The following is a 144,179-nucleotide window of genomic DNA, read 5'->3' on the forward strand; positions in this document are numbered from 1 at the left end:
CTGGGGCTCCCCACAGTGGCCCGAGTTCCTGGGTGGCTCTTACCACAGCCCAGCTCCAGCTTTGGCCTGGCCAGGGGACAGGAGCTCAGGGGGAAGAGGAGGAGCAGGAGCAGGGCCAGAGTTTTGGCACCAGTGGCCCCCCCTCCTCAAAACAGGTTCCCACACTCCTGCAGGGGCCATCAAATTGGCTGGGGCCTTTGGGTATGGGCCCGTTAATCTGCCAGTGATGATCATGATAGTGCAGTGGGTCTCAAACTTTTGTACTAGTGACCCCTTTCACATAGCAAGCCTCTGAGTGCGACCCCCCCCTTATAAATTAAAAACATGTTTTTATATATTTAACACCATTATAAATGCTGGAGGCAAAGCAGGATTTGGGGTGGAGGCTGACAGCTCGCGACCCCCCCATGTAATAACCTCGCGACCCCCTAGGGTCCGAACCCCCAGTTTGAGAACTCCTGTGATAGTGCCTTCTGACCTGAGAGTCTATGAGTCTATGCCAGTGCCATGACTGAATCTTAAAGAAAACAATCTGTCACAACAGCTGCAGCATTCTAGATTATCTGGGTCTGGCAATAGAAACAGAATAAAATTCAGATTGAAATATAATGGAAGTGCCAGTTAGAGGGCCTGCTGCTGCTCTCCCATCAGGATAAACCATGAATAACTCAGGTGAAGTCAATGGTGTTCAGTGGTGGTATGGAATTAGTTTGAGATCACAATCCAGCCCAAAGTCCCCACTTTTTTAAAATTAAAAAATATCATCATATACGTACAGCTCCATTCCCCAGTACTGTCATTTCCCCCCCTTTACATATAAAAGAAAGCAGAGTATTCAGCAAAACAAAAAAAGGGATTATTCAATGTTTCATATACTGACAACATTCATCCTCAGGAAGTCTTTGTTGATTGTTCCTAGTAGCTATAGTAATAAATTTAAAGAAATACAAAACAGTGGTGTCCCCTTACCCCACAGACGACACTATACCATTGTCCTATTATGTTTAAAGAATGTAACAGTGGCAGTAAAGAGTTTCCTGAGCAAACAGCAAGTGGTAACCAAAGGACAAGTGGTCTCTTGAGTCAATAAAAAAACCAGAATTTCTAAATGCTGCTTTATTCAGATTTTGGGACTGGTGAATGTTAGAATATAAGTCACGCTGATGGTTATTTTACACTGATGTAATAATGTATACAACCAATAAATACATGCTTGGTATAAAAATGTCTACTGCTGCAAATTATGACATCATTAAAAACACAAGGACAGATTCTTATCTTGGTTAAAGCATATACATTCAGAGTAATTCCACTGGCTCGTGTAGCTGAAATGAGAGGAAGTGTTTCAGAGAATGAAAAAAATATAGTTAAGATCCTTAGGGAAATGAATAGAGCCCTGTGTGGATACAAAATTATATCTGCAGATTTGCAGGTCTCTAAATATAAAATTTGGATCCGCATCCATCTGTGATATCCACAGATATTCAGGGCTCTATAAATGAAAACTTGTCTTAGTACTAGGAGTCCTAGTGGAGTTTAGATAATGCAAACATAAATAATGAGAAATCAGGAATGATTGTTCATTCTAATTTAGGACCAGATTCTGCTCTGCAAAAACTTTTCACTCTGCAAAACATTTAAAATTTCTGGCATTTTGATATGCATTTTATAAAGCTTAAATATGTGCTTTGATTACTGAGATTTAGCCTAAAACTGGAAACCCTAATAATAATAATGCAAAATTAATATAGCATTGCTTCTATATGCTGCAAGTCCAAAGAATACCCTGTGTTAGTCAGCAAAAAATAGAAATGACAAATTGTAACCGTACTCCAGATTCCCCGTGAAATTTGATTCTCTGAAGACAATAGGCTACACTCAGGATTCAGCCCTGGGCTACATTGGCTTCTACAAAACATAAATGATGGCTGGGAATTTGGTAACACTAACAACCACCCTGAGCATCATTCTTCTTCCTTAAGGTTTGTTAAAGCCCTTCTTATTTTCCTTGAATTTTTTGTTAGAAGTAAGCAATTCTGTTTTCTAGTGCTCTTCTATTTCCCTCCTAACTTAAGCATGTATTTTTGTTTTTTCCCCATTTCTCTTTCCTGTGCAGTTGATTTTATAACCTTGTTGTAGTTGTCATTCATGAAGCTGCTGCTGCTTGTTCCTTTTTCTGAAGAATTGCAGTCCGTTGTACTTTTATTATGGCGCCCTTGGGATTCTCCAGCCTTCTCCAATGCTGACGGTTTTAGTACTTCTTTGCTGCCACATCTTTATTCACAATTTTTTAAAATTTCCCCAGATTTGATTTTGTGATGTTTAATATCCTTTTACTGCTGCGGTCTGAAACCCATTCCTTACAATGCTAAATTCAAGCTCCCGACTCAGGTCTTCCCTATTATTTCCAAAGTTTCCTTCAGTTCCACCTTGTTGGTAGGAAACAGACCCCAAGATGGACTGTCGTCTGCTTGGATTTTTTATTTTCTGGCTCGTCTTACATATGTAACTCAGGAGTTTCCATTTGCTTTTTTGGCTGTGTTTGTTACCTCATAGATTTCTGGATAGTTAAAATCCCTGAGTATAGTATCCTGGGGATTCACATACTTCCAAAAGTAGGTCTAGGAATGTTTTGGTTTTGTTCTCTTCATACCCACTGTATTGCACCTCCACCCCTTTGTTTTTTCATTCCTTAGATCCCATTGCATCGAATTTTACTCCATACATTCTTCATTGTTGAATTGCAGCTCATTGGCATAAAAATGTTTGATACATGACACCAATATTCCATTTTGCCTTTTCTACCACTTGTGTCCATTAATACTGGCATTGCACTATTCCCTCCAGGTTTAATTTATGCCAATTAGGTCATAATTATCATCACTTTGTAGCACTTCTCATTTTTCTTGTTTGTTCCTTATATTCCTTACATTTGTATATAGACACTACAATATAACCACATGGATGGAAAACGTAAACCCTTGAAACATAAAGGGATTCTGTTAATGTTTTAGACCCACGATCTAAGTTGTTATAGTATTTTTAATTATATCAGTCTGACACCTAACATTAAAAAATGTAATCACTAGTGTGTAATGTAAACACTGCAAAAACTCAAAAGTTTTGTTTTCATTTCCTTACTGGCTCTGAAGCAGAAGTTAACTAATAAATGCTATTCCCAGAATGATGCTGATATCAATTGATATGGCTGGTACACATGCTGTGTTGGCTTGACATAAGCAGAACTTGTGAAATAAATGAGAGGAAATCAATATTTTGCAAAATGAAAAGGAATCAGTGTAGTAGGGAAAAATATTTCCAAACTTGGGGTCAAATCCTGAGGTCCCTATCAAGTCCTGGGAGCTGCTGAATACCCTTACCACATAGTGTGGACAATGGAAATTGACAATGCTCGGGATATATCAGGAGGAGCTCAGTATGACAGATATGGCAATTTCTTGCAGTATCAAGAAATGGGACTACTTGCAGCCCATAAAGTTAAGCACATGTGTAAGTCTTTGCAGGACCTGGGCCTAACCATAGTCTGGGGACAAGACTATAATCAGTTTGAACTCTTCACAGTTTCTCAATCTGTCACAGATTTAACCATGCATTCACAGGAAGAATGTGTCTTATGTGGGATGGAGAAGTATTACTGACTGAACCCTGGTCTACACTACGAGTTTGGTCGAATTTAGCAGCATTAGATCGATTTAACCCTGCACCCGTCCACACGACGAAGCCATTATTTTCGACTTAAAGGGCTGTTAAAATCGGTTTTGGTACTCCTCCCCCGATGAGTGGATTAGCACTGAAATCGACCTTGCCGGGTCGAATTTGGGGTAGTGTGGTCGCAATTCGACGGTATTGGCCTCCGGGAGCTATCCCAAAGTGCTCCATTGTGACCGCTCTGGACAGTGCTCTCAACTCCGATGCACTGGCCAGGTAGACAGGAAAAGGCCCGCAAACTTTTGAATCTCATTTCCTGTTGGCCAGCGTGGAGATCTGCAGGTGAGTACAGATCTCATCAGCAGAGGTGACCATGATGGAGTCCCAGAATCACAAAAGAGCTCCAGCATGGACTGAACGAGAGATATGGGATCTGATCGCTGTATGGGGAGATGAATCCATGCTATCAGAACTCCATTCCAAAAGACGAAATGCCCAAACATTTGAAAAAATCTCAGAGGGCATGAAGGACAGAGGCCATAACAGGGACCCGCAGCAGTGTCGCGTGAAACTTAAGGAGCTCAGGCAAGCCTACCAAAAAGCCAGAGAGGCAAACGGCCGCTCCAGGTCAGAGCCCCAACATGCCGCTTCTATGATGAGCTGCATGCCATTTTAGGGGATGCCCCTACAACTACCCCACCCCTGTGCTTTGATTCCGTCAATGGAGTAGCACGCAACAGGGATGTGGGTTTTGGGGACAAGGAAGATGATGAGGAGGAGGTTTAAGATAGCTCACAGCAAGGAAGCAGAGAAACCATTTTCCCCGACTGCCAGGAACTGTTTCTCACCCTAGACCTGGAGTCAGTACCCCCCGAACCCACCTAAGGCTGCCTCCCGGACCTGCCAGGTGGAGAAGGGACCTCTGGTGAGTGTACCTTTGTAAATATTATACATGGTTTAAAAGCAAGCGTGTTTAATGATTAATTTGCCCTGGCATTCGCGGCCAGTACAGCTACTAGAAAAGTCTGTTAACGTGTCTGGGGATGGAGCAGAAATCCTCCAGGGACATCTCCATAAAGCTGTCCTGGATGTACTCCCAAAGCCTTTGCAAAAGGTTTCTGGGGAGGGCAGCCTTATTCCATCCTCCATGGTAGGACATTTTATCATGCCAGGCCAGTAGCACATAGTCAGGAGTCGTTGCATAAGAAAGCATGGCAGCGTATGGTCCCGGTATTTGCTGGCATTCAAACAGCATCAGTTCTTTATCTCTCTATGTTATCCTCAGGAGAGTTATATCATTCCTGGTCACTTGGTTGAAATAGGGTGATTTTATTAAGGGAACATTCAGAGGTACCCGTTCCTGCTGGGCTGTTTGCCTGAACAGAAATGTTCCGCCCTGTTAGCCACACGGTGTGGGGAGGGGTGAAGCGATCATCCCAGAGAATTGTGGTGGGGAGTGTTCATTGGGTTTGTACTGCACGTTAACCTGAAAACTGCAGCCCTTCCTCCTTTTGAATGGCCAACCCATTTTAAATGGCCAACCCAACGGCTGCTTGGTATGGGAAATGAGGGCGCTGCTGTTTGAAACCATTCCTACATGTTATGAAGGTTAAAGAAGCCAAAAGACTGTGTCTTACCATGGCTGCCTGCAAGCCAAATTCTGTTGCACGGCCCTGCGTGAAAGATCTCTCACACCAAACCAGCATACCCTCAATAAGAGGCAAAATATGACCTTGTACCAAAAGCACATGAGCTATGTAATGTTAACAGCAAGGTTTACCATGAAAGAGTCTACCCATTGTGCTCTAAAATGTGTCTTTTTAACTACCACTCTCCCTTTTCTTTCCTCCACCAGCTGCAAATGTTTCAGCACTCACACAATCTTCTCCTTCCCAGAGGCTAGTGAAGATTAGAAGGCGAAAAAAACGCACTCGCGATGAAATGTTCTCTGAGCTCATGCAGTCCTCCCACACTGAAAGAGCCCAGCAGAATGCATGGAGGCAGACAATGTCAGAGTCCACGAAAGCACAATATGAACGCGAGAACAGGTGGTGGGCTAAAGATAATAAGTGGTGGGGTGAAGATGATAGGTGGCGTCAGCTTGGTGACAGACGGCAAGGGGCAATGCTGAGGCTACTGGAGGAACAAACTAATATGCTCCAGCGTATGGTTGAGGTTCAGGAAAGGCAGCTTGAGCACAGACCGCTGCTACAGACCCTGTGTAACCAACCGTCCTCCTCTCCAAGTCTCCTCACCCAGACGCCCAAGAACGCAGTGGTGGGACCTCTGGACACCCAACCACTCCACCCCAGAGGACTGCCCAAGCAACAGAAAGCTGGCATTCAATGAGTTTTAAAGTGCAGTATGGCCTTGTCCTTCCCTCCTCCCCCGGCCCCACCTGGTGCTTTCCTCCTCCCCGACTCCTCCCGTGCTACCTTGGCAGTTATCCCCCTATTTGTGTGATGAATTAATAAAGAATGCATGAATGAGAAGCAACAATGACTTTATTGCCTCTGCAACTGGTGATCGAAGTGGGGAGGGGAGGGTGGTTAGCTTACAGGGAAGTAGAGTGAACCAAGGAGGAGGGATTTCATCAAGCAGAAATAAACAGAACTTTCACACCGTAGCCTGGCCAGTCATGAAACTGGTTTTCAAAGCTTCTCTGATGCGCACCGCACCCTGCTGCACTCTGCTAACTGCCCTGGTGTCTGGCTGAGAGTAATTAGCGGCCAGGCGATTTGCCTTAACCACCCACCCCACCATAAACATCTCCCCCTTACTCTCAGGGTATGTCTACACTACAAGACTATTTCGAATCAACTTAAGTCGAATTTGTGGAATCGACCTTACGAAGTCAAATTTGTGTATCCACACTAAATACACTAATTCGACTGTGTGAGTCCACAGTAACGGGGCAAGCGTCGACTTTGGAAGCGGTGCACTGTGGGAAGCTATCCCACAGTCCCCGCACTCCCCGCTGCCCATTGGAATTCTGGGTATAGCCCCCAATGCCTGCTGGGGGGAAAACTGTGTCGAGGGTGGTCCTTGGTAACTGTCAGCATTCAACCGTCACTCCTGCCGGCGGGAAATCAGTTCGCGCACTTTTCCTGTTATAAGTGACAGCGCGGACGCCACAGCACTCCACTGCGATCATGGAGCCCGCTGCGATCATCGCTGCACTTATGGCCGTTGTCAACTCCTCGCACCTTATCGTACACCTCTTCAACAGTCAGATGCTGAGAAATCGGGCGAGGAGGCAACGGCAGCGCAGTGAGGACATGAAGTCTCAGACTGGCACAGACCTCTCAGAAAGCACGGGACGCCGCGCCGTGGAGATCATGGTGGCACTGGGTCATGTTCATGCTATGGGATGGCGATTCTGGGCCCGGGAAACAAGCACGGACTGGTGGGACCGCATAGTGCTGCAGGTCTGGGATGAATCACAGTGGCTGCGAAACTTCAGGATGCGTAAGGGCACTTTCCTTGAACTGTGTGACTTGCTGTCCCCTGCCCTGAAGCACAAGGACACCCGGATGCGAGTGGCCATAGCCCTCTGGAAACTTGCAACACCAGACAGCTACCGGTCAGTAGCAAACCACTTTGGCGTGGGCAAATCTACCGTGGGGGTTGCTGTGATGCAAGTAGCCAACGCAATCGTTGAACTCCTGCTCTCGAAGGTAGTGACCCTGGGAAACGTCCAGATCGTCATAGCTGGCTTCGCCGCGATGGGATTCCCAAACTGCGGTGGGGCTATAGATGGGACTCACATCCCTATCCTGGGACCGGACCACCAGGCCAGCCAGTACATTAACCGAAAGGGCTACTTTTCAATGCTGCAAGCACTGGTGGACCATAGGGGACGCTTTACCAACATCAACGTCGGGTGACTGGGCAAGGTTCATGACGCGCGTGTGTTCAGGAACTCTGGTCTGTTTAAACGCCTCCAGGCAGGTAGTTTCTTCCCGGACCACAAAATAACTCTTGGGGATGTGCAGATGCCTACAGTGATCCTCGGGGACCCAGCCTACCCGCTAATGCCCTGGCTCTTGAAGCCCTATACAGGCGCCTTGGACAGTGAGAACTACCGGCTGAGCAAGTGCAGAATGGTGGTGGAGTGTGCTTTCGGACGTCTCAAGGGGAGATGGCGGAGCTTACTGACTCGCTCGGATCTCAGTGAAAACAATATCCCCATTGTTATTGCAGCTTGCTGTGTGCTCCACAATCTCTGTGAGAGCAAGGGGGAGACCTTTTTGGTGGGATGGGAGGTTGAGGCAAATCGCCTGGCTGCTGATTACGCTCAGCCAGACACCCGTGCCATTAGAAGATCCCAGCGGGAAGCGCTGTGCATCCGGGAGGCTTTGAAAGCTAGGTTCCTGAGAGAGCAGCGTAACCTATGACTGTCCAGTAGCTTTACAGAGAAGCTGAACCTGCCTGTAGCGAGTCGGTGTGGCTCCCCTCCTGCCCGGCAGAGGGAGCTGCCCTGCCAACACCTCAGTGGGCGGAACTTCCGCCCCCAGTCCCCGCCCCCCGGAAGTCAAGGGGCGGGGCAGGAAGTAGAAAAGGAGCACGCCCAAGCTCAGTCAGCACCCAGCCACCGCCGAGAGCAGACGTGCCTGCGGGAGCTCCCGGCTGGGAGCCCTCCTCGGCCCAAGGTAACTGCCCTGCCTGGCCGGAGCTTCCCCGCGCCCACTACCCAGAGGAGCCCCCGGAGCCTACCCGGAGCCCGTACTGGGAGGAGCCCCCAGGATTGCCGAGTGCCCGCTACAAGGAGGAGCCCCCTCGGCCCTGCTGTTACCCAGAGGAGCCGCCCGAGCAGTCCTGGCCCAACTTCCCAGAGGAGCTGCCGGACCTGCCGCCAAGCCCTCCACCGGAGCCGATGCAGACCGACTGGCCTGAACCGGGTGCGACGGACGAGGTAGGCCTTGAGGGGGAGATGGAGTGTAGCCCGGGGGTAGCCGACCCTTGTCCGGCTGAGGGCACTGATGTGCCCATGTCAGTGTGTTGCGGCCAGGATCCCCACTGACTGCAGCGGATCCACGCCGCTGCTAGGGCCCCGGGCTGGGACACAGTGGAGTGGGTGGGCCTGTGTCCCCCCTGCCACCCCACTCACGGGTGGCAGTCTCCCCCTCAAACCAGCGCTTCGGCATAGAAGCTTGCACTTGCCTGTTGCTGCTCAGTTCCTGCTGCAAGGATCTGAGCCCCCTGAGCAATTGTCTGCTGCCCCGCCCTGACTGAGGGCTTGGGCTTTATAGACTTGAACTGCTGCTCAGCCCCTGCCTGAGGGTCTGAGCTAGAACTGCTGTTTTGCTGCCCCGCCCTGACTGAGGGCTTGGGCTTTATAGACTTGAACTGCTGCTCAGCCCTGCCTGAGGGTCTGAGCTCTGCTTCTTGTTACTGCCCGCCCTGAGCTAGGGCTTGGGCTTACAGACTGAACTGCTGCTCAGCCCTGCCTGAGGGTCTGAGCTCTGCCTCTTGCTGTTGCCCTGCCCTGCTCCAGAGGGCCAGGGCTTATTGAACTGCTGTTGCCCTGCCCTGCTCCCGAGGGCCAGGGCTTATTGAACTGCTGTTGCCCTGCCCTGCTCCCGAGGGCCAGGGCTTATTGAACTGCTGTTGCCCTGCCCTGCTCCCGAGGGCCAGGGCTTATTGAACTGCTGTTGCCCTGCCCTGCTCCCGAGGGCCAGGGCTTATTGAACTGCTGTTGCCCTGCCCTGCTCCCGAGGGCCAGGGCTTATTGAACTGCTGTTGCCCTGCCCTGCTCCCGAGGGCCAGGGCTTATTGAACTGCTGTTGCCCTGCCCTGCTCCCGAGGGCCAGGGCTTATTGAACTGCTGTTGCCCTGCCCTGCTCCCGAGGGCCAGGGCTTATTGAACTGTTGTTGCCCTGCCCTGCTCTGGAGGGCCAGGGCTTATTGAACTGCTGTTGCCCTGCCCTGCTCCCGAGGGCCAGGGCTTATTGAACTGCTGTTGCCCTGCCCTGCTCCCGAGGGCCAGGGCTTATTGAACTGCTGTTGCCCTGCCCTGCTCCAGAGGGCCAGGGCTTATTGAACTGTTGTTGCCCTGCCCTGCTCCGGAGGGCCAGGGCTTATTGAACTACTGTTCGCCCAGCCCTGCCCCAGAGGGCCTGGGCCTATTTGAACTACTGTCTGCCCAGCCCCTGCTCCAGAGGGCCTGGGCCTATTTGAACTGCTGTTGGCCAGCCCCTGCACCAGAGGGCCTGGCGGTCTAACGTTGTTCCCTGTGACTCCTAAAAGACCAGCAGGAGAACAGAAGGGAGTCGGTGTGGCTCCCCTCCTGCCCGCTGGAGGGTCGAGCCCCGACCAACCGATTACATTGGTACCTGACCAGGAACGACGAACCTAAGCCCTGTGAGAAAGGGCTAGAAAAGGGGGTCACGACTGCTAAGTCGGCCCCCCCCCCCCCCAAAAAAAAAAAACCGAATGGAGATGGAGCGCATAATCCAGTTGATCGTGGAAAGCCAGGAGCGGCAGCTGGCCGCCCAGCTGCAGCAGCAGCAGCAGCAGCAGGCGACCCAGCGGGAGGACCAGCAATAGAGGGATGCAGCCCACCTCCAGCTGCAACAAGGCCTGCACACGGCCCAGCTGGAACAGCAGCAGCAGTTGCTGCAACAGTTGGGGGCCCAGCTGCAACAGCTGCTAGTCGCTCACCCTCGTCCCGCGGAGGGACCCGCCGGCGAGGGGTCAGGGCCACCCCGGATGGCGGCCCCCCTCCGCTTAACCAAGATGGGCCCGGACGATGACCCCGAGGCCTTTCTAGTAACATTCGAGCGGGTGGCCCTGGTCGCCGGCTGGGCCCAGGACCAGTGGGCCACGCTACTCGCCCCCTATTTAACCGGGGCGGCGCAGACGGCGTACCGAGGACTCCCTACGGAGGACGCCCGGCAGTATGATCGAGTAAAGGCCGCCATATTAGACGCGCTAGACGTCAGCCCGGAGACATACCGGCAGAGGTTCCGAAGCCAGGTGTACCCCACGGGAGCTCGGCCCCGCGTGGTCGCTCAGACGCTAAAAGAGAACTGCCGGCGGTGGCTCCAACCGGGCGAGCGGACGGCGGAGGAAGCTACTGAACAGGTCGTCCTCGAACAATTCCTTCACACCCTGCCGTCCCGGGGCAGGGCATGGGTCCTACGTCACCGGCCCGCGACTCTGGCTGAGGCCGTAAGCCGGATGGAGGATTTCCTCGCCGCTGAAACGGCGGTAGGACCCCCCTGCCACCTTCCCGGGGTCAGGACAGACACCTCACGGGGAGAAAGAAAGGGGGAATCCCCCAGTGAAACCCGGCAGGTAGGACACGGGCCGAGCGGCCACCCAGAGCCCCGGGCCCGAGGCCGGGAGACAACCCCTCGGACCGGGCCCACGCCCATCCGCCACGGAACCCCGGGGCCCCGTCGGAGCCCGCCTCACGGGCCGACCCAAATGGCCCCTCGGACTCGGCGGCCTGAGCTCGGCCCCTGTTTTGGCTGTGGGAAGCGGGGGCACCTGCAGCGGGATTGCCCAGGGATGGACTGTAGCTTCGGCCAGGTCTGGGCAGGACACAACCGAGCGCGACTGCCCCAGAACCCCAAGCTAACTGTCCCGGTGGTTGTCGGCCACCAGTCCGCTCGGGCCCTAATTGACTCCGGCTGTGGCCAGACCCTAGTGCGCCAGGACTTGGGACCCCCGGCCGACTCCCGCTTAGGAACAATCCAGCTACAATGCATACATGGGGATGTCAAGCCCTATCCTAGTGCCAGAGTCTCGTTGACGGTTGAAGGGGTCACTCGGGATCTGGTAGTCGGCCTGGCGCAGGGCCTGGCCTACCCTGTTATCCTGGGGCGGGACTGGCCCGCCTTCGAGGAACTCTTGCGGGTCAAGTCGGTCCTCGAAGCAGACACCCCGGAACACTTGTCCGAAGACCCGGCGGACACCGTAGGAGAGGCGCCGGGGACCACCCGAGAGGAGGAACCACACCGGGAGCCCCCGGAGGGGCCCCGCTTTGACAGTGACTTCTGCCAGGACCAGAGGACGGACCCTACCCTCCGCGCCTGTTACGAGCAACTCGCGGCCATAGACGGGTCCGTGATTGAACCCCAGCGAGCTGCTCAGTGGCCCCACTTTGAGTTGCGTCGGGACCGCCTGTACCGGATGGACCGGGACCCGCGGACCCGGGAGCCCCGGACTCAGCTACTGGTTCCCCAGTGCCATCGGCGGGCCGTGTTGAAGCTGGCTCACGACGTCCCGGCCGCCGGACACCTGGGGCAAGAGAAGACCCTAGCCCGGGTTCTAGGGCGGTTCTTCTGGCCGGGGATCCACCAGGACATAAAGCAGTACTGCCGGTCCTGCCCAGAATGCCAGCTAGCAGCCCCTCCAGGAGTACCCCGGGCACCCTTGGTTCCCATGCCCCTCATGGAGATACCCTTCGAGAGGGTCGCCATGGATCTCGTGGGTCCGCTCCCCAAAACAACGACCGGGTTTCAGCATGTTCTCGTCCTTGTGGACTACGCCACCCGGTTTCCAGAAGCCGTCCCCTTGAGGAGTATTACGGCCCGGACCATAGCCGGGGAATTGATGAAGATTTTCGCCCGGGTGGGACTTCCCCGGGAGATATTGACAGACCAAGGGACCAGCTTCACCTCCCGGCTGCTCCAACAGGTGTGCGGCATCTTAGGGATTAAGCAACTCCGCACGTCCGTCTATCACCCGCAAACGGACGGACTAGTTGAGCGCTTCAATAGAACCCTTAAAAGCATGATGCGCAAATTCCCTCCCGAGGAGCTCCGTCATTGGGATCAGTTCCTGCCTGCCCTGCTGTTAGCGGTCCGGGAAGTTCCCCAGGCATCAACACAGTTCTCGCCCTTTGAGCTTCTCTACGGCCGCCGCCCCCGGGGACTCCTGGACCTGGTGCAGGAGGCCTGGGAACAGACGACCTCCCCGACCCAAGGTCTCTTAGACTATGTCATCCAGCGACAGGAGTACCTTACCCAGGCAGGAGCCCTAGCCAGAGAGAATTTAAGGGCGGCCCAACGCCGACAGGAGCGGACCTACAATCAAGGAGCCCAGGTCCGCGAATTTTCGCCGGGGGACCGCGTCTTGCTTCTCCTGCCGTCCAGTGAGTCTAAACTACTGGCCCGCTGGCAGGGGCCGTATGAGGTGGTTAAGAAGACAGGACCCGTCACCTATGAGGTTCATCAGCCGGGCAAGCGCAAGGCGACCCAACGATATCATGTCAACCTATTAAAGCCCTGGCGTGAACAAGAGGGCCTCCTAATTAACCCGTGTCCCCCCGAACCGGAGCTGGGACCTCGCGTACCCCGGCCCGAGGAACACCTCGCACCAGCGCTGGGCGAATCATTGACGGACGAGCAGCGGAAGCAGGCTAATTGTCTCCTGAGAGCATTTCAGAAGACCTTCACCGCTGTCCCAGGGCAGACCAATCTGGTGTGCCATTCGATCCAGACGGAGCCCGGGAAGGTGATCCGTGAAACGAACCGGCCCCTACCCTATCGAATGCGGGACGACGTCGAAGAGGAGGTCCAGGCGATGCTAGCTTTGGGGGTCGTTGAACCGTCCCAAAGCGAGTGGCGCAGCCCCGTGGTGCTCGTACCCAGGCCAGATGGCTCCAGACGGTTCTGTATTGACTTTCGGAGAGTTAACGCCATCTCACGCTTCGACGCGTACCCGATGCCCCGAGTAGACGAGTTACTAAACCGGCTAGGCGAAGCTCGATACATCACAACCCTCAACCTCAGTAAGGGGTATTGGCAGATCCCCCTCGACCAGGCCTCGAAGGAGAAGACCGCCTTTGCCACCCCCTCGGGGCTCTATCAATTTACCCGGATGCCCTTCGGTCTTCATGGAGCCCCGGCGACCTTCCAGAGGCTGATGGACCGCCTGTTACAGTCCCATCACGAGTACGCCGCCGCCTACCTGGACGACGTGGTCGTCTATAGTTGTCGGTGGGAGGAGCACTTGCCCCGGGTCGCGGCAGTCCTAAGATCACTCAGGCAAGCGGGGCTGACCGCTAACCCCAAGAAGTGTCGCATCGCCTGGCAGGAGACGAATTACCTGGGTTACACGGTCGGAGGGGGCCGGGTGCGGCCTCTCGTGGGGAAGGTACAGGCCCTACTGGACTGCCCAACACCAACGACGAAGCGCCACGTTCGTCAGTTTCTGGGCATCGTCGGATATTATCGACGCTTCATTCCCCAGTTTGCTTCCATAGCCGCGCCCTTAACGGGGCTCTTGACCAAGGATAGCCCCAGGCAGGTGCGCTGGGACGCGAACTGCGAGGCAGCGTTCCGACAGCTGAAGCGCTGCCTCTGCCAAGAACCCGTTCTATACAGCCCGGACTTCCAACGAGGGTTCATTTTACAGACGGACGCCTCCCAGGTGGGGTTGGGCGCAGTTCTGTCTCAAGACATGGAGGGTCAAGATCACCCTTATTGAACTGTTGTTGCCCTGCCCTGCTCTGGAGGGCCAGGGCTTATTGAACTGCGGTTGCCCTGCCCTGCTCCCGAGGGCCAGGGCTTATTGAACTGTTGTTGCCCTGCCCTGCTCTGGAGGGCCAGGGCTTATTGAACTGCGGTTGCCCTGCCCTGCTCCCGAGGGCCAGGGCTTATTGAACTGTTGTTGCCCTGCCCTGCTCTGGAGGGCCAGGGCTTATTGAACTGCGGTTGCCCTGCCCTGCTCCAGAGGGCCAGGGCTTATTGAACTGCGGTTGCCCTGCCCTGCTCTGGAGGGCCAGGGCTTATTGAACTGCTGTTGCCCTGCCCTGCTCCGGAGGGCCAGGGCTTATTGAACTGTTGTTGCCCCGCCCTGCTCCAGAGGGCCAGGGCTTATTGAACTACTGTTCGCCCAGCCCTGCCCCAGAGGGCCTGGGCCTATTTGAACTACTGTCTGCCCAGCCCCTGCTCCAGAGGGCCTGGGCCTATTTGAACTGCTGTTGGCCAGCCCCTGCACCAGAGGGCCTGGCGGTCTAACGTTGTTCCCTGTGACTCCTAAAAGACCAGCAGGAGAACAGAAGGGAGTCGGTGTGGCTCCCCTCCTGCCCGCTGGAGGGTCGAGCCCCGACCAACCGATTACACTGCCCCTGTTTCTTTACCCAGTTACTGCTGACTCTCCTCTGCAGTTTCATACCCCGTTCACCCCGTTTGCCCCCTTCCAACACACGTGTAAAAATAAAGTTAATGGAGCATTGTTATTTAAAAAACTTGTCTTTAATAATGATTTCGCGTTAAAGGGTTGAAACAGGGACGCGGACTGTGGTGGGTAGGGTGTGCAGTGATGCAGAGACCGCTTCTAGACTCTAGGAATGATAGGCTACTGCTCCTACAGCGGTCTCTGGGGGGAGGACGGTTACAGGTGGGTGTGCAGGAAGGGGTGAGGGGTGTAGGCTTTGGGACGGAGTTTGGGTGCAGCCTCTGGGCTGGGGGTGGGGGCGTAGGAAGGGGTGAGGGGTGTGTGGGAAGGGGGAGGAGGCGTAGGGGGTTGCGTGCTGTGGCTGGGGCTGAGGGTTTGGGGCATTGTAGAGGCTCAGGGCTACGGTAGAAGGGCAGGGTGAGGGCAACCTGCCTTGCCATTTGTGGATGGCAGGCGCTAGGACCCTGGGGCAGCAGACAGCATTTCTGCCAGTAGCCGCTCTACTGTCAGGTAGGGACGCAGCACGCGGGGGGGGGGAGACGACACGCCGGGGGAGGGGTGGCAGGTGGGCGCTGGGACCTGCTCCAGGCAGGGAATTGACGGGGCGGGGGGAGACCCGCGTGGGCCAGGGCCCGATCCAGGCAGGGCCGGGGGAGAGACCCACCTCCAAGTATACCTGGAGCAGGGCACCTGCCGCCTATGAACAGAACATTAAAAACACCTCACAGACTGACCAGGGTGCCTAGTGACTGCACTCAGTGAGTAACCTGCTGTTGATCCTGCCCCCATGTCTGTACCCTGCTCATGGTGAATGTCCTATGCAATTACCAAACCCCTCTCCCCCGTTCACAGAAAGTCTTCAGCAAACAAACATGACAGAAACAGTAATTAACAGCAAACTACTTTTAATACTCGACAACACAGTAAAGGTAAGAACTTTTCAAAATGTAGGGACTGTGAACTTTTGGGTAATTTAGCAGTCCGCTTTGGTGCAGTGACAGTTTTCACGGCCCTTGGTGCCCCTCCTTCTTGTTATTCTGGGTGAGGTGGGTATTGGAGTGTGTGGCGGGGGAGGGCGGTTGCAGACACAGTGCAGGGGGGCTCTGTCCTCCTGCCTGCGGTCTTGCAGAACATCGACAAGGCGCCTGAGCGTGTCCGTTTGCTCCCTCAGTAGTCCAAGCAGCGTTTGAGTCGCCTGCTGGTCCTCCTGACGCCATCTGTCCTCCCGTTCACTTTGTGAGCGCTGCTGCTGTGTGATGTTCTCCCTCCACTGGCTCTGCTGGTCCGCCTCTGCTCTGGAGCAGCCCATAAGTTCAGCAAACATCTCGTCCCGTGTTCTTTTCTTACGCCGCCTAATCTGCGCCAGCATCTGTGAGGGGCATGGTGGAGCAGGTCGGGGTACTGTTGAAGCTGTGTGATGGGGAAAAGGGAGTGAATTGCTTACAAAGATAAATTTCCTCAAAAATGAAACATAGTCTACTCATTGTCTGTGAACCAGACCATGGACGGCACCTATCTCATGCTCACTCACTCAGGGAAAGTTCGATTTCTCTGCATTCGCTTTCATTGCCTGGGGTATTGCACTGCAGACCAGACAAGCGGGGCAGGAAAGCTTAATCCGTGGAGCAGCCAGGCATGGTAAGCCAAAGGCTTTTGGCTGCTTAAAAGTCAATGTCCAGCTCTGTCCTCTTGCTGCAGGCAATCCTGAAAGCATAAACTCTGCCCCTGTTCCACCCCCTCGCGGTTTTCCCTTGCAAAAGATCCCTGTATGCTGCCACTCTGTAGCCTCCAGCACGTGGCTCTAAAGTGACGCTTCTTGTTGTTCTAAGGAACAGTGAAGCACTACCAATACTAATAGTACACAAATTACTCTACTTACATGCAGGAGTCTGCGCGCAAGATCACCCTGAGGAGGGTGTCACAGAGAGAGAGAGAGCGCATGCTGAATGAAAGCCAGCACAAGCCAGGGCCCTATGCTGCGATGCTCGTCAAGGCACTGGTCCCGGAGTACCAGCTGAGAGCGTGGCGCGGAAAAGTGTGCTACCTCGGAGCACCCAATAAGCCAGCTCTCCCCAGGAACCTCCTCCATAGGCTTTTCGACTACCTCCAGGAGAGCTTCCTGGAGATCTCCGCGGAAGATGCCTGTTCCATTCCCCTGTATATAGACCTTCTGTTCGCCTAGTCTATTTTCCTGTTCTTTTAAGAAATAAATGTTAACATGTTTAAAGCACTTACCCACTGATCCTTCTCCTGATTCAGGGTCCGTGGTAACGGCTGCGGAGGGTTGGTAGGGGATCTCAGTGAGGGTGATGAAGAGATCCTGGCTGTCGGGGAAATCAGCGTTGGAAGCGCTGTCGACTGCCTCCCCCTCCTCATCTCCTTCCTCATCTTCCCCATCTGCGAACATCGACGAGGAACTGGCCGTCGACACTATCCCTTCGTCAGAGTCCACGCACACTGGTGGGGCAGTGGTGGCAGACCCACCGAGAATGGCATGCAGTGCCTCGTAGAAGCGGCATGTCTGGGGCTGGGCTCCGGAGCATCCGTTTGCCACTTTGATTTTATGGTAGCCTTGTCTCAGCTCCTTGACTTTCACGTGGCACTGCATTGCATCCCGGCTATATCCTCTGTCTGTCATGGCTTTGGAGACCTTCTCGTCGGTCTTCGCATTCCGTTTGTTGGAGCGCAGCTCCGAAAGCACAGACTCATCGCCCCACACACTGATCAGATCCAAGACTTCCCGGTCAGTCCATGCTGGGGACCTCTTTCTATTCTGGGATTGCCTGAACTCCTCTGCTGGAGAGCTCTGCATCGTTGCCGGTGCTGCTGAGCTCGCCCCGATGTCCAACCAGGACATGAGATTCAAAGTGCCCAGACAGGAAAAGGAATTCAAATTTTCCCGGGTCGTTTCCTGTGTGGCTGGTCAGAGCATCCAAGCTCGGACTGCTGTCCAGAGCGTCAACAGAGTGGTGCACTGTGGGATAGCTCCCGGAGCTACTAAGTTCGATTTGCATCCACACCTAGCCTAATTCGACATAGCCATATCGAATTTAGCGCTACTCCCCTCGTCGGGGAGGAGTACAGAATTCGAACTAAAGAGCCCTCTATGTCGAATTAAATGGCTTCCTGGTGTGGACGGGTGCGCGGTTAATTCGAATTAACGCTGCTAAATTCGAATTAAAGTCCTAGTGTGGACCAGGCCTCACAGATATTATGAAGTGCACAGCAAGCAGTAATAACAATGGGAATATTGGTTTCGCTGAGGTCTATCTGAGTCAGTAAACTGTGCCAGCATGCTTTTAAACGTCCAAATGCACATTCTACCACCATTTTGCACTTGCTCAGCCTATAGCTGAACAGCTCCTGACTACTGTCCAAGCTGCCTATGTATGGCTTCATGAGCCATGGCATTAAGGGGTAGGCTGGGTCCCCAAGGATAACTATAGGCATTTCAACATCCCCAACAGTTATTTTCTGGTCTGGGAAGAAAGTCCCTTGCTGCAGCTTTTCAAACAGACCAGAGTTCCTGAAGATGTGAGCATCATGTACCTTTCCCAGCCATCTCACGTTGAAGTTGGTGAAACGTCCCTTGTGATCCACCAGTGCTTGCAGCACTATTGAAAAGTACCTGCGATTTATGTACTTGCTGGCTTGATGCTCCGGTGCCAAGATAGGGATATGGGTTCTGTCTATCGCCCCACCACAATTAGTGAATCCCATTGCAGCAAAGCCATCCATTATGACCTGCACATTTCCCAGACTCACTACCCTTGATATCAGCAGCTCTTTGATTGCATTGGCTACTTGGATCACAGCAGTCCCCATAGTAGATTTGCCCACTCCAAATTGATACCCGACTGACCGGTAGCTGTCTGGCGTTGCAAGCTTCCACAGGGCTATCACCACTCGCTTGTGAAGTGTGAGGGCTGCTCTCATCTTGGTATTCTTGTGCTTCAGAGCAGGGGAAAGCAAGTCACAAAGTTCCATGAAAGTACCCTTACGCATGCGAAAGTTTCGCAGCCACTGGGAATCATCCCAGACATGCAGCACTATGCGGACCCACCACTCTGTGCTTGTTTCCCAGGCCCAGAATCGGCATTCCATGGCATGAACCTGCCCCATTAACACCATGATGTCCACATTGCCAAGGCCCGTACTTTGAGAGAAGTCTGTGTCCATGTCCTCATCACTCTCGTCACTGCGCTGCCGTCGCCTACTCGCCTGCTTTTGCTTTTGCAGGTTCTGGTTCTGCATATACTGCAGGATAATGTGTGTGGTGTTTACAGTGCTCATAATTGCTGCGGTGATCTGAGTGGGCTCCATGATCCCAGTGCTATGGTGTCTGTGCTGAAAAAGGGCACAAAATGATTGTCTGCTGTTGCTCTGATGGAGGGAGCCATGATACTGGGTCCAGCTCCGGCCTGTCCTTCTGGGGCAATTCCCCCTGGCACAGTGCTCCTCCTGGCTCCTGTCCTGGGCTGTCCCCAATGGGGCCTGTCCTGCTCAGGCCTCAGGCAGGTTCTCCCTGCTTCCTTCTCCAGGGCCTGCCGGCTCTCCTCTCCCTCCCTGGAGCTCCAGACCCGCCCCCTGGAGTTTCCCTCCTTTTTTCTTACTCTCCCCCTCCTCCTTGGGAAAAAGATTTAAAGGGGCCATGCTCTCTAGACCCCAAAGGGGTTACACTCTCCCCCCCCCCAAAAGAAATAATCCCAGCGGTGCCTCCAAGGAGAGCCAGCAGGCCCTGGAGAAGGAAGCAGGGAGAACCCGGCTGAGGAGGACAGGCCCGATCGGGGACAGCCCAGGACAGGAGCCAGGAGGAGCACTGTGCCGGGGGGGAATCGCCCCAGAAGGACAGACCAGATCTGGACCCAGTATCACGGCTGCCCAGAGCTGCATGGGGCTGTGAGTACTGGGGCTTGTGACTCTGCATTGGGAACAAGGAGGGAGGTTGTAGCTAGTTAAGTGGGGAGGTGATCACTCTGAGGGGCTTTGCAGAGAGCGGCAGAAGAGGGCACTGGAGGGGTTTGCTGGGGAGAGTTCACTGGCGCCGAAGACGACCAGGAGCACCCAAGACTCACCACTAGACTGGAACTTTGCTCAAGCCTCCTGAACTCTGTGCGCAGACACACTGCTCAATGTCTGCCCTATCAGACTGTGCTACCACTGGGCCTGTGGGGCCTTGGTTTGGATGCAGCCCTGTTTTACAGCTCCCCTTATATTTCCCCTTGTTGTATTTCTCCTCTCATCTCTCTGTAAATAAATACTTCCTTTTGTTATATCATTGTACTTTTCCTGTGAGTGGGTGTGTTCACTCTGCGGGGTTTGGAACAGGTGCCCCTGGGGTGGAAGGGATTTCTCCTGCTGCATTCCTGCGTGCACTGTCTCTTGGCCTGAGCTGCCTGCAGAGCAGACTCCATCTTGGCCATGAGGGCGCTAAAGTTACACTTGGTGGCCCGTACGGGGCATTTTGCAGTACACACACACACCCCTACGTTGCACTCCTTGGACTCTCCTTCACAGAGAAAAGAAACTCCTGAGTGACTTTCATCTCAGTTTAAAAAAAAAAAAAAACATGGAGAGAGGATTATTAGAAGACCTGTGCCGAGGAGCACAAATCCCAGTAACCAAAGCTGTGCTGGTGGCGGGGTTCCCAGAAGAGATGGAACCAAATGAGATTGAGGAGAGCCTAGATGCAGCTGATATACTGGGGAGGGTAAAGGTCCACACCCGTATTTACAACCGCAAAGTGCAGGGCATGGTAGCACTATGTACTCACTCCAAGGAGGCAGATCTTGATAAAGTGCCCAAAGAGGTGCAAGTAGAAGGTATACCCTGGACAATTCTGGGGGCAGAGCAGTTCCCATCTAGTGTGACCATGTCACTTGAGGTGGATTCTTTAGCGCAGAAATTGCAAGCTCTGATGGTGGATGAGAAGCGGACAAGAGAAGAATTAATTTTGGCATTAGGAGGGGCTCCAACACCTACAGCACCCAGCCTGGTGGGATGGGCCAAAGAGCTGGGAAACGCTCTCAAAGATGCATTGAAGCCGGTATATGACAGTGCTCCATACAAGCGGTTACATTCTTTCTCAGGGGTGTCACCTGTACCTTCAGGGGAGGATGATTACGCGGCCTGGAGGGATTTTACGGTGCCACTTGTCCAAGAGTGGGAATGCTCTAATGCTGAGAAGCGGAAACGTGTGCTTGAGAGTCTGAAGAGACCTGCCATGCGACTTATCCGAGCCCTGAAAGACTCACAACCAGCTGCCACAGTGCAAGACTATTTAACCGCTCTTGAAAGTGTCTACGGTGCTACTGACAGCAGTGAAGACCTGTATTATCGTTTCTGCCATACCTATCAAGAGCCCCACGAACGATTGTTGGATTTCATCAGGAGACTAGAGGATTTGCTACAGCAGGTAGTGCAGAAGGAGGGCATCCCCATCAAACGCATTGATTCTGCTAGGTTGGACCAAATCCTTCGGGACACCCGACAAGATGGGTTGATGTTGTGGCGACTGCAGCTGAGGGAGCGGGCCCAAAACCCACCCCCATTCCACAAGCTCATTCGAGAGATACGTGAAGAGGAGGAGCGATTGTTGCAAGTGGATGCAGTGGTGCAGCTGAAGATGGCAGCGAGTCACACCACCACAGTGCTTGGAGAGATGGAAGACACCCCGTCAGTGGCAGCAGCACTGAGAGATTTGACCCGAGAAGTGGCCATGATGAAGGCTCAGGGACATACTGTGCCATCCTCAAGAGGGGAGAGCAGCAGGATGAGTGACAGCCGTCGAGAAGGTTTCTGTTATAACTGTGGAAGAGATGGTCACTATGCCTTGGACTGCCAAAACAAGACAGATCATGCAAGGCTATCTCAGAGATTGCAGCAAACCATTAGGAAGTTTCAGGGAAACACCAACAGGGCTTGGGGAAGGAGCAACCCAAGACCCTTGAAATTCCAAGGCTCCCCAGAAAAAAACACAAAAAGGGGTTACAAGTAAATAAGGTTTTAAAAATGTTTAAGAAGCTTCATTTAAAATTAAATTAAAATGCAGAGCCCCCTGGTCCAGTGGCCAGGACCTGGGCAGTGTGAGTGCCACTGAAAATCAGCTCACATGCCGCCTTCGGCACGCGTGCCATAGGTTGCCTAATACATCTTACATAGGCTGCTCTAATACATCTTAGGCTGGCAGCAGACGGTGCAGTACAACTGCTAGCCATCGTCGTCGTCTCCTGGTTGCTCACCAGAAGATGGTGCAGTACGACTGCCGGCCATCGTCGTCTCCCATTTATGTCCCAGGCACCCCCAGCCGACCTCACCGAAGCCAGCCAGGAGCACACATATCTGCCCAGGCGCCCCGACCGACCTCACCGAGGTTGGCTAAAAGAGCACCCAGGAGACAACGACGATGGCTACCAATCGTATTGCACCGTCTGCTGCCAAAAGGCAATGAGCTCTTTCTGTGTAGCAATGCAGTACGATGTCTGGCAGCACCCAGGAGACATACGGTGACGGTGAGCTGAGTGGGCTCCATGCTTGCCATGGTATGTCGTCTGCACGGGTAACCCAGGAAAAAAGGCAAGAAATGATTTATTGCCATTGTTTTCACAGGGGGTGGTGGGGTTGATGACATTTACCCAGAACCACCAGTGACAATGTTTTTGCCCCATCAGGCATTGGGAGCTCAACCCAGAATTCCAATGGGTGGCGGAGACTATGGGAACTGTGGGATAGCTACCCGTAGTGCAGTGCTCCGGAAGTCAACGCTAGCCTCGGTACTGTGGACGCACTCTGCTGAATTAATGGTCTTAATAATCTTAAGTGGGGACACGCACAATGAACTGTATAAAATTGATTTCTAAAAAATCGACTTCTATAAATTCGACCTAATTTTGTAGTGTAGACATACCCATAGAATCCCTTATGGTTGGTGTTCTGCAATGATCATTATTTTTGTATTTTGAAGTATAACAAAAAGAATAAAAGAGCTCTTTCATGTAAAAACCCACCAGCTTCTCCAAAACTTGAGAATTACCAGAGAGATCAATAAAATCAATGCTCCAACACTATCCTGCTGCTTCCACAAATACCAGTCCTTTTATTATTATTTGTGGTCATGTAGTGCTGGCCCTAGAAGCCCCAGCTGAGGGGTACCATATAAGGTACCATATAAACAGGTAAGGTACCATATAAACAGAGAGAAAGAGTCATTCAGTGAGCTCAGACTAAACAAGCAAGAATGACCAAGGGGAAACAGGCACAGAAAAGTGAAGCGATGTGTTTAAGGTCACACAACGTGACAGCAGGGGAAGCTGGGAATAGAACCCCGATCTCCTATTCATGTGGCCTCTCCACTAGCTCTTTCTTGTAACACTCCTCATTTCCCCCAAAACTCTAGTAATGAGATGGACCTTGCTGCAAGCCATGGAGGTCAACAAATTTGTGCTATTTTGGACCAAGGAGTAGAGAAATGCATTCCAAACTGGAGGACCCATCATGAAGGACATCCTGCTGCAAGTTCCCTCTGCATTATACTGAGAGGGCTCCTGCTCAAATGCCTCCTCTGAACACCAATGCTGTAGTATAGCATGGGCAGAGAGGCAGTCTCTAACTTTCTGAAGTATTGAACTTAGCCATATTTTGATGTGGGTTTACAGGAGACCTATGACCTACAAATTCAGTCTGGTGTCTATAGAGGATAGTGAACCATCCTTAAGGAATCATCTGCTTGATTTTCTTAATATTTTCTTTGACACTTTTACATGAGCAGATATGTGTGTCTATACATCTGCGTCTTGGTTAGACAGTTGGACATCAGTTTTTCCTTTTTAGAGGTGGAATATCTCTTCCACCTGACATTACCTTTACTTAGCCAGGGCTGGGATTCCAAATCAGACAGTGGTAAGGCACAAATTGCCCTACAGCCTTCTTTTAAGAAAATTTGGCCTTGAAGTAAGGACGCATTTGGTGAGGGACTATTTTCCTTTTGAAACTGCAATAAGTCATCATTTCTGCTGTGGGTCCCATCGGAGCTTTTCACTGAAAGAACTACACAGCTTAGAAAGAATGGTCCAGACTAGAAATGACTGATATTTCAGGCTAAAAGAATCTGAGAATTGACAAGTTCAAAGAAGTGCTGTGATACCTGAGACATGTGAACCCGTGGGATAAAGAAATAATTCTCTCCTACTCAGCTGGAAAATGTACAGAAACAAAACATACAACCATATTTTTGTAAATAATATCACCTAAAAGGGCTCCCAGTGGTACTCCAAGTAGCTGTAAAGTACATTACAGCCCACCTCATGAAAACAGTGCAATTTATTTAATATTTACTTGGAGGTATATAATATATAAAGAAAATGAGTGCATTGTTTGTGTGTCACCAAGGCATCTCAGGCACCCTTCATAACCTGCCTTTTTTCATGTCTTATTCGCACCCTGCATTGTAACATGTCATCACTTTCAGTGGCTGTATCTTAGGTTGGTGCCTGGCCCCCAGGCCCGGGCCAAGTTCACAGAAGTTGCACTATGAATACTGAGTGAAATGCAGGATGAGGACTTTGGAAAACTCCATCTGCTTGCGGCCCGGCTGGGTCTGTAAGGAGTTCAGGGAATTGGGTGCCCTGGTGGTGCCAAGCCCTGCAAGTGGCCCAGCTTCCAGCCAGTGGCTCTGGAGAGCAGGGTGACCATTGGGACTGCTGCCCCTGCTGCTCCCAGGGAGGCTCCTAGGCCGGCAGTCCCTTGGGAAGTGTGGGGCCCCCCTGAGCCTGCGGCCTCCTGCCGAAATGCGGGCGAGGCGCCAGTCCCTGCTGGGCCCCTGTGTGCGCCCCCGTGACAACCAGACCAGCGCAGCAGGATGCCGCTCCCCAGGCCCAGCCCCGCCAGCGGCCCGTTCCCAGCCCTAGCAACCGTTGCTGGGGGAGGGCGGTGCTCGACTTTTCCGAGGCTTCCCCCCTCCGCGGCCTACAATCCCCATGGTGCCTCGCGGGGGCTGCCGTACGTGACGCACGGGGGGCGGGGCTCGTCTCTCCCCTGCCGTGTCCCCTTCCCTCGGCTCGGCGGGCGCCATGTTGGCTTGAGAGGAAGATGACAGGCGGCGGCTGCGGGCGCGGGGCAGAGAGCGGATCGCACTGAGACGGCCCCGGCCCACAGCGAGACGAGACAGGGCAGCCAGCCCGGCACTGGGGTCCCCGCCGGGCCGCTGAGGGAGCCGTTGGAGCGGGGCCTGGGGCGGCGGCGATGAGAGCAGAGACCTGAGGCTGCTGCGGGCTGGAGGCGGCTGCCGTTTAAATCCCCCTTGAGGCGCTGCCGCTCTTGGAGCGGCGTGCGGGAGGGCACCCGGGCAGGGGAGAGACGCTGCCCTTCTCCCTCGCCCGCAGACACCGCGCAGGGTGGTCAGCCCCCGCCCCCGGCCCCCTCCCCGCCTCCTGGGAGGGCACAAACTTCAGCCGCTCGCTCCGGCCCCCGGAAGGTCGCCCAGCCTGTCTGGGTCGCCCGCTTTAATGAGGAGGTGACTTGGGCGCAGAGCTATCCCGTGAATCATCCCGTCATTATCGGTCTGGGCTGGAAAAGGAAGAAAAACCCCCGCACGCAATTCATGTCACTGTAGAGCCCTGCCTGGTCCACCTGGCACCGCTGCTGCTGACAAGGATCTGCTGCCACCTCCGGGCTGCTGCTGTGCCCGCTGGAGACCGGCTCCTCTTGGATATTTCCCCCTCAACAAAACAGTCTCCTCGCTGCATATCAGACACTCATAGTAACACTGAACTTACTGCCGCCGAACCGCGCGCGGATCCCTTGCTGGGCGAGCTTGGTATTATTATTTTAATTAAAAAGTTGTTTTAAACCACCAGAGTATAACAGCAAGATGTCCAGCAGTGTCCCAGCTGACATGGTAAGTACCAGGCGCCTTATTTGTTGTCGTTACTACGGACATTGGTTGACTGTCTGTTGGGCGTGTGTTTGGGAGATGAAGACGGAAAAAGGGGGGTGGGGGTTCAGCAAAGAAGGTTAGCAGAAAATGACACTCCTGTCACTTAACGATGTAGGGGACAAAAAGTTCCAGCCTTCTAGGCCTCCCCCCCCCCCCCCCATGTCCAGATACTGCTTTGATTTTTCGTAAGGGAATCAGGGAGCTGCAGTGTCGTCTCGTATGTAGTAAGGCAACTTGGAGAGGTAATCGTCCTTACCTGCACCAGTGAGTAGCTGTCTGCGTCTGTTCATTTTGTGTAGCTGTATTGTTTAACTCTGTGAAGCATTTTTTATTGTAATGTGTGAGGGAGATGCTATACAAAATAAAACTCTACCGGAAACCATTTGTGTCCAAACCATAGCATACTGGAAAGCGTTTATCCTCCAGAACCAGCTGAAATTCGGCCCCATCCTGTCTCTCTGCCCCCCTACCCTCTTTCCCACCAACACTTTGGCATCTAGCATTGATAGGGAGGTAATCTGTTCACTTAATACACGTCAACAGGCAAAAACTCACGCATCTATTTACACAATAGGATCTCTTGTGTACTAGCTGCAATATTGACATTTTTCAAGGGCAGTTGTATTTCTTTTAGTGAACTGTACTTCGACCAGTATAGTTCTCTGTTGACCCCTTTTTGGACCTGCAAGATCAATACATTTAAAACCAGAAAGGTGTATAGATGGGCATATTCTGGTGCTTTGGGGGGGAGGAGGAGGGAGTTCTTGCACTAGTCTTTCAGGTCTGCTAATTAATCTATTTGCAGCATGAATTTTCTGATGTTATATATTGAAAGAAGCTTTTTGAAAGAAGCTGTTAATATATTTTGATATGTTACCTCTTTATTCTTGCAGCAAATCTTTTCCATATATCACTTCATTCTTCATATTTCAAGGTGATTGGTGGTGACTTTGTCTTACAGCAGAAGACATGTCCATGCTTCTGTCATTTGGTGTGAAATTACATTTTGCCTTCATAACCTAGTACTGTAAAAATAATGTAAAGATGGATAGCCCTTGTTTCAGGCATAGTAGATATGCAGTTAATGATGCATATTCATGCTAATCAGGCTGTTGGAATAGTGGTACCATTTGGGAGCTTACTTTCATTGTTTCTTGCAGAGAGTCATTTTGGCTGCTGTAGAAAAACTACATTTTGCCAAAAAAAGAGAAGTAATAAAATAGCCATTGAAATGTTTTAAAATCATTTATGGGTTTTTTTTTCTCTCTCAAATATATTCTGTATATTATGACTTGGAGGATGGGGGGACTGTTGTGTCTCAATCTGAATCCTTTCCACTATAATTTTCAGTCATAATATTATTTAGTGTATGTTTCCTTCCAGGGTCTCCTTAGCCCTGAGGATACGCTGAATAGTCTTCCCTCTTCCCCTCCCTGACTAATGCGTCATATCACAGCAAGTCTTACTCTAGCTGTGGAGGGCTGGATACAAATCTCTTAGCATTGTTTTTGAAATTGGCTGGAGGGGCCTCTAGACAGCAACAGGAAGCACTCTTCTCTCCCCTTTCCATGAGCTGAGCAAATTGCCCCTCCACAGTACTCCTGGACCCTACCTACTTGGTAATCATTGTGCTGGCACTAGACTTCTTGTGCTGAAGACTTGATTTTATATCAATGTACACATTTAAATGATAGAAATAAAAATATTTTAGCTATAAAAACTGTTACATCTTTTAAAAGTAGTAATTATTCTGATGCCATATTGGCACATTGCTAGTAGTAAAGTCTAGGCCTAAAGATATGCCATTTGTTCATAATCAAGAAGATTGTTAGTAGTAGTGATTTTTTGGATATATAGGGATGAAATATCAAATGATAACGTCAGTATCCATTCATTTTAACTGAGGGTATACATTCATGCAGGCTTTTTTAGGACCATTTCGATAGATTTCTGCATTATTTTTTTTTAGCTGCAGTTGTCTTGTCTTAGAAGGCTTGTGGCATATACACTGTGGAAACTTGGGTATTAAGTATAGATAAATTGTTAGAAAGAACATGGGAATATTCATTCTTAGGGCTTGCCTACACTGGAACTTTACAGTGCTGAGACTTTCTCGCTCGGGTGTGAAAAAACAGCGCGCTGAGCGCAGCAAGTTTCCGCGCTGTAAAGCGCCAGTATAGACAGTGCACCAGCGCTGGTAGCCATGCCCCTCGTGGAGGTGGGATTTTTTAGAGTGCCAGGAGAGCTCTCTCCCAGTGCTCTGCTGCGACTACACAAGCCACGTTAAAGTGCTGCTGCAGCAGTGCTTTAACATTGCCAGTGTAGATTAGCCCTTAGTCTCCTATTATCAACAACCTCCTCACCCCAAAAGCTCACATTTTCTAGTAATTGCTGTTTAAACTGATTGTTCCTAAAAGAGAAACATTTATCAGGCTGTCACCTTGTTTATGTTTGTATTTACTGTTGAGTCTTGGTAATTTGCATTTCCCTAATCCACCCACTCCATAATTTGTATGCACAAGCAGGGGTCTTTTCCCAGTTCTCAAGGATTTAATAGTAGTCTGGAGGGATGTCATATTACTAAAATTCATCACATTTACAAAACCTGTTACAAAACACTGAAGTATTATAATAAATAATTAAAGCTAAACTGTATTTGTCAGATAAACGATTTAGTATCTGCTTTTTATTATTTTAATTGCTGCTTTGCAAAATGTAGTAATTTGCAATAGCTCTTCCTATCAGTGGAAATTAGCAATGTTGTGTGTGTGTATATATTCTGAATTTATATAAATCTATGAAAACTGTACAGATTTTTTTGGCTAGTACAGTATTTGAATATGTGCAAAGCTTTGACCTCTTTCTCTTCAGTCACATGTTTGATTGACTTCCTCTAGAATTAGTCTCTTTTTATGGGGCTAAACATTTCAACACATCAGTCCTAAGTGATTAACATGCTAATTCTTTATCATTTGCATTCCATTAACAAAGTAGATTATGACACACCACATTCCAAACATTATTTTATAAGTATGTGTTTCGCTACTATTGTAGCAATACATGCTACTTAAAGGTTATGGCTCCAGTTCTTCAGTGAAACCTGCTAGTGTTGACCTGTGTGCCTGTGTGGCGTTTCATCAACTTAATTAGGACACTAGACATGTGTAGAGGTCAGTGGTAGAAGATTGTATTGCAGGACTTGAGCCTAATTTTGTTTGTTTTTTTCTCATAGTTCCCTGTTGTAGTAAAAGAATATTGGGGGTGGCAGTGACCATAGGGATCATCTGTGAGTATTTCAAACATTTTCACCAGAAAAGTGGCCAGTTTTGCCATGTAGTAGTGGTTGGAAATAGATTGTAGATAACAAGTGATCTGTTTGCAAGTCCTATTTCTTCAGTAAAAATAAAAAGGCACTAAGTGGTTTGTGGATTCATGTAATTAATTTGACTCTACTCTTTTGACTTAATGAAAATATTTAATAGTTTTCTGTTTGAGTTTTGATATAAGCATAGTTGATTGGTTCAGCACAAGCTACTAAAAAAATGGGCTCAATACAGAAGCTATTACTTAAATGAGTAATTCCAGGGATTCCAGTGGGACTGTCACGTGAACCTTGCAGGGCTGTGTCCATGTATCTTGTACTGTTACGACACTCTTCCTTACAAATGTAATTTCTTTTTGAGGACTTCCATCTTTGAAAAGCACCTTTTATGGCTTAGTGTCAAACTGAGTCCTTCCTGCGCCTTCAGACATTACTGAGGGCATGAACAAGGGGGGGAGGGATAGCTCAGTGGTTTGAGCATTGGCCTGCTCAACCCAGGGTTGTGAATTCAATCCTTGAGGAGGCCACTTAGGGATCTGGGGCAAAAATTGGTCCTGCTAGTGAAGGCAGGGGGTTGGACTCGATGACCTTTCGAGGTCCCTTCCAGTTCTAGGAGATTGGTATATCTCCAATTATTAAATTAAAACTCTGTCACCCCTGCATATCCCGGGCCACGCTTTGCATGTCTGCTATGTTACGTTCCATACGTTTCTCTCTCTGGGTAATGTTTGAGGGAAATATTCTTTTTGTTGACCCCTTTTGCATGGGCACCATGTAAACAACAAAACATTTTAAAATTAGGAATTTATAGACTATATTAAATTATTTTATACCGTCTGTTTGAGTCCATATACTAAGACTTAAGCAAAAGACATTATGGTGTGTGGAATGCCTATTTTTAGTAAAACGTAATTAGCATCTTCCCTGCTAGGCACTTAACAGACACAAGACAGGTGCTTTTCGGGCAGAAACCCTATAATCTAAAGGGGTAATGAGGACAGTGGACAAAAGAAGGGAAACAACAACAACAAAACCTGGTTCCAAACTTATTCCACGGTTTTTGAAGGGGTTTATATGTGTGCCTGTACAAGCAATTTCAGGAAGTTAAAAGTAGGGAGCAGGTGTGTGGCACCTGTGAAGTGTGATTTCATGAGACTTGATGGAGAAAACCAGACAGGGATATGGCCTCAGGCAGATGGGGCAGCCTGAAAGAAGGTGCAGTAGGAGAGTGGAAGAAGTACCTGAAGAAGTAGTTGTGTTGCAGTTAAGTTTCAGTATCCATCAACCAGTTTAAAAAATTCTAAATATAAGAATAGTCAAGGAGAATATCAACATAATATGTTGGAAATAAAGTAGCTAAACATATTTGATTTTATTCACAGCATTTCATTTATGGGGACAAAATTCAAAAAGAGGTGCATCTTTGTCCTCTTACCTTATTTATTTTAGTTACCCTTCCTCCTTTTACTTTTTGTAGGCTTTGTGACAGAATCTGAAATCACTTTTCTTATTTTTTAAACTGATTAGATATCAAGTTGACTGTGTTTAACTTTATCAAGGAGAGCTTGAGGGAGTGACTAATAAATGTTATTTCTGTGCATTTTACATCCCCTTCTCCAGTCTGAAGAGTTTAAATATTTATTCATGCTATATTGTGTTCTGTATTTATGGCTAAGAGGGGTGAAAACATTATCTATGTTATCCAGTTTGCAGCCAGGAAGCATTTGGGTATTCTTTCTTTCCTGATGCAGAAGAGAGTGAAACAGATCATAGTGTACCATTTCCTGTGTTGTCGTCTTCCTTTTTTTACTGCCCCTCCTGTGTGTGTGTGTGGGAGGAAGGGGGGGGAATGTGGGGGATGTGGGAGGGGATCAGGATGAAGAAAGCTCCTTTTCTGACTCCCTATATGTTGAACCAGGGTATGTAACATATTGCAGTGTTGCTTTTACAGGGACAAGACATTTCTCCCTGCCTGTCTTCCCACACTCTCCTGTTACCTGCGGCTGTGATCAGGACCATACATGCTCAAAGCTGATGTCACATATATACTAGGCAACCTCTAAAATTATTTGAAAATATTCATACATTCCCCCCGCCCAACAAACAAAACAGAACAACCCATGTATCTAACCAGGTGTACCAGTCATCATTATGATCATTCGTTAGTATGCAGGGCATTTTGTACTCCATGGCAGAATAGGACCAAATTCCACAGTACCCATCCATAACTTTTAGCCAGTGTTAATTTACTCTTTTGCAATAAAATGCCCCATATCTTATTCCCCCACACAAACACAGATCTGTCTCTGTGAAAATAGTTGAAAATTCTGAGATGGAAAATTTATCCAGGGTTATTTTTGAAGATGAGGGTTTTTTTGCCATTCTCTCCAGGTGGCCCAGCTCCTCTCCCTGGGCCTTGGCTCCTATGTTGTTGTTCGAGTTGTTTGGCACAGAGCTTGCTTCCACCATTGTGCAAGGAACTGACAGGGCTTATAGTCTGCTTCATTGGGACATTTCCTCCTGGCATTCTGCTGCACTGTTTTCCAGGCAAGTTAAGTCATCAGCCTATTTTCTGGTTCCCTGTTTCCTGGCTGGAAGCTGGACTCCAGTTCTTGCTCTCCAGCTCCCCGTTGTCTAGTTCCATGAAACAGCGCAGGGAGCACACACTATAATCCAATTAATTTCCCATTTTGGGGATGCTGGGGAGCCAGCGGCAACTGCTGGTAGGTCCTGGAAAGACTGAGAGACGGAAAACAAAAGCTGGGCACCTGGCTGTAGCAAAATGATGAACTCTACATCAACAAATGTTGAATTTTGTATCTCAAAAAATAGCCAAATTCTGCAGCTCTGGAGTCCACAGGGCTCTGCTTGAGATTAATGGGGCAATTCACCGTTCTCAGAGCTATTGTTTTAGTCTCTGTGCAAACTCAGGCAGGTAACAGTGTTGATGCTTTCAAGGTTTTTTCCATGATCACTATGACTCTCTCTCTCTCTCTCTAGATATATATTCTCTTTAGATTCTGGAGCACAGCTCTGTGAAAGGGCTGCAATCTGAGGCTATGGAACGTGGAATACATGGGGCTTACTTGCATCTACACTTGTACCCAGATCTTGTCTGTTTCTATGTTTAAATAAGTTTTAGTGTCAGGTTTGAGGGCTGGAACTATTTTTTCATATATGCTTGTACAGTGCACAGCACAATAGTGTTCCAGTCCTGTCTGCACCCATTGAGCGCTACTGTAAGATAAATGCTAGAAATAATTTGGAGAAACAGTGGAACTGACTATATGCAAAGTGCTGTCAAATACACAAAGTAAATAATCTGCAACAACAACAAAAAAAATCCCCAAACCCAAAAATAAAACCTGTTTTTCCCCACAGAGAAATCCAGCCCCTGAGTCTTAGAGAATTTTTTCTATTTTTTTTTTTTTAAACTTCTGACCTTCTTTCTCGCTCTGAAGAATTTACATTATTCTTGGGAGAGTGGTCTTGCAAGATTCTAGACACTTCTGGAAAGTTCTGGGTAATCTTGCTGGTTCTGTATATAGCTGGCTGGCTCATCTTATTTTTCAGTCTTCTATCTGCACTATTGCATTCACTAGATATTGGCTATTTATTCTAAATTTAGTAACAGTGAAAACTTTTGATTCCATCATTGTAATCTAATCCTAGCCAGGGTGCTGACTTAAATCTAAATTTCAGACCTTTTAGCACGTCTTCAGCTTAGTTTTGGAGTAGTCTCTGGTTTTGGCATCCAAAAATTTTTAAAGATCAACCTATGTCTATGCTATAACAACAACTTGCATTTGATAGGAGTTGCAACCTCTTAGTATGCTAACCACCTCCAGGGTAGCACAAAATGAGCAATTTAAAGAAATGGCTGAAGCATTTTGGCCTGGATATACTTCCCCAAACAAATTTAAAATGACAGGTCCACCACTAGATTCTGCTTGTGATGAAAATGAAGAAATAGTGAAGGAAAAAATTAAAGAACAAGCACTTAAAATTGTAGGGATTGTTGGTCAAATATGAGAAAATTCCTGAAATTGTCTCTAAGCAGCCAAAAGCATTCCTAGTTAATGCTATTGATTCTACATCAGAAAAGAAAATTTGGAGAATAATATTGCTGAAGGGGACTTCCAAGAATATTGGTAAAATTGTGCCAAGGATATCTTTATTTGTTATGCCAATGGAAAAAAGATGAGATCTTCTCAGTTGTAGTAATTCTAAACTTCTGGTGTGTAAGTCTTCAGAAATATTTAAACTTTGTTAAAGAAGTAACATCGAGCCGTCCTAAAGCATGGAGTGAAAATTCAAATATTCTTTGACAGCCACTGTCAGTTTCACAGTTGGTTGGGTGGTTGGTTGATAGAGGAGGATTGATATGCTCTAGTTTGACATTTGCAGTCAGTGGAATCCATGGGCAGGTTCTCTCTAACCTTGCATCTAGTAATCATCATAGATGTGTTTGAAATTTGCACTAAAAAGGATGAGGGTGTTGATCAAAACGTACTATAAATTTTCTCCAAAAAGAGTCTCCACAGAGAGCCACTAAGTTTATAAAAGCATCTGAAAGAGGAGGGAACTTGACACATTGCAAAATGATGACACCACTGATGCAGGATTGGACTCTTTTCAAGTAATTTTTTTCCATAGTTTCTGGCAATGGCAAAGTGGCTTAAAAATAATTTGTCATTGTTGGGTCCACATATCTCTATTTCTTACCTAAAATTCTTTCAGAGATGGATTTCAAAACTTTATGGAAAGCTAGTGGTAGAATCCCATACAATTAATTATCTTTCCAGTTAAGAGATTATTTTGTTCCACAATACAGTTATTATGGAGATAGAAATATATATAAATTGACTGAGTTTGATGTATCCCATTTTTATTAGCCAGGTAATAAAACAGATATAAATAGGACCAGGTCCTGTTCAGCACTGTGCCAGCTTTGTGTTAGTACTCCACCAAAAAAACTTCCCTATACTTCAGTGGGTCCAGCTAAGAAGAGTGTCCATGGCACTCCTACACTGTATGTCTGTCTGTCTGGAATGGACTCTGATTGCTCCTGGTAGCTGTCATCAATTCAAGTACTGTTCAGGCTCATCTGATTTACACCAAAGACCTGGACTTGTGCCGGGACAGCCATAGATTCATGGGGAAACAGTGGTGGCTCTCTTGTTTTAGTGCTATTCAGCTGCAGATCTGGACTTCAATTTGTAATGCCAGTATTTCAGGTATGGATGACCCTGAAAAACTTGGGTCTTCGCTCTTTTGGAAGCTTTCCTATGATCTTTGTTACATCATATTAAGTTATGTAAGATAAGAAATTCTCTGAAATACTTAGATGTAAACGTGGTACCTTTTTAAAAATAAACATAACATGGTGGTTTTTTTTCTTTTTTTGAGATTAAACAGTGAGAAGAGAATGTGTTTTATCTCAAAAGTAATCCCACTTCAGAGTTGGATACTGCAATGTTGGTTAATATCTCCTCTGTGCAGTTAGCATGATGTCCCAGTGCATTGTGGTCTAACAGTCATCTGTGCCACACTAACCTGTTTCTGAACTCTGTAACAAACATTTCAAATGATACTGCTTATAGTCCCTTAGAATACTGACGTATATATTTAATATCGAGATTCCATTATTGTTTATAATAAAAATAAATAGTGGAGATCAATATTTAATCAAGTATGCCTTTCAGAGCTGTGGTATAACTTTAAGATGCTGCTGGTGTGTTGAGCTTGATTAGTTATCCAACAATACCTATTTCCTTGTTACCCTAATGAGCCATCAGCAGAGCACTTCGGTTATTTTAGAACTGTGGCCTTTAAAAAAAAAAAAAAAAAAAAAAAAGTTGATAGTTTCCAATGGAGCTTAAGTACCAGGTTACATTGGCTCAGATATTCTTTTCATAGCATTATGTATTGTATCATGAGTGACTGAGAATGGCTAATAATGAGCTATACAGTATCAAAAAGGTTTAAAATACTGGATGTAATAGGTTTTATTACACATTGGTACTTGGTTGGGCTGGTAGCATGAATGTGACTGTGTTTGGAATAATGTTCAGTGACTTTAGTTGATGTACAGTGTACTAATAAGGGTTGAAGTTTGTATGTCATCTTGGCACTATACGTTTTTTATTTTAGTCTTTACAAAGAAGAATTATGCAGAATAATTAATAGCTGTTGTGAAACCAGGGTGGATAAAAATCAATGTTTTTAAAAAAAAAACTGATTTTTTTTAAATTTAAATCGGATCTTTTGGATTTTTTTGATCAAATGCATCCAGCAATCGTCCCTCCATAATGCCAATTATAATAAACTTCAGAGCTAAGGATGAACCAATCAAGAAATATATGTTTTCTGATGATGCTTTAAAGAAAGTCATATCAGTGAACTGGTGGAAGCCACTTAAACACTTGCATTCAGAGACTGTTGAAGTGATAATCTCACTTTTAACAGCAGTAGCTTCTTCTGTCGGTGCAGAAAGAATATTTTCTTCCTTTGGACTAATTCATTCCAATTGAGAAATGGTTTGGGACCTGAAAAAGCAGGAAAGCTTGTTTTTCTCTTCCAGATTATGAGTAAACAGGGAATTGAAGGTGAATACAACTGAGTTTGCTGCAGAAGCTAATATTTTAAGTTTTTCATGTTGACCTGGCTGATATAGTCAATTTAATTTTTGTTTTTTAAAAATAAACATTTAATTTAACTATTTTAGTTAACAAGAATTTTAACAAAAACAAACCAGATTTTAAAAAACTTGAATGTTTAACTGAATTCAAAAATTCATATGCTTATTTTGTTAAAAGATTATATGTTTGCTGTTTGAAGAAAAAAAATCCAGAATACATAACATTGTTTTAGTTAAATAAAACCATTTAAATGTCTGTCTGGTGATGTTTTCTTCCAAATACAGGATGGCAAAAAATCCTCCAGATATTAATGATTAACCTGTTGAATTGGAGATAGTTCACCTCCCAGTGACATCATAAATATCTGCTTCAATTACCTTTGGCAAATGAAATAACCAAACAATCATTCATTTTCTGATATAGCTGTAAAACTAATCTGAAAAGTTTTCAAAATAAATCACTTAAAAATGTATAGTATGTACCTTCTAAAATTTAAGCCATTTCAGAGAACTAGGTTAAAGAAAAATTGTTTTGACCATGTTAAAAATTTAAGTAATCTTTTTTTGAAAACCACTAGTGCCCCCATGCTTTGGAGCAGGGATTGAAATTTTGGCAGGGAGTTGACCTTTGTGTCAGTGATGTGTCTTTGCCATCCCTGTAAAAATCCACCCAAATTTGGCCAAGTTGCACTTTGTGCATGCTCAGTACAGATTTAATAGAGCTTTGCAGCTAAATTCTTCAGATTCCATCCACACCAAGCATGCTGTAGTCCAGGTTTTCAGCAACCCAGAAACTTCTTAGTTCAGGTACTATATCTTTGCTATCTCTTTACTTTTATAAAGACGACCTGCCCTGTACATGGATTATAGGCTGATCACTGATCAGTCCTTCTATCTGCATATGTTGTTTTGTGTGTGCTTGATTATATAAATTGTTTGAAGTTGTAAAAGTGCGGGACTAAGAATTCTGGGTAGAGCTGAGCCAAGCATAGGCAAGTTAGGTACTTAAAGACTTTCTCAGTTGGTTCTGCCACTTCACATCAGTCCGACCTTCAACACTTTTGCTAGTCTTGGGCATCTTCTGAGCAGAGACAGACAATTGTGACAAATTACTCTGTGTAGTAGCTTTATGATTGTAATAACCAACCATTTGGGATTAGGTTGAAATCAACTAATTTGTTTAATTTCTGACCTGAATGAGATCTATACTTTGACCTTCCATCTCTGAAGATGTGTAGGCATTAACCAACCACCCTTCACAGCCATGACGTATATTTTTTAATATTAAAAGACTATAAAATCATAAACAAATTAGGTCTTTATTGATGATAAACCTGCCATTAGGAGATGTTAATTTTCCCCTTAGCTCCCCCATCCTAAATAATTAGTTTATGATCATAAAAATGTCCTATTTTTCAGTGTATGAAAACAACTGAAAGGAAAAATGCTAAAATCCATAGACATGAGAGAGGAAAGGAAGAGTAGTAAACTATAGAGAGTAATTTCTGGATGGCTGTGTGTGGCGGACTGTTTGTGTATATTTTTGGCCCTTTTTATCCTCCTTAATACTGAAGATACTTTCAAATACCTTGTCATGTCTGAGCAGCAGACTACTGTACCCCTTTCAGGAGTTTGATTTGTCTTTTGTACCCCCAAGTTTTACCTCACTTAAAAACTACTTGCTTATAAAATCAGACAAGTGTCAGAGCACACTATTACAGAAAAATTGCTTACTTTCTTGATTTTTACCATAAAATTATAAAATCAATTAGAATATAAATATTGTACTTACATGTCAATGTATAGTATATAGAGCAGTATAAACAAGTCATTGTATGAAATTTTAGTTTCTGCTGACATCGCTAGTGCTTTTTATGTGGCCAGGGGCGGCTCCAGACCCCAGCACGCCAAGCACGTGCTTGGGGGGCGCTCTGCCAGTCGCCGGGAGGGCGGCAGGCGGCTCCGGTGGACCTCCCGCAGGCATCCCTGCGGAGGGTCCGCTGGTTCTGCGTGGCTTCGGTGGCCGCGCGGGACCAGCGCACCCTCCACAGGCACGCCTGCGGGAGGTCCACCGGAGCCGCGGGACCAGCGACGGGCAGAGCGCCTCCCGCGGCATGCCGCCCTGCTTGGGGCGGCGAAATGTCTAGAGCCACCCCTGTATGTAGCCTGTTGTTAAATATCTAAACGAGTTGATGTATCCTCTGGAAGACATCTGCATACCCCCAGGGGTACACGTACCCCCGGTTGAGAACCATTTTCCTATGTTATTGAATGGGTATACTTGGCTCTTGCCTCAGCATGGGGGAGATGGATTTAATGACCTCTCAACGTCCCTTCCAGCTCTACATTTCTATGATTCTATGAAAGACTGAAAATAAAACATTACAGATATTGTTTACGTTACTGTTTTTTTTGTTTTTGTTCTTTTTTTTGCACTGAGTAGATATTTTATAATAAAATATAATACTATTTTCTAGAAATGGAACCAGTATTGTAAAGGGCTTTATGGCACCTGAAATTTATGTAAATTGAATTGCAACAATACTGAAGTCCACTACTACAGCTAGTAGATTTTCAAGCCCTTGAGTACATTATATAAAAGAGATGATACTTTTATTTCTATTCTACTAAAGAAAATATAATGGATATAAAATACAACAAGGTAATATATAATATGTATAAGACAATTCGCTGTCCCATCACTTAAAAGGGAGCCCCTGTCAGGGTGGAATATGACTGTGTTGTTGGAACAGAATGGCTATCTGGCGTTGTTGGGGTTTTTCTGTTTTTGGATGGAGGTGGAGGTGAAGGTGAATGTTTGGATGATAGTAGGTTATGATTGCCCCAAATAAAGAGGACAACAAATATATCAGCACACTTATAATTACTTCCACTGACCTCTTTTTGATGTCAACATAACAAAGATTCTGCCACCCAGATGCAAATGCTGGTTTAGGCTTAAGATAGATGACCTGGTTTGCGCTACTCTGGTGATGTCCTAAAGGCTGTTGAACAGTGCTGAAGACTGGTGCTTGTCAAGGGGGCAAATACATTAACTTTCCACAGTATTGTATACAGTATTTTAAAAGTTAGGAAATATTATGTTATACTGTAGCACTTGAGATTAATATTGAAGACTTAAAAACACCATGCAACATTGAATGGAGATGGTGGCACTTGTCTTATCTTCATAATAATCAGGTTTCAGTCCCTGATATATGGCTTGATAGGTGTGGCATCACCAGCAGAATGAATGCTGGGATATCATGAAGCTAGACAATGGGATCCATGGATGGAGTGAATGTGGAAAGTCAGCCTGTCAGATCTGAATAAGCAGTACGGTGTCCTGACATGCCCCTTTGCCCTTTTTACTTGAGGCATAAGAAAATAACCCTGAAGTTTTATTTTTTTAATTTGCAAATTCTTTCTGTTGCTGGAAACTGATAGGTAGTAACACTCAGGGTAGGAGATACTCTCTACATATGTACTTATCACACATTCGTATGTTTAGAATATACAGATGTTCAGCTTTGTTTCATCAGTAGAATTCTAAACAGTAGTAAGAAGGACTATTTAAATATACAGTTCAGCTGAACATTTTAAAAGATTATGTTAAGAGGCAGAAGAGAAGCCCAATTTCATAACCTGTGCCGCCATCTGTTAACTACACTACAAGCTTATGTTTCCTTTTGGAAGGGTTTTAGCCAGCTGTTAATTTTGGACTGCTGACTAGATGAGGGTATGCATTTAAGAACAACACAGGACTCACAGGAGGCTTTCTGTGAGTTGACAAAAAGTTTTTTCTGTTTTGATCTGAAATTCCTTTAATTTGTCTACGCTTTTTTATATTCAGTCTTTGCGCAAATAAGAGGAATGTATTTGAAAATTTTCCTCTGCTGCGCTCCCTTCCTCTGGTCTGTGCTTTCATCTTCTCCCACTTAGGTTTGGAACTGCTCCACAGAGGGACTACCCATGCTTAGAGATGTACGTTCCTCCTGAATTCTTTGTGAGGAATGTTGATGTGTTTTGTAGCTGTAACTCACAGTGCATTCGAATTCTATTGACATGTAACCCAAGTAACATTTAGGTCAGTGGTTTTCAAACTTTTTAGGCTGTGTACCCCTTTCCAAATAATGTAGTCTACCACATACCCCCATCTGAGATAGGGTCATAATATATCGATGGTTAGATTGCCAAGTCTTACTAAATAAAATGTGTTGTCTCATGCGTCCCCTAATGAGAGCTTGGGTACCCCATATTGAAAACCACTGATTTAGGTAATCGGTCTGACATTCTTTCTTTCTGATCCGTTGAGATGATGCAGCCATTTGTAACTTTTAGCTAGGAGATAGCTGTGTCATTGTTTTAATTAGAGCTGTACAAATACTGATTTTTTTTTTTGGTTCTCTGGCTTTTTAAAAAAAAATCATTTTGGATCAATCCCAATCAACATTTTTCAGACTTCTTGGCAAATTGAAATTCACTTTGTATAAAAAATGTTCATTGGGCCAGAGAGAGAGAGAGAATGACTTTGTAGGTAGGTGGTTTGGACAGTCACCTGAGAGAGGGGATATGAGAGTCTCTTCTCCAATGAATATTCAGGTATTTTATGCAAAGTGCAGCAGGTTTCAAAAGGAGATCTTGAGAGAGACACACCCAGACTACCCTATAGGTTAGTGGTTAGGGCAAGTTTCCACCCTAGAAAAGGGAATCAAACCTGAGGGCTTGGCTACACTGGAGAGTTACAGCGCTGGTGGAGGCTTTACAGCGCTGCAACTTAGTAACTGTCCACACCTGCAAGGCACATCCAGCACTGCAACTCCCTGGCTGCAGCGCTGGCTGTACACCTGGTCTGGTTGGGGTATAACGAGTGCAGCGCTGGTGATGCAGCGCTGCTCGTCAAGTGTGGCCACACACCAGCGCTGTTATTGGCCTCCAGGGTATTAGGAGATATCCCAGAATGCTTTTAACTAAATTACTCTCTTTGTTTTGTTATGATGCCTCTCTTTGTTTTGTTGTGAACTCGGGGCTCCGGGAGCTGCTTATCTAAAAAACAAACACAGCTCTTGTTTGCTGTGATCAATCTGTAACTGACTGTGAACAATCTAACACTACCTTGCTGTGAATGAGGCAGGCAAGGGAATGAATGTCTACAGCTAGTGTTTGCTTGAGAAGAGAAACAGCAGCGGGGGGGAGGGGGAGAAAGGGAGTCTGTTGGAGCAGCTGCTTATCTGGTCTGCAGGCTATTTGCAGTTAAGAGTGAATGAGGGGTCGAGGAAATGTTCAGATTTTGCAAGGCAGGGAGCTGACACACAGTGTCGGCTCCAAAAATCCACTCTCTCTTTCTCCCCTGCTCCCGGTCACACTCCACCCCACCCCCCTCTTTTGAAAAGCACGTTGCTGCCACTTGAACGCTGGGATAGCTGCCCATAATGAACCACTCCCAACAGCGCTGCAAATGCTGCAAATGTGGCCACACTGCAGCGCTGGTAGCTGTGAGTGTGGCCACACACCAGCGCTTTCCCTACACAGCTGTACGAACACAACTGTAACTCCCAGTGCTGCACATCTGCAAGTGTAGCCAAACCCTGAGTCTCCCACATCCCAGGTGAGTGCCCTGACTGCCAACTCCTCTTCCTCCAGTTTAGGTTTTCCTTCATTTACTTGTTCCTGGCTCTGTGCAGGTGGCTGGACTCGAGGTCCCTTCCAGCCCTATGATTTTGTGAATGGGACGAACATCCCCTTGTGAATCTAATCCCCAAAATCGAAACATTTAGTTTAGATCAGGGCTTTGGAGTGGAGCCCGGAGCTGGAGCATGGGCCAGTAGGTTTTTGCCCGGAGCCGGAGTGGAGCAATTCAAAAATTTGATTGCTCCAAATCCCTGGTTTAGATAATGCTGAAATGAATGTTTAGTTGTTTCTGAATCTTTTTCTCTTCTTTTTTTGACTGAAACAATTTGCCAAAAACAACATGAATTTTGTGAATTTTTTCAGTTAACCCAAATCTGTGTTTTCTGCCCCTCCCAAAAGTTTCAGGCAAAAATTTTTGACCAACTTTGGTTGTAATACAGACTAGTGATGTTTATTGAAAATATACTTATTGAATGTTTACTTTGTTTAATTACAGGGTTATAAACTCTCTGGCATTGACAAACTGAAACTGGCAGATATATTTAAGTATTGTAGCTATTGCAATTGATAAGCAACATATTGGGGTGTTGAGATGAAGAGAACATTTGATATTAATTCTGCAAAAAGTCAGACAGTACATTGTTGTTGTAGGTCAGTTATATAATATAATTGCATTATTCTGCTATTCGTTGTGCAATAAAAGTAGACTTTTATTTTTAAATTTGATATCAGTATTTTTTCTATAAAATTACTGAAAGCAGTTCAAGCTTACAGGTCTCCTTGCGACTGAGCATTACCTGAAATGTGTTTAATGTGATCTTAAAAGTAAATGTTGGTAAATCATTCTGCCATCTTCTACAGGAACTGTGCTCTGTTGAATCAGACTGTAAGACTTCAGTGAAATCTAGCAGAAATATTTTTAAGGAACTAGATGAGATAATGTATTGTATATTTACTCAGCTAGTTTTCCCTGGAATATTCGGTGGATGTTGCAGTATATTGTACAGAATTGTGAGTTCTTCACCACTGGCAATTTTACCATTCTAATAGCGGGCTTTCCCTGCTCCTTCAGGCAGGAACAGAATTGTCAATTGAAGGACTTAATTCCACCGTATGGAAAATCCTCACTTCTTTCTGACTCCTAGCAGAGTTATCAGGTGGGTCTGCAGATTCATAGAGCACCGAAAAATTGTTAATTTACAGAGTTTAGAGGGTTCAGGGATCTTTCTTAGTTCTGCCAAGCTTTATTTTCTGGGCTCCCCAGGAGAAAATAACATTTTATTTCGACAGGGCACTCATTCTGGCCCACTCAATGTGGTAGGTAAACCCACCAAAAAGAAGCAAAAAAGTAGGGCTGTTTTATTGATCTCTTATGGTCTCCTATAGTACTCGTTACCCTACTATGTACTGGTAAGTGCCTGAAATGCTTTGCTTTTCTAATCTCCTGCATGGATGGAAAACTGCCCTGAAAATAAATTAAGCATTTTCTGCAGCCTTTGCTGCTGGTACATGTTTTGCATGGGCCACCTTCATGTGGCACTGTCTGAGTGTCAGAGGATCATTCTAGGAAGATCAAAGACCTCAAATTTACCCTTTAAAAAATTCTCCTTTGCCACAGTCTTGGACTCTCTGATGCCTCACTGAATGCTTGCAGCCACAGCTATACTAATTAACACTGATGCAAGACAGCATCTCTGAGGTCCTGACAAATGAAGAGGCAAGCCAAGCACTTAACGGTCCTGTTCAAATAACTGAGGGCAAATATCTTGATGAACGATTGGCTAAAACCATAGTCTAAATTAAGGGGAAAAGTTCCATTTCTTTTCCCATCTAGTCTTCAGAGGAATGACTACAAAAATTGATACAGAGGTAATACGTCTTTTTGTCACGTCTTCTCCTTCCCCTGGACGATGACTTAGCATTAGTTACTGAGAAACATGAAACAATACCAATATAAAATAAAATTAAAATTTCAATTCAGAAACAAAGCTATCTGGAAACTCAGTTTGTAAGAACTAGATGAGTTGATCAAATGGAAGCCACTTAGGCTAGGTAGGCTGTCAAAGATAAAAGCAAATCTATATTTGTGAGCAGCCAAGTAATAGTCAGTGACCTACTGAGAACACAGATTCGGAATTTGCTCAGAATGCCAAAATCAGGCCAGATGGCTTTAATTTAAAAAAATATATATTAAAAAAAAAGCACTAGCTGTCTGGTTGATTGGGCAGAAGAAGCAAAATAAAAGAACTATTTTAAAAAAAATCAAATAATATACGGCTGCCAGGAAATCTCCAGATGTTTTACACTTCTTTGAAAATTGTAGCTGTTTTAGTAAATTTCAGAGAGAACTGATAAGGGATTTAGGTAAATATAACTGTCTTGCATGTAATACTTTTTCAACACAATATTTACTAGAGAAAAGTAGACATGTATTTAGTTGCTTTTTTATTATTATTGTTTCTGATGTCCTTGACAATATTTACCAGATATTCTTCTTTCTGCTGGTACTGCTCTCTGGAGAGAAAAATCTAATGAGGCAAAAAGTTCATTGCTGCCCTTGAGTCATCCCTTGCAATAGGAATACCAACTCCTGACAGGAGATGACAGTAACAACAACAGTAAGGAGCTCAAGATAAGGCAATGTGTGTGTTTTTTCTTTTTGTTTTGTTTTTTGAATGAGTACATCTATTTTTATAAAAAGAGACTGTTTTTGATCCACCCTCCGATTCATGGGGTGGCAATATCATTTGGTTTGATTACCATATATCAGCAATTGGCAACCTTTGGCACGCGGTTCGCCAGGGTAAGCACCCTGGTGGGCTGGGCCAGTTTGTGTACATGCCGCGTCTGCAGGTTCGGCCGATTGCGGTTCCCACTGGCTGTGGTTCACCGCTCCAGGCCAATGGGGGCTGCGGGAAGCGGCGGCCAGCACATCCCTCAGCCCGCGCCGCTTCCCGTCACCTCCATGGGTCTGGAGTGGTGAACCACGGCCAGTGGGAGCCACGATCGGCCAAACCTGTGGACAGGGCAGGTAAACAAACCGGCCCAGCCCGCCAGGGTGCTTACCCTGGCAGGCCGCATGCCAAAGGTTGCCAATCCCTGCCATATATTCTTCTGTTCAGCCAAAACCCCTCTCCCCTTTCTGACTCAGTCTCTTCTTCTTTTTAAATATCACATTAAAAACCTTCCTTTTCTCTTTAGGCTACAGTGTGACCGTCTCACTCTGAAGTTTTTAGTGATGTCCTGTGTGAAGAACACTACATAAACTCTACTGAACTACAGTCCAGGAACATTTAATTAGATGGGAATGTGAATTTTTATTAGTAATAATACTAGGCCAAACTTTTAATCAGTGCAACTTGTGAATCTGCAGTTGTACCTATTCATTTCAGAAATGTATCAGTTGTCCTAAGAGATTGGTATTCACATTCTAACCTGGGTGTTCTCTTTGAATACTGGCAACAGCCAAGGGCCATCAGCTGGTTCTCAAACACTGTGGTAATGGGTGACAGTACAAAAAGTTAAGTCAGAAGGTCTTCAATTCCCATTTTGCTTGGGTTCTGAAGTGATTGCAGTTCTGCCACTCTTGGAGAACATGTTTTTGTTCTGTGTTTGTACAGAGTCTAGCACTCTAGGTTTCTGGTCCATGACTAGGGCTACTATGTGCTATGATTGTACATAGGGTTACCAGATAGCAACTGTGGGTGAAAAAAGGGACAGGCGGTGGGGGGTAATAGGCACCGATACAAGAAAAAGACCCAAAAACCAAGACTGTCCCTTTAAAAATGGGATACCTGGTCACCCTAATTGTACAAATAATATAATAATAAGAGGAAAGTGATGAGATAGACATTGTCTTTATATGTATGCAAGAGGGGGAAGGGTCAGAGAACCTCGAAGTTATGAGAATGTTGGTGAGTGTGATCCCGAGCAGTGAGGAAAGGTGAAGGGGTCAGGGTTTGGGAATAAAAAATAAGCTTATTTTTGGCCACATTCAAATTGGGTTAGCAGCAGATCAGTCGAGAGGAAATACCAGAGGGTGTGTCTACGCTGCAGCTGGTAGTATGCCTCTCAGGCTGGGTAGATGGGTCTATACTAGTTCCACTCAAGCTAGAGTGCTAATAATAGCAGATTCGATGATGATGCCTGAGCTTGGACCCAGAGATTGTGTGGGCAGTTAGCCTGTGCTGCAACATCCATATTGCTAATTTTAGCTGGCTCAAGTTGAGCTGGAATGTGTCAGTCTATCCAGACTGGAAGGCATACTACCAGCTGCAATTTCAACACAGCCACAGAAAGAGATTTGTGGGACTGGACGAAGGGGGCAGAGGTGTAAGGTATGCAAAGGTAAACTTGAGTCATCAGCATAGAAAATGGTAGATAAATGTGTGCATATGGATGAGTCAGCAAAAGACAGGATTCTCTAGAGCAGGCATGGGCAAACTTTTTGGCCTGAGGGCCACATTTGGATATGGAAATTGTATAGTGGGCCATGAATGCTCATGAAGTTGGGGGTTGGGATGTGGGAGGGGGTGAAGGCTCCAGCTGGGGGTGTGGGCTCTGGGATGGGGCTGCAGATGAGAGGTTTGGGGTGCAGGAGGGTGCTCTGGACTGGGACTGAGGGGTTCTGAAGGTGGGCGGGGAATCAGGTGGGGCAGGGGGTTGGGGCGAGGGAGGAGGTGCAGGCTCTGGGCAGCACTTACCTCAAGCAGCTCCCGGAAGCAGTGGCATGTCCCCTCGCCGGCTCCTACACGGAGGCGTGGCCAGGCCTCCCTCTCTCTCTCCATTGCCTTGCTGATGCAGTCAGTTAATCAAACTGAGAAAATGAAGCAGTGTGCTGCTGCTTGTGATTTCTGCCATTTCTACCACATGGCAGTGAAAACTTAAGTCACCTAGTAACGGTAGCAAGATGATGGTATGGAAGGGCATATTCTGCAGGGGGGTTATTTGAGTGCATGCATTCTTAGCTGTAGTTTCTGAAGCCAGTGGTTTGGTGAATTGCCTACTGGGTGAAAAGATTGTGAATCTCTTGAGATATCTAGATAGGCTTATATGCAGTGCTGGGAGAGGCTGGTACATGTTGTGGTACATGTAGGTACAAATGACATGGGGGTAGGGGAGAGGTCCTGGAGGCCACATTTAGGCTGCTAGGTAAGAGATAAAAGTCCAGGACCTCTGTGGTAGCATCCTCTGAAATGCTTCCAGTTCCATGTGCAGGGCCAGTTAGTCAGAACTTCAGGGTCTCAATACGTCGAGGAGACGATAGAATAGGGAGGAGGGTTTGGGTTTTTTAGGAAATGGGAAACCTTTTGGGAAAGGAGGAGCCTATATAGGAGGATGGCTCCACTTAAACCAGAAGGGAACAAGATTGCAGGCATGTAAAATTAAAAAGACCGTAGAGGAGCTTTTAAATTAAGGGCTGAAGGTATGGGGGAAAAGCTGACAGGTGTGGAGAAGCACATAGTTGGGTCAAAGACATCCTGTAGGGGAGGCTCTATTAATGGGTATTCTTTAAATTCTAGTAAAGAGGAGAGGATAGAAATTGATAAAGACTCCATGCATCTGAACAGGTGGGTTTTTTTACCCATGAAAGCTTATGCCCAAATAAATCTGTTAGTCTTTAAGGTGCCACCAGACTCCTTGTTGTTTTTGTGGATACGGACTAACACAGCTACCCCCTGATATTGGTCAAATGAAAGTCTCCCTTTTAATTACATAACATAGTGGCAGACAACTAAAAAGTGACAAATTTTATAAGTGCTTGTATATGAATGCTAAAAGTCAAAATACTAAGATGGGTGAACTTGAGTGCCTGGTATTAAATGAAGGTATTGATATAATAGGCATTATAGAAACTTGGTGGAATGAATATAATCAATGGGGCATAGTAATATTAGGGTACAAAATATACAGGAATGACAGAATAGGTCATGCTGGTGGGGAGAGGCACTATATGTGAAAGAAAGCATAGAGTCAAATATAGTAAAAAACTTAAAATGAATCAAGCTGTACCATAGAATCTCTATGGGTAGAAATTCCATGCTTGAATAATAAGAGTATAACAATAGGAATATGTTACCGACCATCAGACCAGGCCTGTGATGGTGATTGTGTGAAATGTTCAGGAAGATTAGACAGGCTATAAAAATAGAAAGCTCAGTAATAATGGGGGATTTCAGTGATCCCCATATTGACTGGATACATGTCATCTCAGAAAGATGGGATGCAGAATTAAAGTTTCTAGACACCATTAATGACTGCTTCTTGGAGCAGCTAGTCCTAGAACCCACAAGGGGAGAGAGAATTCTTGATTTAGTCTTAAGTGGAGCACAGGATCTGATCCAAGAGGTGAATATAGCTGAACCACTTGGTGGTAGCAACCGTAATCCTTGGAGGCGGGGAGGAGAGATACCAAAGAAGCCAACCACAGTAGCATTTCACTTCAGGGGAACTACACAAAAATGAGGACGCTAATTAAGTTGAAATTAAAAGGAACAGTCACAAGTGAAATGCCTGCAAACTGCATAGAAAACATAATAATAGAGGCTCAAATTAAATGTGTATCCTAAATTAAAAAACAGTAAGAGGATCAAAAAAGTGCCAATATGACTAAATAAGTAAAAAAAGCAGTTAAAGGCAAAAAGGCATCCTTTCCAAAATTGGAAGTCAAATCCTACTGAGGAAAATAGAAAGAAGCATAAACTCTGCCAAGTCAAGTGTAAAAGTATAAGAAGACAGGTCAGGAAAAAAACCTTGCAACTAGCCAAAGACGCACAAACTAACAGCAAACCATTTTTCAGTACATCAGAAGTAGGAAATCTGCCAGATAATCAGTGGGGTCACTGGATGATCGAAGTGCTAAAAGTGCATTCAAGAAAGATAAGGCCATTGCGGAGAAGCTAAATGAATTCTTTGCATCAGTCTTCACTGCAGTGAAGACTGATTCATTTAGCACAAGGAAGATTTCCACACCTGAGCTATTCATTTTAGGTGACAAATCTGAGGAACTGTCCCAGATTGATGTGTCAGTAGAGAAGGTTTTGGAATAAATTGATAAATTTATAGTAATAAGTCACCAGGACCAGACGATATTCACCCAGGCATTCTAAAGGAACTCAAAATGAAATTGCAGAACTACTAACTGTGGTATGTAACCTGTCATTTAAACCAGCCTCTGTACCGCATGACTGGAGGATAGCTAATGTGAAGCCAATTTTTAAAAAAGGTTTCAAAAGTAAGCCTAGCTTCAGTACCAGGCAGATTGGTGGAAGGTATAGTAAAGAACAGAATTACCAGACTCATAAATGAAAATGATTTGTTGGGGAAGAGTCAAAATGGTTTTTGTAAAGGGAAACCATGCCCCACCAATCTATTAGAATTCTTTGAAAGGAGTGGGTCAACAAACATGTGGACAAGGGTGATCCAGTGGATATAGTGTACTTGGACTTTCAGAAAGCCTTGGACAAGGTCCCTCACCAAAGACTCGTAAGCAAAGTACGCAGTCATGGGATAAGAGGGAAGGTCCTCTCATGAATCAATAACTGGTTAAAAGATAGGACACGAAGGGTAGAAAGAAATGGTGGGTTTTCAGAATGGAGAGGGGTAAACAGTGGTCCCTCAAGAGTCTGTACTGTGACAACGTCTGTTCAACATATTCATAAATGATCTGGAAAAAACAGTGGCAAAACAGTGATGTGGCAAAATTTGCAGATGATACAAAATTATTCAAGATAGTTAAATCCAAAGCAGACTGTGAAGAATTACAAAGGGGTCTCTCAAAACTGGGTGACTGGACAACAAAATGGCAGATGAAATTCAGTTCTGATAAATGCAAAGTAATGCACATTGGAAAACATAATCCCAACTATGCATACAAAATGATGGGGTCTAAATTAGCAGTTAACATTCAGAAAAGTGATGTGAGAGTCATTGTGGATAATTCTGTAAAAACATCTGCTCAATGTGCAGCGGCAGTCAAAAAAGTTAACAGAATATCAGGAACCATTAGGAAAGGGATACATAGTAAGACAGAAAATATCATAATGCCACTATATAAATCCATGGTACACCCACACCTTGAATACTGTGTGCAGTTCTGGTTGCCCCATCTGAAAAAAGATATATTAGAATTGGAAAAGGTATAGAAAGGCAAAGAAATGATTAGGGGTATGGAATAGCTTTCTTATGAGGAGAGATTAAAAAGCCTGGGACTTCTCAGCTTGGAAAAGGGACGACTAACAGGCGATATGATAGAGATCTATAAAATCATGACTGGTGTGGAGAAAGTGAATAAGGAAGTGTTATTTACTTTCACAGAACACAAGATCTAGGAGTCACACAATGAAATTAATAGGCAGAAGGTTTAAAACAAACAAAAGGAAGTATTTCTTCACACAATGCACAGTCAACCTGTTGAACTCATTGCCAGAGTTGTTGTGAAGACCAAAAGTATAACTAGATTAAAAAAAGAATCAGATACAGTAGAACCTCAGAGTTATGATCACCTTGGGAATGGAGGTTGTTCGTAACTCTGAAATGTTTGTAACTCCGAATAAAACCTTATAGTTCTTTCAAATGTTTACAACTGAACATTAACTTAATACAGCTTTGAAACTTTACTATGCAGAAGAAATATGCTGCTTTCCCTTTATGTGTTTAGTAGTTTACGTTTAACCCAGTACTGTACTGTATTTCCCCCCTTTGCTGCTGCCTGATTCCATACTTCTCGTTCCAAATGAGGTGTGTGGTTGTCTGGTCAGTTCATAACTCTTGTGTTTGTAACTTTGAGGTTCTACTGTAAGTTCATGGAGGATAGGTCCATCAGTGGCTACTAGCCAAGATGATCAGCGGTGCTACCCCATTCTGCGGATGCCCTAAGCCTCTTACTGCCAGAAGCTTAGATTGGACAACATGGGATGGATTATTCAATAATTGCCTTGTTCAGTTCATTGCCTCTAAAGCATCTGGCATCAGCCACTATGGGAAGACAGGATGCTGGGCTAAGTGGATCATTGATCTGACCCAGTGTGCGCATTTTTATGTTCTTATTTAGTTGATTGGGGTGAGGGGTGGAGAGGAGGAACTTTTCCTTTTCAGTTTTTGCTTGTCACACTGATATTTCACTAAATACCATAGTTCAGCTATTGGCATGTTCACAAAGATTTTTTTTTCCTGTGTCAACCAATACAGTATTTCATGAGCTTGATCAAAGATTGGTGGCTCCTTTTTGCTATGTGGTACAAAGCCATAGCAGAGCTAAAGCAGGAAGTGACTTCTCAGAAGGTATTGGGGAAATTTGCTGTTATGCCAGTGTTTCAGTAGGGAAGTTGAGCATTGATACTCTAGAGTTTATATTACAGAATATGCTTAAATATTTTTTTAAAATGAACTGTTCATCAGCTTTAACAGAAATAGAGTCTTGAAGCAGATACTGTCTCTGGCAGAGCTTAGTCTGTGATCACATTTGGTTTGTTGTGAATCATAAGTAGGAAACCAAAATAGAACTTCCGTTAAAGAATGTTTGCCTAGAGAAGGTTAAATACTTTTTCATGCATTAGTTGCCAAATAGAGATCTGGGGACACCTGCTCTTAAATAAGGCAAAGCTGTTTCCAGATGGGCATAGTCGTGCCTTGTTTAAGTAAACAGTTTTATTTAATTGCTAAAATGCTTATTAGAAAGTTCCTACATATGTTAAAAATTGAGTATATGTGGTATGTAGTTCATTTTAAATTTACAAATGTGTATCTTCCCTTCCTATTTTCTACTTTCCACTTTGTCATCTTGGGTTAGAGCTGTTCAGAAAAAGATTGCTCTTTTTTTTAATGTGAGAAAGTAGTTTCCCCTCTTTCCACTATTTTAAAAAATGGGTGAATTGTTCTTACTCATACTTTAAACAAAATCACTCTTGAGCAATGGCCAGGTTTGGGAAATTTCAACCTGAAATGGTACAAGGTTCAGAAAGTTAAGCATGACTGATAACCGAAGGTTAAAATGGAAATGTTTGGGCAACCTTAATTGTAGCTTCCTTTCTAACCATATGTGTATAACCTCCTGTTCTTAACATAATTGGGTTACATTTATAGTCTGCTGCGGAATTTCATGGTTTTCAAGAGCCATTAATATAGTTGTGACAAATTCTAAGAATAGTAAATATTCTGCCCAGAATAGGTCTAATGTGTTGTGCAATAAAGATCTAATATATGTTAAGGAATTCATTATTAGCAGTCTGTGTACACTTAAATGTTTGCTTTAACCAAATGAGAAGTAAGTAATCAGTGTTACTTCATGAAATCAAATATTTGTTCTACGTTTTGTACTGCTCAGGCTTGAGTGTGTAAAGGGAAATAAAATGTTTGATTACTGGCTCTAATTTCAATGCCAAGGCACACATTAATTAAATAATATATATAAGATTGATATCTTTAGAATAATTTAAATTCAGTCCCAATAAAGACATACTTTTGGCCTGAACCCATAACATTTCGGTCTGTAATCTCACTAGATCTCATAAGCTTATCAAGTCCTACTTTGGTCAGTACTTAGCTTTTCTCTGAGATCTCCTAGTTATGTTGACCACAGACAGAATGGGTGCTGGTGATTCGGTTGATGTTTTTCTGGCCTCTGAGGGTATGGCTACACTTGAGAGTTGCAGCGCTGGGAGTTACAGCGCTGGTCGTACAGCTGTGTAGGGAAAGCGCTGGTGTGTGGCCACACTCACAGCTACCAGCGCTGCAGTGTGGCCACATTTGCAGCGCTGTTGGGAGTGATGCATTATGGGCAGCTATCCCAGCGTTCAAGTGGCAGCAACGTGCTTTTCAAAAGAGGTGGGTGGGGTGCAGTGTGACAGGGACCGGGGGAGAGAGAGAGAGTGGATTTTTGGAGCCGACACTGTGTATCAGCTCCCTGCCTTGCAAAATCAGAAATTTTTCCCGACCCCTTACTCTTAACTGCAAACAGCCTGCAGACCAGATAAGCAGCTGCTCCAACGGACTCCCTTTCTCACCCCTGCCCCTGCTGTTTCTCTCGTCAAGCAAACACTCATCCCCCTGCCTGCCTCATTCACAGCAAGGTAGTGGGTTTATCTCATTTGATTGTTCAGTCAGTTACAGATTAATCACGGCAAACAGGAGCTGTGTTTGTTTTTTAGATAAGCAGCTCCCGGAGCCCCGAGTTCACAACAAAACAAAGAGAGGCAGCATAACAAAACAAAGGGAGTAATTTAGTTAAAAGCATTCTGGGATATCTCCTAATACCCTGGAAGCCAATAACAGCGCTGGTGTGTGGCCACACTTTACGAGCAGCGCTGTAGCACCAGCGCTGCAATGGTTATACCCCAAGCAGACCCAGGTGTACAGCCAGCGCTGCAGCCAGGGAGTTGCAGCGCTGGATGTGCCCTGCAGGTGTGGACAGTTACTAATTGCAGCGCTGTAAAGCCTCCACCAGCGCTGCAACTCTCAAGTGTAGCCATACCCTGAGTCTGTGTTAAACCAATGCTCCAAGTCAGTGCTTCATTGCTGGAGGGATGGGCTTTGAAACTTAAACCACAGGCTCATACTTTTGTAAGGGTGGTGAGTTTGCATCCTGGACAAATTCCAATTCTTGAAATTGCATTCTGCCTGCCTAAATAACCATTACAGATTAAATTGGATTGAGCTTAATTTCTTCTTTTGGGACAGGAGCTGTCTCTTGTTTCTGTAGAGCTCAAGTACACTTATGGCATTAGTTAAATACTTAATAATCAGTTGCTCAGAGTTCAGCCTACATAAGTGACAGCACTTTGTTGGAGAAATGATTGCCAGTGTGTCTGTTTCTGTAGCTTGACTGCCATCAGTGTGGATGATGAGTTATATTCTTCACTGTATGTCAGTTAAGTAGATGGTGGCCAGTCAGAAGGGATTTTTGCATCGAGTCTTCTTTCTCACTATGCTCTTTTTGCAGGTTTTCCCCAGTCTTTTCTTGTTGTTTCTTTTGTTTTAAGTCATCTCTCAGACAGCAGTATTAGCAGCTAGGTGGGTTACAAATCAGAGGGTCTCAAAGACGTCTCAGGAGGAGTGGAGATGAGGCTCTTTCCAGTTCATCTGTAATATGCTCCAGTTGGGAGCTCACTGTCCACCATGAAAGTAGCTGGCAGAAGAACAAAATATTCCTACCTTCTGTTAATTTTCTATGGTTGACAACATCAGTTGGACTCACTCCCCAGCAGCCCCTCTCTGGCAAAGCAGCCAGTACAATACTAGATAGGATTAGTCTCTACTATACTTTCATATGAAAACTTTCATCATCAGCATCATCATTCTCAAGGCAAATCCAGAAGGGATGTAGCCTCCTTGTAGAGTGTAGATCAAATGTTACCTAGATCAATTTCTATCTAGGTCCTTAAGACTGGATGTTCATAAGCTGGGGAACACCTACAGATAAAGCCTAAGAGGAGGAGGAGTTTGGGTGCAAAGCATCCTTCTCCTAAATGATCTCCCTCAGTTTGATTAACATACCAGAAGTTCCAGTCCCCCTTTAAAGTTTCTAAGTAGTCACGGTCCTCCTCCACCCCCCACGCCCACCCCCCGGTATCACCAAGCCACAAAAAAAACAATTAGCTGGTAAGAAGTATTTGGTTTTGTATAGCTCTTTGCAACATTCTGGATAAAAGTCACCATATACATTTACGTTGTCATAATAAACTTACTATAAGTTGTTTGTTTCTGTGATACTGAAGAGCAAGTTATGATCTTCAAACCACTTCAATTTATGCCTGATAAAATCGTATTTGATTCCAACCAAATGAATAAATTGAAATGCCTCCACATGAATTACATTAACGTTAACTTTAAGTTAGGAAATAGTGTATTCTGAGTAGCTATAAATTAAGGACAATAAAGCAAACTCAAGGAGAAGTGTGGAATGCACACATTACATGAAAGGGCAAGTATACCGTTCTTGGGTAAGATTACACTATTTTTGTTTGACATCCTTAAGATAAATAGTCTTTCAAAATATAATTGAGTATTGTATGTCGTGGTTGTTTTTTTATGAGTCGAAAAAATACAGGAGTAATATACAGAGCAATATTAATTTCACTAGTTGAGATAAGAAAGGATATGTGCAGATAAGAAAGGTAAGGTGACAGAATGTCTTAAGTAAGGCTATTCATATATACATCTATGTTACCTTTCCCATTATACAAGGACATGGGATAGTTATGGAATTTAAAGGTGGCAAATTCATAAAAGGATGAAGGGAAGCTTTTTTGAAGGTATATAATTAATCTGTGGAATTTTCTGCTGTATGGTGGTGGTGAGGCAAATGGAATAGTTGAGTAAAAATGTTTTTAAAAAATGTTTTTAAATTACTTTTTGAATAAGAGTATGTACATTACATGAAGATAAAAATCTATGAGGGCTGTTAATTTTCATGCTTAAAGGCAGAAGATGATCATGAGCCAAAAAAAAAAAAATTCCCAATGATATAGCATTGCACAGTTTAGGCTCATTGTAGGATTTTACTTCTTCCTCTGAAGTATCCAACATTGGACTATATCGGGGACAGGATCCAGATGGGTTAGACCATTGGTTTACTCTTTGATGGTATTTATATTCCTAAACTCAGTTTCTGAAACCCAGAGACGCAAATAAATTTCTGAGTAGGTGTTTTACCATTTCCCCCACTTCTTCCTATTTTGCATGTGTATAATTTTGCTGCTGTATGTAACTTCATGGAAATAATGCAAAATGACATTTTGCCTTTTCCAATTTCATATTTTTATTATACTACTTTAAAATTGTGGACTAAGGCACAGATCCTGCACAATTGAAGTCAATGAGAATTTTTCTCATTGAGTTGTGTGGGGTTTGGATCAGGTCCTCAGACAATAACTTTTTGTGACTGAGTGTGGTTTAATATTAATCAACTTAGACCATGATCCTATGACTGGTTGCACAGTCTAAGCATACGCTGAGCCCCATTGACTCCAGTGGGACTCTGTGCAATGCAGAATCCCGTGCATAGGCTATCTGTCTCCTGATAAGGTCCTTATTTATTTATTGTTTTTGAGTTAAAACAGCAAACTATAATACAGTACCAAGTGTTTCAGGAATTCATTCAAAATATTTCTTCTAAATGAACTAAAACAGTGTTTCCCACATGATGCGTTCCAGTGCACCAGTGGGTCTTGGGAAGGGTGTAGGTAGGCTGTGCATGCCCTGGAAGAGCTTCCTTCCTTCCTCGCTTCCAGCAGGCCTCAGCAGTAGCGCAAAGGAAGTGGGCCAAGCCAGCGAGTGAGCTGACAGTCAGCAGCCAATACCTGCCTTGTGTGTGCCCTAGAGGCATTCCCCTATTCCATGCTCTCACTTCCTATAGTCAGCAGGCAGCAGCATTTTGGGGAGCAGGATCCAAGGAGCAGCGCTTAGGAAACACTCCTGGGGCATGGGCAAGGAAGGGGTGGGCTGCTTCCTCCATGCTCCCTCTGGTCGGTGGATTCTGAGCTCACTTCCTCTGGTCAGCAAGCAGCAGTGTGGAGGATCCAGGCAGCAGCAGTGCCGAGAAAGTGGCCAGAGCCAGTGAGCAGACAGTCAATAGCTTAGTGTAGTGATCTTGGCCTTGCTGTGAGGACAGAAGAGGTGGCTGGGGCTACTGGAGGTGGCAAGGCTGGGAGAGTGAGAGCAAGGGGTTCTTGGGTGAAACAAATAGGGGGCTTGGCCTAAGAAGGGGAGGACTGGAGGGCTGAGAAATGGAGGGGAGGGATAGCAGGGGTAATGGTGAGTTCCCCAGAAAGTCAAAATGCAGTTGGTAAGCCACCTTAATAAAAGGTTTGGGAATCGCTGAACTAAAACATTTTGCTTGATTTAGCAGAGGTCTTTATGAAGAGTAAATTATGAATGTTAGCATGTATTATATGATAAATGACAATAATTGCTAACTACAAATGAAAGCTTCCTGAAGAGTGTCTTTTAAAAAAACACAAATCTGTATGCTGGCAATTACTGTCTCAGTTTTCTTTTGTCTTTATGCAATGGCAAACAAATTTTCTCAGAGAGATTTCTACATAAAATTTTAGTATTAATATTTTATGGGTATGTAATACCTCTTGAATTATTTTTCCCAGGAACATTTTTGTATGGAGTTTTATCTTCCAATCTGGTATAATTGACTTGGCCCTGCATTAGTATTCTAGATGTCAGTGAAAATGTTCTCACCATTTGTATTCGTTTGTATGCTTGCTAACAACCTTGTCTCTCTCCTGAGATGCAATAGTATGTCTGATTTATATTTTGAACTTTCAAATAATTTATTTTGTCCTTTATTAATACCAAAGTTGTTATCAGACATTCTATCCCCAGAGATTCTTATTTTGTGTTTTAATGGGTTGGAATCTGGTCCATTATATTATATTGGGATACATATCAGACAAATGACTTCTGCAAGTCTAGTTCTTTTACCTACTATACAGGGATTTTTTAATATAGTATAGGTCAGTAGTTTTAAAACTTTTTTTGAGCTGAAGTTCCCTTTAAGTTACAATTTTTTATTTTGAACCTCCCCGCCCCCCCCCCCCAACTAACTCACCCAGTCTGTGGGTCTATTCACTGAGGTGAGTCAGGGTGGCGGTGGCTTTCCATCCCCGAACACTTCTGCTACACAGGGCTTGCCCGAACATTCTGCAGCTCCTCCCAGGGGGGTATGCACCACAGTTTGAAAACCTCTGGTATAGGTCAACTCATTCTCCTGACATCTAAATAATGGGCTAATTGTAAATATATTGGTGTGTTCTCTGCTCTAAGAAACCTTGGAATGACTGCAAACACTGGGAGTACTGTCCTGTCAAGTGCAGAGCTATATTCATTCTAAAGAACTGCACTGTAGCTGCTGTAGTTTGTGAGAGAGATTGCAGCAGGTAATCACAATAATAGTCTCTTCCTTCACAGCACAGATAGCCCCCTGATGATTTTAGTGACGCATTTAGGGAGGAAGGTGAAGATGATCAGCTGGTTCGGTACTTGCATCAAGAGCTAATTAAACTTTTTAATGCTACCTTTGAGGCAGATATTGGAAAGGTCCAAAATACCATGGGTTTGGATCTGGGAGAAATTTGCTTATTGTCAGTACTGCAGTTTTAGTAGTGAGTTGTCAGCTTTTAAAATTTGAAATTGAATTTTAGTGAGGGCCTAATAGAAGTGGAGTATTTATCGTGTTTGTCTGATGAAAGACTGTCTATCAAAAGCAGTTTCCTAGTACAGTTTTAGTCAACTAGAATTATTTGGACAAGCTTTTATTCTTGGCTGTAATGCACAGTTTGTTACACCTCTGCCCCGATATAATGCTGTCCTCGGACGCCAAAAAATCTTACCGTGTTATAGGTGAAACCACGTTATACTGAACTTGCTTCGATCCACTGGAGCACACAGCCCCGCCCCTCCAGAGCACTGCTTTACCGCATTATATCCGAATTTGTGTTATATCGGGTCACCTTATATCGAGGTAGAAGTGTACTTAATTGAAGCTTCTATGAAAGTCCTCAAGAGACTTAGAATTTGGAGAAAGGACATGGATTAGCACACTGATTATTCAAAAAAAATCGTAGGTACTTATATGCCCCCTTTTTCCTCAGTGGATTGATGTAAATCAAAACAATTTACCGGTAAATAATTTTAATCTTGTTTAGTATTTGGATTAACTATTTTCCTAAATAAATTTTTATTTTTATTGGCTAGTAACGATTAAAACATTGATTTTTTTCAATGAAATATAGCCTTTTTTGCCATCCAGGCGGATACACTATATCTAGCCACATTTATTTAAGTACTGGTGGTTAAAAATGGTGAATGATATATTTCTTATTTACTAGAGAATGATTAATTTTCAGTTGTGATTTTTGCCACGCTCTGTTTGGATGGAAATTAAAATTAAATTAACATGCATAAAACTATAATTTTAAAATGTTTTTATTAGTTAAATAAAGCTCTTACATATGCTGAATACATAAAAAAAGTTTATCAGAAAGTTTATATGAAATTGTTTTGCATTCAAAACTGAATTGATTTATTAAAGAAAATAAATATTATCTGTAGTTAGTGAATGGAACTGATTGATTTTGGTCATTGTGTCCTTTGAGATTTTTAGAACTAGTAGATTTTATCCTCTCACATTCAATTTTTATTAATAGTTTGGAAGCTTTTCTGCTTTTTCAACTCCCATTAGTTTATTAACTTTCAGTAAGTGCCTCATTGAACTGAACTAGTTGAATAAACTGAAATGAAGAAAATATTCTCCCTGCATCTGTAGAAAAGGCAACAGCTATTCACAAGCTGCATTAGCCCTTTAGCAAACTCTGGTTCCTGGTGCTTAGCCAGTGACTTCCATCAGTTCAGTGGTATGATTTTCTTTAAAAGGTGGCAGCAAACCTATGCTGCTTAATATTATTATTTTTATCTAATTTAAATTATTTTAATAAATTACAGTAAATTTAGGCCTTAATGTAAGTTGTCATAATTTAAATTAAAAATTTAAATTAAAAAATTTATTTAACTTAAATTTTAAAAAATCTCATTTAAATAAAAAACTGATTTTAAAAATTGGATTTTAAAAAATTTGAATAAAATAAACCCCAGTTTGTGTCCACTCTGTGTGCCCTTTCAGTAGTATCTGAATGTCTTACAACACACCTGTGATATAGGGAAGTACCATTATTCACATTTTACATATAGGTGAACTGTAGTACAAAGACTCTGGCTTGCTCAAGGTCACACAAAGTCTGTAGCAGAGCCAGGAACTGAATCCAGGTCTACCAAGTTCTAGGCTAGTGCTAGCCACTGGACCGTCCTCCTTGACCTCAAAGACAGATTTTAGCGCTGATGCTAAACTTGTAAAGAGACAGCTTGTACCAAAAGCAGTTTACGAGTACTTCCCTTTGCTGTGCTGGAAGTATATATTTGGATACATGTTCTCCCTCAGCACAACTTCTCCTTCTTGATACTATGGGGAAGTGCTTAATTCTGTATCATTCAGATGGGTCTGTTGCTGTGGAAGTTATGTTGAGTTCAGGATCAAGTAGTAAGAGAGGGGGTCGAGAAGAAAAGCAAGTCCTTGTCATCAGTACCTTTTGAGAAATAGGAAATTTAGTAAGAAATATATGGATAAACAAGGGAAAGTTAAAAAATCTTTGGTAAATCTGAGTCCCCCAGTGCACAAGTTCCTCTTCCCGTAAAAATGTCATGTCACAATATATGTGCTCATGAAAACTTAAACATACAAAACCAGTTATATTAGCAACAAGACATTTATTGTGCTTCTGCTTTTTCAAGGAATCCTCAGTGACTTATATATTGGACAGTTGCAATGGGGCATCCGCTCACCTGCTGATTGTATAAGGAAGCCAACGTTAACACCTCTCTAATCTCTGTTGCCAAAGTATTTTACCTTGTTTGAGCATAGACTGATGTACTCCACTTCTTATATAGTTTATATAATTTAACTTTTTCATAAATGTATGTTGATTAAAGAAGTTGGGTAAGTTTATTGTGTGTGAATGTGTTTTCAGCTTACCTGCCTTTAAATAACTCCTACATAACAGCTGCATGCAATTAGATGTTTATTGTGGCTGATTTTGAGTAATTCTGCTATGCAGTAATGAAATGACACTTTGATTTTGTCCATTTGAGTTTTAATAAATAAGTTCTTAGCTAGATATGTTAGTTATGTTGAGGCTGAGACGTGTGTGTGTGTGTGTGTGTGTTTGTTGTGTGTGTATATATATATGTGTGTGTGTGTGTGTATATATATATATATATATGTATATATGTGTGTGTGTGTATATATATATATGTATATGTGTGTGTGTGTGTATATATATATATATATATATATATATATATAATCTTACTTTATAGTTTTAAGAACTAATAGTATATTCTGGTAAGGTAGAAACGTAACTTTAAAATAAAACAACCTTTGCATAGAATTTAAGGGCAGTCTGACCTCCTATATATCACAATCCACCAAAACCACCCAGCACCTGCACACTAAACACAACAACTAAAATCAGAGCATTATTACAGCCTATAGGAGACTAGATTATTATGTGCCACAGGCAAAGAATAAGAGGTACTGAGTTGTACCAGTTCCCAAAGCCCCTACTTTGCATCATCAGATTGTCATGATGGTGTCTTCCTGTTTGTACGTTTTTGGTTTTATGCTTAAGACAGTGTACAACATCATTCTGGGCTACTGTTGAATTAGTCAAGAAACTATTCCAAGTGTCTACATATTCTTCTGTTTGCTTGATGATGAGCAGGGGACAACTTCCTTGCCCCAACTGCCCATCTGGGAGCCCTGTGCTTCTCCAGTGTTCTTAACCGCCATCTGCTCGCTCTGGATGCTGGCCCTAGTGCTCTTTTCAAAGGGAGATTGATCCAAAGAGTGAAGAAGGGAAGTGGATTAAATTAATGTTGATGAATTCAGCATTAAATTACCCACAAATTTTGTGGGGTCAATGAAAATGTTGCTGCTTCAGGTACCACTAGCTAGAGAGTAGATTGGGACAGATATTGCAGAAAATTGTTTCTTGGCAAAGGAGGGGACTAGAAGGGTTATAAACATGTCAGGTATATGAAAACTCCTCTTGTGGTCCAGGAAATGTTTATTTTTTAGGTTAAATTAACAAAGAAAAGCCATTAAATGTAGCTTCCCTTTTCCATTAAAAATCCTTATTTCTCTGCTTCTTCCTTCCCCTCCACTAGGTGAGATATTTTGTGTTTTTTCCTTCCCATTCTTTTTCTTTATTGCCTTATAATTTAGGCATAACAAATCAAATTCAGAACTGTGGCATCCATGTAATGCTGTTGTCCAAGTGAAACTGAGAGCAGAATTTGGCTCGTGTTCAAATTTGGGAACTCTCTCTTCACCATCCTTATTCAGTGTTCCCATGGATGACTATATCTGTCTCACTTTATAATACATTCATCACCATGGTATTTGAGCACCTTCCTTTAGCTACTGTTCTTCCCCTTGCCATCATTATTTCTGGAATCCTTTGTTCTTCACGGGGCCAAACTGATGTTCCCTCTCCATAAGTTTAATTTTTACTTATTTCTTCTGCCTGTCATCTTTATTTTCTCTTGTGTGCTACTTTTGCTAGTTTTTCATCTTTATTCTCTGGGCTGCACCCATCTCTAGAAATTCAATTTAAGTTTTAAATGCTGGCCAAAGTTCTCTGGGGGCAAATCAGAACTAACTGACCCAAATGGTGCTTCTCTGTGTAGAAGATCGGACACCTGGGCAAGTTCATGGAAATAAAATTATATATGCAGCTGTATTTTGTCCTTTCTACCTAATTGTTCCAAAGACAGCAAGAAGTGCAACTTTTTTATATCATTGTGTGTTCAGGGGAAGCGGGGAGGAAAAATGCTAGACAACGTCTGACATTGCATGCATTTATCCACCTACTCAGCTCCTTGGTTTGTGATACTACGCAGCTGTGCAATATTTGTAACAGTCATCCTGTATAACTTGATAGTCTATTTATTTCAGCTGAAGACTCTTGTCTGTTGAAGAAATCAATGAAATACAATTGTATTCACATGAGAATTCATAAATGTTCTAAGAACACTAATTTATAAATGAGAGTGATAATAGTAAAGCGGATGATGCCATAGCTGTCTGTGGCACCACTAAGTGACAGTATCACTAGTCGCAGGTTGATGCAAATTGTCTGTGGTTAGCATGGACAGCTTGAGACAATAGTTTTCTTGATAGCTAGTTTGTAAAACAAATGCAGTCTTTTTAAACACCAGTTCCTCCTTTCAGCTATGTACAATGATTTGTCTGACAAACATATTGGAAAGAATAGAATAGCTTTAACTATGTGGATTTTTTCTCTCTTCATATTGAGCAGCTGTTTCTTGTATTCATTGTAGTGTCCTGTGATGGTACACTTAGTTTTTGCAAGACAGTTGTGGAATTGTAAATGTAACTATGCATGACTGTGACAGAGCTCATCAAACATTATCTAGGGCAGGGGTAGGCAACTTATGGCACGGCACGCAAGCTGATTTTCAGTGGCACTCACTGCCTGGGTCCTGGCCGCTGGTCCGGGGAGCTCTGCATTTTAATTTAATTTTAAATGAAGCTTCTTAAACATTTTTATTTACTTATTTACTTTACATCAATAGTTTAGTTATATATTATAGACTTAGAGAAAGAGACCTTCTAAAAACGTTAAAATGTATTATTGGCACCCGAAATCTTAAATTAGAGTGAATAAATGAAGACTCAGCACATCACTTCTGAAAGGTTGCCGACCTCTGAACTAGGTTTAGTTATTCTTATTTTCTGAGGAGTAGTTCTTCTTCATCACTTGTGTTGATTAACCCCATAGTCAATAATCTCTTAAAATTAACGCTCAAGTAAATGCCTTTATTTTAAAGTAATGTGCATAGTCTGTGAAAAGCATTATGCGATCCATTAAAATATCACAGACGTTCTCAATTTTAACACATCTAGTTTTAGAGATTAGGACCCCATTTTAGTGGTGACTTTATGAGTGCAGACCCCTGGAAGTTTCCTGTCTAAATAGACAGAAGGAACAGAGTGTAGGAAGAGGGAAGGATTATTATCCCCATTTTTCAGATGAGAACTGGGGATGGAGATGAAGTGATTTGCGAAGTCTGTGGCAAAGACAGGAATTGAATAAAGAGGTCTCCTGAGTCCCATTCCAGTGCTTTATCTGCAAACGCATCCTTCCTTTCAAGCTTTAGTTCTATTATGGTGTTAACTGTGTTTGTGCCAAATATACTAAACATAAGTGGTGAAAACATGTTCTTGAGGATGTTGAATATGATTGAGCCTAATCACTCATTCATTCATCATTCAAGGCAAATCCAAAATGAATGTAGCCTCCTTGCACATCAAGTGCCGCCGAGATTGATTTCTAGCTAGGTCCTTACGATGGTCTGGTTGGATTTCAGTCTGTCCATCACTGGCGATCTTATGGTGGCATTGAAGCTTTGGCAGTCATGTGATTGCTGACCATTTGTAGCTGCATTGCTTGGTAAAGGAACTTCATAATTCATTGGTCTTCCATCCTAATATGTCTGCACCAGGAAAGCTGTCAAAACCGAACCATTGCTGATGGAGGCGGTTGCTGGGTTTGACTACAAGTATCTTCATTGTTGATCTTGTCCTGCCACTTAATTTGGAGCAGCTGACAAAGACGACGAGACTCAAAATGGTCAATCTGCTGCTCTTCAGCATCCAAATATCCCAGATCTAAAATTATCCTATGCCAGGTGTGATGGAAAAATGCTTTTAGATGGGGGAGGTGGGAATCCTATTAAATTTGGATCATCATACATTGTGCTGCATACATGTTTGAATCAGTTGTGCTGTAGACTTATTACTAAATGGTAAGAAGCTTATGAAAGTTATTTTTGTTTACTGTTGAATCATCTAAAGAGAATACTTCAGAGTGCTTTACGAACAATTATTAAGATGCAGGGAGCTGCACAAGTTGGCCAAATTTATAGAACATAACCTTGCTCACTTCTTTGGTGAAGCAGATCAGGTGGCTTATTAGAAAAGAATTGTTGTTGGATGGGGGGAAAAACTTGCTAATATTAAGTCTTCCTATTTTGTAATCACTGTGAGGGATATTAATGTTCCCCAGGCAGAGCCTCCTATATCAGGGAAGAGAGAGAAGCACTAGACTCCACAAAATCCACTAGACATCTTGGTGCAGATCCAGTTCAGCTGGAGTGCTTCACTACTATGGCACTGAGTGCTGTATAAACTCTAAGATAGGCATCCAGTGTTGTTATGAAATATTGGATTGGGAACTCAGGGCTGCAAAAGGGATCAAGTGATCAGATAGCAATTGGTAAAGTACAGGTTACTTTATAGAAACCTACAGTAAATGTAGAAGAAACATTCAAGGTGGAAAAATTGAGTAATGATCTCTTCCCATTAGTAACAAGTAGCTAGTTCATGCTACCCAAGCTCCCTTTGTAAGGGAAGTGGTATAATCATAATTTTTGTCTACCTACTGATTGGTAGGAGACACGCACTGGACTGGCATGATACAGCAAAAATCCAGAAAAGCTACACATATCCTTTTAAATATAAAACTGCATATAATGAACAGAATAGTACCTGGGTCAAACTTCATCTGTGATGTAACACCGTTGATGTCAGTCAGTTGACTTCAGTAGGGCTACATCAGCAGTGAATTTATCCCATGTTGTTTGAACAAAAGAAATATGTAGATTTCTTTAAAAGCAAGTTTTATGTTTTATTGTGCTTTAAGGGTTACTCATTAAGGTTGAAAATCTCTGAAGGTAAGGATTTTACCATTAGCCTGCTCTAAAAAGCACATTCAATGGCCTAGGCCCTAGATCATGTTGTTGGCTTGTAAGGAGTTTTGTTCTAGGGGAACTAGCAAGTAACCTCACAATCCTTAATCCTCTTATCATGTGATTAAATGTTTGCTATGGGCTATATTAGGAAGAACCCAATTAGGAAGAAGGGATTTTGCTTTCATTCATGTCTGAGTTGCTTACTTTCACTTGAGTAAACCAGATCTATATAGCTACTTAAACAGCCATTTCAATTAAACTTTACTACTATCTTTGCATCAAAGATAAAAATATCTTATGTCCTGTATTTTGCCTTTAATTATCACAGCTCAGTGGTTTAGATAGCGCTTTGAAATGGCAAAATTCTGGCTGACTGCCATGGTACACAGTAAGCCCAATGAAACTTGGAATCAGTTGCTGATAATAAAAATTTAATTTCATGGTATTTCCGCTCAAGTGAACTGAAATCTGTCTCTGCTTCAAGGTGTAATTCTCTGCTTTGCTCACTTCGAAAAAATTCTATACTTACAATTTTATTTTTTTTATTTCTTTCTTGATACTTGCAGTTGAGGCTAAAAAAACTTACCAGATGCATAGTAGCCAAGTCATAGAAACAAAAGAGGACTGTGGGTCCCACCACCAGGACTCTAGGACAACACATTGGTGAGAAGCCCAAATTCTACCATGTCCAACTGCTGGGTTGGGAGAGAGTGCTGAGATTTCTGTAGGGATGCTGACCCTGGGACCCTTCATGGGACCACCATTTTTCACATCATTTTCTGGCTAGTAACGTATGTGTAGTATGTTAAAAGAATAACCAGTGACCTCACTACATGAATGGCTAATAACTCTTCACCTCTCCCTACACTGCAGCATGGCCATTTTTTTCTAGAATTTTTCTAGCTGTGTCTAAATTCAGTGGCAGATATTGTTTGTTTCAGCTATGTAAAATTATTGCACTTGTTCAAAGATTTCTATTTAAAACACTTTGGAATACAACATTAAAAATATAACAAATGCAACATGCTTCACAATAGAATATGAATAGAACAGAAATTTGAGCTGGATTAATGGCTGCATTACCATATATAGGTTCAGCATTTTGGCCATAGGCTTGTCCCTCCTTCCTTTGCCACCCTAGATGGGAGCATGTTGGCATTCTCTTGTGGCCATCCACTTCTTTGGGCACAAACAGGGATCAGTTTTAATAGCTTTCAGAAGGAGAGCTGATGGGAGAGTAACCATGACATTAGTCCATATGCTCTGATATGTGGGACTCCATCTCCATGAAAAAACAAACAAAATAATTATAGATTTTAAAAAACAAATTGGTCAGGATGAAGAAACTCTCTTCCACCCTCCCCATATCTTATATCTTAAGACCTTTCAAGGAAGCTTATAAAATACTTTCACTATCTTTGTTTCTCTTTTGGTAGTAAAACATGTCATTCATAATTTGAAAAAAAATAATAATACACACTTTAACCTGGAAATGCTCCTCTGTTCCTGCTCTGTTCCTAATGTAACCTAGGCTCATGGGAGAATCCTGGGGTGAGCAACTGGTTTTCTGTGGCCAAAGTAAATTTTGGAAAACTGAGAGCTCCCGTGTATATTGTTTATTTTTAAAACCATTTATATTCATGTTAATCCATTTTAAATAAATTAACTAACTCCCTAGGCAATGCACAACTGACATTCTTAAATTAGTTCAGAGAAATTAGTATTCACAGTAAATGCAGTATCACTGAATGAGCATTGTCTGTCTTAATGTGCTGGAAAATTAGTGTATTGGATCAAATGAGATCACATGACCATATGTCATTTGCAGTCCTAAATATGCTGACTTCATTGCCAGTTAATAACACAGATATGAAATGCTTAGCTTCATATTGTGTGTTTTAGTGACACCATTGTTTTGATTTTCAGTTGAAGAGCCAAATTCTGGTCCCATTGAAGTTGATAGAATTTTGCCCTTAATTTCAACTGTATCAGGATTTACATCAGGAAGCTTGTATTCATCTTTGCCTATGGTCGCACTGACTTCTTGATTCAGGCTTTAGAGTTCCTGATGTCTCCAAGTCCAGCTCCCTTGCACACGCTTCCCCAGTCTTCAATGTTCTCTGCTTCATTTCCTTCCACTCTCAGCAGGAAACCCAGACTTTGCCATTTCACTCCCACCTTTTCCTAGTGCACGTGAGGACCTTTCTATATGCTCTCTCTAGTGCACCAGTCATTGTCTAGGTTGAGCAAGGCTTTTCTTATCAACTGTAATTGGACCCATTGTGCTTTACTATTGGCTCATTATCTGCAACAATATTCCCATCAGTTTAAGTGAAGCTTACTGTTTCCCAGCTCTTCCCACACAGAAAATAATGTGTTATCCTCTTATAAGCTCCAGAGTTATGTAGTAAAATATTGCCTTTGCTTTTATGGTATTTGAGCAGGAGTGAGAGAATGGATGGGTGTCACTGAGGACCTTATTCATAGAAACAGCCATTGATACTATAGCTATACTTTGAGTTCAGTGTTTATATTTTACCAGCAAGGCTGGACTTCCCCCTGCAAAGAAAATCGTATCCCTTTATTTGGATTTTATCTCTCTCCCCTCACTTGCTTCTCCAAACTTTGCTAATGTATATTGAGACTGCCTTACCTGTACAAAGTCTTCCTATCATTCCTCACTTCAAGGGGCCAATTACACATACAAAACAAGTCTGTTTTTCTTTAAAACTATTTGTTTCCCTATTAAGTGATCAGTGCTCCTGTTATAAAAATAGTTACAAAGTTCATATAAATCTAGAGTGTGATGCGTTGCATACTATAAAGTTTTTATGGCCTCATGTTTGGGATGACCAACTTTTTCAAAAGTGGTGTGGTTACAAGTGAGTTATGCAGGTCTACCAAATGAGTGGCAATAAAACTTTATAGTGTTCCATATTATCACATTAATTTGTTTGTCACACTTTCTTTAATCTTTGTCCATTGTTCATCTCCCTTTGATTCAAAATAAGGAATTTACTGTAGAAATAGTGCCATTTTATGGGCAGAGCTTAGTGATTTCCAAAAGTGCTGTGTAAAGTCAACTTATAATATGCATCTTCAAAACATAGCCATTAATGGAATAGCATTTGTAATACACGTGATATGGCAGTCAACTTGAAAAAGAGTCATCTCCCCCCACCCCCCTGTTATTTCAGGGACTATACTTGTCCCTGAGAGAACCAGATCAGTCACAGCTCCTAGGCCCCAATCCTACACTGAGAAGCAAGCAGGTAGACCCTCTTTGACTTCAGTAGGGGCTCTGTGTGGACATGGGTATGACTGCATGGTCCTCAGGACAGATTTAGGACCATGTTTTCCTATTTTTTTTAAAAAACGGATTTTCTTTTGTGTTGTGGGAAAGACCTGTAGATACTTAGGGAAACTGACTATATTTAAAGTTGGAAGGATTAGATTTTTATCATTAAATGTTGGTAAATGTTGATTTCACTATACATATACAAACAAACAAAAATGTTTCCATCAATAATAATATAAATTTACAGATAAGCAAAGTAAGCAAAATACTGCTTGAAAAAATTTTAATTTGATTTTAATGATATTTACTTGTATATTTTCACATGTGATATTGACAGTTCGTGTTTTAATGGCTATAAACTTTAACTTTTTAATCTCAGTGACAGCCATTAAATAACTATAATCTGACACACACCCCATAATTTCCCACAACTGTGAACATTTAAAACTGTGAACAAATAAAAATAAAAAATAAAAAATGCTTAAAATGAACGTTGATATCAGTCAAAATTATAAAAAAAATAAAAATTTAATTCTGCCGAGCCCAACTACATTGGAGAAACAGTGATGCTACCTGCACCAGAGTAAACAAACTGAATACACGGGGGCTAACTTTTCTTCCTCTAATCTCTTGGCTATAGAAGTCTTAGGTAAAAATATCACAGTAGTAGTTCCTTTTAGGAAATGTAAAATAGTTAATCAAAGTTTACTTAAAAGTGAAAGTTCTCCAAAGCCATTTCTTGCACTGTCAGTTCTCTTGCAATAAATAGAGCAACCAATATTGGAAAGGTTATTAAAAAAAATTTTATAATGTCATGTGGATGTATTTTATGTGGTAGATCTTTTTAATTAGGTGTTTTATCTATTTTATTAAGTAGTGTATAAAGTTTGTAAAGTGCTCTGGGTTCCTTTGGGATGAAGTGATCCTGTGTAAAATTACATTCTGGTTTAGTTCTTATTTTATTCATAGCAGTATAAAGAAGAGCATGCTTCTGAATAATGAAACATTATAAAGATAAAATGGTTTGTTTTAAACATACATTCATAATTAGTTTGAGATCTCTGGACAGCAAAATATTGTAAAATAGTATTCCTGATCCTGAAAAACTAGAATGATTGTGTGTCGCTTTAAAAAATATTTGGGTATTTGACAGGTATGTGTTTGTGTTGCCTGCTAGGACGTCCCAGAGATACAAAAGGGACGGGGGGGAGGGATAGCTCAGTGGTTTGAGCATTAGCCTGCTAAACCCAGGGTTGAGAGTTCAATCCGTGAGGGGGCCATTTAGGGATCTGGGGCAAAAATCTGTCTGGGGATTGGTCCTGCTTTGAGCAGGGGATTGGACTAGATGACCTCCTGAGGTCCCTTCCAACCCTTAAACAAACAAACAAAAAAGAGCCATGGCATACTCAGAAAAACAATGCAATCTTCATAATTTTTGGTGGAGGAAGGGGACCTCATTTTTTAGCCTGTGTTCCAAGAACCTTAGCATTGATCCAAGCTTTTTCTTCAAGCCACCAGTTTGATTTTTTCAGCTCCTTTAAATCTCTGTTAAGCAAATCTGAAACTGATAAGTAAAGTTTGATTGCGTGGTGATGTGGACCTAGAGACAGAGGGGCTTTTTTCTAGGCTAGTGATATACTGAATCTTTAGCAGCCCCAGATTTCACTTTAAGCTTTGGAGTTCATCTCTCTCTTTTAAAACATTAATTATGAAAATGAACCAGGAACTAAATATATTAGACTGCAAAAAGGGAAACTTAAATCTGTGTGTTTTTATATGCTGTTTGCCACCCTCTCTACTCCTTTGGCCCAACAAGTTTTTCATTTAAACATAGTTCCTGTGCATGACAGAGAAGAAGTGTTCTTCCCACAATTTTCTAAATGTTGCATACTTTGTGGAAAAATAACTTGGGTTGGGATTTTTATCTCAGAGACCTCATCATAGACTCAAAAACAACAAGGAGTCTGGTGGCACCTTAAAGACTAACATTTATTTGGGCATAAGCTTTCGTGGGTAAAAAAACCACTCCATGCATCTGAAGAAGTGGGTTTTTACCCATGAAAGCTTATGCCCAAATAAATCTGTTAGTCTTTAAGGTGTTACCAGACTCCTTGTTCTTTTTGTGGATACAGATTAACACGACTATCCCTCTGATACATCATAGACTGTATTCTTCAGGACAGGTACTGACACTGTTTGTATAGCGTATAGCTTTATGAAGGTCCGTTTTTCCTGATTGGAAGCCTCCAGTTGTCACTGTAATATAAAAATTGATAATATCAATATCTAAATTAATAGAATAGGATGGAACTACTGTAATTTACGTTGCTCACTTCTTGCTGTTTACAACGATTTACAGTATTCTTGTGTTGCAGAATCCTATCTTGGGCCAGAAAATAAAACTCTAGGGAATCTGTAGCATTCAAACAGTTGTATAGCCTGTTTTTCAAAAATGGCTGACATTTTCACCCAGTAAACATGCTTGCAGTGAAGAAATTTGTTCACCAAGCCACTTCCTTCCCCACATTTAAAATGTTCCTAAAAACATTTTAAACCTCCAAGAAATGAGGGGTATGAAAGATAACTTAAAAAGTTAGTGACTTTATATGCTTAAAATTCTCAAACGTAATGTTCATAATTTGATTCTGCAAGAACCAGCCAGAGTGGACATAGTCCAGAATTGACACTAAATATTACTTCTAACATCACTGGCTCTTTTCACCTTTCATCAATAACATCTCAGTTATTACTACAACACAGAAACTTGAATTTTAAAATTCACAGCAAAGACTCTGGGTTGTCTTGCCCACAGCAAGAGGGTAGAACCTATCTTCTGTATCCTTCATAAAAAGGATCACAAGACTCATTGTTATCTTATCCCCCATGGAGGAAAAAACCAGCCACGATCATGAAAAAGCACAGAAGGCATAACAAGGATAGGACCTCCTTAGGAAGAAGGAAGAAAAATAAACTCTTTTTGGTAATCATCTGGGGACACATTTTAATTCCATTGCAGCATTTCAAATGATGAGATATGATGTATTCTGCAACTGGCATCTGAATCATTGTATAACCATAGGCGTTTAAAATTAGCTACTTGTATATTAGATAACTCTTCCATTACCCAGGCTCTCCCCTACTATACGCATTCACACTCACAAATTTGCAGTAGTATGTTTAAAAAGATCTTCTTAATCGGAGAGTTTTGCAGAGTAAGTAGCGTAGCAGTTGAATGCCTTTAACAGTTCACGGTGCCTCAAGGAGATTTTAAAGACTAGACTTTCAGATTCAGACCTCATGGGACTGTCACACCACCATGAACAGTAAGATTCCTTCAAGAGAAGATTTAAAAAATGAGATTTAAAATGTAGACAAGCACGCACACTAAATATGACTATAGTCTACAGTGCTATAAATAAGAAAATATTTAACCATTTATTAGAGCAGTTGTTTCCTTGCATAACTTGACATAACATCTGATTAAGTATTTTAGAGATTTGCTTCAGGCTTTTGCTAATATTCAGTAATGGTCACATTTTGAAACAATAAAAAACCCTAGTTTACATATAGTTACAGTATACTCTTCAAAAATGTGTTAGCTTTTCCTGAAGCATCTTGATATTGGATCTCAGGATCATGTGAACCTTTGAGACAATAGCAGAACTTCAGCAGTAATGGAGTCAGCCACATAGGATAAATGTCAATGAACATTTTTACTCAGTTTTTTATTTCTGTTGCTCCTCTTCATTTTAAATTGTATATTTACTCAGAGGGCTGTTAGGGACAGCATTAGGTCCTTACAGAAATGTTAGTTACTTTAATTTTACTTACATTTTCACACTATTTTTATGTAATTTTTGTTTACTGTAGTGAGCCTGACAAGCCTAAGAAGCAGAAAAACAAGGAAATATGCCATCCCCTAAATGCGGTACTAAGTGGGGAATAAGTTCTCTGATTAATACAAGGACTATTGCCTTAGACATTGCTCTGTCTGTTTTAGCTCATCGGTCTTTGGGAGTGCTAGACATCAGTGTTTGGTGACAAGACTATTCAGCACCTAAAAAAGTAGTCATGTAACTATTTTAGATTATGTGATCCTTTCTCAACCTTCTGGATTGTTTGGCAATTCAGTGACAGTAGAGACAGTAGTTATTAAAATATAGCACAGACTATTGAAACAATTAGATCCATCTAGCACTGTAGGTTTAGAAGTTTTTCTTTGGCACTGAATATCTCCAAACACACACAATTCAAACAATTCTTGCGTATGCTGTAATATTTGTCTGTCAACAACCTTTTTGGAAATCTTCTTTTACTTTCTCAGTATGATTGTTCTTATTTTTTTTTTTGGTTGGGGTTGGTCTGAGCATTTGAAGAATCTTCCTTGTTTAAGTAACTTTTCTAAAACTCCTGCCCCTTCCTGCCTTGCATCTTCTTTGACTTTATCTGTGCTGTACAGAACAATGCAAGCAATAATACATATTCTGCTATACCATAACATTATTTAGGGGCTTTATGCACCAAAAAAAAAAAAGAGTTGACATTTGGACTGCAGTCAAAAAACAAGGTATCTGCCATTATGACAGTCAGGAGTTTAAGAAAGAGAATAACCACTTCATTTGTACAGTAGCCTATTTCCGCCCTTACTGGATTCCTAAGTGAATTTCAGGCAAAGGAAAAACAGATAGAAATATCATGTCCTGTAGAACTTTCAAGCTGAATCTCTGTTCAAGCTCCTATTTGTGAGTAATATAGCAAATGGGAAAAAAAACCTGTTGAATACAGGTCAAAATCCAGTAAAGCCTCACTTTTTATTATTGTACTAAATATCCGTTGTCTTATAGCAAGGGGTGAGAAATGACAAGGGGAACCATATATCTGAAGGCAGTTTTTCTAGCACACCCAAGTGTGCTGCAGAGGTTAGCCCTGTGGTTATCACTATGTTCTGTTACTTGGGACAGAATGGTAGATGGTGAGGGGGGTGAGGATGGAAATTTAGGCTTTGACAGTCATTTAACTACTACTAATATTGCTGTAACCAGGACCGTTTTGAGACCTAGACATTAGGATGTCTTTCTGTCATTTTGGTCTGTGGGCTGGGTCCTGTAGGGATGGAATGTCTTGATTCAGTCCGTTAGTAGCTCTCAAACAGAAAGGGGGGGAATAATAACTGAAGATGTCAATATCTGGAGGTGCTGTTTGAGACATCTAAGAGAAAAATTATGGTGTCATTAACACTTCATGGAGTCAGGATCTTATTTTCCATGGGACAAAAGTAAAGTTGCAAGTTAGAGAGATCAACAGAAGATTCCATGTCCTAAAATGTACAGGGCACTGGCCGGAGGCTGTTTGACTTTCTAATATTCTGTAGTGGGTCAATATATAGGGTTACCAAATAGCAACTGTGAAAAAAACGGGATGGGGGTGGGGAGTAATAGGTGCCTATATAAGAAAAAGTCCCCCAAAACGGGACTGTCCCTTTAAAAATGGGACATCTAGTCACCCTAGCCATATGGTAAAGTCAGGTCTGACAGTCAAGGTAGCAAATATACAGACGAGGGGTTTGGAGTTAGTCTGGGGTTTAATTTTTAGAAGCCGAATTTCATATTTTTAAATTTGCATATGTTAAGGAAGCAGGCATTATTCTTATTTTCCCTCCTTCAGTTAAGTATAAGGTCAAGAGAAGATGAATTCTTAGCATTTAGCAATGTTTTTTACTGAACTTGTTTGTTCCTTGAAAAACTATTTGATGGTACTGTTAACTAATAAAAGGCATTTGCATATATTGTGATCAAATTAGAGCCTTAATAGACATGACACATTTTATTAGTATAATTGTCATCTTCTTGGCCCATCTATGGGAAAACTCCCTTCCGTCCACCCTTTTTGGTTGATGCAAAGGTACTTGAAATATAGTTGTCTATATTTAGTATTTTCTGTTTAAATCTGTTGTGATTTTTTTTCTAGACTAATTTGGACTGATTAGTTGCTAAAACCAGTGGATAACTTTAGCAATTTAAATAACCTTTTGATTAAATAGTTTATTTGTATTTTAGCAAATCTTCCTAATGTTCCATTTTCTTTACAGATAAATTTGCGCCTCATCTTGGTAAGTGGGAAAACGAAAGAGTTCTTGTTTTCACCAAATGACTCTGCTGCAGATATTGCAAAACATGTGTATGACAACTGGCCTATGGGTGAGTCGTTTTTGTGTGTCCTTTAGCTACTAACTGTTCAGTTAAAACTGTTTACTCTTCTGTAATTAAGACTGAAATGTTAATAATTTTATCATTGTTCTTCATATTCAAATGGAAGTTTATATAGATATATTTTTTCTTCTGTTTTCAGTGGTACAAAATTTGAGATGTTGAAGTATAGTCCATTACCCGGCTTACTTCTGAGGCTGCTTCTCATATTCATTGTGCCCTACATACTGCTTTTCCCTCATCTTGATTTTTTTTTCTAGACAGACTTGGTACAAATCTAATAACTGCAGAGTGATCCTGGCGGGTGTTAGATATTATACCCTTTGTCGAAGGATGAGTAAGGAAAATATGCCATTTTATATGAATGAAATAGCAAAACTGAACCTCAAATATTTTGTATTTTTGATTGCTTTGCCTCAGAAACAACCTACAAAAATACAGTAATGTCCAGAAAAAAGGTAATGATAAAAGGCAATTGTAAAAGACTTTGAAGGATGAGGGAAGCGGGGAACATATTTAAATATGAAGATATTTTAAATCATTTTGGAAGTATTTATTTTGGAAAGTGGAAGGGCAATCTGAGATGGGGTGTGCGTGTGTATAAGTAAAATAATGAATAGTTCAACAAAAACTGATCAGGCAGTCTGTCTCCCTGTCCCACAATCCAAAACACTAGCCAAAACTGAGAAATGACGTTAAATTTGATGAAAGAAAATACTTAGACATTCTCTGATACTGGAAGTCATTGGGAGCCATTAACTTAGTGTTTCAAGAGGACTAGAAAATTACTGCACATGAACAGGAATAATGTGCATCTATGCTATCTATGTCAATAGGAGTATCAATAATGCATGCTTAGGTCCTAAACTGGTCTCTGAAGGTTAGGAAGGAATTTTTCTTGCCCTAATGCAGTTTTACACAGTTGACAAAATGCAAGGGTTGTGGTCCTCTAAAGTATTAGATACAGACACACAGCTGTTGGAGACTTTTTATGCCAAACTAACTGGACCAATGGTTCTCTTTGGTATGGCAACTCAGTATCTATTGTACATAGCTGTGTTCTAGAAGCACACTACAACAGACAAAATAAAATTTATCTTGTGTGCATTTGTGTGAATTAGTACTGGCTGAACCAACTGTTTTGTCTCCTTAAATCTACTCCTGAGTATATTACATTGCAGTTTCAAGTCAGCACCCTGCCTAGTTATTAAGGCGCATAACAGGCACTGTGTAACATAGGATCAGGGATTTATATTTTGTGACTCTTATTTATGTGTCAGTGCATCTAATTAGCATTTCATCAAATTGACTACTTCAGACTTGTGCAGCAGCAATTAAAACTGAGATTTGTACTTTGTACACATAACAAAGAATGAAGAAAATTGCGTATTTTAATAGGAAAAAAGCCATTCCATATTACCTAAGGAACGACAGCTAATGTTAATGTGTGATCATAGTATGCAACATGTACCAGAGAAATGGCTCACAGGTTGAATATGATTACAGATCAAGTTGTTATGTGTATGTAAATCTTGAGAACAAATAGCTGCTAATGGCCTTATTTATATTGTAGGAGAAAGTACAGTGCCTAGATTTGTCACTGAAATTGTGATCTCTCTTCCCCATCTCTTTAAATTACATTTCATGTGTTAGGTTAGTTTTGAGAGGCAGAAACTGGAATTATTTAAAATTGAGGCAGCTCTGAAATTTATTATTGACTTGTTTAAGCCTTCCCAAGCAGAGAGCATATGTGAATAATCTCTTGTTCTTTACAATTTGAAAACTATCTTTGTTACAAGAGTTGATTATAACTGAGTTCGAATGACGCATTAAAATTATTTAAAGAGGTGACTACGTTGAATCTGTTCCCCCAAGTTTTTATTTATGTGTTTGATTTGTCCATAAGATGTGCAGAGACGAATCTGCCTTGGGGTCTTTCAGAGATATCGGCAGAATTGTGCTCTTAGGTACAATAATAAAGATTCAAATTAACTTCACTGAGTTTGGTGGAGATAGTCTAGGTTTACATCACTGCAGCTGAGGGCAGAATTTTGCCATATATCTGAAATTTGCACAGTGTCATGACTACATTTAATGATCTTAAAGGGTTATAAGCAAGTACGCTTAAGCCAGCTCTCTTCTTTTCCCTTCCCCCAAGGTATATGTTGAAATACTCTTGATTTAAAAACTTCTTCGCTTCCAGTGAGAATGTCCAGTTTGATTCATTTGCTCATACAGATTGTTGACATGCCACCTAGAAAAGTTTCTCTTTATTCCCTCTTTTCTAAAATTACTTTATCCTCTGAGTATAGTTGTTGGAATAATTAAATTTTCTCTTATGCTGATTATCTGATAAATGTTACGACACTTTTCAGTTGAACTTTTTTTCATTGGTTTAGCTAGGGGAGAAGTGTTTTCATTATGAAAATTCAATATCCCAAGTGACTGTTTAAGGGGAAGAATTCTCGAGACTCTGCCAAAGAGCAAAGATTAAAAACATAAAATGGTGGATCAGCCGTCAGGAATTATTATACCAAACTGCCACTTTTCATCTTCTGGCCTCTTGTATTATTGCATCTTTCTAGTACCACAAATTGGCTAAACTTTACTACTGCAGTCCAGATGGAAGTCAGAGAAGTGAAATCTTAAAGCAGAAAATTATAGATAAAGTTTCATCAAGCAGGATAATTGTAACACTTCATTTTGGCTACTCTGTTGACAGCATATCAATGTCCCTTCATTGAATTGCATTTCAATTAAAACAGGTAGTAAATGAAAACGTGAATTTCAGATGGTTTCAGTTGTCTAGTTTTATCACATCTTGTAAATTAAACACTCTAAGGCATCTAGTAAATATTGCCACTTCTGCACACTTTCTGCTCATACTTGCTTCTGATGTCAGCCTGACTTTGTAGTGCTCTGTACACCTCTAATCATATGTCATTGTGCCTGATGTCTTTAAAAGTGAACAGGCATCAATTGTAATAGTTCATTTTTCACTCTTCTCTTCCTGCATCTTTTCCTACCAGATGCTGGTCACACACTTTCCACAATGTTTTAAATACCTTTCCCAACACCCCTGTTTCATTTTCTCTTCCTCTCTGCCCATTCTATCCATTGCGTATTCTGGGCATACAAGTTGGCTTCTCCTGTCCCTTCTTCATGTTTGCTATATAAACATTGCAATAGATGGAGCAGAGCAGAAGCAGATTTGTGAACAGTTGGTATCAGATACCTGGTCAGCAAATAAATGGAAGACATCATTCTGAAAGAGCAGATTTAAATTAAATAATTTTGTTAATGTTTTGCAATATTTACCCTTAAAACGTAATATAGATTTGCGTACTTGTTTTGAAAATTGACAGAAATTTTAAATGGGAATAATAAGTGATCATCTAATCTTATACATTACTTATACATGATTCTTACAGCTAATTTATGGTACATAAATCTGTACAGACTGTGCTATGAGAAATTTCCTGAAATATATCAATATGTCTCTCTTCTGCGAGGGTCAGATGCTTACCATTCAGCTTTTCCAGGAATTTCAGGATATGTTCAGTTCATTATGCCCTCTGGAAATTCAGCTGCCTAAATCTAATCCTCATTCAACACTGCCCAGTAGCCACAGAGAGGAGCACTTCTGCTTACTGATTTTAAATGATTTTCAAATCAGAGAACGGATGTGTTCCTACTATATATGTGGCTGCTTATCAGTGCTGGACTGAGACTGAACTAAGCCAGTTGAATGTTGGAAGGCAGAGAGATTGAGAATCTCCTGCAATTGAAGGAAAATGGAACTAAATTATCCAGATGGATATTGAATCTGAATGGGGACAGGAAGTGTCTTCCTTATCATCCATTTAAAAATATTTTGCATAGAATCTTATAACCATATATATCACTTATAACCATTAATCAAGCAGAAGTAAAGTGAGGCAAAGAATAGTTATTGCCCAAGTTTGAATTGGGAAATAAGGAACAGAATTTAGGAGTCTTAACTTCAGATCCTCTCCACTAAGCAGCAGGCCGCACTGTCTTGTTAGTACTGAACTGGAAGAGTTCTGTTTTTTCTTTTCTACCCTGGATGGGGGGAAATAAACAAAAGATGCATATGCTGGGCTGTTTCTGACAAAGTCCTCTTTCTTCTTTTTCAGATTGGGAAGAAGAGCAGGTCAGCAGTCCAAATATTCTGCGGCTTATTTATCAAGGACGGTTTCTTCATGGCAATGTGACACTAGGAGGTAATGAAATAACTTGGGTAGTATAATTTAGCAACTTTCTCCCTAGGCAAAGTGAATATTTATTTAAAATGCAGTAAATTCTCATTTAAGTAAAACCCTCTCTAGACTTCAAGGTCACAACATGGTTTTCTGCACAGTTTTGCTGCAGCATAACATGGTAACTCTGTGTTACCTTCATATTTTTCCATCCTGCTAGAATCAGGTGTTAGACTATGTTATATATCACTGTGTAAATTAAATCTTTTCTCATGTAAGGAATAGTTATGCTATCTTTATTGTCTTTTGATGAAAGAAGGATGATTTTATTCCACTTCTCGTATACTGCATTTATATTGTAAACCATTTCAGAAATCTCTAAGTATATTAAAAATGATGGATAAAGATTATGATAATTGGTTAAACAATACTAGGGAACTTAGTGTAATGAAGAAAGACACCCTGTGAATTAGAATGAGGGAAAATATTTTTGATATCTAGCTCTGTCCCAAGGATACAATTGTATAGTTATGTGAGAACAAAAGTAAATGGCTTCACTTTGTATGGTGAGGAAATACAGCTCGAGTGTGCCCCCTTGTGTCATGTTTTCTAGTTATATTTTGTAGGGTTTGTTATATTTTGTAGATTTATTTTTTATTTATCAGAGATGTAGTACAATGTATTGTATTTAACAATATTTCCTTTCAGAAGTGGTGGCGGCCATATGAATTTTAAGTAAAATAAATGTCTAAACAAAATATCTCTTTTCTGTTTGCTCTTATCAAATCTGACAAGTGAGCTAAAGGGCCTATTCTCTCTGTCAATAAATTGCTTCTGTTAATGCTGTTGGTAATTATGAATGCACAGGGAGGGGAGAATGTAATATAAACTCATCCCTGGGGTAGCTGTCTTGAAGTTAAAGGTAAACTTGGAATGATTTTATTCCTTTGTATTTATCTTTTTTGTGTGTTTTCTTTCACTCTGGTGGCACGAGTTAGAAACTAGAGTATTTGGCATCCCACAATATCTCATATAAAGACTCTGGAAAACAAATGCAATATATTACGGGGGAAAGTTTCATATGTGCCTTGCCAATGTGCTTCAACACCAACTTGGAGAGACTAGCTCAAATGATAGGGCTGTTCATTCTATTTTTCTCCTTTAATTGTTGTCCTATTTCCTGATGATGGTAACCAGGTTGTCATTTTGTGCTAGTTGTGAAATGGATGCTTCTCCATTAAGAACTGGACTGTGGCCACCAATTCATTCTAAATAGATTACTATACTGCTATCAGATAACCCCTTTTATCCATTACTAGCCTGGGCTGCCGATCTCCTTTTGGACCATTTATCCTCCATATAGTTCAGTTTTTCCCATACTACTTTATATACTGGCTAGATAATGGTAAACTTCACTTTATACTGCTTAGTAGTAACTGTCACTTACCTGTGGAATTTTTATTTAGGCTTCATTTAGTTAATATACACAATACCTATTGTGAAATTTTATGGCCCACTCTTGAAGGTAGTGAGAAGTAGTGTATTATTAGTGTTAGTGAAGATATTGCCTCTTTTCCCCACCCTTTGCCTCATTCCTCCAGCCCAATCTTGGATCATCATCAGGTTCTCCTCCCATGATGCCTAGATTCAGATGATTATTCTCCAGCCAAAGATGGCTATACAAGATGTTCTTTGGTATTCATCTGTAGGTGTTTCTCTGCACCACTGTTACTCACTTTCTTCACTGAGATCAGACTGGACTTCACAGTACTAACAGGAGTCCGTTCTGCTGGAAAAGACTAGCTAGCATACTTTTGGTTGCTACATTAAGACAGTTTCATGGATTTTAAATGCATACTTGGGATCAGGGAATTTTAGTTCAGATTGCTGCTCACTGATGTATTGCAATTTAATCATCACAGCTTTACCCCAGGGATATTTCATGTATTACAAAGATTTATTTCTATTGTTATATTTTAGAGGTTTGTTTTAAAACATTTATTTCAACGCTAATGAAATAATGTAATAAATTTCAACCTGGCGTAAGATTATACAGCTGAGTTATAAATTTCTGAAAAGAAATATTGATGCAACCTGTACTAAAGCAACATGGATACATTCCATAACAAAAGAAAATAGTAACTTTAATGTTTAGTCCAGTATGCAGTTTCTCATGATGTTATACTACTTTGCATTTCTGTAGTGCTTTTCATCCAAGGATTTTAGGGGTGTTGAATTATAACATTTATAAAGAGCATTTCATTTGTCTCAAGTGGTTAGTGAATATTGACTAGAGTTTGGGCTTGCTCACCACTGAAAGTCATTTTGTCAATTGGCGAGGCAACAGTATCCTCAGATTGTCTCTTTGGACACTAAATATCATCGTTGGTTCTTTCTGTCAAAGTGTGGCAGTTTTCTACTTCTAAACGCAAACTTCATCTTGTAAAAACTGACTGAAGTTGAAGCTTAAAACTAAAATAATAATAATAATAATAGTCTTGAGCTTGTCTGCCAGCCTTTGTTAACCCATCTTTTGAAGTATCTGCTGATACAAGAATGACTGAGGAAACAGCAAAAGTATCAGTGGGAATGGTACTAGAAAAAAAAAATTGTCTCTAAAGTCTGCAGTGTCATTGTTGCAAGAAGTGCCAGATCCATCATTTTCTGTTGCTGGTAGTAGTCAGTGTGTGAAAAGACGGGGGAAGAGAGCATGTTTTCCAGATGCCACCAGCAAATTTCATATGATAGCTGATTATTAGACTAGTAGGTTGTGGTTGAACTAATTTTACAAATAGCCATGAGGTACTAAATTTCAAAAGTTCTCCTTCTCCAATCAGATACTGGGAGGAAGCAGTAGAGAATTACTCTAATATTTCTTTTTATTTAAAAAAAAGACAAGAAGAGAAAGGACACTGGAGAGAGAAGGCAGAAGAAAGGATATAACAGACAGGACAGTAGAACTAAATGAACAGAATAGAATAAAGATTGAGGAAAAGAGAAAAAGAACCAAAAAAAGTCAACAGGAAAGGAGAATTGGGCATAGACCACAGATGCTTCTGTCTCCCTTCCTGTACCCTAATCCAGGGAAATATTAGAAACCACTGACAAGAACTTGTGTAAAAATTATGCAAGCCATTAATTCAGAGGTGGGCAAACTTTTCGGTCTGAGGGCCACATTGGATTTTGTTATTGTATGGAGGGCCGGTTAGGGGAGGGGGGCCGTGGCCTGGCCCCCACCTCCTATCTGTGTCACCCCCCCCCCCCCCAGGACTCCTGCCCCATCCACACACACCCGCTCCCTGTCCCCTGACCGCACCTGAACCCCCACCACCCCATCCAACCTCTCCTCTCATTCCTGATTGACACCCCCCCCGACCCCTGCCCCATCCAACCCCCCCTCCTTCCTGACTGACACCCCCCCCGGGACCCCTGCCCCCATTCAACCCCCTGTTCCCCCTGACCCCTATCCACACTCCTGCCCCCTGACCACTACCCCGAACTCCCCTGCCCTCTGTCCAATCCCCCCTGCTCCATGCCCGCTTACTGCTCTGCCTGGAGGACCGGTGGCTGGCGGTGCTACAGCCGTGCCACCTGGTTGGAGCCAGGCCACGCCGCCGCCACCACACACCACAGAAACCGGGTCTGGCCTGGCTCTGCAGCTGCGCTGCCCCAGGAGCTCACAGCCCTGCTGCCCAGAGCATTGCGCCGGCGGCGGAGTGAGCGAGCTGAGGCTGTGGGGGAGGGGCCAGGGCTAGCCTCCCAGGTCAGGAGCTCGGGGGCTGGGCAAGATGGTCCGCGGGCCATAGTTTGCCCATCTCTGCATTAATTGAAATATTAGCACACTTTTGCTTGATTACTGTAAATAATCAAGCTCCACAGTTCACTAATCGGAGCATAGTCTCCTCTAGTGTCCTTTTGAGTTTAGGTGACGTTTCCCTAATGTGATTAGTGTGTAACATTTTGGTCTTTCTCTAATGGCTTCCTAGAGTTCACATAAACTAGATATAAAGGGATTTTCTTCTTGAACTGACTTGTTAATATAGCCTTTGTAGAGTTATTTAGAACTATCTTAGACTTAGAACTATCAACAGCCTCTATGCATAGGCACAGGTTGCTTTCCATAGGGTAAAAACACCCTTCAGATTTAGGCTGTGTCTACACTGGCAATTGAATGACAAAACGTTTGTCTTTCGGAGGTGTTAGCCCCCCTTCTGCTGAAAGACAAAAGTTTTGCCATGACAAGTGCCAGTGTGAACAGCGCGTTGTCGGCAGGAGCACTCTCCTGCTGACAATGCAAACACCGCTTGTTGGAGGTGGGAGTTCATTGACTCTCCTGCACAACTTTTAGCGACACGGCTGTATGACATAGCCATGTCACTAAAAGCTGTGTAATGCAGACGTAGCCTTAATTTACCACATAGCTTGTTCTCTGGGAAGTACAAATGTCAATTATATTTCACAGGGATTTCAATGTTTCTCTTTCTCCTGATAAGATAATTGCCTGTTTTACAATGAAAATGTTTACAAAGAAAATGTTTGGCTGCTTAAAACTAAACTAATTATATTAGTCCATCTAAACTAGGGATCTAGTGCTTCTGGCCAGCAAGTACCAGGTTTAGTTTTATATCTGATTCTTGGATCTGCAATAAATGGATTGAAATGGAAAAGAGAGACTGTTGGGATACTCCCTCTCCATCCTTCCTCCTCAGTTACTGTGGATGGATTGTTTCTAAATGCAGATGGCAGACTATGAGGTGAAAATGGAAGCTGTGACCTGCTCATTAGAGGTTAAGGTTCTGCTTTAAGTCACAGTGGTTGTGTATTTGGGCACAGATACTAAGGGGGTGGGGAAGAAGCACCTTGAATTCCTAAAGAGAAACTGAGTTGGTTCATCTATTGCTGATGATATTCCCTGATTGATTTTTTTTGAATGGAGCATGTGGTGGAAGATATTTTTCTCCTAATTTATAGTGGAAAATTTAAAACCTCAGGAGAAAATGAAGCTCTAGTACTATGTGAAACTTTTACAAATAACCATACTGAACAAATGCTGTCACAAAGTTGCAGTCCAGAACATAGAAGCCTTGAGGGGAGCCTTTTAAAAGGGTGTGCCAAACCTAATATGAATAGGGTATAAATGCTTTTATGGTTTTTTGTGGGGGGGGGTTGTTTTTGTTTTTTTCAGTCAGTGAGATTGCAGTGGAATATTTATCAAAACTCCAGAGTGTTGAAAACATAAACACAATATTATGAAAACCGGAATATGAAGCTGACCAGTCTAGTTTCACTGCATAGTGGAATGAATTGTGAAAAGAAAATCAGATTTTTAAAATTCTTTCACTTTCAGTAATACATGGTAGTAACAGTGTTGAGGAAAACACTTTGTCTTAAACAACTGATTTTAAACAACATTTTAAAGTTTCTGGAGGTGCACTGTTCTCACATACTACTGATGTGTGATGGGTATTCCGTATCAAAGCATGAGGCATTGCAATGAGAGGTTGTATTCCATTAAATTATTTGTAAAATATCACATCATATCATCAGAGATTTGGATTATTTACTTTTTAAGAGAATTGGAAAAATGTTAGGCTTCTAGTAATGCACACTTCAGTGTGCTGTTCACTTCCTTGAGAGTAAGTGTTTATTTTGTGGCTTAAGTTGGTCACATAGGCCTAATCATATGCTTAAAATTAAGCACTTTGCTGAATCAAGGCATAAGTGACCATTCCTGTTCCCATTAAAGTGAATTGTACCACTGACTTCAAAGAGAGCAGGGTCAGGCCACATAACTTTGTCATCCTCACAGTGGCAAACATTAAAAACACAATATTTCATTTGATCATTCTATAAGACCCTGACCTGTGTAACAATTATACAAAACTTCTTTCTAGGATTGGGAAATAAGCAGTATGAATTTTGAAGTAAGAAGTAGGAAGCTGTGAAAAAAGCTAATCCAGTTAAAGTTATGGTTTTAGTTGTGTTTGTTCTGTAGTGATGAAAAGAGTTTGTGTGTTGTTAAATCACCCTCTGTTTTTTACGCAGCATTAAAACTTCCTTTTGGCAAGACAACAGTGATGCATTTGGTGGCTAGAGAGACATTGCCAGAGCCAAACTCTCAAGGTAGGCTATACAGTAGATGAGCTTCCAACTTCAGCTGCATAGGCACGTGTTCAAAAATGTCGTCATTTTCATTGGATGTCTTGAAAGGAGAAAAATCTTCATGGTTTATGAATAGTTCTTGTCAAGCAAGTAACCAAATGATTTTGAATACACTAAAATAAAAAGCATATTTCTTAGTTATGTATCTGAGTAACATTTTTTATATTCTCCAGAGCTTATAAAGTTGCACAAGATAAAATTTTTGCATAGTTCTTGTATCATTAACAATTATCCTCCCCGCTCGCCCCAACTGATTGTTTTGTAAATGACTTGCAAGCAAATTTTCTTCTCGTTGTTCCACAGGTCAGAGGAACCGTGAAAAAACTGGAGAGAGCAATTGCTGTGTGATCCTGTAAACTCTGTCTGCTTTACCTGCTAAGTGTGATGTAATATAGTCTTTGTCTTTCATGCTGCTGGAATAGAAGAGGCCCAACCTTGCTTCAAACACCTTTAGGAAGAGCCTGTCTGTAAATCCATGGAACTGAAATATTACATAAACACTGTCACATTATTCTCTTTTTTAAAGGAGAGATCTATGAACAATTGCATTATGATTTTATTTCTATTTTTTTCTTGCTGAATAATCTTGTAATACATCGGTTCTTGAATGCATTCAATCTCTAGAAAAAGTTAGTGTTCTCTTCCACAGCAGAAATCATTTTGCTGCCACAAAAATCTTCATTAACCGGAACTAATCAATCAAGCTTTCTAGATGCAATTTGCACTAAAAACAGTTGACAATATGTTTCTCATCAGCAATCTCTAATGATATTTGAGACACCTAGAAATAATCTCCAATATGTAATACAACACTGGAAAATAGAATCCATAATTTAAAAAAGCTCACTAATGGCCAAGTCAAAGGAAAAACTGAAGTCAATTCTACCAAGTCAACCTTGGTGGCCGAACTGGCACAGAATACTAACTAACCGAGCCTGGCTATATATATTTTCACTGCAACAAACAAACAAAAAACGATGTGCCTGTAATTTAAAAGCACTCTGTAGAGGGCTGTTGAAACTAATTTTTTTTTCATTATTGTGTGCACTCTTTTCTCCTACGTTAGTTGAGTGCTTGTTCATACAGCACAAACAAGTGCAGAGAGTGCATTTCCTAGCCTTAATATGGGAGGGGTAATTTCCTGTAGTTCATAGGCTTTTATTATTGTGCATAAATGTTAGAAGACTTCATTTACTAATCAATTTTATGTATTTGAATATCAGCAATTGATGTTTTTCAGTAATTCTTACTCCTCTGTATCTCGGTGTCCAGAGTCATGCTTACTCATAAGAGACCTCAAAAGAATTATTAAAGTTAAAAAAAGAGAAAAACCTCTGCCATAGTACTAGTTTTGTTTCTTTATGTAATCTGCATTTGGTATTAGTGCTTGCAATTGTATTCAAATCAGAAGCTGATTTTTAAAGGCATACATAATTAAAAAGGATGCCATTTTATTTCATATCAATAATTTAAAGGTTGATATGCTAAAGAAATTTGCACAGCACTAAAGCATGAGCTAGTTTCATCTAAACCTGTAAAAATATAAAAGATTTTATATTTTTTCACTCGGGAAGAATTCTTCCTGGATGAAATTACAAATAAGTGTAGAATATATTTAATAAAAATCTTATAAAATGCATAACTATAGAATTTAAATATAGATTGGCGTGTAGCATAATAGAACAATATTCCATATAAATAGCATTAGCCTTAAAAAAAAAAAAAAAAGTCACAGGTTGACATTGTGTTCTGTACTTATTAAGTGTTCACAGCCCTTACAGATGTTCTGTGTAATTGTTTTTTCAAATGGTCAGCATCATTCAAATGTAATCAGGTTATTTTACCCATTGTTACTGCTTTGATGAAATGCTTTATATGCCATAGGCCTACAAAAATATTGTTCATACTGATCAGAATTAAATTTGTATAGAGCAGAGTTTTAAAACAAATTGTAAATAGCACTAAACATTTTCTTTCTGCAACCTGTACTGATAGATTCTACTGTAAACTAAATAAAAGAATATTGTAGTGCGTTTTGGTGGTGATCTAAAATTAATGACTGGGTCTGTAATTGGTTTACATTTTTTTTCCCACAGTCATGTGAACTGGTGGTATTTGAAAAATGATTATCTAGTGTGTTGGTGATAGCTTGAAAATTACATATTTAATATTGAAGAGAAAGAACTTGTGGTGGTAGCCTAAAATTAAGTAACTTCCTCGTACATTATTCAGTAAGTTTGGATACTGAAGGAGACAACAAGCTTCGGGTATAGTAAAATAATTTGTAGTCATCTAAGGTATTAATACTAATGCCACATTATATACTTGTTAGAAAACGTGTGACCCTTCTTTGATCCATTTAAATAAGATTGCTGGATATTTGCTATTTTGCAAAGAGATTAATTTTAATAGAAATATCAGCATGCTTTTGCCTGCTCTTGAGGAGAACAAAGTACACGCATAAGAATGTTCAAATAAATCCTTTAAACTCTGCTCAGCTTTAAAAGTCAGTACTTGTGACTATGCAGGTTCTCCAGAAGCAAAGTAGAATACTTTTATGCTTGTTTGCCCACCAGCACCCAGAACGTTGTTCCATCTATTCCATCACATCGCTGTTGTGTGGGCTCTGGGAACAAATGTACAAGAGTAGTTAAGGGTAAGGTTTGTTCGAGACATGTTGTATTCTAAAATACTTAGACATTGAAGCATGAGAAGGAGCAGTTTATCTCTTGCTCCATATTGTAAATTGGCCATATCAGATACAAGAGATACATTTGGGGGATTATAGCCCAGTAGTACTAAGGTGCTGTACAGATTCTAGTGTTCATAAATGACAGCTTGAGTAAGTCTGTTGCAACAGCCTCAGGGCTTGCCTAAGCTACCGACTGGAGGAAGAAAGCGTGGTAAATGCCTTTGCTAATGCCTATAGAATAATTTTTAATGTGCTGCATTGATGTACATCCCGTACTAACAGGGCCGTCCCACAGCATTTTGGCACCTGAGGCTGGGAGCTCAAATGACACCCCCATACCCCTCGCTTGGGCCAAAACTTTGAAAGGTCTCAATTCTGCCTTCTTCCTGTTCTACTCCTCTCATGGTATTGCTCTACTACCTACTCCAATAAAGGAGAACTAACAACTTTAAATGCCTTGTTCAAAAATGTTAAGTAACGCTTAACTTTCAAACGCCTGAACAGAAAAATGTAACTTTTCTTGTCTGGATAGTAAACACTGGCATTTTTATCTATTTGAATAATCAAAGTGGTCCTTTCCTTGCCTTCTTGGTTGCAAAGATTTGAACTGCTTCTTGAGCAGTCATTGTGGAGTGTAGATGTAGTTTTTATTAACTTCAGCTTGGAGAAGCTGTGTTCTCCACTGGCAGCTGTTACAGGAAGTGTTAGAAGTATGCGCAGAGCAACAAAAGCATTTGGAAAGAGGGTGGTCATCTTATTTGTGCACATATATTCCAGAATAGCCTTTAGAGTTGATCCTGCTGAAATGTATCTTGAAAGGGCTTTCAGTTCATCACCTAAATCACTCGCATCAATATCGCGCGTGTCAACACTGTCTCTAGTGCCCTGCATTGCTGGTGTAGGTCTTCTTCAGGTATAGTGTGGAGTTTTGGAATATCATACAACATCCCAAATATACTGCTGTGTTCCTTGAGCTGCATGAAACGTTCTTCAACAGACTGTATTGCACAATCTAGCATCTGGCTAAAGAATTCAAGTTTGAATTTTTGTTTGGGGTCTCTTATGGGATTATCCCAGGCCTCATAATCAAAATGTCTTCTTCGGTGACTCTTGTATTCTTGAATGGGTAGGAAAATAGCTTCAGTGTGAAGTTCCTCTGCCAACTTCTGTGCACTCTTCAGAATGTTTTGAAATCCCTTATCTGAACGGTAATACTGTAGTTATGACTTTGCTTTGTCCAGTTGTTCTATTGTTCCAGATATATCAAGGTCAACACCTTGGAGTCTCTTGCTTACACCATTTATTTCAAACAGTATGTTATGCCACAACACTAAGCCACACAGAAATTTGAAGTTATGTATGTTTCTGGTGATCCCGTTTCCCTCTGCCACTGTTCTCCCACGAACAGTTCCTGTCATAGCATTATCCTCCATAATGGCAACAATGGCATCATCTATCTTCCCAATTTGGTGTTTGATAGGCTTTATTGCCTCCACTCGACTTTCCCATCATGTGGTTTCGGTGTCAGAGGATGTTCCCAGGTGTTGCTTCAAAATTTGCCATCGATGAGTTGATGCAGAGAAAAATACACAGATGCTTTGAATTACATTAAAAAATTCAGCAGCCTCACTAGAAGCAGATGCTGCATCACTGACCACCAAGTTCAATGAATGAGAACCGCATGGGACAAAAAAAGCTCAAGGGTTTAACTCTCGGATCTGTGTCTGCACTCCTCTGTTCTTTCCTCTCCTGGTGGCAGTATTATCACAGCCCTGACCTCGCATGTCAACTATCGCAATTACCGTATCTTCCAGCTTTTTAAGAAGCACATTTGTCATACCAGCTCCTGTAATATCATCAATGTCAATAAATTCTAGAAAATGCTCTCTGACAGTCACCATTGCAGGGACATTTTCACTAGGTTCTGTTGTTGTTACAAAACACACCATTAAAGTCATTTGTTCCATATGGTTGCTGTCAGGTGTGCAGTCCAGAATAAAGAGTAATATTTTGCTGACTTCAGATCTGCCACAATCTTCTGTTTGACTTTTGTTGCCACTAACTGTATGATCTCATTTTGAATTGTTTTTTCCAAGGTAGTGGTATGTGTGCATTTCTTGGGTGGTGACTCTTAGATGCTCTTGGAGTACAGCATCAAACTCAGCCATCAGCTCCACAATTTTAAAGACGTTTCCATTGTTTGGCACATACAGCTGATCTGAAGTGCCACGCAGTGCTAGGTTTTGGTTAGCAAGCATTCTCACAATGGCAATGAGCCTTTTCAGAACATTTTGCCAGTAAAGAGACTCTGATGCAATCTTCTCTTCATGCTGATCATCTATAGTGGCCTTTAACCTGTCTCTCATCTCAAGCTCTTTCCACCTATGGAATGCTCTCTGGTGATTTGCTGCCTTCTCATGGCATGCCAGATTTCTAGCCAGATTTTTTCAGTCCTTTGTTCCTGTAGAACCCAATGTGGCTGGAACATTCAACTGGAAGAGTTTGCAACAAAAACAGTATGCAGCATTCTGGGTTTTTAAGTACATAAGCCATGGCCTCTCCACTTTGTCACCATTGGGGATTTCACGCCAGTAATGTGTTGGATGGAAACTTCTATTTTCATTGTCTTTGGGGAACGTGAAGTTTTTCACTTGCTGTGGCCCATGCAGTACAAGGAAGTCCCTCAGGCTACTGCTCAAGTGGGTCCACAGTCCTGGATTATCTAGACTTAACTCAGCAGCAGCTGTTTCTTGTGCCTCCACCACACACTGATCTACACTTTTCTTCAGGAATGTGCATGGTTACATCCATTTGAGATGGAGCTATGGATGCTGCAGTAGCTGCCAGGTCACCTGCACTCTGACTAACTGGAAGATCAGGCATCTCCTCACCACTCACATCCTCACTCGGGCCGGAAGGCTCACAGTGAACATTTGTGTCTATGTATCCTAGGAGAGCTGCTTCCTGCTGAGATAGAAAAGCTTCCTTTGCTTGCTTTCTTTTTCTGAATGCTTCCCCAAAGGGGCATTTTCTTTCACTCATGACTGCTGTTCTGTGCCAGCAATAGTGGCTCTCAACACTCAGTTGAAGGGGACAAATAAGCAGGCTGGTAGCAGGGCCAGAGTGAGGGAAGATATCAGCGTCTTAAGGGCCTAACTGGCTCCTACTAGTTCAGCTGACTGTCTGTTCTCCTCACGTGGGTTCAGGGAAGCAGCAGGAAACAGGAAGCTCCCTGAGCAGTTGGTGTTAATCAGTCCAGGCTCCTGGGGGTGCTAGAGAAGTACATAAGTCTCCTCCTCCTCCTCCTCTCTTTCCCTGCAGCTCCTGCTGCTTTCTGTTATTCCCTCTCACCTTTTCTCCTGCCTGCTTGTTATGTCTCTTGTGTCCTCCTTCCCCCAGCACAGCACTCCACCGTCTCTGTGCATCTAGAGCAGAGAAAATACATATGCACCAGCAGCAGACACAATTTTCTACACTCTGGGTCCTAGTGGCGCCCCCACCCCCAGTCTGGCACCTGAGGCAGGGGCCTCAGTTCGCCTCATGGTAAGGCCAGCCCTGAGTACTAATTGTCTCTCAAATTCCAGTTATAGTAGGCAGCATCTACAAGCACTGATACTGTGACCTTTATTTTAGAAGAGGGAAACATGGTACTTAGAAAAAGGTCAACAAGTAGAAATTTTTCATTATCTTCCTTATCACTGTATGAAAAGATGCTGTTTAATTCCAGTATGTCTCTTCAGTACCTGCTCCACTGATACTGTTCTCTTGAGTTTTGTAAATATGCTGAAAGGCCATGCTGCCAAACAGTATTTGATCTCTTCTTCAGTTAGTGTGCAGTGCAGTCACAGGCAGCTGTTAACATTGTCAGCATGCAGATTTTTCAGCATATCTGAGAGCAAAGTCATGAGCTGATTCTCTGTCATGCTCCTGCAATTTTAAGTTGTGTTGGTATGTTCCAGAGCATAGTTCAAGAAGGGAAATCGTGCAGTCTGTGGCTCTGTACCCTGATGAATGCACCTTTGCCGTCTTTGTTCAAGAGGCAAACTCACGGATATGCCATTTGATCTAAAATTCTCCTGCTAGCTCTGCCTGAGCTTACCGATCTGATTAGTGCAGAGTTTGGGTCAAGCAATGCTTTAGATTGGTATTGGGAGCTCCCAGCGATACCAGTTGCACCACTGAAATCAATGGAAATTCTGTATGCCGATCAAAGGGAATATAGAAGCATTCCATGACTGTCAAAGAAATTATTCTGCCTCCTTCTTTCCACTGAAATATGTAGAGTTCCTTAGACTTGTATCGTCTTTCTGTGAACTTGAGTGTCAAAATCTAACTTCAGAGTGCAAGTTGAAAAAGAGGGGGGTTTTCCTAGTAACAATGTGTTAGGTCTCTCACTATCCTATCAACTACATTATAATATGTTAGTACTATTTATATTGTAGCAGCACCCACAGATGCCAATTGGGATCAAGGTCTTTTTGTCCTGGGGGTTGCACTAAAATACAGTCCCTGTCCTGAAGAGCTAATTATGCCACATAATATATAATGAGAAATACAATTAACAAAAATAATGTTTATTCTGTTCTAAGATTTCTCAGTGCTTTTGAACAAGCTGCCAGTTTGATTAATACGTTTGTTAATGATCTGGAAATGGAAGTGAGCAGTGAAATGCAAAATGATCAGATGACACAATTATTTAGGTTGGTCAAGTCCAGAGAAGAAAAAGAGGAACATTAGTGGGACATAATCAAGCTAGCAGAGTGGGCAGCACAATGGCAAAGGACGTTCAGTGTTGATAAATGCAAAGTAATGCACATTGGAGGGAAACATTTAAACTACTCACCCAAATTTCGGGGTGCTACAGTAACTATCAACTCAGGAATGGGAGTTGAGCATCAGTGTGGATGGCTCAGTCAGAGAAGAACTCAGCTCAATGTGAAGCTTCACCCAAAAAGAAAAGATGCATAGAGAATAAATAGTATGGAGAATAATATGGAAAATGTAATACATCATATATAATATGTTACTTATAAAAGTCAGTGGTGCAGCCTCACCTGGAACAACGTGTGCAGAACTGTTCTCCCCATCTCAAAAAGAATATTGCAGAATTGGAAAAGGTCCAGAGAAGAGCAACAGGGATTGGGGATGTGGAAAATCTCTCATATGATGACAGAGTTGGGATCGTTTACCTTAGAAAAGCGGCATATGAGAGCAGATGTGATAACAATAGATACAGGAATGGATTAGTGGTGGCTCGTGATATTTTTGACAGGTGAGGCATAAATCACAAAATAGTTTTTCCTCCCCTGCCCAGTGTATAATTTAAGCACTATAAATAAGGTAAGCTTTTAATAGCTAAGAAGCAGCCAGGCAGACCCAGGAGCTGGAGCTGCCACTGCTGCTGCCTGGGCCAGTGGGGCTGGGATGGGGCACAAGGCAGGTCTGGGGTGTAGGTGCCTGGTGCACATGCACAGTGAACACCCTGTTGGGGGGAGAGCTGGGGAGTCACAGGGGGCCCCATCCCTGCCCCCTCCAAGCCCCCTACAGCCCAGATTTAATTACTATAATCCTGCCTTGGCCTCACCAAGCAGTGGTTACCACACCAACGCTCTTAGAAAGTGACTCCTGGGTGGGGTAAATTTCCATGCTATAACAAGGCAGTTTCTTTAGGCATTATTAGCTATACCAAGATTTGAACCTCATGCAGCATTACATTCTTCAAACTTTCTGGTGTTATGTTTTGCTAGTGGAGTGAGTTGGGGCATTTGAATCAAATCACAATTTGTCCTTAAATCTGTATAGATTTCTCAAGTAAGTAAAGAAGACTATGCAAAAAGTATTGTGTAGCTTTTGGGAATTCTTGGTTATCCTCACTTGCCTGGGCTGACGAGCCGCCCTGTAATGTGTGCTATCGAGAAAGTCGGTCAAGAGCTTCTGGTTCTCCCTATCTCGAAGCACAACAAGAAGAGGCTGTTCAATGAAATTAAAAGGTTGCAAAAGCAAAACTGATTAAATACTTCTGCTGCAATGTGTAATTAGACTGTGGAACTCATTGCCACATGAAGTCATTGAGGCCAAAAACTTAGCAAGTTTCAAAAAGGGATTGGACATTTATGTGGATAACAAGAATATTCAGAGTTATAATTAATAACAAACATTTTGGCAGGGATATTAAACCTCATGCTTCAGGGGTTAAACCAATCTGTAATTATTAGGGATTAGGAGGAGACCTGATGTGAGGCCAGATTATTCCACATCTGCATACTGTGATTTTTTTGGACCTTCCCGTGAAGCATCTGGTATTGGTCACTGTTGGAGTCAGGATACTGGACTGGATGGACCAGGGATTAATCTAATATAGCAACTCCTGTTCCACTCTGCAACCCCCAGGTTTTCTCCTTTTCATTGTATTTTATTTATACACTCCCTGAAAATGTGCTACATGTCCCACTGAACATAAAGCATAGCCCTTGTCCCAAAGAGCTTCCAACCTAAAAGTAGGCGTGATATAACAGGTGGTAGCAACAGACAATTGCGGAGAAATAGGATAACAAGTTGATGCCATTATATAATTAACCATGTTTATTACAGTAGTGCCTAAAGACCAACCAAGAGTGGGGCTCCATCATCCTAGGCACCTGTACAAACAGGGTAGTAGATAGGCCTTCTCCCAAAGAGCTTACAAAACAGCCAGCAGGTGGGGGAAAGGGCATAACACACCAGCAGAACGAACAGCATGATGGCAACAAATGTTAGTTCCATAATTAGGGATTAAGGCATATGTATTGCAGCTGTTCTGGGTTTGAGTGCTTATTTTGGAGCTGACTTCGAGAGAGTTGGGTATCTTGGCATTGCCATTTATACAATTGTCATTTGTCAATTATACCTTTGTCATTGTCTGACAACCACCTGCTGCCATTTGAGGTGAAAACATGTCTGCTACTTGATCAGAGCATGTTTAATTCAGCAACCCATGGAAACTAGTGATTTTAGACCTTTATAACAGAGAATACTCTGTCTGTGTTTTGCTCAGTTGGAGGCTGGGTAATAATAGGATATTACAAGCAGCTGAAACATGAGGTAATGGTCAGCCACCAGTGGCAGAAATTGCTCACCAATGTGATCACTTGTGACAGAGTTTCTTGTAAAGGAGGTGTTTTCTCCACCATTGCAATTCTCCACCATTGGGATTCTCACCCAGTGGAGCTATTCAAGCTGTGGGGTGCTTGTAGCAGCCAGTGTTGCTGCGGGGAGACACCACAAAGTTCAGTACTAGTTGGCCTTTCCTAATAGCTGAGGGCTTCATGGCCAGGTACATCACATTGCTGTGTTCCAGCTGAGAGATGATGGAAGGGTGAATAACTGAGGCCAGGTGCAATGAGGTGTACAAACCCCACGCTGGGCAACCAGGGGTTAAGGAGCTGCTCTAGCCTCAGTCAGCCCCCCTTCTCCCCTCACCTGGAGGAGGAGTTAAAAGGCAGGGGAGCAGCTCATTGGGTGGCAGACCAGGGAAGAGAGCTGCAACCTGCAGCTCCAGCAGAGGTGAGCTGAGAGAAAGGCAGAATCTCTCCCCACGACAACTGCCCAAAGGTTCCTCCCTGAGGGAAGTGAGGACCTGCTCCAGAGACAGCCTGAGAAGGAAGCATTCCCCTCTCCCTCTCGTATGGACTCCTAGTTCTGTTAATTCCCCAGTCGGGGAAAGCCCTGGGACCGATCTGGCCTAAGAGGGTGGGCCATACCACAGAAGGAGGCAGTTGCTATCCTAGAAAGGAAGAGAAACTATCTTGCGCAATTAGTGGGTTTCTGAGGCTCTGTGGCACCTCCCCTTAGGCTGGGGAGGGGGGGTTCCGTTAGCATTTCCTGGAAACCCAATAGATACATGCAGCCACCAGAAGGTGCTGGGTGGTGAGCTGACACCCTTCATGCCGCCTGGACCCAGATGGCGACTTTGGGCAATTGGCGGGGCGGGGGGAGGGTAATAGGAAGTGGCAGCCTGAAGCAGGCCCTGGCTGTCAGATCATTGATAACTCTCAAAGGACTCTGGGTGGGAGCCCACTGGAGCAGGAAGCCCCAGACTCCCCTACTAACAACCCCCTTGCGAGTCACAGGCCTAAACCCTGCCCGCTAGGCGACACTACCCTACAACCAACCCTTGAGCGAGGACCGTCACACCAGGCTATAGTCCACCTGGGTGGGATGGAGTCTCCTAGTCAACCAGAGACGATACAAAAAGTTGCTGACAGATGGACATGAGAGCTTACTGGCAGCAAGGAACCCAAGGGCACTGCTAGACTGCAGACTGGATTGACCATAACTGGTATTGCTAGTATCACCCCTGAGTTCTTCCGTTCTTTTCTTGTTGAGACATTCCCCAAGAGTTTGAGGCAAATGCTCATCCTGCCTTAGGGAATCACTTGTGAGGGGTTCTGCAAGGCTCCTGTCTGATGGGCAGGCACAGCTGCTGAGGGACAGAGCACAATGATTTGGGCTGCAATGCCATCAGCACCTCTACAGTGTGCGTCATTTTTGTCTGACCCCAATTGTCTGGTGTGTCTGCTTTTTCAGGGACTGGCTGCAAATGAGAGAACAAACTGGCTGAAGATCAAACCAGACAAGACACAGAGGTAATGCTAATGGGGTTGATACAAGGCTCTGGAGTGAGTGGCAGAATTGGGTCCTGCCACTATTACTGACAGAGTGCGCTTATTTTTTATCCACAGGTTCCACGGTGTGGGGATGCTTTACAATCTCCTGCTGGCCAGGAAATCCCAGTTGGCATCAGTGGAAAGTGCCTTTATTTGACTCAGAGAATGTGATTGCCACCATTTCTTTTGGATCTGGCCCTTGCTACAGTAATCCATATCTTCAGGACTTTTGCATTGGATCGTTGCAATGCAGTCTACTCTGGGAGACCACCTGGAAACTACCACTGGTGCAGAAAGCAGCTGCCTGCCTGCTTGCTGGTTTTAGCCACAGAGCATGTGTTGTTAGACATTATAACACTCTGGCTTGTTTGATTCGGGCTGCAATGGAAGCTGTTGACCTTGATTTATAATGTTCTATATGACTTTGGTCCTGGCTTCCTGAGCAATGGTCTCTCTCCCTACATACTCTTATGGCCCCTGAGATCAACTGAGCTGCTTGAGTGGTAGATTTAAAAGTGAAATCCTGACCATACTGAAGTAAATGGGAGCTTTGCTATTGGCTTCAGAGGGTGCCAGGATACCATCTAAAATGCCTTGTATTGTCAGAGAAAACTCTCCCAGAAGAGGGCCCTTGACTCTATATTAGCTCGCTTGCCTCACAGATCCAACAGAGCAAAAGTCTATTGCAAGCCCAGTGCAAGACTCGACCCTTTACTCAAGTGTATATCTGTGGGGGGAGTTTGGGGGTGACGCTGGCTAGTTTCTTTTTGATTGCTGGTTAAAAGTAGTGAAAATTCTATTGTTCTTCTTAGAGTGATTGCTCCTGTCAGTTCCAATCAGGTGTGTGTGCGCTGCGTGCACGGCAGCTGGAAGATTTTTCCCCTAGCAGTATCCGTCGGGTCAGCCTGGGTGCCCCCTGGGGTCACGCTTTCATGGCGCTCAATATAGGGCCCTGCGGACCTGCCACCTCCTCAGTTCCTTCTTGCTGCCAGTGTTGGTTAACTGGAACATTCGTTCTCTTGCTTTGGCAAGGTTCCCCACTTTTAGCAGTGAACTTCTTCCTGTTTCTGTATATAGTTAGCAGTTAGTATTAGTTAGTTGCCCATAGGTTTCCCCCCTGCCCCTGTTGGTGATTAGGGCCCCCGTTGGGGTTTCCCGCCTGCCCCCTTTCTCTCCCGGCACTGGGCCATGTCTTGGTCCCTGGGTTTTAAAGCCTGTGAGGACTGTGGCAAGTCTATGCCAAAGAGCGACCCACACACTTTGTTTTTGAAGTGTCTGGGAGAGAGTCATCTCAAGGAGCACTGCAAGATTTGTAGAGGTTTCCGCCCCAGGACCCTAAAGGACCGGGACCAGCGCCTTTGTATCCTCCTGATGGAGGCCATGCTCCATCCTCAATCAGACCCTGGCTCGGCGGAGCCAGCCCCAAGCACCTCCTCCTCAGTGTGCAGTGCACCGGCACCGAGGAAGGACTCGTCCTCAGACCTTCGGCACCGCCATGGCTCCGCCCACCGAGCCCTGACACACACCTCTGTAAGACACCAGTTTCAATCCCCAGTGCCCCAGAAGAAGAAGAGACCGGAGAGAGATCGTTCCCCAGCAAGTCCAAGGACCAGTCGATTGGGAAGCCCCCGTCAGGCCATGCCACCTCGGTACAGTTACTAAGGATCATGTTGATTCCTGCCCTCACGGGGGGTCAGTCGAGTCCAGACCCCCACCACTCACTGGCCCACCATGGCAAAAAGATGCAGCTCCTGTCCACGCTAGAGGCTTTTGAGGCAGCAAGAGACCTCCTGGTGCTTATGGCACTATCCTCTCCTCCGAGGCAGGAGAGGTCACTGGTGCCTATTCAACCCCCAGTGCAGTCAAGGGGCAAGCCGGCAATGATGGGACGACGCTTACCATCCCCTGTACAATGTCCTCCCGTATCAGCCGCCCTCACAGCGGAGCCACACCGGTCCCCCAGTCCACGACATCGATCTCTGGCACTGATGAGCTCCGCTCCTCCATGGCCATCCTATATGGAATCCTCGGAGTCGGAAGCAGAGTCATGGCACTCCAATAGGAGCAGAAGGTCCCAGTCCCGGCATGATCGCCAGCCCATCTGGCACCGTGGCCAGGCCAGTGGCAAGCGCCAGAGGTCCAGGTCTGCATCGGTGGTCTCGGCATCCTTTGGGCCACTGCCAGCACTGTCGGCACCAGGGGCAGAGACAGTGGCTGCACCCCAGCCAGCCACCATGGTGCCAACAATGTCGATGGCATCAGCACCGGTGACATCCATGGCACTGACAGCGTCAGCAGCGGTGACATCCACGGCATCAATGGCTTTGGCACCAATGGTGGGGACCGCGATGCTCCTCCCATCAGTGACTCCACTGGTGCTCCTGGTGAGACCCTTGGGGCACCGATGGTGGAGAGGAGGGCCCACTACCGACTGGTTTCTCTTCTTCATCCTCCCCAAAAGGAGGCGATGGTGGGCACATCAATTGCCCTGGCCCTGGAGGGTATCAGGATTCTGCAGCAACTGCTGAAAAGGGTGGCCCAGAACCTGAACATTAAAACGGGGGAGGGTGGTGGAGGACGCTGACCCCATGGTCGATATCCTTGCCCCTTCTGTGTCATCCTGGATCGCTCTGCCACTGATAAAGTGAGGCCCCCAAGACCTTGTGGAAGACCCCGGCCTCTTTGCCTCCTACAGCAAAGAGGTACTTCGTCCCCTCCAAAGGTTATGAGCATTTATACATGCACCCCCCGCCAGACTCCTTGGTAGTGGATGCAGCCAACCACTGTGAGCGCCAGAGCTACCAGGGCCCCTCCCCGAAAAATCGGGAGGCCAAAAAACTGGACCTTTTCGGGAGGAAGGGCTATTCGACAAGAGGGGGATGCAGCTCCATATTACCAACTAATAGGCCATTGTTAGTAGGTACATTTATAACACCTGCGGGGCAATGGTCAAATTTGCAGAGTTCCTTCCTCAGGACTCCCACACAGAGTTTTCTGCGCTGGCTGCAGAGGGCAAACTTATTTCCCATGCATCTCTACAAGTAGCCCTAGATGTGGTGGGTGCGGCTTCCCGCACCATGGCAACAGGGGTGGCCATTAGGAGAAGTTCCTGGTTGCAGGTCTCTGGCCTCCCTTACGAGGTCCAGCAGACAATCCAGGACCTCCCCTTAGAGGGTTGTGCCCTCTTCTCTGAAAAGACAGACTCACAAGTGCACAGCCTAAAAGACTCCAGTGCCACCTTAAAGTCCCTTGGCCTCCATACTCTCGCTACACGGCCGCAACCTCCACCATGGTTCTACCAGCCGCATAACAGGCAAAATGGCTCCCGGTGGAGGAACAGGAACTCCAGGAAGAGACCACACCCTTCTTCAGGCCAGGTCTCTGGCCAGTCGCAGCCTTCCTCAGGCCAAAACCAGGACTTTTGAAGGTGCGCTCAAGGACGGTTGGGTTGGGGCACACATCCGGGAGATCTCAGAACACAAGGTCTCTGGTCTTAGGTGGAACTTGCTCTCCACATCCACATCAGGGAGCTGAGAGCGGTCCGCCTGACATGCCAGACCTTCCATGCCCACCTGGCAGGGAAATGTGGTGTTGTCCGTCATAACCGATACACAGTGATGTTTTATATAAACAATTTGGGGGGTGCACGCTTCTCTCCCCTTTGCCAGGAAGATCTCATACTGTGGGACTTCTGTGTAGCTCATTTGATACACCTGGAAGCATCATATCTCCCCGGAGTACAGAATGAGTTGGCAGACTATCTCAGTAGGTTGTTTCACAGCTACGAGTGGTCCCTGCACCTGGATGTCACAAACTTCATCTTCCATCAGTGTGGGTTTCCCCAGATAGACCTGTTTGCCACATGATGCAACAGGAAGTGCCAGCAATTTTGCTCTTTCCTGAACCACAGCCCAGGCTCCATCATGGATGTGCTCCTCTTTCCTTGGGAGGGCCACCTCTTGTATGCGTTCCCTCCCATCCCTCTTGTTCACAAGATGCTCCTCAAAGTTCAGCGGGACGAGGCCTCAGTGGTATTGATAGCTCCAGCCTGACCCCATCAACACTGGTACATATCTCTCCTCAAAATGTCTGTGGAGGCCCCAATCACCCTGCTGCTCTTCCCAGACCTGCTAACTCAGGATCACAGCCATCTCCAGCACCTGAACCTCGAGTCCTTGCACCTCACAGCATGGAAGCTCCATGTCTGAACCCGACAGAGCTCACTTGTTCAGACCCGATCAGACAAGTCCTCCTTGGCAGTAGAAAACCTTCCACCAGGGCTATCTACCTGGCCAAGTGGAAGAGGTTTTCGATCTGGTCGGCGCAACGCCATCCATCTCTGACGCTTGTGTCCATACCCCTTATACTGGATTACCTTCTCCACTTTAAGCAGCAGAGGCTGTCCGTGTCATCAATAAAGGTTCACTTGGCCACCATTTCTGCCTTCTATCCAGGACAGAGGGCCAGTCAGTCTTTGCCAACCTCATGGTCAGCCGTTTCCTGAAAGGTCTCGACAGGCTATATCCGCATGTCCGACAGCCAGTCCCAACCTGGGACCGTAATTTGGTCCTTTCCAGACTGATGAGGCCACTTTTCAAACTGCTGGCAACATGTTCTTTTTTCTACCTCTCGTACAAGGTGGCTTTTCTGGTAGCGATAATGTCAGCTAGGAAGGTGTCTGAGCTTAAGACCTTAACATCAGAGCCTCCTTACACTGTGTTCTATAAGGACAAAGTTCAGCTCAGGCTGCATCTAGCTTTCCTCCCTAAGATTGTCTCCCAGTTTCACGTCAATCAGGATATTTTTCTGCTAGTTTTCTACCCTAAGCTTCACTCAAGCAACAGGGAGCAAAAACTTCACTCGCTGGACATTTGCCAGGCATTGGCCTTTTACATAGATTCATAGATTGTAGGGCTGAAAGGGACCTCGAGAGGTCATCGAGTCCAGTCCCCTGCCCTCATGGCAGGACCAAATACTGTCTAGACCAGTGGTCCCCAACCTTTTTGTGGCCAGTAGCACATTCATGTTTTCAGAAGAGTGTAGCAGGCGCCAACAATTACTCACATACAGGGCCGGCTCCAGGCACCAGTGGAGCAAGCACGTGCCTGAGGCAGCACATGCTACAGGGCAGCATTCCGTCCATTCTGCAGAGTCAGAGTGGTTTGGGTTTTTTTGTTTTGTTTTTGTGTTTTGGGGTTTTTTGGCACCAGTTCTGGGCAGTGCAGAGAGAAGCAGGAGGACAGAGAACACTGGCGCCCGCAGCCTGCAGCCCCAGAGTTCTCTGTCCCCAGCAGGCGCGGTGCCGTGGCTTCTCTCCCCTGCTGGGCACTAGGCGGGCGCACATAAATGCCCTGGCGGGCGCCATGGTGCCCACGGGCACCACATTGGGGACCACTGGTCTAGACCATCCCTGATAGACATTTATCTAACCTACTCTTAAATATCTCCAGAGATGGAGATTCCACAACCTCCCTAGGCAGTTTATTCCAATGTTTAACCACCCTGACTGACAGTTAGGAACTTTTTCCTAATGTCCAACCTAAACCTCCCTTGCTGCAGTTTAAGCCCATTGCTGCTTCTTCTGTCCTTAGAGGCTAAGATGAACAAGTTTTCTTCCCCCTTTTAGATACCTGAAAACTGCTATCATGTCCCCTCTCAGTCTTCTCTTTTCCAAACTAAACAAACCCAATTCTGTCAGCCTTCCTTCATAGGTCATGTTCTCAAGACCTTTAATCATTCTTGTTGCTCTTCTCTGGACCCTCTCCAATTTCTCCACATCTTTCTTGAAATGCGCTGCCCAGAACTGGACACAATATTCCAGTTGAGGCTTAACCAGTGCAGAGTAGAGCGGAAGAATGACTTCTTGTGTCTTGCTCACAACACACCTGTTAATGCATCCCAGAATCATGTTTGCTTTTTTTGCAACAGCATCACACTGTTGACTCATATTTAGCTTGTGGTCCACTATAACTCCTAGACCCCTTTCTGCCGTACTCCTTCCTAGACAGTCTCTTCCCATTCTGTATGTGTGAAATTGATTGTTCCTTCCTAAGTAGAGCACTTTGCATTTGTCTTTATTAAACTTCATCTTGTTTACCTCAGACCATTTCTCTAATTTGTCCAGATCATTTTGAATTATGACCCTATCCTCCAAAGCAGTTGCAATCCCTCCCAGTTGGTATCATCTGCAAACTTAATAAGCGTACTTTGTATGCCAATATCTAAGTCGTTGATGAAGATATTGAACAGAGCCGGTCCCAAAACAGACCCCTGCGGAACCCCACTTGTTATACCTTTTCAGCAGGGTTGGGAACCATTAATAACTACTCTCTGAGCGAACGAAACCATTCCGGAAGTCCATCCAGCTGTTTGTTGCTTTAGCAGATAGGATGAAAGGTCTTCCAGTCTTGTCATGGATCACGTCCTGCATCTGGGAGTGCTACAACCTGGCAGGGGTGCCTGCCTCTCTGCTCACAGCGCACTCCACCAGGGCGAAGGCCTTGTCGGTGGTATTCCTGGTGTATGTGCAGAGCGGTGACATGGTCATCAAAACACACTTTCACCTCGCATTATGTGATTACCCAGCAGGCCAGAGACAATGCAACCTTTGGTAGAGCGGTGCTCCAATCAGCGGACATTTATGCTCCGACCGCGCCTCTAAAATTTAGGCATGGGAAACACCTGATTGGAATTGACATGAGCAATCACTTGAAGAAGAAAAAACAGTTACTAACCTTCTTGTAACTGTTGTTCTTCAAGATGTGTTGCTTATGCCCATTCCAATACCCTCCCTCCTACCCCTTTGTTGGAGAAGTCGGCAAGAAGAAACTGAGGAGGTGGTGGGTTGGCAGGGCCCTATATTGGGCGCCGTGTAGGCATGACTCAAGGGGGCGCCCAGGCCAACCCAACGGATACTGCTAGGGGAAAAATCTTCCGGCTGCCGCACTCCTGACCGGAATGGACATGAACAACACATCTCAAAGAAAAACAGATATGAGAAGGTTAGTAACCACTTTTTTTCTCTGAAATACTCTGCCTGTGCCTTGAATTGGACCCATTTCATCCGCTGAAAATTAATGATTAAATTCCCCCGTGTACATTTGGGCTCAGCTTGGCTACTCTAATTGCAGGTGTTTGTGCATAATGCTCCACAGTTAAAAGGAAATTCCTTTTGTGCATGCAAACAACCTTGGAAGAGAGGTCTGCCTTGTCAGTGCTTGCCTCTACAGTTTGTGTGGGTCTGTGACCAGGGTCCCAGGGGGAGCCACACTGAGATTGCTCAATTAGGGCTAACTGCAAAGAATGAGGCTGACAATCCCCCAAACTGGTGGTTATTCTAATACTTAGATTCACCAAGCCAGCAACAAAACCACTTCCATAATACCTTACTGGTTACCCAGAAGCCAAAAACACAGTTGACTTAAAGCAACCCAGTCTTGGGCTTCCTCCCAGACAGCCAAGTCAAATATGATGAGAATTACTGAAAATCTTGTTCTCCATATAAAAAATTCTACCAATCCCAAAGGATCAGACACATTACCTGCCAGGTCAATGAATATTTCAGATCTTTCCCAAATACACACTTACAACGAATTCTCATTAACTAAACTAAAATTAATTTAAAAAGAAAAAAGAGAGTGTATTGGTTAAAAGATCATTATACATACAGATATGAAACGAATTCTTATATCAGTTTCACAGTAGAGACGGTGAGCTTTAGAGTTGCAAAGAGTTCTTTCAGAATTACTCCATAGATTCAGTCCAATATCCAGTATCAGGGTGATCCAGATGGGACTGGAGACCTCAGTCTTTCAGCTCAAACTTCCCCTGTTAAAGTTTAAGCAGATCTGAGATAAAAGGATCAGGGCCCAAGATTCTTTTTATAGTTCTTTTTGCAGCCTCTTGACAGCATGCAGTCCTTGGGTGAACAATAGGCTTTTGAAGTAACCTCCTATTTCCTAAGCATCACCGGTAATTAGCTACATGGATTAACATACGGCAATTGCCTATCTCCAGCCATTTACAGACAATGTACCACAAATTTCAAAGAGAAATTAAGACAGTGTTATCACTACATTCACAGTTCATTTAAATGTTATCATCTCCTTTTTGAGCTCTGAATTAACAGAATACAGTGATAGACGGGAACTGTTTTGTTACACTGTCAACCTCTAACAATATATATGTAAACACACAAAAACACAACCATTTACTAATATGTCTCTAAAGGTTGTCTCTAAAAGTTGAATCTAGGTCAATTAACCTGCAAGTTGTTTAACCCTTTCTGGCCCTGTGTCACAATATCAAAGCTTGCAGGCACTATTTTAGGAGTTGTGTGAAAAAATGTGGACCTGAAGACTGACGGGTTTAGTTGGTTGTTGAGAAATCCTTAGTTCTACTGTGAGAGAAAAGAGTTTTTGCTTTATGGAAAAAGTAAACAATTTGCACCATTGACCCGTCTTGTTCCCCTTGTTTTTGATTGTCTGGCAGTCTGTCTGAAGATCTCTTGACTGAAGGGTGAAATTCAATAGTCTACTTTTCTGTGCATGCTCCCATAGGAGAGCATTGGTCAAATAAGAAGCCACATTAGACCTCTCTCTCCTTACCACCTAATGTAAACCTAATGTACGAAATCCAGCAGCAACTCCGATTAAAACTTTGGATGAGCCCTCTGTGACGTTCCCCTGGTGTTATCTGGACCAGTGATCAGCTAGGTCACTCCAATCCTTGACTCTGGGAGCCAGCCTTACTCTGCTCCGCTGTGAGAACCCTCACTCCTGGGCTGTTCACGCACAGCCTTGGCATGTAAGCTGCTCCCAGCTACTTGCAAGCGAATGACACTAGCCAATATCTCTGCTCCCAGACACAACCCTAGGAACCTCCATCTTGCAGCATCCAGTTATGCCCGCTGGACGCTGCAAGCTTATATGAGTTCATCAGTTTAACAAAGAAATGTATATGTACCAGGCTTGTTATCCCAAGGGGAGTCTCTGACACTCTTCAAACCAAACGCACTGCTTCAGGTAGAATAAACAAACAGATTTATTAACTACAAAGATAGATTTTAAGTGATATTAAGTGATAGGCAAAAAGTCAGAGCAGTTACCAAAAGAAAACAAGTCTCGGCCCCTTCCCAGGGCTGTTTTTAACCCCTTGAGGGCAGGAGCAGAGGTCCACCCTGCTACAGAGTCACAGAAACCATGAGGGACTGGAGCCAAATGAAGCCACTATAATTAAAATATAACTGAGACCTTATATGTAACCCCTCTTTCCAACTGATGGCCTGTAAAGGATCTTTTTTTAACTAGCTGCAGGTTCAAATTGCATTTCTCTGGAATACTGGACATGTTGTTATATCTGGTATAGATTGGAGAACTCTCATATAAACCAACAGGACACAAGAGCTGATCAGCTAAACAGAGGATTACAACTCCCACCAGCCCCTTCTCCCCAGAACTTCCCTTTCCCCTGGCCAGGGAAGGGGAAGAAGAAGGTCCTGAATCTGGAAGTGGCTGGGCTCTGTTGAGAAGCAACAGCCACATGGCAAACCAGGAGCTGCAGAGAAGGCAGGTGCAGAGCGCAACCCTCAGGAGCTGCATGCAGAGCCATGTGTGGAACAGGCTGAGATGGCTGGACATCACAGCTGTGTGCAGGTCTGTGTGGGACTTATGGGGAGCAGCAGCAGCTGGTCTCAGGGAGCCAGTGCAGAGGTGCTCCAATGAGAGACTAACTGAGCCTGGCCTGGAAATCTGCAAGGTCCTATTTGCTTGAATAGCAACTGCAATGGAGATGACACCCCAGGCACTAGGCCTGATGATTGGACAGCCACAGGGACCCAAACAGGAATCACTGTCATGCTCACTTTATTCTGTACTGGTTTAAATCTCTGTACTTAGGGTATTTGCAACCTTTCCCTTTCCTGCCAGCACCAGAAAATTACCCTCTAACTCAGCCATGGATCTGAGGGGTATTAGGGACCCACCAGGGCTGGTGTCTGCAAAGCCTTGCTGTGGAAGCATCTGCGGTGCTTGTCTCCAAGTCCAAGTACACCGGGCATGCCACTGGCACCCTGGGGGTTTGATGTACTCCAGCACTGAGCAGCCCCAATATTTACACTGGATTCTAAAGGCTCAAAGCATTCCTCTCTCCCCCTCCCTCTGGAAAGGTGCTGGGAGACTGGGAGTTATAAAAATACAAGCTGAAACCTATTATCTGCTGGGTGAGAAGCCACTGAAACTTGATAGCCCTTAAGTGTCTCACAACCCCCGTAGACCAAAGACCGTTCCTTCCTTCCCAGACATGTTGGAACCAGGGAAGGGTGGGGGAGGATGGGCACAGCATCCTCTCCGACAATGGCGCAAGGTGCAGCTATCTTTGGATTTTCTAAAACTTCTGATGAGCTTTAAATTTGTGGTGTATGGAATCTCCTATTGTAGTGTTTGGCCAAATACCTCAAAGTGGTATTCGGCCAAAGCTGAATTAGAAGCCAAATATTCATAGAGTCACATGTATTATATTTATCCATTTGCTGAAGCAGGATGTTAGTAATAAAATCCAATACCGAGAGTTAGTCAACTTAGCTATGCAGAACATACCATATAGAGCATCCTATTGAAAAAGCGTTGCACATACAACACCATTTCATCAACTTTGGATGAAGCAGGTGTATCACAATTTCTGGGCACCAAAATCATAACTAAAGGCTGTTTATCATTTATCATAGAAGCATTTTTATAAATAATTCAAACTCTGGCATTTATCAGATGCACTCACTGTAATGTCTAGTCCCTGAAATTTAGTCTGATAAATTTTTACTACTTCTATAAAATGAGAAATGCCATGAGTGCCGTTGTAATTTGTCCTAGAAATTACACCTTTGCAATAAGAACTGGTACTAGCTAGCTGATTTGACTACACTGAAAAATGCAAATGTGACCAGTGTAAAGAAGCACGTAGCAGAGGTAATGGCTGTAACTTTGTGATATGCACTAGCCAGATTCTGCTGCATTGCTTAGAAATGCAAACTATGAATCAGAACCTCACCTGCTGTAAATCTGCCTAGCTCTATCCAGTGGATCCATGTAGCTGGTGTAATTCGGCATAGCTCCATCCCCTGGATCCAGCTGCAGATCGAGTGCTATGTCTGCTTTTGGGTACTAAGACAATTATTAGAATATTAAAGTAAGGGCTTAAATATGACAGACAGAATTGCTGTCAAATAATAAACATGGATGTGGTAAATTATAAATCAGCCTGAAGTGGCGAGTCATGTGGTACCTTAAAATTAATAATTGGGACATGAAAGCTGGAACATCTTTTGAAAGACTGAAAAGACAATGCACAATATGTTCAGGGGCAGATAATGAACTTAAAATAAAAATTCAAATGATAAACAGAAACAATAGATTGGAATCTGATTTGACTAAAATTTCTGTTCTTTGAGCTTCTTTGTATCATCACACAGAAAGATCTTGATTATCAAAGCCCCTTTACACCTCTGTGATGGCATAAAGGGGTTTTTAAGTGGGAGCATGTGTCAGTTTCACCCACTTTAAGGCCCCGTTATGCTGACAAAGTGATATAAAGAGGCCTAAAAATCAAGCCCATAAAATCTAGAGTTCTCCTTCTATATTCAAAATGAAGTGTTATCCTGGATTTGTGGATGGGACTCTGTGAACCTAGCGTGTATTCTGAAAGTAAAGAGAGAGGGTAACTTCTTGAAAAGAACTAATAAAGACCTTTATGGTCTTCTCAAGAAGAAACTGTATGAAACAGAATCCCGACCATGAGAGAACCAATATCAACAGAATTACTCTGCAAACTTTAATTAAATTAAACTTTACTTTGTCAAATGATTCTTGTTATGGGAAATGGTGGTGTGTGTAGGCCTGGCTTGACATGAGTAACTGGACACAGTTGAGGCCTCATTTCTTGGGAGACAGGATTAGGGAGGTAAATGGCTCAGCGGGCTGGACACAGAATGTCTGTGCTAGCTAAGATAAGGGAGAACACCCAGGGAACCATTTACAAAGAACAAGATAACAATGGATTAGGTAAGCCTGGAACGTAAAATGAGGTAAAGAATAAGTCGTGCATGGACAGTGCATTCAGTACATGGATTGGTTCCTACCATGTGACCAAACCAACCCTAAAATGTGTTGATGCAATATACAGTAAATTCAATGTAATGTGTAAATGTATATAAAGTAGCGCTGTCAATCAATTAAAAATATTAATCGTGATTAAAAAAATTAATCGTGATTAATTGCACTGTTAAACTTTAATAGAATACCATTTATTTAAATATTTTTGGATGTTTTCTATATTTTCAAATGTATTGATTTCAGTTACAGCACAGAATACTAAGTGTATAGTGCTCACTTTATATTTATTTTTTATTACAAGTATTTGCACTGTAAAAAAAAAAAAGTATTTTTCAATTCACCTAATACAAGTACTGTAGTGCAGTTGCTTTTTCATGAAAGTTGAACTTACAAATGTAGAATTATGTACAAAAAACCTGCATTCAAAAATGAAACAATGTAACATTTTAGAGGTTGCAAGTCCACTCAGCCCTACTTCTTGTCCAATCAATCACTCAGAGGAACAAATTTGTTTACATTTGCAGGAGATAATGCTGCCCGCTTCTTGCGTACATGTCACCTGAAAGTGAGGACAGGCGTTTGCATGGCACTGTTATAGCTGGCATCAAAAGGTATTTAAGTGACAGATGCACTAAAATTCATATGTCCCTTCATGCTTCAACCACCATTTCAGGGGACATTGGTCCATGCTTATGACAGGTTCTGCTCGATAACAATCCAAAGCAGTATGGACCGACGCATGTTCATTTCCATTATCGGAGTCATGCCACCAGCAGAAGGCTGATTTTCTTTTTTGGTGGTTTGGGTTCTGTAGTTTCCGCATCAGAATGTTGCTCTTTTAAGACTTCTGTTTAGTATATATGGCACATAAATACTTTGTGATGCCAGCTACAACAGTGCCATGCAAATGCCTGTTCTCACTTTCTGGTGACATTGTAAATAAGAAGAGGGCAGCATTATCTCCTGCAAATGTAAACAAACTTGTTTGTCTCTTAGTGATTGGTTGAAAAAGAAGTGGTACTGAGTGGACTTTTGTAGGCTCTGAAGTGTTATATGGTTTTGTTTTTGACTGCAGTTATGTAACAAACAAAATTTACATTTGTTAAGTTGCATTTTCACGACAGAGATTGCACCACAGTACTGTTATGAGGTGAATTGAAAAATACTATTTATTTTGTTTATCATTTTTACAGTGCAAATATTTATAATAACAAAATATACACTTTGATTTCAGTTACAACATGGAATATAACATGTATGAAAATGTAGAAAAACATCCAAAATATTTTATAAATTTCAATTGGTATTCTATTGTTTAACAGTGCGATTAAAACTGCGATTAATCGCGATTCATTTTTTTTGAGTTAATCGTGTGAGTTAACTGCGATTAATTGACAGCCCTAATATAAAGGAAGAGTTTCGCTGTGTAACTTTGGGTGTGTGGTATACCATATACCCACCCCCTGCACTTGAGTCTGAGCAACTCAGTGTAGCTTGGCTGTATGCCAAACAGAGGAACCTGAGTGACAAGGCTGGAGTCAGGCTGAGTTCTTGGGGAAGCGAGTGGAAGAGGTCTCAGGGGAACTCCAACAATGTGCTAGCACAAATAGCCAGTGCAAGGATATTGATTTTCTGAGTACACTAATAAATTAGGAGCAAGGTAAGGGGACTGATATTTTGCTTTGTAACCATCTCTAGGATTTCCTAGAAAGAAGAATAAAAAGGAAAAGGTACTAATAAAAGCACTTATAGGCCTGATCCGATTGATAGTCCATGGAAAGTCTCCTATTGGCTTCATAGGCTTTGGATATGGCCCATCATGAGCACCGTTAAAAAGTAAACAGGCCAGATTGTGGCTGGTGGTGCATAGGTTCACAGAAGGGGGGGATGGGGGAGGAGGGGGAAGAGGATGTCAAGAAGCTTTCCCACCCTAAACCCCAGCAACATCTAGTTTTGCCCCCCCCCCCACTACAGAAAGGATGTGGACAAATTGGAGAGAGTCCAGTGGAGGGCAATGAAAATGGTTAGGTGGCTTGGACACATGACTTATAAGGAGAGGCTGAGGGAACTGGGCTTACTTAGTCTGCAAAAGACAAGAGTGAGTGGGGATTTGATAGCTGCTTTCAACTACCTGAAGGGGGATTCCAAAGAGGATGGAGCTCGGCTGTTCTCAGTGGTGGCAGATGACAGAACAAGGAGCAATGGTCTCAACGTGTAGTGGGGGAGGTCTAGGTTGGATATTAGGAAAACTGTTTCACTAGGAGGGTGGTAACGCACAGGAATGGGTTACCTAGGGAGGTGGTGGAATCTCCATCCTTAGAGGTTTTTAAGGCCTGGCTTGACAAAGCTGTGGCTGGGATGATTTAGTTGGGATTGGTCCTGCTTTGAGCAGAGGGTTGGACTAGATGACCTCCTGAGGTCCCTTCCAAGCCTAATCTTCTATGATTCTATGCATCCTATGTGGGGGGCAGCCAATCTCCCTACTTGCACTCCCCTACTTTGAGTCCATGAATCTAGTGCCACCATCCCAAAGGGGTTTGAATGGGCCAGGGTCCCATCTCTTCTATCACTTTGGTTGGATCAGATGCTGCATTCTGTAAAAGGCCAGCTGCGCTCCAGCTCTTGTGCACTTCCCAATATTCTCATGGAAAATCTAGTTGCCTGAGAGCTACAGAAATGACTGAAAATGCCCTTTATAGAACTGAAAGAAGCTTTTTAATGCCCGTGTCTCCAGACATCTCTCCTGCTGGGTCAAGCTAAAGTGGGAGGGGAAAGCAACATATTGCTCAGAAAGATTGTCCTGAAACCTGGGGCTTGTTTACAAAGGGGCACACGGGAAAGTTAATCCAAATTAACTAAAGGTTGAATTAAAAGTGGATTAGTTAAACTGCATTATACCTCTGTGTGGACACTTTCATTCAAATTAAAGTGGCCTTAATTCAGTTTATCTTAATTCACTTTGGTGTTTCTCTGGTTTTCAATGCAACAGGCAGAAATTATATTTGGGGGTTGAGGGGTGTGTGCGTGTGGAATGTGATCCTTGTTGTTATGATTGCTGAGTCGGCTAGAATGTCTCTGAACCCGCCTGTTACTACACAGCCCTCTCCCCAGTGCAGGCTGTGACTTAAAGTCACACTGTAAGCTGTCCTGCAGTATCCACACCTTGCTGCAGCATATGCTCTGAAAGGGACCTTCATAAGTGTTCTGTATTGGTCTAATGCTGCTCCCATTGAGGGCAATGGGAATTTTGCCATTAACTTACGTAAATAGGAGCAGAATTAATCCAGCACTGAGTACTTTTCCAAATCTCATCCCCCAGGCAGGGGAACTATTGTGGTAGATACAATATCTTCCTAAGGTGCGTTTATTTTTGTAATGGGGCCCACCAAACAGAAACTGTCAGCCTTGGGAACTCTGCCATTTTACTTACCTGGGAACAAGGAACACATTAAAGAATCAGCTGCAGCTTGGCGCTACTATGTACATCTAAAGCCTGGTAATTTGTGCTTTAATAATGTAGTAATAAAAACCTTGGGCCAGATCTTCAGCTGGTATAAATGGGCATAGACTGGAATAGTGCTAAGCCAAGTGCTTCCACAACTGTCTGGTTTGGTTTTATTGCAATTTCCAAGGCAGAGAAGAAGCATTAAGTCTGCAGGCTGCTTTTGTTTTGGTGAGTGTTTGAAGGTATTGCTCCTGATTTCTGTAGAGTTAAAAAGAAGAAACAACAACATACAGCACAGATTCTAATTGGGTGCCGTCCTAGTCAGTATTACTAAGACCAAAAGAGAGACAAGTGCTGCATGTGAATAAGATCTATTGCCATGATGGATTTCCCATCATAGTTTATCACAGGAAGCGGGGGTGGGGAGAGGAAGGAAAGGCCAGTCCACAAGTATATATTCTCCTTCTGGTACAGTTAATAATGTAGTTAAACCACTTTGGAGGAAGGATGATTCCGGATCAGCATTAGCAGCTAGCCGACCATCCTAAGCGCCTAGGTCTTTGTACAGCAAGTTTCACAGCTGGATGATTGCCAATAATGAACAACAGCACTTCTCATTGTCAAAAGCTTCCCAAACCTGAATTTCTCTTCGTGTTAATGCTAATGAGAGTTAAATGAATACTACCACCTGCACACTCGCATACCACCACCACCGTCTTCTTCCTAATGCTCTGAATACCAAATATCAGCTGCCATCTTGCTGGCTAGCAGGTCTCCATCTGGACAGCTAGTAATGTCACATTTTGCATTATCTTCTGCTAAGGTTTTATGTTCATACATTGAAATGTAGCTAAATAGTGGGGCACCTCATGCAGGCCCCCAGGTATGTCTGTCGACAAATACAGATGCCAGTGAATGGGAAATGGATTAACTGAACTGCAGAGACCAGGGAAGTTTCCTCCTCACCCTTGGCTAGGAGAAGCTGCACTGATTTTTAGCCAAAATTCCAACAAAGAAGGTAAACCTCCCCAGCTCCTCTTCAGCCAGGGCCTGGTCTAGAAACAGTTTTTGTACTGGGGTAGCAATGTCGGCTGGGGGGTGATTTTGTTACAATTTTTGGATGTAGACGAGGCCTCTGACAGGCTAGCAGCTCTCCAGGCGTAAATGTTCCTGGTACTGTAAGCTCTTCCTCGCTACGAGTGCAATTCATCCCAGGGCACAGGGCCAGCATGGCTTTGTCCGCCTAGCACGTCACACGCAGCCCTAGGAGAGGTAGGGGCTGACATGGCTTTAAGCTACCTTTGAGCACCTTCCCAATCCTGGGCTGCTCCAGGGATGACGTCCACCGTGTAATATAGATAGCCCTGCGTGGGGCTGTCTAAGTTACAACAGCCTCCCTGGGCTGGCCTATGGGCCGTAGCACTGTCTGGAATCTCCATAGTGCGGTGGCCCCACCCCCAAAATGCCCCTGCTGTCCTTAGCATCTCTGGCACATCACTGACTCCAGGGTTTGCAAAGGGGTCCTCAGGAGGCAGGCATCTGCAGTGCATTTGTCAGGGAAATGCTCCCCATGCCAGTTGTGGGGTTTCTAGGGCCTCCTTAGCCCTGTTCCAGCCCTTTGGCCAAGTGTAGCACATAGAGAGGCCAGAAGGGAGAGTGGGGAATCTCACTGGAGGTCTTAACTGAGTCAATAGTTATTAGCAGGCTTGGCAGAATTCAATGGGTTTTTTCCTGTAATTTTGATGGCTAATATGGATGTTTATTTTTGATCAGTGTTTAAAATTTTTATAGATTAAAATGCTCACCATGGAGCAAAATGGTGGGTTTTAAAGCACTTTTTTCTTTTGTATCTCCTTAAATTTTCACAGTTGTGGGAAACTATGGAGCCAGGGTCAGACAACAATCTCTTAATGGCAGGAGTTGTTGAGATTCAAAAGTCAAAGCTTTATAACCATTAAAACACAAATTGTCAACATCTGGGTAGGAAGGTGAAGAACATCCTCTTGATGGCAGTGCCCTCATGTATAGCTCTATGGTGAGGACAGGAGCAGCCTTTAGGTCTCCCCATCCCAACACAGATACTGCAGCAATGCCGGCTGTATGGGAACCTAAATTGAGAATCTACAATAGATTGATCAGAGGTGCCGAGAGCAGCCAGTTTAAACCAGTGAACTGGCTCAGTTGGAAGCCCTATGAGGTTCTTCAACCCAACAGTGACTCCTGCCAACACTTCTCTCCTAGCTCTCTCACTTCCTGTCCCCTAATCCCTATTGTCCAACTTCTTGGCGTTTTAAAGCTACCTCTGCTTCCTACTCTGGTTTTGTGCATTGTGCAGCTTGGCTGGATTGGAAGATCTAGCCCGTTGATTTTTAGATTGAGATTCAACTAATCTGAAAACACTCAATATGAACAAATTCATGCACAAATCAAAGGTGAATCCAGGATTGGACCATCCCTGAAGATAAGGAACCGAAGTAATGAAGGGGGTTATATTGGTTTAATGGGTTCAAAATCATGTTGGTGCAGTAAGATGCAAAGGAAAGTCAGATTGTTTTAGCTGAAGCTGTAGAATTCTTCCAAGTAGTGAGAGATCTGCCAACAGAAAAGGATGGGCTGCACAGGAAATGGACTCCTTCATACTTATTTTGTGTTTCTCTTGGTGGAAGAAAACGAATTGAGGGCACTGCCAAACCAATGAAGAAAATAAACTATCCTTTTTCAGCCTTGCCTTTTGCACATGTATCATAATATGGATCACATTTTTGCTCAATTAAACTAGCATGCAAAGGTGCTGATACACGTGTGCCTTTACTCCTTGCTATACTAAAATCTCCACAATCCCAGAGAGCATTTTGCAAATCCTTCTCCCATTCTAGTGTGCTGCCTTTGTGGATACAGGGGTGTGGAAAGTTTTCAGGAGAGAGAAGTCTCTTTCAGTGCTATGCAGTACATGTTATCTAATCTCTCACCATAGTAATGATACAGATTTTCCAGGAGAATTATGAATTATATGTACAAAATTGCTTATTCGTAAGTACTGTTTGACTTGACTGTTCGGTGCATTACAATAGCTATTAAGAATTCCTTAGTGATAGTTTCTTGTCAGAAACATGAAAAAAATTATCTCAAGTTGCCTGTGTCCTTACTTGTTGTTCTTTCTTTCTGTTTGAAGAATGAGAGTATTCCAGAGATAGTGGCCTCCAAGTTTTGATATCAGACCTACCTGAAGATACCTGTGCTGGAGTAATCTAACGAAATGTACCAAATTAGGACCCTATTATCTATCCCAGGAAAGAATTCAGGAATGGTGTCAGTGACCGTAAATGGGAGCATTGTTCTGTATTCTGTAACTCTTTTGATGGTCCCCACAACATGTAACATTGAATGATCACATTTACTGTCTATTAACTACCTCCAATGTTACAGTATCTTGAGGGGGATACCAGTGTGATGGCTGCCATCTTATCTGACATGCTAGGAATTGAACCGGGGACCACCAGAGCTAAAAGCATGAGCTGCACTGAGTTGGAGAGGCATGGCTCTGTACCTGGGGCCTGTAATAATTGTTCTCCTCTGTGGAGCATCACAAAGTGCAATGTGTGTGCACGGGGCTGGAGAGGTCAGTCACACACACATCCATCAGTGGGTTATACTAGCACTGTTATCCTCAAATAGGTCTGGTGGCAAAATGTGAAAGTAGCCACCAGCCTTGCAAACCTTCTACATTACATTAAAAAATTCAGCAGCCTCACTAGAAGCTGATGCTGCATCACTGACCACCAAGTTCAATGAATGAGAACTGCATGGGACAAAAAAGCTCAAGGGTTTAACTCTCGGATCCGTGTCTGCACTCCTCTGTTTTTTCCTCTCCTGGTGGCAGTATTATCACAGCCCTGACCTCTCATGTCAGCTATCGCAATTACCGTATCTTCCAGCTTTTTAAGAAACACATTTGTCAGACCAGCTCTGGTAGTATTGTCAATGTCAATAAATTCTAGAAAATGCTCTCTGACTTTCACCATTGCAGGGACATTTTCACTAGGTTCTGTTGTTGTTACAAAACACACCATTAAAGTCATTTGTTCTGTCTGGCTGCTGTCAGGTGTGCAGTCCAGAACAACAGAGTAATATCTTGCTGACTTCAGATCTGCCACAATCTTCTGTTTGACTTTTGTTGCCACTAACTGTATGATCTCATTTTGAATTGTTTTTTCCAAGGTAGTGGTGCATGTGCATTTCTTGGGTGGTGACTCTTCTTAGATGCTTCTGGAGTAGAGCATCAAACTCAGCCATCAGCTCCACAATTTTAAGGAAGTTTCCATTGTCTGGCACAAACAGCTGATCTGAAGTGCCACGCAGTGCTAGGTTTTGGGTAGCAAGCATTCTCACAGTGGCAATGAGCCTTTTCAGAACATTTTGCCAGTAAAGAGACTGATGCAATCTTCTCTTGATACTGATCATCCATGATGGCCTTTAACCTTAGTCTCATCTCAAATTCTTTCCACCTATGGAATGCTCTCTGGTGATTTGCTGCCTTCTCATGGCATGCCAGATTTCTAGCCAGATTTTTTCAGTCCTTTGTTCCTGAAGAACCCAATGTGGTTGGAACATTAGACTGGAAGAGTTTGCAACGAAAATAGTATGAAGCATTCTGGGTTTTTGAGTACATAAGCCATGGCCTCTCCACTTTGTCACCATTGGGGATTTCACACCAGTAATGTGTTGGATGGAAACTTCTATTTTCATTGTCTTTGGGGAACATGAAGTTTTTCACTTGCTGTGGCCCATGCAGTACAAGGAAGTCCCTCAGGCTACTGCTCAAGTGGGTCCACAGTCCTGGATCATCTAGACTTAAGGAACTAAAGTCAGCAGCAGCTGTTCCTTGCGCCTTCACCACATGGTAAGGCCAGCCCTGGAGGTGGGGTACAGCTATCCAATACATCGTTAAAAAGCCCAGTCTGAGGCTGTTATTTCTTTAGATTTAACATAAAAAGAGAGTGCCCTCTGCGTGCATTGACTGTAATTACACTTACAATGCAGCAAAGAATCCTGTGGCACCTTATAGACTAACAGACGTTTTGCAGCATGAGCTTTCGTGGGTGAATACCCACTTCTTCGGATACACTTACAATAACCACTCAGTAGCCATTCACTTGGGTGTAGTGCCCTTCCACAATTAAGGAGCGTTTAGTCTACTTGATCTCTTATCTAACTTTAAAATATCCCGGTGGGGCAACACAGTGAAGAATTATCAACCAGTGAAAAACCTCTCTGCCTTCTACTCATAGAGTTTACTATAGAAATCTATCCTGTGGCACCTTATAGACTAACAGACGTTTTGCAGCATGAGCTTTTGTGGGTGAATACCCACTTCTTCGGATGCATCTTCTTGCATCTTCTTCGGATGCATTCTTCTTGCATCCGAAGAAGTGGGTATTCACCCACGAAAGCTCATGCTGCAAAACGTCTGTTAGTCTATAAGGTGCCACAGGATTCTTTGCTACTTCTACAGAACCAGACTAACACGGCTACCCCTCTGATACTATAGAAATCTAGGTATTTTTGACTTTATCTACTCCTATCTGCCCAATTTGTCTATTAGCAAGACATGGTGGGTGAGGTAACACCTTTTATTGAACCAGCATCTGTTGGTGAGAGAGACCAGCTTTCGAGCTTACACAGAGCTCTCCTTTTTCAGGTCTGGGAAAGGTACTCAGAGTATCACAGCTAAATAAAAGGCGGAATGATTGTTTAGCATAAGTAATTAACACATATTTCAAGGGACCATTCAAAATTCAGTGGCCTGTTAACACCTATCCCATCATAGGGGGGGGGAAAGAAGGGAGTGGGGAAAAGGGTAGCTGGAGAGGGTTGGTAGTGGGTTAGAGATTGTTGTAATAAGCCATAAACCCAGTGTCTTTATTAAGACCATGATTTTTAGTGTCCAGCAAAGTTATGAATTTAAGCTCTCAGGCTCGTCTTTTGAAGGTTTTGTGCAGGTTTCTTTGAGAATGAGAATAGAGGTCAGATAGAGAGTGATAGTTTTGTGAAAAGTGTTCACCCACAGGTGATAAGTTGTTTTTGTCTTTTATTATTTTACTGTGTGCGTCCATGCAAGTGTGTAGTGATTGTCTTGTTTCACCCATATAGTTGTTATTGGGGCATTTAGTGCACTGGATGAGGTACAACACACAGGATAGGCACATGTAGGTCCCATGGATCTTAGAAGGTGTGTTTGGTGGGTGTCGTTGATCATCATAAGAGCGGAGATATGTCTACAGATTTTATATCTGTTCTGGCAGTCTCTGGTGCCACTTTGAGTTGGTATATCCTGATCTGTGGGGAGCTTGCGTCTGATGGGGAGCTTGGAGAGGCTGGGGGGTGGTTTGAAGGCCAAAAAAGGGGATTCAGGAAATATTTTTTTTAGGATGGGGTCCCCTTGGAGTATGGGTTGTAATTGTTTAATTATACCCTGTATAGGTTCCAGTGTTGGGTGGTAGGTGACAACTAGGTGGGGTGCAGTTGGAGGGGGTTTTATTTCCTTATTGAAGCAGAGTCTCTCAGGGTATTTGGGTGGCCCATTTCATGATGCAATCTACTTATCTGCTGGAGTGTCCTTGTTTGGTGAAGGTGGTTTTGAGTGTGTTAAGGTGTATATCCCAGACTTTCTTATCAGGTCATTCAGTGGTATCTGAGTGCCTGGCCATATAGAACAGATTGCTTGGTGTACTGTGTCTGTGAAGATAAGCGTGGTGATTTGTGGGTTTCTTGTATACAGTATAGTTGTCTGTAGGGTCCCATTGTTGAAGCCCATTGTGGTATCCAGGAAATTGATGCAAGTGTGGGAGTGTTTCAGAGTTAATGGATGGGTGATGGTTGTTGAAGTTATAGAAATCTATGAGGGAGCTTAGGTCATCTGTCCAGAGGATGAAAATATCATCAATGTATCTTAAGTATATTATTGGTTTTGTGGTGCATTTGTCCAAAAATTCTTCCTTATTCTGTCCCAATGACAACTATGTGGGTGAAACCAGACTATCACTACACTCTCAAATGAACTCACACAGGAAAATAACAAGACAAAAATGTCCCATCACCTGCCCTATCATTTCACAAAATGACCACTCTCTATCTGACCTCCCACTCCTTATTCTCAAAGGACATCTGCACAAAACCCTCACAAGGTGAGTTTGGGAGCTTAAATTCATAACTTTGCTATACAAGAAAAATCATGGACTGACTAGAGACACTGGATTTATGGCTTATTACAACAATCTATAGCCCATGAATAACTCTTCCCATCTGCATTATTCTCCCTCCCTCCCTTCCACCCCCCATGAATGGAGGGGTGTTAATGGGCCACTGTATCTTGAAATGGCCCCTTGAAATACTTGTTAACTACTTATGCTAAACCAGGGGTGTGCCGAGTCTTCATTTATTCACTCTAATTTAAGGTTTCGCGTGCCAGTAATACATTTTAACATTTTATAATATATAATTAAACTATTGTTTTATATAAAGTAAATAAGGTTTTTAAAATGTTTAAGAAGCTTCATTTAAAATTAAATTAAAATGCAGAGCCCCCGGACTGGTGGCCAGGACCAGTGTGAGTGCCACTGGTGGCCAGGCCAGTGTGAGTGCCACTGAAAATCAGCTTGCGTGCCGCCTTCAGCACTCGTGCCATAGGTTGTCTACCCCATGCTAAACAATCGGTTCCACCTTGTATTTAGCTGTGGCACTCTGAGGCCTGGTCTACATTAGGAAATTAGGTTGGTATAATTATGTCACTCGGGTATGAAAAAATGCAATCTCCTGAGTGACACAGTTAAACCCAACCCCCAATGTAGACAGCGCTAAATCAACAGGAGAAGTCTCCTGTCATCCTAGCTACCATGTCTCGGGGAGCTAGAGTTCCTATATTGACAGGGGTCCCTGAAGTGCTACAGCAGCGCCTCTGCAGTGTTTTAAGTGTAGACAAGCCCTGAGAATGTTTCCCAGACCTGAAGAAGAGCTCTGTGTGGCTCGAAAGCTTGTCTCTCTCTCTCACCAACCGAAGTTGGTCCAATAAAAGATATTACCTCACCCACCTTGTCCTCTAATATTCTGGGACCAGCACAGCTACAACACTTCTGCATACAATCTATCAGTGGCATATGTGCTGTGCATAGCATCATGATATCTGAGCACCAAGGTTTAACTGACCAGTTGCATGCCCTGGGTTGGGTCTCTGCACCAATCCCACTGAAATCAAAGGGAGTTTTGCAACTATTTCAGGTGGCAGAACTAAGTCTAATGACTTCTCCTCTGATCTGCCTTTCTCCTTTAGCATTCCTAGTAGCATGGATAAGAGTGTGGGAGTGTCTGCCTACTACTACAGCATACCAGTATCTCACCAGACCTATTGGTATACACAGTTCAACACAGAAGATACTGACATGCACTATGCTATCCTGGCCATCTGTAAGTTCCATTTGACTATTTTATTTGGTTGTTTCCAGCTCCTTAATGCTGCAGGTGTAATGATTATCTAATGGAGATAATTCATACAGCTGGGATCCCTCAGCAGACCTGGGTCTATATGTGAGCCCTCGCTCTCAGCTTGTGACATAAGGCTTCAGGTATGATAGTAGAGAGGCTGGCTTTCTTTCATAATTGTTATGTATGATCTGGTACACAGAGTACAAACTGGAGTAATAGAAATCTACAGCTGCAGAAAATCCATCACTTCTGAGAATTCAGGGGCCACCTGCAGATTTCAATGTACTCTCTGAAATCTATGCTTTTCCCCTGTTGTTTTGTTGCAGCTGCTGCCAGACAAGCCAGAAATGATAGCACCAAGAGAATGGTGCACTTATCCCTTCTGCCAATGTCAATGGAATGTTAACTATTTCATGCTCGATGTCTTATCAGAAACATCTCCCTAATGCCTTCATCCTGCGAGGCGGGATATACCTGTCATTCTCGATATTCCATTCCTTTGAAAGGACAATAAGGCTGTAAATTCTGAGTAGATGAAAGTCACTCCTGTGCAGAGGGCCAGTGCAAAATCTACATGCCACTTAGGCCTCACTTAAGTGGCGCATAGACCTTGTTCTGGCTCTCTGCACAGGAATGGATTTCACCTAATATATATAGCAATAAGCCACAAGAGAGTGTGCATTAGCAGGCAGTTTTTATTGTCTGCTCGGTGTGTCCTTTGGCCTCTTGCCCACAGTCACCCAGTAAGTGCAGATGACCAATAGCTACACCAAGGCACAGCCTGATATGGATTTTTGCTATTAGAGTACAGACCTTTTAAAGCAAAATTGCTGTTCAAAAAAAGACTTTATGTTAAAAGGATAAGAGAAAATAAACAGAGCAAAGGTTCTGTTGGGCCAGATCCTTGACACAGTCGGCACAATCGGTTCATGTTTGTCACACTGACACAATCGGTTAAAGGTAATAAAAAAAAAAAGGTAATAATTGGAGATATACCAATCTCCTAGAACTGGAAGGGACCTTGAAAGGTCATCAAGTCCAGCCCCCTGCCTTCACTAGCAGCACCAATTTTTGCCCCAGATCCCTAAGTGGCCTCTTCAAGGATTGAACTCACAACCCTGTGTTAAGTCCTTGGGGCAGCCGGTGTAGGAAACAATCACTTGAGGCCAGAGAGCAGACAGCTAACCAAAACCTCTATTTTATTTACAGAAACAGAGAGCTCACTCAGCCGGTTGAAACCGGCTGAGCTATCCCTTAATAGTCTAACTCAGTTGCCATAGTAACAAAACCCATGACAACCAAATACACAACATATTCCTCCCCCCCTAATAAGAACATCCCCTAAATAAAACACACACTAAACTAGAGAAGGAGGGTAGACTGCCTCCATTCCCGGCTAAACCCTGGGGATTATTTTGCCCCATAACCGTGGGTTCGCCCTAACTAAAGATCCAGCCGATGAGGAGGCCTTCTGTCTCTAGGTGGATTACGGCGAACTTCTGGTGTTGTTGCACCCGAAAGTACTAGGTGCTCAGGGTCCGCAGCACGAATAGGTGAGGAGGTGGTATCAGCTCGTGCTGGGCAAAGGGGTATCTCAGCTGCCGGCAGTAATGGAGGAGAACAGTCAGGAACAGGTGACTCATGATTCGGTGTCTCACCAGGAGGGGTGAAGTCAGACCCCTCAACTGCAGATGGGTCCTGAAGACTGGCATGACCTGGCAACAGCTGATCTACATGTCGCCGCCAGGTAAGATTCTCTGCAGTCCGGACTGTATAGGAAACAGGTCCTGTTTGAGTGATGACTGTGGCCGGGACCCATTTAGCTCTGGAAGTATAATTCCGAGCCAAAACTGGCTGTCCTGGGCTAAAGGTTCGGTCTTTTGCTCTGGGTGCCCGTCTGATGACTTGATATTGCTGCTGATGTTGCACAGTTTGTCTGGGTTCAGAAGGTTTCAGCAGATCAAAGCAAGTGCGCAGCTGTCGTCCCATCATTAGAAAGGCTGGGGAAGCCTGGGTCGTAGCATAAGGTGTGTTTCTATAGGAAAGTAAGAAGGTATCCAGACGCTTTTGAATGGAGTGTTGTCCCTTTGCTGATTTCAAAGCGTTTTTCATTGTCTGCACAAATCTTTCAGCTAATCCGTTGGTGGACGGATGATAAGGTGCTGACGTGATGTGGTGTATCCCATTTGCCTTCATAAAATTTTGAAACTCCTGAGAGACGAACTGCGGTCCATTGTCGCTCACAAGTTGTTCTGGCAGACCAAAACGACTAAAGAGTCCTCGTAGTTTTTGGATAGTACTCTCTGCAGTAGTGGACTGCCAGGTTTAATGTTCAATGTCACAGTGATTCCCTTCATACTTCCCAAATCATCTCCAAAAACAGCAGCATGTTTCCTTAGTATAGGGGTTAGACTGGTTTCTTCTTTAGTCATCCGGTGCACTTCTGCCCAGTTCAGCTGAATCTTCCCAAGCCAAGACCTACCCATTAAGGCTGGGTAGTTACCTCTCACCACAAACAGTGGCAATTTAGCCGCCTTTCCATTGAGCTCCACCTTAACATCAATAGTGCCCAACATGGGCACAGCTTCACCTGTATACGTCTTCAGAACAGTTTTTGTTGCCTTAAGCGGAAGATGCTGTAGCTTTTCCTTATACACAGTCTCAGGAACCAGCGAGACAGCTGCACCGGTGTCTAGTTCCATGCGTATAGGTTTGCCCTCCAATAAGGGGGTTACCCAGTATTCATGTGAGCCCGCTGCCAAAGACAAAACATGCAGTGGCACTTCCTCTTGTGAGGAGGTGTCACCTTGATCATCCTGGGTCTGCTCTAGGGTATGCAAGGTTCCTCTTTTTGTCGGCCAGACCACAGGCCTCTTTTTCTTTTGTTTACAGGCATACTCAATGTGTCCCTTTTTGCCACAGTGTCGACACACCAGGTCCTTACACCAGCATTCTGATGCCTGGTGACCCAGCTTACCACAGCGGTAACATTCTTGACTCTGCACCGTTTTGTGGGTCAGTTCTTGTGACACTTTTTGCACCCTAGGGGATGCACCGATGTATTGTGCCTCCCTTGTAGCCAGTTCCATGGAGACAGCAATATCAACAGCCTTCTGTAATGTAAGCTGAGCCTCTGTCAGTAGGTGCTTCCGTATAGCTTCACTGCAGAGGCCACACACTAACCTGTCACGCAGGGCATCATTTAACATCTCTTTAAATTCACAGTTTTCTGCTAGCTTTTTTAAAATGGCTACAAATTGTACAACTGTTTCATCTTCCTTTTGGTCTCTTTTGTGGAACCTATATCTTTCAGCAATTACCAGTGGTTTTGGGGAGAAATGAGACCCCAGGATTTCCACAATGTCACTGTAAGATTTAGTCTCAGGCTTAACAGGGTGCAGTAAGCTGTGTAGCAGAGAGTAGGTTTTAGCCCCTACAACAGTTAAGAATATTGGCACCTTCTTCGCTTCTGTAATGTCATTTGCAATACCAAAAAGCTCAAAACGCTCAGTATACACATGCCACTGCTCTGTATTCTCATCAAAAGGCTCCAGGGGCCTGGTCAGAGTAGCCATGATTTTTAGTTTCACTTTCACAGTCAGTGCAAACAAGCAGCTTTTTTTCTTTGTTTGGTCTTTACCTTGACTTCTACTTCCTTCTGTTACTGGAGCAGCACCAGGATCCCATCCTCGTCGCTAGTGTTAAGTCCTTGGGGCAGCCGGTGTAGGAAACAATCACTTGAGGCCAGAGAGCAGACAGCTAACCAAAACCTCCATTTTATTTACGGAAACAGAGAGCTCACTCAGCCGGTTGAAACCGGCTGAGCTATCCCTTAATAGTCTAACTCAGTTGCCATAGTAACAAAACCCATGACAACCAAATACACAACACCCTGGGTTTAGCAGGCCAATGCTCAAACCACTGAGCTATCCCTCCCCCCATGTTTCATGGTTCATGTTTTCAATCTTACTGTGAGGTTCCATGGATGTGTCAAATCCCTCCACCCATCTCCATAACTCCCAGCAGTGTGCTTGCCTTTTAGTAGCAGCGTGTAGCCTAATTGTCACTTTAATTCACTTCCTATTATCCAGACTCAACCAGGAGCTATTGAAGAAATGCTCCCAATTCCGTTTTATAATAAAGTGAATTCAAAGTGACTATTGGCCCACAAAGGCTGCTATTGGAAGGGCAGCTGGCTAATGGGATGAAGGGAGTGGCACCATTGTAGAATTACCATTTAGATCCCTTAAGCATCATCTTTTCCCTTGCCTTCCTCCCCTCCCCCGACAGCCCTCATTCTCTTTTAAACGTTTATGGTTTCTTTAAAAGACTGCACTAGGTGCTCTGAATCAGCTCCGAATTCGATTTCTTAAGTAAAAATTGATTTAAAAAGAACTTGGCAACTTCTTCAGCACTGTGAGTACCTTGGTCAAGCTTCAGGGGGGGAAGCAATATATACCCTACCATTTACCTGATAGGCCAAGTTGTCTGGTTTTTATGCAGATAAAACACACTTGATAACTTGAAGTCATTTACAGCTATATAACTTCTGCAGACTGACTAAATCTGTCTGCATTCTGCAAATTCTTCAGTTGAATACTACACAGATTTATACCTGATACCATTGCCATTGTCTGCGAACACAGTGCCAGCACAGTGAAATACAGTCTGAACGTGAACAGTGTGACCATTTAAAACTCCCAGGAGGATAATACCATTCTTCAGTGATTAGCTCTAACACGCTCCCTTGTTCATGAAGACTTGCTTTGCAAGCATATTGCACTGAAATCAGTAGATAGTGATGTAATACTTGTAACTTTCCTTTGACTGTTAAAGCACTTTAGCAAATCTCATGTGTAATGTAGGACATTCTTCTCTCATTGATAATGTTACCCCTTTTGACCTGAGCAGTTAGCCAATATTTGAGGTCTTATGGGTTGTTTCCGTCAGGAAGAGAAATTAATAATAGTCAGGTGTTTCTTTCATGCAATTCAGTGTATTTACACAGACCCAACCCAAAGTTCTGTTTCCCCTGAACACAGTTGTAATCAAACAAGACGCAGTTTCTTTGCTTATAGATCTAAGCCTCTTTGCATCCTGAACTCTGCCCCAAAAGTTTCCTCTCTTGGCTTTCTCTCAGGCTCATGTGTCACAGGTCAGGACAACTGCACCTGTATTCCCCCTCTGTGGTCCAGCAAAGGCACCCACTCTAAACTTCCAGCTGCCCACCCATTGCCTCTTTTGGGTAGAGACCAACATCTCTCTCCCTTATGATGGGTATTTCTGGGCTGAACCATTCCCTGTCTTCACTGTGTTATTCTCAGCAAAAGACAATCTGACTAAGCAGGCCTGTTTTTTCCTCTTCAGAGGTTCATAACAAAGTAATTGCCAACAGGTATAAATTACCACTCAGCACTTTCTAGACAAGCATATTTATTCTTAGGGTAAAAGCATTGCAGAGAAAACAATAAATGAACCTACGTGCATGCTAATAAGCTCACCAGAGATCCTCCTCAACTGTCTGCAAAATGGGCTCTGGTGGGCGAGTCCTCCAATCCCCCTAAAGGAATCTGTTTTGTAGTCACTAGTTTGTAACATCTCAGCTCAGAACTAGCACTCTCAGGAACAGCTTAGTCCATCCTTTATGCAGTTTAGGGGTCTTTGATCTGGAGTTTCCAGGAGCAGGTAGTCAGTAGACCAGTGGTCCCCAACCTTTTTCGTCTGCTGGGCACCAGACAACGAGCCACAGAGGACCGTGGCGGCAGACAAGCATCCGCCGAAATGCCACCGACTAGCAGCGTCATCCAGAGGCGTCGCTGCCGAAATGCCGCTGAATTTCAGTGGCATTTCGGCGGATGCTCATCCGCCGGCCAGTACGCGGGTGCACTTAGACGCCCCAGCAGGCGCCATGGCGTTGGGGACCCCTGCAGTAGACTATGGGTTTGTCACGAGGCATGGCTGCAAAAGGATAGACTCAATGCACATTTAGACTGCCGTAAAAGACCTGCTGCACAGCCACAGCTGGCCCAGATCAGCTGACTCAGGCTCGTACCCAGAGATTGCATTAGTCAGTCTTCTAGAGAAGTTGCATAGAATCCCATAATAGCACATGCACACTTTCATTTTTAACATACTGGACCCCAAAGCTATTAAACTTCATTCAATAATGTTTATCTTACTTCTGTCAGGTTAGGCCAGGATATTTTTATATCTGTCACACCATGTTTCCAGTGCTTCTCTTGCTTGGCTTTTTTGGTTGCTTCTCCTGCCTGTTCTCTGGCCGCTGCTGTGTGCTTCTGCTCCCTGACACACACCTACCTCCATCAAACAATACCCAGTAAAACCCCTATGCTCACATACCTCAGCTCCTCACCAGCCTGGCATATGGCCCGTATTTTGAGTGGTGGCTCCTTGTGGCAAATTCAGGCCAATTAGCTACCTGGAGAGGGGTAACAATTAGCCAGGAAGGCTTAGCCAGCAAAATAAGGTTCAGCTGGGGCAGGGGTTGGGAAGAAACTAATCAGGTTCAGCTGGCCCCAGTTGCTAGAGACCTTTTTAAACCCTCCCTGACAAGGAAGCCAGGGGGGAAGGAGGACGAGAGAAGCAGGGCAGCTGCCAGCAAGGAGGGACAGCTGAACTCTGAGACTCGCTGCAGGACGGAGGGCATTCTCCCCAGGGGGGGAAAAGAAACTAGAACTAGGAGGCTGGCTGAGAAGGAATCAGCCCGGCCTTGTGAGATTGAGAAGGGTTTTTTTTTTCCCTTGTGCCTAGCCTGTGCCTCTGAAGCTAGGACGGACTGAGCTAACAAGCAGAGGGACAGGTATTTTGCCACACATGGTGTCAGGAGTGGGATCGCCCAGTGAGTGAGGCTCCACGGCAAGCCGTAACTGGGCAGGGTGAAGACCACAAAAAAAAAAAAAAAAAAATTTTTTTTCTTCTAAAATGGAGGATGTGCTGAAGGCACTGATGCAGGCCACTGCGGCCCAACAAGAGGCCACCCGAGTGCAGGTGGCTGCCCAGCGGGAGTCTGTACGGGTGCAACAGGAGACCAACCAGCTGTTGATGAGCCAGGCAGCCCAAGATCGAGCAAACCTAACCGAGGTAGTGAATCAGTTGAAGGCCCTGACCACGATGACGCAGGGGGCCCAGGGGACCCGACCGCTACGGGCAAGCAACTACTTGCAGAAGATGATACCAGAGGACGATGTAGAGGCATATCTCCTCGCGTTCGAGAGGACGGCCGGGCGGGAGGCCTGGCCACAGGACCAGTGGGCCGGTTTGCTGGCTCCATTTCTATGCGGGGAGGCCCAGAAAGCCTACTTTGACATGCCCGCGGAAGCAGCCATGGATTACTCTCGGCTGAAGGCGGAGATCCTGGCGAGGGCAGGCCTGACGCCTGCCATAAGGGCCCAGCGCTTCCACGAGTGGAAGTACCGGGAGGACAAACCCCCGAGGTCCCAGCTATTCGATCTGATACACCTTGCTCGGAAGTGGCTCCGCCCCGAGGCCCATGGTCCGGAGAAGGTATTAGAACTACTGGTATTGGACAGATACATGAGAGGGTTGCCGCCGGACATACGGGGGTGGGTCTGCCAAAACGACCCCTCCTCTTATGATGATCTGGTTGCTCTCGTGGAGAGACACTTGGCAGCCCAAGAACTATCTCAGACCCCCGGGGGAGGGAGGCGCCAATATCAGAGGCCAGCCTCTACGCCAAAGCCCCCGTTCGCCCTAGCCCCGGGCCGGAAAATGGAGGGGAGGCAGGAGGTGAAGGAACCACCGGCAGGCCCGGAAAGACTGGAGGACTGGGGAAGAAGGGCTCCGGGAATGCGTCCCGGCAGCCCGAAAAATAGGGGGCTGCCCAAGGGGGGATACCGATGTTATGCCTGTGGTGAACTAGGGCACATTGCTGCCCAATGCCCTAACCTTGGGGAGCCTATGCAGTGCGAACTAGGGGAAATAGGGGGACTGTGCGGGCTAATCAGTCTGGTCGGGGATACGATGGTCCCTCATAGATACACTCGGCCCGTTAAGCTGAACGGGATAGGGACCACAGCATTAATAGACTCAGGCAGTGCAATTACGCTGGTCTCTGGGAAGCTGGTCAAGCCGGGCCAACTATCCCAGGCCCCGCGCTCGGGAATATCCTGTGTACATGGGGATGTCAGCTACTACCCGACCGTCCCTGTACGCATTGAGGTGCTCGGAAACCCCACCGAGGTGACGGTAGGAGTCGTTCCGAAACTTCCTTACCCTGTCCTTATCGGACGGGACTTCCCGGGATTTGATGGCCTACTCCCCGGGAAAGAGGAGGAAGGGTGGGAGAACCCTGGGGGCTCAGGGACGGCCCAGATGGGGGACCCTCTCCCCGCTTTCCACGAGTTTGGCCAGGACGTGTTCTCCCCACCGGGGAAGCCCAGGAAACCTCGGAGGGAACGGAGGGCCGACAAAAGGAGGGGGACGAGGATCCTGACCCGGTACCTGACGCCTACATTGGTGGGGGAAAGAAGGGGCGCAGCTGACAGCGGGGCCAGGCCCGCCGACTCCAGCCCATTTGTTGGGCCGAGTTCCCCGAAGGCTATCTCTGAGGGAGAGGGGGAGGAGGACCCCCCCGAAATGGGGCCCATAGGGGCCGCACGTGGGACTTTTGGTCAGGATCAGGCCAATGATCCCCTATACCATAACATTTTTAAAGAAGTAGTCGAGGTGAACGGGGTCCCGGTGGAGGGAAGAGCTAAGGGACCAGGACCGTATTACATGATTAAAAAGGATTTGCTGTATAGAGTAGTCCGGGTCCAAGAGCGAGACATCGAACAACTCTTGGTCCCCCGGAAGCATCAAAGGGCGGTAATGGACCTCGCCCACAGTCATCTGTTCGGGGCCCATCTAGGGATGGATAAGACCCTCGACCGGGTTCTACAGAGGTTTTTTTGGCCTGGCATTTATGCAGCCGTCCGGCAGTATTGTTCCTCCTGTCCGGAGTGCCAACTACATGGGCCCCGACCATGCTTGCGGGCCCCTCTGGTCCCTCTACCAATCATTGAGATCCCGTTCGAGCGTATAGCTATGGACATAGTGGGGCCACTAGAAAAGTCAGCCCGGGGCCATCGGTACATCCTAGTAGTATTGGATTATGCCACCCGATACCCCGAGGCCATCCCCCTGCGGAATACCTTGTCCAAGTCCATAGCCAAAGAATTAGTCCAGATATTCTCCAGAGTAGGGATACCTAGGGAGATCCTGACAGACCAAGGGACCCCCTTTGTTTCCAAGCTGATGAAGGACTTGTGCGACCTGCTCCACATACGGACCCTCCGAACGTCGGTCTACCACCCCCAGACCGATGGCCTCGTTGAGCGCTTTAACAAGACATTGAAAAACATGTTGCGGAAGGTGATCAGCTGCGATGGAAAAGACTGGGACACCCTGCTACCATACGTGCTGTTTGCCGTCCGGGAAGTACCTCAGGCCTCCACGGGATTCTCCCCCTTCGAGCTGTTATATGGTCGGCACCCCAGGGGCATACTGGACCTGGCTAAAGAAGACTGGGAAGAGCAGCCAAACCCGGGGAGAAACATTGTGGAACATGTGCTACAAATGAGAGACCGGATCGCCAGGGTCACCCCCCTAGTACGCGAACACATGGAGAAGGCCCAAGGGGCACAACGGACCTACTACAACCGTCAAGCAAAGGCCCGGAAGTTCCAGGTGGGGGACCGGGTGATGGTGCTCCTACCCACGGCAGAGAGCAAGCTCCTGGCCAGATGGCAGGGACCCTATGAGGTAATTGAGGCGGTAGGGGAAGTTAACTACAAGGTCCGGCAGCCAGGTCGCCGGAAGCTGGAGCAGATCTATCACATAAATCTGCTGAAACCCTGGCAGGATAGAGAAACCCTGGTAACGGGGTTGGGGGCGCCACCCCCTAAAGACGATCGGCCCAACCAGGTGGGAATATCCCGGAAGCTGACCCCAGAACAACGATCCGAGGCGGTCAGCCTGGTCGAACGCAACCAAGACGTGTTCTCGGAGAAGCCCGGTCGAACTACGGAAGTGCACCATCACATCTTCACAGAGCCCGGGGTGAAGGTGCACGTCAAGCCATACCGGATCCCGGAGGCCAAAAGAGAGGAAATTCGGAAAGAGGTCAGGAAGATGCTGGCCCTAGGGGTTATTGAAGAGTCTCATAGCCAGTGGTCCAGTCCCGTGGTTCTGGTGCCAAAGCCAGACGGCAGTATGAGGTTCTGCAACGACTTCCGCAAGCTGAACGAGGTATCCCGGTTTGACGCCTACCCCTTACCCAGGATCGACGAACTGATCGACAGATTAGGAAAGGCCCGGTTCATGTCTACCCTGGACCTTACCAAGGGCTATTGGCAGATCCCCCTGGCGAAGACCGACAAGGAGAAGACGGCCTTTGCAACCCCGGAAGGACTATATCAATACACCGTTCTTCCCTTTGGATTACATGGGGCCCCCGCTACCTTCCAGCGGCTAATGGATAAGCTGTTACGGACCCATAGGGAGTACGCTGCTGCCTATCTTGATGATGTCATCATATATAGCCCCGACTGGGAGACGCATCTCGGAAAGGTAGAGGCAGTATTAGATACCCTGAGAAGGGCCGGGCTGACCGCGAACCCCTCCAAGTGTTCGATCGGGTTAGCTGAAGCCAAATACCTGGGGTATGTAGTGGGGCGGGGCGTGGTGAGGCCCCAGCTCAACAAGCTAGACGCCATATTGAAGTGGCCCCGGCCACTGCGGAAGAAGCAGGTCCGAGCGTTCCTGGGACTCGTGGGGTACTATAGGCGGTTCATTCCCCACTTTGCCACCAGGGCATGCCCCTTAACGGACCTGACCAGGGCTCGGGGCCCGGACATAGTGAAATGGTCTGCTGCGGCCGAAGCCGCTTTTGTGGATCTACGAACGGCCCTCTGCACGGACCCTGTCCTAGTAGCCCCAGACTGGGGGCAGGAGTTCGTCCTACAGACGGACGCCTCGGAAGTAGGCCTGGGGGCAGTGCTTTCCCAAATGGTCGGAGATGACGAACACCCCGTCCTCTACCTCAGTAGAAAGCTCCTGCCTAGAGAACGGAAGTACGCCATCGTGGAGAAGGAATGTCTGGCGGTAAAGTGGGCCGTAGAAAGCCTCCGCTATTATTTACTGGGACGGAGATTTGCCCTAGTCACGGACCATGCCCCGTTGCAATGGATGCACAGAACAAGGACAAGAACGCGCGAGTGACGAGATGGTTCCTGTCGCTTCAGCCCTTCCACTTCACGGTTCGGCACCGGTCCGGGTCTCGACATGGCAATGCGGATGGCCTGTCCAGGGTACATTGTTTTCCGACCCAAGTGGCCCAACCCCGTAGTGTTGAGCAGGGGGGGTGGGATATGTGGCAAATTCAGGCCAATTAGCTACCTGGAGAGGGGTAACAATTAGCCAGGAAGGCTTAGCCAGCAAAATAAGGTTCAGCTGGGGCAGGGGTTGGGAAGAAACTAATCAGGTTCAGCTGGCCCCAGTTGCTAGAGACCTTTTTAAACCCTCCCTGACAAGGAAGCCAGGGGGGAAGGAGGACGAGAGAAGCAGGGCAGCTGCCAGCAAGGAGGGACAGCTGAACTCTGAGACTCGCTGCAGGACGGAGGGCATTCTCCCCAGGGGGGGAAAAGAAACTAGAACTAGGAGGCTGGCTGAGAAGGAATCAGCCCGGCCTTGTGAGATTGAGAAGGGTTTTTTTTCCCTTGTGCCTAGCCTGTGCCTCTGAAGCTAGGACGGACTGAGCTAACAAGCAGAGGGGCAGGTATTTTGCCACACTCCTATTGTTTCAGTTCTCTATTCCATAAAGGAACTTAATTGCTTCTTACATTTATGCTGAATGACGGACAGCTGTCATGCCCTTTCAGTTTCAATGCAGTTTCACCGAACTTCCAGCAGAGTAGTGCTATCCATCCATTAGGGATGAATTTTTCAAAGGATAAAGGACAATTCAGTGCCAAACTCCCCTTGAAAGTCAATGGCAGTTAGGTGCCTAATTCCCATTTGTGCCTTTGAAAATCTCCCCTTTTAAAGCGCAGTTTTAAACTGATTGGGAGTGTAATGATGTTAGCTGTAAGTAAAGTAAGTAAAATCCCCTCTGACGTAGTCACTTTACTATTTCAAAGAATTATGAAGTGGGTTTAATTTAGATTCCCAAAGACAACTCCAGCTATTGCACTTTAAATACAATCTGATTATTTCCCAAGATCTTTATTGAGGAGTAACTGTATATTAGATTCCAGGAGGCATGTGCCTGACTGAGTGCACTGAGACCCTCATATTTACTATCTAGGTATTTCTGTGGTCCCAGTCACATCTAAGCCCCCCCGCAGTCATTAATGAATACAGCCTCCCAATGGCTTTTGAGAGTGCACAGAAGTATGATTATCTCCACTTTGCAGATGCGGAGCTGAAACATGCACCGAGTGAGTGACTGGCCCAAGATCACACAATACGACTGTGGAAGAGCCAGGAGCTGAACCCAGCTCTCTTAAATCCCTGTCTGGAGCCTTAACCACAAGACCACACTACACTGGGGCTGAAGCCTGTGGGAGTTCCTTTGTGCCAGCCTAAGCAATCCTGGGGATGGCCAGACTGGTGCAATAGTGGGTGTTGAGCAGCCCCTTATTTTGTGGGATGCTGAAATGGGTTAAGGGGAGCTCCTGCAAGTGAGCTCCCCAATGTCTGTCATTTAGCTGCAGATTCTGACACCCTGACTCCTTTGTGCAGGTCCTGAGGCTCTCAGTTGCCCCATGTGGAGCAGCCAGTGGGGGAAGATAGGGGTCTGGTGGTTAGGGTGCTCACTGGCAGCTCCCAGAAGAATTAGTTGGTGGGAGGTTTGAGGGGTTGTTGGGAGCTCTGCCAGGCCACCAGCCCTGATTGTCCTAAGAGGGAGAGGTTCTGTTAGCCCCCGGGACACTTGCCTCCTCCCCAACCCAGCTTTCTAAGTGACAGCTCTGCAAGCCAACTACAAAGCTGTCAGTTCTCATCACTCTGGAGACTTAGGCCTGGTCTACACTAAGAAGGGGGTTCGAATTAGGGTACGCAAATTCAGCTACGTGAATAGCGTAGCTGAATTCAAAGTACCCTAATTCGAACAACTCACCCGTCCACACGTGACGGGGTCGAACTCCGCGGCTCCCCCGTCGACTCCGCCAACTCCTTCTGCCGAGGTGGAGTACCGGAGTCGACCGCGGCGCTTCCGGAGTTCGAACTATCGCGTCTAGATCAGACGCGATAGTTCGAACTCCAAAAAGTCGAACTCTCCGCCTCGAACCGGCAGGTAAGTGTAGACGTACCCTTAGGACCTGATCCAATGCCCACTGAAGTGAAGGGGAAGGTTCTCACTTACTTTAATGGGCTTTGGATTAGGTCCTTATGCTCCTTTCTCCTATTAATCATAATGGCAGCCCGCTATGCAAACAGAGTGTGAGAAGCTTATAATGGGAAATAATCTGGTCCCGGCCAAGCAAAAACTCAAACAATCCATTATAGAAGCACAGAGGTGTCTCTCTCAAGTTAAAGGGTCGGGGAAGGGCTGTATTTAATGAAAAATGGTTACATAATCTAAAGCGATTACTTGAGAGCAAACATCCCTCGCACGGGTTTCACCAACTAATCCTAGACATTCTGGAGAGCTAGAGATCTTACCCTGCTGCTTCGCTCTCCTTCAGCCTTTCTTTATTGCTGAACCCACACTGAATTTAAATTTAAAAATTACCTCCCAGTTCAGGTTGCTGTTCACTGGGTATTTACATAAGGAATGTGTCTGAGTTGTAACTAGAAATCAATGAACACGGCAAAACAGTTTCCATGAAAATCCACTCACAAGGACTTTGCTGTGGTGCAGATCCTCGATAATATTGTATGAAATCAGAGGAATAGTGGAGGGAGGGGTCCTACATATCCATCAGCAGTATAGCAGGCTCAGTGAGTGACACTAAGTGCTTCAAAGGCTGCTGGCCTGGACTGAAGAACTCAAGTCTTTGGCTAATGACATTGTAATTTGATTTCCCCCAAAGGCCTGATTAGTGGCATGCACTCTGCTGGGGTAACTCTCAAGCATTTGAAACACTGGTGTGATGATCTCAGGCAGCCTTGGTTTGATCTCTATCTGTGTGCAGAAATGTGTTGCTAGCACACATGAATTGTAAGAAAAGCTGTTTTATTCGGGAGGGGGGCTGTATCTCAGGAACCCCTTGTTTAAAAGACCCCCACATTTAAATCACTGACCTAACTGCATACCCTATGAGGCACACTCACTTTCCAGGCAATCTGAGTAAGTGTATGGAGTTTAGAACACTTTGAACAGTCAAGCTTTAAACAAAAACTTGGTCTTAACCTTAACTATAGCGGAGTTAGTGCTCTGCTATAACTGGGCAAATACTGAACAGGCTGCAATTAATAGAGTTTTTAAAAATGTGACTGATTCTTGAATGCATTCCAGGAAAACACAAGCTGTTCATGGATATTCCATGGACACAAAAAGAGGATAATTTGTTAGCTAAATTCTTCATTGCAGATTTTTTTGGTTCAGCGCTGAGCATTACCCATACTTTGTACAAAGGTTAAAACATTACATTAATACTGAGGAGAAGCTGGGGGTGGGGAGGAGAAACAGACATGTCAGCAACCTTCCACAAAGTATGAAGGGGCAATTACAGTGTTGGAGAGGACTTGGTTAGAAAGCACTCCTTGAAACACATGGGCCAATGCACTTTGGGATGGCTTCCTACAATGAGACCAGGGAAGTAGGATGCTACGCAGGTAAGATAGACCAGTGGTTCTCAACCTCTTTCTTTTCGAGCCCCCCCACGCCGCCCCCAACATGCTATAAAAACTCCATGGCCCACCTGTACCACAACAACTGTTTTTCTGCATATAAAAGCCAGGGCTGGCGTTCGGGGGTAGCAAGCAGGGCTGTTGCTCGGGGCCCCACACCCCGGTGGCACCATGAAAATATGTTGCTCAGGCTTTAGCTTCAGCCCTGGGTGGAAGAGTTTGGAGTCCCTGGCTTCAGCCTCAGGCATTGGGGCTTCGGCTTTCTGCCCTGGGCCCCAGCAAGACTAATGCTAGCCCTGCTTGGCAGCTGCCCTAAAACCTGCTCGGGGCCCCCCAGCAGGACCCAGGCGCCTGGTTGAGAACCACTGAGATAGACATAGCTAGAAAGGACCTTCACAGCACTGGGGCCATGTTAGAGCACAAATACATCCCACTAGTTTTTGTTTAGCCCTATCCCCATGCAGCCTTGAGACATGGTTAGGAACGGTGGTCCTTACGTATACTAGGTCAACGCAAACCATGAATGGAGCCAGCTGTTTTACAGGCTGTTTATAATCTCTATAAAACTATGTAAAGTAATGTCCCCTGGTAGAAATGCCTTAGGAGCATTTTGTCTTACCTAATTTTTTTTTAACTAATAAATATTGAGATTCTTCTTCAAGTTGTTGTCCTTCTGGGTGCTCCATGTGAGGATGGGAGCACATCTGTGCACTCTGTCAGAGATTTTTCTGTTAGTAGTGCCTGTGGTCCTGCACCTATGCTGTACAGCTCCTTGTGCTCCTGTACGAAGGCATACAGAGAGACATGGACCCATGCCACTCCAATTCTTTCTCAATGACCTGCGGCTCGCGCTGGAGTTGTGTGGCACCTGCCATCTAGCTGGAGCAATTATTCTTCTGCCCCTTTTACTCTTAATTTTTGTTTTATAATTAGTTCTTAAGCTATTTTGTTGTTAATTTACCTTTCCAGCACAGTTTGTGCCTTGAAGGGGGTTCTCTGTGTGTTACACCCCATATTCTTCATAGAAAGATGGTTATGATATGAATATGGCATAACTAAGATATACTTTATGCAAGAGAGCTCACGTAAGATATCATTGGAAAGGTTCTGATTTACTGAATGTGATTATCCAGTTTGTATGCATGTATCTGAAGTTAGGAATATTGACTATGTAATAATTACAATTGCGTGTGTACTTGGGAAAACGCCCACCAGACAATAAGCAATCATCCTGAATGAGCCATTTAAGAAGGACAATAAAAATCTGAATATACTAATCTCCCATGTTCTTGAGGAGTTTTCTGGGATGCTACATTGACACTACAAGGTCAGGTGATCATGTCACCTTATGCAAAATACCACCTTGGACACTGCTGGTACTTTTCCTCTGTAGAGGGATGGGAATCAAACAAAAGTTTCCCACCTTAGGTGGATCCTTTTTAAGGCTGGGGAGGGGGTTGGTCTTGTGTCTCGTGCATTGCCTACCCAAGAACAAAGATTGCTGAAAGTAACAGAGGGGAAAGGCAGGGGTGAGTCCAGATTGAGACAGGGGTCCAGTCTGTAAGAAAAGGTAACTGGAACTCTAAGCTACAGAAACTCTGGCATCCTGCCTAACTCAACATTGAGGGTGAGAAATTACATTTTATAATCTGTTTCTTTAGTGAATCAAGCTCAGTTTGCGTGTTTTGTTTTATTTGCTTAGTAATCTGCTTTGTTCTGTTTGCTATCCCTTATAATCACTTAAAATCAGTCTTTTGTAGTTAATAAACTTCTTTCTTGTTTATAACATAACCCAGATTGTGCAATCCATATCTTGGGGAGGGGGGAGGAGCAAGAAGCTGTACATATCTCTCTTCACATTGAGGGAGAGGGCGAATTTTTATGAGCTTGCACTGTGCAGATTTTTCTATACAGAACAAGACAATATACTTTGGGGTCTGCACTCCAAGGGAGGTGGGCACCTGAGTGCTGGTGCAAGATCCTTCACCTGAGTCTTCCCAAAGCTGATCTTAGTGTCTGTGTCTTTCTGCAGCTGGGTGTGGCCCTGCCTGTGTGTGTGTGAGTGTGCTAGAGGAGGCTTAACAGCCTGGCTCAGCAAGACAAGGCAAAGGGGGCCCAGGCTGGCAGAACAGGTGGGCTCACTGGTATCCCAGTACATCAGGTGGCACCTTAAAGGAGGGCAACCTGTCACACTCCCCAACCTTTTTCTACCTCTTTCTTTGAGGCCCCCCTTTTCTTTCAAGCCTTCTTGATTCTGGGAGGGAATGCTCAAGACCCAAGAATTCAAGCATCAGACCTGCCACAGGTCTTTTCCACTAAGTGACAGGCACTCCAGCTGCCTCAACTTCCTTGGAGAGGTTCAAGCCCCGTCCAAGTGTAAGATCTGCTCTGGCTTCAAGGGAAGATCTCAAACCTTGAGAGAGATCTTGGAAGACTGCTGGAAACTCTTCCTTAGACCTGGGTGGTCAGAGTCCCCAGCCTCTACATTGGGCTCAGCCACACAGAATTATCCGGAGATTTCATTGACTCCAACCTCCAGAAACCAAGGGACAACTTTGGTCTCGCAAAAGGCAACCAAATGTAAGAGAGCCCACTCCCCTGATAGACTGTCTAAAAGGAGAGAGAAAAATCTCCACTTTGATCTGGGAGCAGAGAGACTTTGTGTCCCACTGGGGGTACTGCAGAGGCTCCCACTGGACATGGTACAGAGGTGCTGGCACTGCCAAAAAATACTTAAATGAAGCTATGTGCTGACAAGCCATGTACTGACAAGCTGTGTACCAAGAAACCCACCGTTAAGAAGCCCTCAGTTATGGGAAGCAGCAAAGAATCCTGTGGCACCTTATAGACTAACAGACGTTTTGCAGCATGAGCTTTCGTGGGTGAATACCCACTTCTTCGGATGCAAGTTATGGGAGTGATTGGTACTGAGATCGGACTTTTCCAGAAAGAAGGACTCCAAAAATTAAGGAGTTTTTGAAGAAGTTATCTTACCTGGTACTATTCACCAGCACCCAAGTCACCCCAGAATAATCCCGGTGTCACCTCGGTACCGCTAGACATACTTCATCCAGAGGAACACACCCTGGACTCACTGGTACCTTCCACGTTCCTCATTCATGATAACTTTCATGTTGGAAGAACCTGAATCCATCCTGCCAAGGTATACCAGGAGGATTTTCCCACCAGTCTCCAGCCCGACCTGGCATATTCCACAGTACTGCTGAAGCTTTAAGTAAAGATCTGCCCATTGGTACTGTCATAATGGCTGGATCCACCCTGACCTCTGCTACCGATGTGAGCTCCAGTATTCCTTCAACTCCGCTAGTACAGACAGGCGAGGACACCTCCTCTGATTCAGAGTTCTCTATTCAGGGCTCTACCTCTCACCACCCTCCTCCCTTTGAGGTTTTTTCTGAGGAAGATACCCCATTAGCCAGCAGACTGCTTGACCCAATATCCCTGGCAAGATCACTCATGTCCAGAGGCTTTCCCTTATGCCCTGCTTTAGTTGGTTTTCTAGAACCCTTGGGCTCCGTATGGGGACAAAGTCTGGAAGACACCCTTGAGCAAGAAGCCCCAACAGGAGTCTCATCCACCCATACCTCAAGAACCTCCTCACCCCACTCAAGAGGCACCATCAGAGGAGCAAGAGGTGAGAGTTGAGGAGGAGATGACAACACCATCCTCTTTCTCCCCAATTGAGGCATCTGTGCCCCCCTCTGCCATCCTACCTGGATGAGTGTTGAAACTCAGTGAAGGCTTTACAGATTCCTGTGGAGGAAATCCAGGAACAATAGCACTCCTTGGAGGAAATCTTGCACATCTCCACCCACAGCAATGTAGGTAGTTTACCTATTAATAAGACCCTTTTCTTGACAGCCCACACAGTGTAGCAGATTATGGCCACCATACCACCAACCTGCAAGAGAGCCGATAAAAAGTGCTATGTCCTGGCCTAGGTCTCAGAGTACTTGCTTCCTCATCCCACTCCTAGAGCCACCAATGGAAGGAGTAGGCAACATCGCTTTCAGGTCAGCACCACCTGACAAGAAGCTTAAGTCTTTGGACCCTCTAAAGCACAAGAGATACCCAGCAGCCTTTCTTGAATTCTGAGTCACCAGCTAAAAGCCCTGATGGTGAATTATGAATTTTGCCAACTATAGCAATTTTCTCACTTTATTGAGCTTTTGGCTCAGGACAAGAGACAGCAGCATCTAGCTCTTATTATGGAGGGTCAGTCAAAACCTCCCTGCAGCCTCCCTCGATGTGGAAGATACAGCCTCTTGTTCTATGGCCACGGTCATACTCATACACTTGGCCTCCGGCTACAGTCCTCTGGCATGCCCAGGAGCATGTAAAATACTGTGGAGGACTTCCCTGAAGGGCTTAAACAGTTTTGTGACACCACAGACAGCACTGTTCCTTGCTCAAGGACTCCAGAGAAATGTTGCACACTCTTGTTATCTTCCCTTCATCTACAAAGAGGAAATACAGAAGGACTCAGACAGTGCAATGCTCCCAGCCAACGTACTATCGAGCACCTCAAAGAACCATTGAACCACCCAGAAACAGATTTAGGCTACACAAAACAGGCCCATCCTCCACTGCCACCTCCCAGACAGCTATCCCATCCCAAAAACCATTTTGACACCTTGCTTGAGGCTCACGAACCCGCCTCACTGGATCTTCAGCTGCAACATCCACCCTTTCAAACACCCGTTGGAGAATGTCTTGTACATTTGCTCCCTTTTGGGGAGTGTATCACCTCAGACAAATGGGTACTGGAAGTAATCTTGATGGGTTACTCCATCCAATTCAACTCCATTCCTCAATCCCTTCCCCTTTCCAATTCAAGGACTCTTCTCACAAGGGTGTCTTGAAGCAGGAGACAATTCCTCCTGCAAATGGGGTGATCGAAGCTGTTCCTCCAGACTTTATCAAAAGGAGCTTCTGTTGCAAGTGCTTCCTGGTTCCACAGAAAAAAGAAGGGTGGAGACTGATTCCAGGCCTTCAATCTCTAAATACTTGTATTCATATGCAAAAGTTCAGGGTGATCACCTAAAAACAATACCATCTTCAGGTCCCACTGACTGGTTTGCCACCCTTGATCTCCAGGAGACCTGCTTTCATGTAGCCGTACACCCAATGCACTGGCACTTCCTCCAGGTTCATAATTGGCACCAATCATTGCCTGTACTATGTCCTACCTTTCAGCCTATCAGTTGCCCCAAGGGTCTTTATAAAGGTCCTCTCCTTTGTTGCAGTCCACCTTTTTTGGCTTGGAATAGTGGTTTTTTCCTGTATGGTGACTGGCTACTCAGATGCTGCTTTTCCTCAAAGTCAAGTCCACTACAAAGAAAGCCTGAGCGCTATTTCACTCTGTAGGCCTTTGCCTCAGCATACAGAAATGGACCCTGACACCTGTGCAGTGCATAGGCTTTATCAGGGCCACCTTAGACAGTCAAAGAGTTACCTACCTGAGGACAGGTTTGCCACAATATCCATCCTGATCTCCACATTACGGAGGAGGCCACAAACCAGGGTGAGGGCTTATCTTCAGCTGCAGGGACATGTGGTACCCTGTACTTTCACAACCCCCCATGCAAGGCTTCACTCCTGGTGTCTTCTAGCCTGACTCAAGATGGCCTACAGTCTCAACAATCACAAGCTGTCCAGGGAGTTGTCGGTCCCTCAGAAGGTACCTGACTCATGTGCTGGGGTGCAGTCCTGACCAGTGAAGGGCTGTGTCACTGCTTGCCATGTAACCCCGAGTGCCTTAAATGCTCTGCTCCTGTGGCTCACAGCCTGGACACTGATAGCCAGCAGACAAACATGCACTGGGTGTTTGCGTGCTAAGCAATCTGTCTCAGCAACTCTGATTCCAGCAGCCTGTTTGTTACATCCGCATCCACACTCTGGTTACACCTGGTAAAATGACCCCAACACTCTCCAGTCCTGAATTTTCCCAAAACTCTGAGCTCTGCAATGTCCAGCCCTTTCCTGGGCCATTCAGAGGAATAATAATGTTAGTTAGTTTATTTTTTCCTCTAAAGAGACAAAATTCACAGTTTATCACTTTAACTGGAGTTAGCTATCACTTCAATTCAAACACAGCACAGGGTAGGTTCAAATTATAAGTAAATCAAGTTTATTAAGAAAAGAAGATAGGACTTTTTAAATGAGCTTAAGTATAAAGGATAGAGTTAGAAACTGTTCCAAGCAAATAAAAGTGAAAATACTTTCTAGTGGCTCAGACTTAACACAAGCTACAGCCTTTGTTGAAGGTAGTTTCCTTACCAATCTTCCTGCAAACCGGCTGACCATTCCTCCCACAAAGTCTAAAGTGTTTGGTTCCTTTGTCTTCTTAGGGGAAAGCTAAATTGGGGTCCTTCCCCCCCCCCATCTTCATAGTTGAGTGAACCTTTTAAATGGATTCTTCTGAAGGTTACCCCCCACCCCCAAAGTAAAGTTCATTCAAGATGTAAGGAAAGTGACACAGAGTCTCCTGGTGAAGGAAGTTTCATGCTGGTTTCTTCTTCCGCTGGTGTTTGCAGAAAACAGATCAATTTTCATTTTAGCAATCTCCTCCCCTCATTGCCTTGATGGTCCTGTCGGAGAAAAACACAGTTCTCACTCTCTGGTTGGGTGCAGCAAAGTCAGATACTTTATTATCTCAAGCAGTTGCATAGAGGGAGAGAGTGCACTAGGACACAGGGTTTCCCCCTCCTAGGCAGGTCTCTCTACAGGTAAACAATTACAGCAAGCATTTATACCTTTTGTTACATACAATAATGAGCAACAGCTGCATTTTGTTTATACATAGGTCATCTTGATATCTTATTTTTCTCACCTCTGTTTAGACTCTAGTCTACATTCCATATTTATCTACATAAGGTCGCAACAACTCTCACACAGTTCTCCTCACACAATCCTCGCTTCTACAAATCTCGCGTTATTAGTGTAACAGCTGGCCTGACTCTTGCTCACAGAAGAGATTGTTTGCATTGAAATCCCCTTCAAATCCCTGTCAGTTCTTGCTCTATTTCCACAGTCCTGTTTACCCTCTATGTAAATTGCATTCCCTTCGTCTCTTAAGAACCTTGGAAATACCTTCAAGGTGGCAGAACCACATTCCTTTGTCTAGGATGTGATAACTTTAGCCCTGCCTGGCAGACACTTCAAAAACACAATTCCCAATGTTTGTAATTTTGAATTTGTCCTCTGTACATACACCATTTAATAATATTAATGATCAGTATATTAGCTTTCTATTGATATCTTCAAGATCGCTTTCTATTGATATCTCAAGATAGTTAAGTCCTAGGCAGTCTGCAAAGAGCTACAAAAGGATCTCTCAAAACTGGGTGACTGGGTAACAAAATGACAGATGAAACTCAATGTTGATAAATGCAAAGTAATGCACATTGGAAAACATAATCCCAACTATACATATAAAATGATAGGGTCTAAATTAGCTATTACCACTCAAGAAAGATTTTGGGGTCATTGTGGATAATTCTCTGAAAACATCCACTCAATGTGCAGCTGTAGTCAAAAAAGCAAACAGAATGTTGGGAATCATTAAGGAAGAGAGAGATAAGACAGAAAATATCATATTGCCTCTACATAAATCCACGGTATACCCACATCTGTAATACTGCATGCAGATGTGGTTGCCCCATCTCAAAAAAGAAAAAAAGAAAAGGTTCAGAAAAGGGCAACAAAAATGATTAGAGGTATGGAGTGTCTGCCATATGAGGAGAGATTAATAAGACTGGGACTTTTCAGCTTGGAAAAAAGATGACTAAGGGGGTATAACGGGGTGGGACTCACCACCTGGCCCCTCCTGCTGGTGACTCTGGGAATTAGCTCTGTCCAGTGGAGCGCCCCCTCCTGGTGGTGTCCCATCCATCATTCTGCCCTCTGTTGTTGTCTCTGGACCCGCATTGCTGCCTGCTCGGTGCATCCTCTTCGAGGCCACTGCCCTCCAGCAATGCCCCTTAGTCCAGCCGCACCCCTTCCAGGGGTCAGTGATCAGCAGTCCTACACCCCAGCCACTATGTCCATCCACACCCTTTGAGTCCAATCTCTCTTGTCAGGGATCTGGCATAGCATAATGGCTGCTCCCTACGGCCATTGGCTGGGTGTACTGCAAGGAGGAAAGGGGGGACCCAGGCCCACCCTCTACTCTGAGTCCCAGCCCAAGGACCCTCTGGCATCAGCCTCGCTGTCCTCCTTCTCTCCCCTCCTCTGTCTGTTTCCCTGGGCCGCTTCCCCTACGGCCCCTTGCACCCGCTAGGTCCTTCCCTTCAGGGCCTGCAGCCTGGCGGCTATGGGCTCAAGCTCTCTAGCCTCCCCAAGCCCTGGCTAGCACTGCACTGTCCATGGTGCTAGTCTCCAGCCTTGGAGACTGTCCTTCCCCTCTCAAAGGCCTGGGACAGACTGACTGCTCCCTTACTGAGCAGCCTTTACATATGTCTGAGCCTGGCCCTGATTGGCTGTCTCCAAACTGGGCCCTGATTGGCTCACAATAAGCCCTTCTTTGATTGGCTCCCTGTCTGCACAGGCGCCCTGGCCTGCCGTAGCCCACTCTCACAGGGAATGGGGCAGTCGGCCCCACTACAGGCGGTATATGATAGAGGTCTATAAAATCATGACTAATGTGGAAAAAGTAAATAAGGAAGAGTTATTTACTCCTTCTCATAACACATCTAGAGGTCACCAAATGAAATTAATAGGCAGCAGGTTAAAAACAAACAAAAGGAAGTATTTTTTCATACAACGCACAGTCAGTCTGTGGAGCTCTTTCCCAGAGGATATTGTGAAGGCCAAGACTATAACAGGGTTCAAAAAAGAACTAGATAAATTCATGGAGGATAGGTCTATCAATGGCTATTAGCCAGGATGCGCAGAGATGGTGTTCCTAGCCTCTGTTTGCCAGAAGCTGGGAATGGATCTCTTGATGATTACCTGTTCTGTTCATTTCCTCTGGGGCACTGTAAACGTGTGGGTCCGGGGCTCAACCCTCTGAGGGGAGGAGGGGAGCCACACCGGCCCGCTGATCTCACGTGGGCTCTGCCCTGTTCCTTTAAGGCTGAGCAACAATAGAGTCAGAGTCAATTAGGGCTCAGGCCTTCTGCTGCAAGGCTGAGGAAAAATATAACAGTTCAGGAAAGCCCAGGCCCTTTGATGCAGGGGCTGAGCAGTAAACAGTACAAAATGGCTCAGGCCCTTTGGTACAGGGGCTGGGCAGCAAACAGTTCAGGAAGGCCCAGGCCCTGTGGTGCAGGGGCTGGGCAGCAAACAGTTCAAGAAGCTCAGGCCCTTTGGTTCAGGGGCTGAGCTGCAAACAGTTCAAAGTGGCTCAGGCCCTTTGGTTCAGGGGCTGAGCTGCAAACAGTACAAAGTGGCTCAGGCCCTTTGGTTCAGGGGCTGAGCAGTAAACAG

At 44.3% G+C, this 144,179-nt stretch overlaps 2 protein-coding genes across 3 annotated transcripts; both read left to right on the forward strand.

The window, feature by feature from the left end:
• Positions 1-20,371: 20,371 nt before the first annotated feature.
• LOC123361714 (paraneoplastic antigen Ma1 homolog) lies at positions 20,372-24,707 on the forward strand. Its single transcript, XM_045001840.1, has 2 exons — positions 20,372-21,596; positions 24,520-24,707. The coding sequence occupies exons 1-2, from the start codon at positions 20,372-20,374 to the stop codon at positions 24,705-24,707; spliced, it is 1,413 nt and encodes a 470-aa protein (XP_044857775.1).
• A 128-nt stretch (positions 24,708-24,835) lies between these two features.
• On the forward strand, positions 24,836-86,584 carry UBL3 (ubiquitin like 3). 2 transcript variants are annotated; one of them, XM_045016722.1, is made up of 5 exons: positions 24,836-25,696; positions 74,052-74,160; positions 78,327-78,413; positions 84,435-84,512; positions 84,855-86,584. In XM_045016722.1, exons 1-5 carry the CDS (start codon positions 25,670-25,672, stop codon positions 84,905-84,907), a joined length of 354 nt encoding a protein of 117 aa, XP_044872657.1. In that variant the 5' UTR covers positions 24,836-25,669; the 3' UTR covers positions 84,908-86,584. The 2 variants fall into 2 exon arrangements, with proteins under 2 accessions (XP_044872657.1, XP_044872665.1); XM_045016730.1 differs by lacking the exon at positions 24,836-25,696 and adding an exon at positions 39,322-39,436.
• Positions 86,585-144,179: the final 57,595 nt, after the last annotated feature.

Source organism: Mauremys mutica, chromosome 1, assembly GCF_020497125.1.
Source record: "Mauremys mutica isolate MM-2020 ecotype Southern chromosome 1, ASM2049712v1, whole genome shotgun sequence".
Taxonomy (NCBI): Eukaryota; Metazoa; Chordata; order Testudines; family Geoemydidae; genus Mauremys; species Mauremys mutica.

Excerpts from the sequence above, each read along its gene's own strand:
- LOC123361714 (XM_045001840.1), top strand. The coding sequence starts at position 20,372 with ATGGAGAGAGGATTATTAGAAGACCTGTGCCGAGGAGCACAAATCCCA. Across the intron at positions 21,597-24,519 it reads GAGTGACAGCCGTCGAGAAG|GGAGGCTCCTAGGCCGGCAG; the intron begins GTTTCTGTTATA and ends TGCTGCTCCCAG.
- UBL3 (XM_045016722.1), top strand. The coding sequence starts at position 25,670 with ATGTCCAGCAGTGTCCCAGCTGACATG. Across the intron at positions 25,697-74,051 it reads GCAGTGTCCCAGCTGACATG|ATAAATTTGCGCCTCATCTT; the intron begins GTAAGTACCAGG and ends TTTTCTTTACAG. Across the intron at positions 84,513-84,854 it reads GCCAGAGCCAAACTCTCAAG|GTCAGAGGAACCGTGAAAAA; the intron begins GTAGGCTATACA and ends GTTGTTCCACAG.